The 144,179-nt window shown below is 41.0% G+C and overlaps 2 protein-coding genes across 2 annotated transcripts; one reads left to right on the top strand and one right to left on the bottom strand.

Annotated features, from left to right (window-relative positions):
- The first annotated feature begins 32,524 nt into the window (after nt 1-32,524).
- LOC104571739 (microtubule-associated serine/threonine-protein kinase 4) lies at nt 32,525-126,128 on the top strand. The gene is made up of 26 exons (XM_088527303.1): nt 32,525-32,616; nt 60,721-60,809; nt 70,370-70,439; nt 73,624-73,702; nt 76,610-76,767; nt 78,985-79,060; nt 80,416-80,625; nt 82,863-82,964; nt 87,072-87,204; nt 90,814-90,881; nt 93,099-93,184; nt 100,857-101,065; nt 101,751-101,889; nt 102,868-103,000; nt 103,727-103,892; nt 106,824-106,925; nt 109,680-109,802; nt 110,026-110,138; nt 111,865-111,992; nt 112,093-112,325; nt 114,063-114,263; nt 116,150-116,379; nt 118,099-118,221; nt 120,019-120,155; nt 120,720-120,901; nt 121,679-126,128. The coding sequence occupies exons 1-26, from the start codon at nt 32,525-32,527 to the stop codon at nt 125,548-125,550; spliced, it is 7,254 nt and encodes a 2,417-aa protein (XP_088383429.1). The 3' UTR covers nt 125,551-126,128.
- A 6,749-nt stretch (nt 126,129-132,877) lies between these two features.
- CD180 (CD180 molecule) lies at nt 132,878-137,865 on the bottom strand. Its single transcript, XM_010218863.2, has 3 exons — nt 137,779-137,865; nt 135,283-135,449; nt 132,878-134,603 (listed from the first exon to the last, which is right to left on the bottom strand). The coding sequence occupies exons 1-3, from the start codon at nt 137,863-137,865 to the stop codon at nt 132,878-132,880; spliced, it is 1,980 nt and encodes a 659-aa protein (XP_010217165.2).
- Between the last annotated feature and the right edge of the window lie 6,314 nt (nt 137,866-144,179).

Raw genomic sequence — 144,179 nt, 5'->3', positions numbered from 1 at the left:
TATTAGGTTCAACCTAGACATTTGTTAAGCTTACATGGCATACACCAAAAAGCCAGTGACTGGGAAACCACCTCTTCCATTCTGCTGCCTGAGAAGGTAGTGGGAAGGAAGACTGAGGGAACTTGGATTTCAAATAGGAAAGCTTAGGAAAATCTGATGTACTGAAACAGCATCTTGTTCAATGTGTCCCACATCTGTGGCATTAATTTTGGCTTGTCTTGTTTAGTTAAGGAAAAATCAAACTTTGTCAAAAAGATTGTTAATCATAAAGAGATTACAATGTTCTTACGAGCTGCATAATCATGCAATAACACAGGTCTTTGCTGTGTTAATTGATATTATATATGTTTTGGCACTGATCCCACAAAGATTTGAATAATCTTTTAATGTACAGAGAATCTTCTGAGGCAGTATAGTTTCTGGTTTACACACATTTAGCCTCTTCAGGCTTGGCGTCATGGTAGGTGTCAGGAGAGATTTCATGATTGTCTGTGTTCTGTTTAAAGGTTTTATTATATTTATTTATTTCTGGTAGAGGTTAAAAGGGAAGTATAACTTATGAGCAAATGCTTGGTTTTATTTTTTAGGAAAAGTAGCACTCCAGTTCCTGCACAATATATTTGTTTGCCTTGTACTGATTAAAAAAACCCTGCATTTTAAATAATTGCTCTCAGGTGGAGGAGGCAATTGCTGAATAGCAGGGGTCTGCTGCCTCGCAACTTCTGGCACATTACAGATTTTCCCCTGGAAATTGGTCACTATTATGCAAAGTAAGGGCTGACTTTCTGGAGAGGTTACTTTCTAGAGATACCAGGATCACAAAATCCCAATGAGACACTCATCTTTTGTAGATGAGAAGTGAATTCTTTCTTATTTTCTTTTCTAAGAAATTCCAATTTGAACATTATTCCTGTCACTGTTCTGAACTGGTGCTGTTGCTTATCATAAGGAGTATTAATACGTTCTTTTTTTTTTTCTTTTAATCTGCCCCACATTTGCCATTCAGCTGGGCTTTCACATCATTTGGGAAACTCCCATTACTGCAGAATGCTTCATGTCTTGAGAGGAGCGTAACCGTATCTGACCTGCTGCCTTGCACTGGCTTCCTGCAGAGCTCCCAGCGAAGGTCTCGATGCAGGCTCTGTTGAGCCTGGAGCGGCTCCTGGAGCGGCAGTGCAGTTCCAAGGAGAATCCCCAGGCAAGCACTTGTGCTGTGCGCTTGGCTTGCAGAATGGCTCTGTTACCTTCAAGATGGAGAGTTGTTTTGCATGAAGCCAAACTGGAAGGCTCTTTGGGCTGTCATTCTGATGTTCTCCACCTTCTGCAGCGGTAGAAGGGTCCGGCTGGCGCGTGTGTACAGAGTACATGTGTGCCAGGAGGATGCTCTCAGACCTCTGAGTTCATGCAGTGTTTTCAGGGCTGTTTGTCTCTCTCTGTTTGCCTTTTGTTTGTTTTTTGGTTTGTGGCAGTGACTATTTTGGCCTCTGCCACCACCCGTGTCTTTGCTTAAAATTTCTGGTTAGAGCTGATGGCTGCCTATGAGCCTGAAGATTGCAGAAATGCTCAGAAGGTGCTCCAGCCAAAGGCCTGTGCAGTTGGATACTTGTTATGTAGGACTGGAAAGGAAAGGCAGGGGCAGAAGGGAGCTCTTCTCTTCCGTTCTTTGCAGGCAGATTGATGCCAGTTTCTGTTCTTTGCGGGTGCTAATCAGCTACCTCTGCTTCTTTAATCTGTAATAAGCCTCAGTTTGTTGAGGCGTGGCAGCAGGCACCACAGGCATCAGCCTGCTTTCCTACTGTTGTGTGCTCTTTTCCACAGCTATCTCCTCGTCATGGGAGTACGCAGATCACTGCTGTGCTTTCATCCTTTCTCCAGAATGCTGTGGTGCTTCTGCTTGTCAGTCACGTTTTACCCTAGCAAGGCATCAGGCTTACCCCGGTAAGGTTTGCCGAGCCTTGTTGTGACAGCTCTCATAGGCATGTGAAAAGGTCAAGAGAAATGGGAGAATACCCAAAGGAGCCCTGCTCGCCTGAGAGGGATGGCAGATAGAATGCCACGGGGAGCAAGGCTTGGGGCTAAAAGGCTGGCACAGGTTTGGGGAGTAGGTTGCTTTGTATTCACTGTGTGGTGGTTAGGTGGTGCAAAAGGCAGTGTAATTACCTATGCTCGCATTTGCTCCTGTCACTGTTGTTTCAGTTGTGAATGCTTAGAGCAGCCGTGCCCTGGGGCAATGAAGGCGGCACAGCACCCAGGCCGGGGATGCTGCCCCGGGTGCTGCAGACGCGTGCAGGTGGCTGAACGTGCAGCTGCCGAGGAAATGCTTCATCCGCATGAACCATGTCCATGCTGAAACCACAACCATTTTTAGCCTTCTTCCTGTCTTCGTTTGAGACACTTTTTTTTTTTCTAAACAGAAATGAAGTAATTACAGACAAGTTTGTTCAGACAAATCAACTAACAGACTCTTTTTGTGTTTTTCTGTGATCGTTTCATTCCTGTGGTAGCTTAGTGATGTTAGTAAGACATGAGCTTTTAACTGTTGATGCATCTGCTAACTTGTTCTAGAGAAGTTAAGTACCTTTTAGAAAAAAATACCAGCCACAAGTACAGCATTTCTTCATTGGAGCTGAACTGCAGAGAACTAATCTGTTTAACATTGTGCCTTTTGGCAGGTTTATTGAACGGCCTATGAGAGTGTCAAGGAAATCTTCAAGTCTGTCTATATGAGCTGGTACTGCTTAAATGTCCAGTGGGATGTTGACCTTTGCAAAGAGATAGTCCCTGGCATTCTTTATGGCTGACTTTACGATGTCTATATGCTCTTGGGTCAACAAAACACATATAAAGACATTTGTGATCATAGCAATGAAAGCAGGAAACCCTATATATTGCAGTTTGAAGTTAGTGCTCTTAATGACTTAGATTTGTAAGTATATGTGGTGTGAGTAAAACAGGTCACAAAAATGTGCACTGCATTTTTTTGGGTATTTTATTATATATGAGTATTTAATTCAGAGGATTGAAATACTTGTGCAAGACAGTTTTGTCTTTGTGGATACTGTTCATCGCTCTCTTCCAATGACCCTTTCCCCCACATCTGCTTCCAGTGAATATTTAGAAGGTTTTGGATTCTTGAATAATCAAATATTTTAACACTGAACTTGAAAGTAGTTTCTGTGTGTATTTGATACAGTATGGTAGTGCTAAACATGGTGGTGGCTTGGGAAAGATAAGTGTTTTGCTCAACAGATGCTACATTTTTCGTATGCCACTGAATAGGCCTTCTGTTGTAACAGAAAATTCAGTTAGGGTTGCCCTCTGTTAAAGATTCTGTCGTAGTAGCACTGAGAGCCTGCAGAAAGCTGCTCTTCCAGCACACAGTGCTACTCTGCACCTGCTTCTCTCCCAGCATGGTCTGGAGGTGCTGTTCGTGCTGTGCTCGTGGCTTCCAGCTCCCTGCTGCCTGCTTTTATGGTTTATCTTCATGGGATTAAGTGTCTGAACTATTTGATGAGATCTTACTCCCTGTATGTGTGTGGGTTTTTTTTTATATACATATATATAAAATAAGCGTGTATATATAAACTGCTTTTATAGGAGAAAATGCTGTCTTGTAATGGGCAACATTATTAATTTGTATGTTTTTTCCTAAGTGACAGAATTTCCTATAGAAATAATATTTATAGGGCTTTTTGTAAACATAAGATGGACAAAAAGCAAAACAACCAACCTCCAAATTTATGTTGTTGTAGCAAGGACTGACTGCTGCGGTGCTTCTGCCACTTACCTTTCTCTACCTGGTTGCGTTGCGACTGAGAGCCAAGACCTGCATGTTCTATATTTGGCAGGCATGGCAACTTTATGAAACATGTCAGCTTTATGAAATTGTGGACATACATGTGCATGGTGCATGGCAGGGCCTTAGTACAGCATGAGTTGTCTATCAAGCAGGCAAAATAGTGCATGGTGATATTCTAGGCGTATACTGGTTGTCAATGAACAGAGTGCAGGCTGTTGGGCAGAGAACTGTGTGCTTCAGTCTGGAATTCTAAAATGACTTCAGTTTTTGAGGAAGATACTTGGGTAACTGGTGGCCTTGCAAAACCCTTCAGTAGAGGAGATCTTACCATCAATGTGTATGTGGTTTGTTTTTTTGTTTGTTTGTTTTTGTTAGGAAAGACTAAATACGGGAAAGCTGAATGGCATCAATTAGTACCAAAATATAGCTTCAGCACAGACCAGATGATAAAAAATGCTCCCAAACCTGCTACAAACGCTTTCTTTTAAAAATTTTTGACTTAAACGGCAACTACTTAAACCTATGTGATACCGAACTCTTCAAAAATTGCACTTTGCCATGCTACTACTTTTGCATTGAAAGGCAGTGCAAATTGAGACCATAATAATTACAGTCTGATTTCTCAGGGGTTTTTTTACAATTTCAATATTAGTTTGATGTCTGTTGACAAGAGGCTTTATTAGTCAAGAGTTATGTTTATTGCTTTCTGAATTGAAGTCAGGCAAAATCTCTTGTATGTTTTATTCTCCTAGTAATACATGTGAAATGTGGGAGGTTGCCTCTGTCTGAAGTAGCTACTTCTGGAGGTTTTCAGAAGAAAAGATTTCGACAAAATGAGTGCTGCTGATTTGACTGGACTTTTTATGTTGTGCAGAATCATATTTTTATACTGTACACAATATTATTTTGGGACTTTTGAAAGCAAGTACTAAATGGTGCCAATATAGGGAGAGGAGACACTTGGTGAGAATGTAAAAACTGCAAAGGTACCACATTTCATGGCACCTCTTGCTGGGTTTAGTAATGATAAAAATCTATGTGATTTGGACAAAGAGGAGAGAGCCACTCTTGCGTTTCAGCAAGGCATCTTAACTACTCCTATCTGCCTCCTGAGCAATTTGTTCCAGGCCTCCCTTGCTTTAATTTACAATCCTCAGCTCCTGTTTTTGGCAGCTATTCAGCTGGGGAAAAGGTAAGAACTCCCTGCTGCAGCTCCCTGCAGAGGGAGGGCGAGAGCGAGCTTGCAGTGAGAGCTTGGCTGCTGCGTCTTACTGATTCTTCCTGTCTGCAAGGTCTACACCTTCAAATGCCTCCATGTCATTTTCTTAAGTGGTACTGCTCAATATGACAACCAGTTACTGGCTTAACTTCCTAGAGGTCTTTCTGTTGGTCTTTATTTTTAGCAGTTAATTGATACTGCTAATAGACATGTACTTTTGATCTCTTCCTTTGCTTGGGTATCATGCAGTACCATAGGTCTATTGAATCTGCAGCTCGTATCTCATATGTTGTATCAGAACCTCCAACTCAGAAAGGTTTTTAAAAATATGTTTGGATTTAACGGAGGGCTCCTTTCGAGCTATAATTTAAGACAAGGACCTTGAAGAACAGTAAGAAATATGAACTCCAGATAGACTCTGGCAAAAGACCACCTGGGCATTTACCTTGCTGTGTGCTCCAGTGACACATTAAGAAGACTCATTATTGCCAGGTGTTTACTGGTGTCGGATTTATGGACATGCCTGTGCGCTTTAGTAGATCTGTGCTGCTGGAACTTGGCAGAATTCACAGCTGGGAAGGGACACACAGCCCGGCTTTCTGGGGGCTGCAGGCTCCGAAATGGTCTTCCCTTGCCCTTTGAGCTTTGAATACTCTGAGTGTGGGGAACTTCTGCTTTAAGCTGTTGTACCTGGCAACCAGAGATGTGAAGAGGAGCCTGGTTCTGCTAAGCTGTGAGGCCCTTGCAGTGGCAGATACTTTACCCGTGCCGAGCCTGTGCAAACCGAGCCCCTGAGTGCAGAGAACGGTGAACAGCCTCTTCAATCCTCCTCAGCCTCTTCCCTGCCCTTCCGCAGAGCCCTAGACAGATGAAAGCCACCCAGCACCTCCTGTAGTCTGACCAAGTTGAGAAATTCCTTGCCTTTGCAAGTTGGGCAATTAGTTTGAGCCTGGGCATATGAGCAAGGCATATCAAGAATCTAAGAACAAGGATCCGTGATACTGTCTGGTGTTGCTGTCTTAGTTGTGGCCAATCTCAAATGCTTCTCAAGAAAGTAGGTGGCAAGTGACAAAACAAGCAAGAACAACCCTGACCAGTTATACATCAAGAGCAAAAATATTTCTTGACCCTTGCCAGCAGCTAGATGAAGGACAAGATGTGCTTTATAGGCACCATTTTGCTCCAAAGCCTCAAGTAGAATCAGGCTGCTGACTTCACTCAGAGGGAGGTAACAGACTGATAGGTTCATGTTTCAAAATTAATCCCTCAACTCCAGACACACTGCATGGGAAAGAAAGCACAAAAATAGGTTGGACTTGGGTTTTTCCGGTTCTACAGTGCTATGTTTTTCATGCTTTTATTGACACCAGGAAGCAGTATTGTATTCTGTTGCTCCTTCATCCTTCCTGCTAAAGTTTATTCCTAAATCAGAAAGCTAGCAATGGCTTGCAAAGCTAGCAATGACCATTAGGATTTCAGATATATTTGCACCTTTTAGAGGATTCTACAGTGTCACAGTCTTGAGTGTAAAATTTGCTGTTTTAGAATTGTATGTTTCTGTACATCTGAGGGAATTTCATAAAGCTAAGCTTTTCAGGCACCTGCTTGAGCAAGGAGAGGTGCCTGAAGCTGATCTGTTGAGCGAGCTGCTGTGGCACTGTTCACTGTGGTGAACTGTTATTTATCAGTATTTTGGGAGAGTTTAAATTTTGCCATTAATCCAAGAAGACAGAATCATATGTGGGAGATGGTGCTGTTTTAAATTAAAAAAAAAAGCATTGTTAATGTACCTGCATTACAGGTACCTACAACTTTCATCCTTGAAAGTTGTGCAGCATGACACTAGCTGAGAGAAAATTGTCCCCGAGTATCACTTTGCAGTTACAAACATGTAACTGCCATGCAGCAACCTGAATGCCCATTTGCTGAGCACATGCAGGTCGTTTGCAAAGATGAGTACTGCTGATGGTTATCGCTTGAAATGGGTACGTTTCCCTGGAGGTCCTTTATTGGGAGTGCCATTCAAGGTCAGAACAATATATCACGAGTGTAAAAGGCAACTGAAGAATATAATGTGCAAACCTGAATAACTGCTAATTTTATTACTCGTGTATTGTTACCCAAACTTTTGTGAAGTTACCCAGACATTTTTCTAGTTTCTAGAGTGAATGTTTCCAGTCTTCATCAAGTTGCTAGTAGATCTTCCCTTCTTGTGAAGGAAGTTGGTTTATGACAGGCAAAAAGGGGGAATTTCTTTCCAGTAGTTGTATTGCAGTAGAGCCCTCAGGAGAACATCCCAGCATTTTAGCCTGTGGATGTGCAGTTTTCAGCTTAAATCGCATTAATGATAAATTAAGCTCTTTAACACAATATTGCAGTATTTGTTCTAATCTAATCTTTTTATAGCAAGTAGTGTTGTACAGTGCTAAACTAATGGGATTGGTTTTATCAGTAAAATAACATTCATGATAGGTACTTTAGGGATGATACCAAAGTCCAAGAAATTGGTTAAACTGTTACATTTGAGGCAGTGACCTTATACTTGTCTTTGCAAGTACAATGACTGTTATATATCCTAGGACTAAACTGCAGTTGCTTTCAGTGAATGAATAAGACTCCTGCAGTGCAGCGAGCCTCCTCTTTAACTTAGGCTTGCTGCTTCAGCTATGTATTGATGGGACTGACTTATATATATTCAATCCAAAATTAAATACAAACTATTGCTTTGTCTAATTTGAAGTCAGCTTTCATGTGAAGGATTTCCTATAATTGGTACTATTTTTTTTGCCCCCAGATATTTGTTAACAATTCTCATTTTCTCCTGCAGAAGCTGCATAAATTTGATCTCCTCATAGGTATTCATTTGTTGATTTCCAGTAAATCTTAAGTTTTTGAACTACTTCCCAAATGAGGCAAAAATGCATAGAGGATGGTTTTTCAAAGTAAACCTATAGCCTAACCTCAGTTTCGGATGATCTCCTGTTAATGTGATGTAAAGTGCCTGCGTCAATTGCCTCTGCAAAGAGGTTGATTTATCATGGTCTCAAAATAGCCCTTGTATCAGTTGCTCATGTTTGAACTGCTATGTTTCATTTGCCAGTCCTGCTCCTTCTGCTACAGCCTGGTCTCCTCCTATGGGTAAAATGTACCCATTGCCAAAGAGTTTCACGCTATAAATCAGCATTTTGTGACATACTCATTTGCTGTCTGTCTTGGTATTGCTTCAGTGACCCTGCACCCTGCTCGTGGGCTTGTCTCCTCATGGCACCCTAATAATATTAAAATTGGCTTTATGGGAGCTACTCTGAAAGTGCGTGTGGAGCTTTTGAGGAAGCTGCATTCTGAGGAGGTGCTTGTGCTGCGCTGTTCGTAGCAATAGTGTCTGTGGTTCCATCCTTCTGGGCTGGACAAACGGACGCTCGCTCCCTCAGCTGGGCCGGGCTCACACCAAGCGCCTTGCGCGGCTGGGTCCCGTGGGGCACGGGCAGGCGCTTACCTGCACAAACCCGCAATCCTCGCTCATCCAGAGCATCCTGCACAGCTACTGGAAAGGCAGGATGGCCAAAACAGACTTTAATTAGAAAACACCGGAGCCTGTTTGTGAGAGATGTCGAACTGCCCATCCTTAGCAGTTAGGGGAGGGGCACAAATCTGGGACTAGTCTCGCATCCTGCTCTCCTTATCTCTGCTCTTAAATGACTGTCTCCAAACTCAGTCCTGGGGAAAGATGCAGGTGTGAGCAGCTTCACCTCATGGCTTCAGGGCTGAAGACATTTGGGCAGCTGGTCCTTTTGTGCTTTTTTCCATGTTTGAGAGTATCTTATTAAAATGTTGTCTTTTGAGTAAAATTTGAAGACCATTTTTTTAAAGATGAAGTTGGGCACTACCCAGTCCCTGTGCTCATGATGATCTGTGCGTATACCTGTGCCAGTCTTGCATCTTGAATTTATTCCCATAGATCCAGGCCTTGCTTCCTGTCAGCTGTTAGGAAAAGGTAGCACCCTCTTAGCAGGGTTATTTGTGGGACGTGTGATCTAGCTGTGCTTGCTGGGGCTTGACTTTGGTACACTAAAAGCCAGATGTGTCTGGTACGTTTCAGAAATTGAAATGTGAAGTTCTGGGTATTCGTCAGTATTGTTTCTGGCATCCTATGCATGAGTACTCAGGGTAACACATTAGTTGAATTAAAAATATTTTGTAACAGGAAAAAAATGCAACAGAAAAAAAGAATTTAATGATTGCTTCTTCCTGTGTGTGTGAAATTCTGAGCCCTTCTGTGCTGCCTCCCTTTGTGTGACAATTCACGTGTTTCTGATGTTAGTCTTGAAAAGTAAGCAGCAAGTGCTTATTTAATGTCTAGTATTTGTTTGCTTGAAGTGCTACAAATACCCTTTAGGGCACTCTCCCTAACACATTAGTTTGAAACATAATTCTTACAGGAAAAAAAAAAAGAGTGTCACCTTGAGCTAATGTTTCATTTACAAAAAAAAAAGTAAACAGGCTTTTCCTAGCTATAAGGTTAATTATCAAAGAAGAATGTTTCTGCCTAGAGCTGTTAGGAGGAGAGAAGAAATCCAGTGGCGTAGCCCCTCCGCTCTTGGGAAGGCAGGTGGGAGCCTTGTGTGTATGAAGCAGGAGATCCAAACAGCAGCAGCAGCAGCTTCATCGGGTCCTGAATGTTGAGGAGGCTGCGGCGTGTGCCGTGCCTGGAACAGGGCTGGGAATCCTATAGGGGGAAAGAAATAACGACATGGATCTCACTGTAAGGTGCAAGTGGTCCAAGATGGAGTGGCATTGTGGCATTGGGAAAGTGTAGGGGTGAGAGAAAACATTCTGACTAATGCTAGTTGTCATGAAACAATTTGCAGCTTTTTTTTAATAAAAAGAAGCTGTAAAACTAAATAAAAAGAAGGGAATAGAATTAAATTAATAGGCATCCCATGCTACATCACTGGTATAAAAATTCCTTACAAACTGTTATATGCTGCTTTATTTTGCAGTGAAATTACTTTGAAAAAGGTAGACCTGAAATGCATGGATTTCGCTTTTGTATTCAATGCAGTCAGAACAGAGGAGAACATTGACTTTTCCCTTTGTATCAGCATCAACAACATATTCCTTCCTCGCATTTCTTGGTCATAATTTCCCCTGTTAAGGAAAGAGCATCTATATCATTCAGCGATTTGCCACTCTATTCCTGCAGACACTGCATGTCCGATGATTTACTGAGGAGAGGGATAATGTGGCTTAAACAAAATGGCTAAATTCCATTCAACAGGATCAGAGGGGGTGGCGAGTGTTTGGCAGTTGCCGAGAGAAGCTGTCTGAAGCGTCCGGGCTTTCTTCTGTTTTTTTTTTCTGCGCTGTCAGTCGGCGCGGCGCAGGGGACTCCTGCCTTCTCCCGCGAGGTGCAAAGCCCGTGTGCGTCAGAGGCAGAAGCCCTTTCAGGGGACGCAGAGCGGAGGATCCGCAGGATAGGCGCAGCGCGCGGTGCCCTCAGCCTGCGCGGCAGCCGGCAGCTCGCGTTGGCGGTGAGACCTGGAAGGAGCCAAAGTTGCGGGGCTCCCCCGCCCCCGGGAGATCGATAGTCCCTTCCTTCACGGCGGCTCCTCCGGCTCGCTGTCGCCGCCAGGATGCTGCCAGCGAGTGTGTGCCATGGTGACAACGGGCTGTGCTAGTGCGCGACAGCCATGAAAGCCCAGCGGGAACGACTGCAGATTCCGGGGCTGACCTTGGAGTAAGTATTGCCCGTCTCCGATGTCGCAGCGGTTTCTGCATGGTGCTCGCCTGCACGCGCGCGTGAGCCGAGGACCCTGCTTTCGTGCTGACGGTGTCAGAGCGCTGCAGCTTTAGGTTGGAGGAACACGGTTACAATGCACTGCAGTTGGTTTCACCTCATGTGCAAGCCCAGAGCTGGGGTATTGCAGCATTGGGAGGAAGCATTTCTGTGTATTTTAAGTTACGGAATGTCAGTGCATGGGGCACCCCATCAGCTGCCAGGGAAAGAAGCTGTCAGTAGGCCGTGGTGTCTGTCTGCCTCTCCCCCTCTCTTCCTCTCTGCTTATCCCACTGCTGCCTTTGAGAAAGGCCTCTCTGCTGAATAATAGGGAGCCCTGGAAGAGATTAAAGCATTACAGGAATGCTGTTTGCAAAAATCCAGCAGGAGCGATCCGTATTTTACATATATAACTACATCAATGAACTGCATTTTACATTCTGGAGGGTTCCTGATAGTCTCTGCAGTAAGTATGTTTACCTAGTTTAGCAGATGTTTACTTGGTGTTTTCTTAAAGCTGATTAACTCATTTGCGTACTTTCAGCAATTTAGAGAGCAACTACATGGAAATATATAATTTTAACATCTAGTGATAGTAAGTACAATCTTTTATTCATAAATGCCATCATATATTTAGCCAAGATTTGTTAGTTAAAGCCAAAAATTACTTCTGTTCATGCATTTCTGCCTTTTACATTGACATGTGAAGCGTATATGTATGCATGTAACAGATGCCCCGAGAACTCGCTCATTTTGTCTAGGTAAATAGATGTGGTGACGTCAAATCCTTTCGTATTCCCTGGGACTTCCCCATTCTTGCTGTAGAAAAAAAAACTGCACGCTGCAAATGCCTGCGGTAGAGTTATTTAGCTGTGGAGGGTATTATCTCTGACATGTGCCATGTTTTAGAGGGAAGGCTATAGGTAAGTGTGCACTGTAGCAAATAATTTATTCTAATAATCACATGAAGGTGACAGAGCACTTTATTCCAGGGAACAAGTGTAACTGTGCTATATTGGGTTCCCCACCACTGTGCTTGTCATAGAAATCCTGCATTTCAGTCTGGCTGCTTTTAGTTAGGGCAGCGTATGCTAGCTGTGAGCGCATTAAGCTGTAGGAATTCTTCTGAAAAAACAGCATTGCTAATTTTTCATGAGTTTTGGAGGACGGTCTTATCAGGGAGCTTATTAAAATGGTTTCCATGAATAATTGATAGTCATATCCTTCTAAGATGTGGAAATTTAAATATTTTTAAATCAGTCTTCATAGAATTATGCAATCATCAAATCAGAATAATATCAGTAACTGCAAAGGATGTGAAATGATTCATTTTTTAACATATATATGTTTTTTGTATTATGAGGCAATCTGGTTTTTTTTTGTGGTTACCATTTTTGCTGGTAACCTGACATACATATTCTTGCATTGCCATATTTCTACAATATTTAAATACTGATAAAATTAAGAATTATATTCAGTTTCAGTATTGCTAATTGTTTTTGCTAAAGCATTGTCGAGATACTAATCACTGACATATTTTAATTTTTACATAATTAAATTAGACTTTTTTGGTCATCATATTTTACTTTTTAAACTCCCACTTAGGTGCACTGAAAGGAAAACCATGTTTTGATTGCCACCACTTAATGATTCCCATGAAATTGTTCTTTCCTGAGGTGTCAAAGTTGGGTCCATTCAGAAATCATCTCTGAAATTTCTACTTTCAGTTATCTATAAAAGCAAATCTGGGTACATATAAAAAAAAACCCCACCTTGCTTCTTGAAGCGTTCTTCAAACATGGTTTCTCGTAAATTTTCTTTCAGTCAAATTTAAATGTTGGGACTAGAATTCCATTGTATCACTGGGAAATTATTACAGTCTGTCTATTTGATATTCACTACTTGCAGAAAGCTCTTTCAAATAATATTAAGAATCTAAAATGAAGCATTCCAAATTTAGTAAGTGGTAGAGTTAAGGCTGCCTGTCAGCCACATATGCACTGTGATAATTTGTTTTAACAGGTTTTCACATGTCATTTTTAGGTCTTAAAAAGTAGAGCTAAAAAGCGAGCTCCATTGACACTCCAGTGTCATGAGTTGGTGCGAATTTATGGATGTGTAGCACGAGCACATGCGCAGCTGACTGCCCTGAGAGCCTGCTCCGCGACGGACGCGTAGGCGTCACGGTAGCGGGAACGCGAGCAGTGCTCGCGTAGCTCCTGCTGCAGCAGCCAGCAGAGAGGGGAGATGTGCTCTGCCACCTCCTGCCGCTGGCCTTTGCTCGCAGCCAAGGGGAGATGGCGAGTTAATATTGGTTTTGGTCAGGGCCTGAGGGCAGTATAATCGCCTCCTTCAGTGTCAGCCATTCTCTCCCTGTCCTTTCACGGCTCCAGTTCCTTGCCCCCAGGCTTGACTCCACATGGCTGAGGCCTGGTGGCTTCTGGCCAGCTGGTGCCAGGTCCTGTTTCACTGCCCACCTGCAATTCTTTTCCTTTGGATAGTTTCCTCTCACCTTCCTGTTTCTTACCTTTTGGAGGCGGTTCTCTCCCTCCATCATGTGCATCCCTGTCTGCCTGCTGCGCCCTGCAGTGCAGGAGAGGTCCCAGCTCCAGGCAGCAGCACATAGGACTGCCTGCTCTGCTGCTGCTGGCCTCAAGTGAGCGTAGAGAGTACGCTGTAGATGGAGCTTAAAAATGCAAAAAGAAACCCTTTCTCACCAACCTACATTGATCATATGCAAGCAAAGACCTTTCCGGGGCACCTTGCAGCAGATGTATGCAGGGAAGCAGAGAGGACACCAGCAAAACAGCACTGATCTACCCAAGTTAATGCCCTACTTGCGCTGCTGGCCTGCGCAGACTGACTGCTGGGAGCCTGGGTTCAACAGAGCCGCGTCAGGACGGATGTAATGAGTCTTTGGCTCCTCATGCCGCTTCCTAGCTCACAAAGGCTGTCGTGCGAGCACAGCTGGTCTGTGACTGAAGAGAGGCCAGCTCCTCTCCCGCTGCGGTGCCGCCTTGGGCCGCCCATCTGTGCCCAGGCTGGGGCTGGCGCAGGCAGAGCTTGCAGCCGGCTCCCTGGCCCACGCACAGGGCAAAGAAAGGGAAACTGAAAGAAAGTAACCCAAAGTTACTGCGATGCAGTGCGGCATCTCTGGCCAGATTTTGTGTCCTTTTCACTGCGCAAAAATGAGAACCACTTAAGAAAGAAAGGTTGCAAGAACACATAACAATGTCAAAAAAATGTTTTCCCTAAACTATTTTAGAAGCAGCAGTGCTGTTTGTACTGAAACTTTGATCCCAAAAAGCCTGAATTGGGTATCCACCCTACAGGATTTTCATGGGAATGTTTTCAAGTGTAGCAAAGCTGCACGCAATTGAGAATGAAGACTTGGGTTGGAGCTGGTTGTACACAGTGGACACTCAGCGTCTCGACCATCGTGGCCTCCCTGGGGAGAGGGCATGACTGTGAGGGTCTGCCCTGGGGCAGGGGCTGGGGGTTACTCCTGAGCTCCTGCCCTTGCGCAGGCAGAGCTGTGCGTAGCTTTAGACTGAGAAATTCCTCCAGTGAGTTGCAGCAGCAGATGTGCTACTGTATTGAATGCCTTTTAAAAAAAAAAGGCGGGGGGGGAGGGGGAGAAAAAAGCTTTCTTGCAAGTGTTATGGGGAGAAGTGCATGGGGCTGCATGAAAATATTTTTGTAGTGTACCTGTGAAATCTCTCCCGACCTACCATTTTGCTGCGAGTTATTTTGATTTGAGCTGCACTTTAAGCAGCTTTTTAAGGCACCTTTATAGCTAAATGTTCTTTTTTTTCTGTTTTGTTTTTGAGAATAGTCGCTTGTATCTCCATTTGATTACATACATAAAGGACTTGATATTTGTGACTAAGCATTTTATATTGAATGAGAATTTTTAATAGCTAACTTGGTCACTTTTAATTTTTAGTATGTGCCAGAGTCTTAGGCTCTCAAATTAGAATTCTTTTTATTTTTTTATTTTTACCAAAAGTTTTCTTATTGTTAATGATTTTTTTTAGTGTTTCCTCTTTTTTAATGCAACTGATTTGTATATCAAATAACAAAAATCTGAAAAAATTCCTAAGACTAAAGGGGGGAAAAACAAAGGGAAGTGTTGCTCTGTGACTCGGGCCTCTGACTTGCATTCAAATATGTCAGTGTTGTTCCTGGGGAGATCAATAATAGCCAAACACATACAGCCAGCACCAGATTTCACTGAGGTTTTATCTAAGGGTATTTGGTATTTGCTTTTGTTTAAATTGGCTCTGTTTTCAGGGTTATGTTAGAAACTGTGTGGCTACTGTCTGTCGCTCCATTCGAAGGGCAGTACTGTTTCCGTTCTAACCACAATTCTTCTCATAACTCCTGCACTAAAACATGCAACTCTTGCTAAACCTTCTGTTTACTAGAGATGACATTATTTTAACTTTCAGTCTCACCCCAAGGAGCCTGAGCCCAACCCCAACAAGCCCTTGCAGTCCATGCAGCCCTCTGTTCGCTTTTCATTTTTGGAGGTAAGCGAGTAAACTTCCATTGTTAATATTTTCTTCTTCATCCAAAACCCAACAGTCAAAACCCATTTCAAGGGGAAAATGGAAGAAAATTAAAGCATGCCTGTGCAATTGGGAAAATGTTTTACGTGACAAGCTGTTGTTCTGAAGTTAAAATTACTTTATGGAAAATTAGAGTGTAATCCTAGATTTTGAGAGGACGAAGGAGACTTTAGGTGTTAATACATAGTTTATTTGGAGCTGCAGAGAAATCTACTAACTATATTGCATTTTTTATGCATTTCATTGTGCAACAGTTTGTTACCAGGTATAATAGGCTGAAATAGTTTTAAATTGTTTTTGTTTTACTTTCTGTGGACATACTGCTTGTATGTGTGCTGTCTTGCCCCCTTCTTTTGTTTAGAGTATTGTAATAGCTGTTGCTCTGGCTTTTTTTTTTCATACGAAGGAATATGCTATTGAAATTGTATAGTTTCTTTCTCGTGATTATATATTGAACTGTATTCTCTTGTGTCAAAAGTCTAAGGTGAGTTCAGAAGTGGGGTGATTCACTAAACACATTTTTATTTGTTGCTTACCTGAGAGGCAATAATATGTTCTTCAAGGGCAGAGGAACCAGAAGAGTTGAGCATCAGAGGTGGGTCCGTTAAAAGGAGCATAGTCATTTACATGGGCCTGTAGGGCTGTTTCTTCTCCTGAAGCAGGAAAATCTTATTTGTAATACAGTAACATTTTATATAATCCCTAAGTAGACAAGTACAATATCCTTCTTGTTCTTTCTCCTAACACATATCTCATATAAAAGGATCGTTTTTGTACGTGTCAAAAAGATGTAGTTATGAGATCAAAGATCATTATTTAATCAAAAAACCCCGCCCTTTCTATTACAGTAAAACTATTGTAAAAAATACTATTAGTCATTTAGGACAACATTTCTTGATTTCTTCCATTTAATAATAATTCAGAAAATCAAAGTGTCCTTTGCAAGTGTGAATTAGTGAGATTCTGCTCCAATGAAGAAAGCAAGTTTCAAAATGTGTTAATGAAGAGTTACCTATGTGTCATGGATTAAAAACTAACTTTAACAGTCAAAGTTTTCACTTAATTTGAGGATGAAGGACTTCTAGTGCAGAACCATCTTGCTAAATTATCTAATGAGGTGTATTTGTGCCTATCTTGATAGTTTGTCTTGCATCTAGTGTGGAGTGAAGCAGTTTGTTTGGATGTGGTGTTCTGCTCCAGTCTACTTTGAAGTTAAAAACAGACTGACACTTGAAGTCTTTCTGGCATGATTCACCTGTCACTGAAAAATGAAACAATAATTTTGGCCCTTGCTGTGTGTTTCTAAAGAAAGATTTTAATACTTTTTTTATGTTTACGAGTTTGCTATGGAAGAAATGGGATCCCAATTTTGTTAGTTTTTTAGTAGGGTTGAAATCCCTGACTGTGTTTTGTTCTCAGTGAAAACGTTGTGATATTCAATGAATTTTCTGCAAGATCAGTGTACTCCATGGAGTTTCAGTTTGGAACCTCTAAAGTTAGTCTAAAGCTCTGCCAGACTGTTTGAATGTTCCCTGGAATGGATATTTGGAAAGCTGAGTTCAGTTCACCCGGGGTCTTTGTTCTGTGCATTGCTGCAGGTGCAGAGAGCTTTGGGTGTCCAGAGCACCAAGTGTGTGTGTTACTGCTCAGGCGTGCCCTGGGTTAGCGGGGGAATATGTGCGTGTCGGATTCAGGGTATGCAAGTAAAGAGCGTTTCCTGTTCTGTTTGCTCATGGCACTTCTGTGCGTGGGAGGAATGACAGCAGTGTGGTGACTGCTGCTCCCCTTCAGAAGCGCCAGCAGGATGGGGCCTAACCCATGTGAATGGGTAGGGTTTCCGCTAGTATCTCCCCAATGTGCCGCCCATCTCCCTCGTGTCCTTCGGCTGCTGCGGCCGCTGCTTAGGCGGTTGCTTCTGTTGAGGTTCTGCCCATGGTAACTGCTACAGGCAGGGTTAGTCTAAAGGGAGCCTTCTGCCAGCTAGATGAGGGACAGCATCTCAAAACAGAGTAGCGTGTGGGGAGCAGAAGGTCTGTGGCCACAGAGCCCGCGGGTGCAGCATGTCCGTGCCCGTATGGTGGGGCACGGCTCAGAGAGACCTGTCCGTGTGTCACTGGGGGGGCTCCCTGGAGGCAACGAGGGGAGAGGTTTGACCAAGTTCAGGCAGTTGGGCGTGTGTTTCCATCAACTTCCTAGCTGCTGCTTGGGCCTTCTGAAAGGACCGCCATATGTGCCATGAAGGTCCAGGTGGAAACTTGGTGTTTGCCACTTTCTGGGTGCTCTAAATCTTTCTTGTGACCAATAAAAGGCACTTGCTGGCTGGCATTTTCAGTCTGTAATTTGTGGTGGTTTTCTACCTTTGAATGCTTACAAAACTTAAAGGGGTTCGGTGCTTGTAGGGTGAACTGGAAAACAAATTTTTCTACAGAGAGAGAATTCAAACTCCTTATCATCCTTCTCGGGCAGTTTTCAGCTGATACCTGCCTTAGATTGTCCAAAGAATTATGGCAGTGATGCTTCCTGCAAGTCCTGGCAGGGGAGCTTCTTTCGGGTAGGCACCTTGGTGACTTTCCTGGGAGCCGTTAACCTTGGAGTAATTAATTCCAAGGGTTCCACAAATATGGAGGAAAACAGAAGGAGACCAAGCTCTTTGTATTTTTATGATTTTATTTATATGTTTAAGACAATCTTTACTTCTTTGGGAAAATCTCTTTCAGCACATCTAAAGCTTTGAGTTCATGGAAGAGTAAAGGGGGATTACTAATGGCACTTTTTGATAATGCAGTCACCTCTTAGTCTGCTTGTGAGGGTGCCACTTAAGAGAGCTTTTCAAATAGGGTGATGTTATCTGTTGGCTTGATATAAGTTCCCAACAGTAGTCACTGGAAGTAGAGCTGGCATGTTTGATCTTAGCAGTGAATTGAAAGAAAAAATATGTCAGTGGCGCAGATAGCCTAGAGCTCTTTGCTGGTATTCAGTACTAGATTTTTCTATCTGGAGTATGCTGAAAGTATTGAAAAAATTTTCATCAGGTGTAATCTGAATATTTGATATGCATGAGCAACCATTAAAAGTTTTGGGAAGAGCTGCTATCAGATTTTGCAACTTTAGGAAAATTTAAAATCAAATAATAATTTTCACTGAAACAGTATTAAAGCTGTTTGGGTTCGTATATGAAACTTGAATGCAGAAAGCAAAATCTGTTTAGTCAGTGTCCTCCTGATGTTGCATGTTCTCTGCCTGGGCTTTCATGTATTTACATGTTCTCTGCCTGGGCTTTCATTTATTTTGGACATTCCTGCATCCTTAAATCTGGTAAAAGCAGAAAGCTTGAAATAGCTACTTTTTGACAACTGTATTGCTCTGTTTCAAGAACCGCTGAATGACATTGGTGGATCTTGTAGAAAAGTAGCCAGCGAAGAATCTGACAAAGTCTGTTCTCAAAGTGACCACAGAAGCCTGTTCAGCATCCCACTGCTCACCCTGTGCCTGAGCTCCTGCCCCTCCTCCTTTTGGGAGCTGTGGTACTAGGGTGGCTGTGGCTGAGGTGGATCGCTGCTGTGCCTGAAAGTGGGCCTTTCCTGGAGGGGGGCTGAGGAGGGAGCTAAGGATCTGTTTTCTGTGGTGTGGGAGATTGTGCTAATGTGTGCCTGGGCTGGCAAACCCCTGGACACCTCCTCTCATGAGGCTGCTGCCTGTGACAGGAGTGACTGGCCCAGAACTGGGCAGCCAGCAAGGCAGGAGCTGCTCTGTGTGATCAAATCGGGTGCAGATGCACAACCTCAACCAGAGAGGAAGTGTGAGCATCCACTCTGTGGTGGTGATGATGTGGTTTTTCCAACCATGTAGGTAAAAATTTTGTAGAAGAGTTAGCAGTTATATTTGGATCTTTCTTGTCTCCAGCTGGTTTCTTTACTTCTGTGTTATCTGCTCTAGAATTGCTGCTACTTTGATTTACGAGATTTTAAAAGATGCAGGAAGCATGTGCTTCAGGGCATGCAGCCTTTCCCCATGTCATAATGCCACAGCTGCCATGCCCAGGGATGTTCAGCTTGGACAGGAATAGGAAAGAATCTGCTGTGAATATTCTTTGTCAGAAATTATTTCCACCTTTGCTTCCTGAGATCAGTACCGGGTACCTGGACTCTGAGGTTGTGCTGCAGGATTCATTTGTTGATCTGTGGCTCTGGAGCAGCAAGGACATGAGGAGGTGACATGGGTGAGATAAGGCATCACTTGGCTACATTTTTGTCTCGCATTATTTTGTTTAAAATGAGGAAAAACTGCTGTCTCATCTCTCAGAATAAGCTGATTAGCATTCATAAGCACCTACCATAAAGCACAAGTTCTTCAAGGTGAAATGAAGTAATATTTAGCTTTCTCCTCAAAAATAGATTCTCATAGATTTTATATTCCAAAGTTGTCATTACGTCCTTGCTGTTTTTTTAACTCTTTAATTAACTATGCAAAACGTGTTTTCCTTGGATGCTTTCCATGCCTTTTTTTTTTTTTTTTTTAAACTTGAGACTTGTATAAAGGAGCACTGTTTCAGTTGGGACTTAGTGTGTGTGAGTATCCTTGGAAAAGGAGAAAGCAAGTCGTGTGTGTGCATAAAATTTCTGGGTGAAAAGCAGGGTTTTGAGGAGTGATTATGTAAAAGCAGCCCCTTTTTTCAGCAGGTCTGATCCTCTGTGTACTTGAAGTCACTATACCAACTACACCAACATCAGCTTTTGAAATATTTTCCAGGCTTTTGCCTTTCCTGAGCCCTGCAGAGCCACAGAAGAGAAGAGGATTTTGTGCCCTTTTTTTTTTTTTTTTTTTTTTTTGCTAGTGAATCATCATCAGCGTTTTATTGAGTGGCACTCAGTTACACCTGTTACTCGGTTACACCCATTAGCACCATCCCGAGCTTGCAGAGGTATAAAGGTGGGGAGAATGTGAAAACTGTAGGTGCTGCAGTGATATGACCTGTGGCCACAGGTCTCCTGGAGAATCTTGATTCCCTGTGGCTCAGAGTAATGCAGCATCTCGAGGGCTTGAGCAGAAGCTGAGTTGTTGTCATAATGGTTTGGTTGTGAGTATATTTTTTGAAAACTCCCAAGAGAAATCTAAATTTTCATATATGTCTTCGAAAAAGTGTGGAGTGTGGCAATTTGATTTCTGCTACTTGATGTCATTTGGGAGATAGATTTATTTTTTTTCCTTGAAAAGATCAAATAAAGCAAGAACAAAAAAGCAGATCAAGAACAAACAAACAAAAAAGATCAAATAAAGCAGCCCTTTCCTCCTTCTCTCCAGTGCCAACATTTTACAGCATTTTCTGGCTCAGAAGGGTAGATAACAGAGTTTTCAGGTTTTACCAGATTATAGGTTTTTGTGGTGGTCTAATTTTTCTCAGAATGTATAAGATGCATCTTAGGAGACCATGAAAAGTTTTTGTGACAGTTATTTCCTGTTGTAGTTAGAAAACTACATTTTTTTTTTCTATTGTGGGAGAGAGCTTATCTGAATCATTTTAAATGCTACTTTGTTGATCTCTTCTCCCTGAGTTCTCATAAAGATCCTCCTAAAGCAGTTATGTGCTGACTTTATTAAATCTTTTGGGTTATTTGTATGTACTGTTGAATGTGAAATTTTAAGGTTTAGACCTAGCTATCTGAAGGAAGTGAGAGGTTGTTAGGAATTGGATCCACTTGCAAATTGCAGTAATTGTGGAGTGGTTCTGTGGGACTGGAGGGTTTCTTTCTAATTCTAATTTTAATTCTAAAGTCTTCTGATGTTGCAGAGTCATGGAAATAATCTGAATAAAGATTTCTTAAGCCGCTTTAGTAATCCTTGAAGCAAAATAGAAAGTTAGCCTTCTATGAGTATCTTCCATGGAGATGCACCTTCATAATTTTAGTTGCTACTGTAATTTGATGTGCTGATTAGATTAGATTTCTATGATTTTTGTATCCAAACATATTAAGAGTGCTTGCTGGTTTACTCTGTGAACAGTTTTGCCTTACAGTTATTAAAAACAAATGAGCTGGTATATTCTACTTTTGAAAACAGAGTGTGGTGTTACTTTTGGGACAATTTTTTTGTTTACTTTTCGTCAAGTTCTGTTTTCTCTTAACTGTTATAAGCAATACCATAACATTGAACTGGTCCAAGCTGTCTTCTTTCAAAGATGAAAGTGAAGTGAAAGCAAAATGTGGAGAGAAGATATCTGGAGAAAATAAACTTTTGGGGTCTTTGTTTTAAAAAGCAACAAAAAAGTAGTACTTAGAAATCATAAATATATCGCATCCAAATTAGAAATTGGAGTAAGCAGGAGAGAGTGAATAGGACTTGTTTGGGTCCCTGTGACATGCAGGTGACTTGTGCACATGCAGTTGTCAGAACTGGCTCTATACCAAGGAGGTTGTGAGAGTTGGAGAAATGGAGTTTGTGTGGAGCTGCGTCGTCCCGGGTGCGAGTAACCCCCGCAGCTCCTGCCGCGCGCTTGGACGTGGGCCGTCTCTTGGGTCTCCTCTCTGTCACACCACGAGGTTCCAGTATGTGCCAGGGCGCTGCTACTAGACGTTGCCATTGTTGGGAGCCTCGACCTGTTGACCTTGAGGTTCTGCTTGTGCACGGAGCACGTGTGTATTAGCGCTGATTTCCAGTGTCCTGCGGCTCTGCTGTTTCAGCCTGCACACAGTGGCTCAGGCCCTGTGCTAGGGTTTCATATGTGGTTTCGTTTGAGTTAAATGGGATAGCATTTAAAGCATCCTGCTTTTAAGATCAGTTTATCCTCCAAATGAGGAGGCAATTTGTGTTCTGTTTTGTTGCCAATCAGTTCTTGCAGATATGGAGAAAGCACTGACTAAACTCGCTTGTTGTCAGTCACTGTTATTGTAAAAGTTTGGTCTGATAGGAATGTCAACAGCTTGTTTTTTCCCAGGGAAGATATTTCCTGAGTTAATTCAATTCCTGTTATCCCAAATTCAGAAATCCTATGACGTTTCTGCAGCAATTTCAGCTGGTCTGCAGGGAAACAACCGTGGAGGTGAATTCTTGAGCTGGGACTCCCTGCCAACACTGCAGCACTGCGCTGCATCTGCAGCACTTGGTTGCACCTTGATAAAAATAGATGCAGGACAGAAGCCAGCCCTGCCTGCAGCAACCTTTCCTGTGCGCGGCACCGCAGGCTGCCGAGGCAGCCGCTGAGGTGAGCAAGGCCACGAGGTGCACGGGAGGAGGTGTGCAGTGTGAGGCCGCAGCTTTCCCTGCGCTGCTTCTCTTCTGGAGGCTCCGGGATTTCTGCTGTGCAGGACACTGCTTGTTTTCATTCTGCGTAGGCTGAACCGCTTTGCAGCGAATGTTGGTGCTCGCGTAGAGAACGTGTCTTGCTTTGGTTCCAGCTTGTTCTGGAATACTATAAAAGTGATTCTCACAGCCACAATTTCTAATCAGACTTTAAAAAATGAAATCAAGTGGCAAACAGGAATGTAAGAAGTATAAGACATTTCCAGTAGAATACTTCAAATGAGAAAGCTCTGCTTCCCCCACCCAAGTTCTCAGTCTCCTTGTACGTCAGAAATTTTATAGAAATTTTATTGCTCCTTTGGCTTTGCTAGTTAGCACTTCAGAAGAAAACAGGCCATGGCTGGGCTAGAGCACAGTGCCTGGAAAGAAGTAAGGGGCTGAGAGGCCCGAGGCTTGCAGTGCTGCTCCCCTCAGCACATCCTTGCCCCGCTCCCAGGAACAATAGGGTAAGGAAGCTTGCAAGCTTGTCAATGCATGGGCAGCTTTCCCTGTTAGTGCTGTCAGTGTTAACACGATGCCACATTGGCCTGGGTGTATGTTGTGCTGGGCGGCTTTGAGCACTGTGGCTTTCTGAGCTCATACTAGAGCAGTCAAGCACTCCCTTCAGCAATGTGTTCAGAGATGGTGTCTGCTCGCTCTGGAGGCCGGGGAAGGAAATGAGCTAGGCCTGCAGAATGCTTTCCTGGCAGGATGAAAGCTGCTGTCATAGAGCAAAGCCATGGTTCCCCCTCACCCTGGTCACCAGGAGTACTGGTGAGTCCTTGGAGAAGTGGCTGCGATGGTGGTGGGGCTGGGAGAAGTGGTGACTTGCAGTTGCTGGCACTGCAGCATTTCTATTTAGCAAAGCTGGTGGAGGCTGGTGCCTCAGAGCTGCACAGCAGCACGTTTCAGTCCCAAGGACGTGCCTTGGAAGGAATGTTCCAAGAGTGCTTCTTAAGTGGGAAATGCCGTAATGCTGTATGTCCAGGAAGGCAAATTGGCCATTTTATACAGAAGTATGTAGGGACTACTAAGAAGCCTCAAACTTTCACTCAATAGAACACTAAAAAAACAAGTTCATGGGCTCCAAAGTATGCTAACATGGCTAGGAGAAGTTCTTGTCACATTTCTGAGTTTGCACTCTGATTGCTGTAGTCTTGCTGGCAAGTACATTGGAAAGCATCCAGTTGAATTTGAAAAAGCATTTAATGTTGTGGGACCACTCTGAATGAAAAAACCTGGAAATAACTCTAAGAATAGATGTAGCCCTTGAGAGGAAGGGGTGGTGATGACGTGAGCTGGTGATACACGTCAGCTCAAGCTAGTCTGCTCTAAAAACGAGCAATCTGGTATGTTGTTCCTGCCCTTTTCCATGAAGCACTTCCATTGCTTTCCTTGTCTGCTGCTGAATTGCTGAAGCCCTGTCTTCTAGTCTTTCTAGTGCATGTGTATAAGTGCACAAGGGGGAGAATGGGATATTTCTTCGGCTAGAGGAAATTAAAAAAACCTATCAGACTATCAGCTTGGATGGCAATATGAATGATGAACAGCTAATTTTCTCATTTCAGCTGTGACTGATAGAGGTTTCCTGGATGCTGGCAGTATTCTAAGCTGTATGGATCATGCTGGTCCTGCACACCTTGCCTTATGTTGCTTGGGCAGGGTGCTGCTGACTGCGATTTGTATGTGACAGGAGGCTGTTGGATGCTCTCAATCCTAAAAAGCTAGACAGAAATCTGGGCGCTCCTCTCTGGCAATGAGCAAGGTGGAAGTCTGAGATTTGTCACGTCCTTCTCCCAGATTCTTGTCGTTTTCTGATGTGCATGGGGTAGAGGTTTAAGACTCCTTAGCTTGTCTTAGTCCTGCTTGACCTGTGCTTAAACAGCCTTTGCTTGTAGCAAGGAGGGTAGTGTAGAAAGCACTTGGTACCTCCGAATTTCTACACTGGTTGGGCTGAATATCTCCCTGCTATTTTATGCTCCTTTATGCCATTTTTAGTATATGAGCATTTTGTGCAAATATTTGTGGAATTGGCTCTACTGTACTCCCGAGAAGTAAGAACATATTATTATCTTTGCTTTACAGATGGAGAACTGAAGCACAGAGATTAAATAACTAGATAATACCCAGTCTTAAAGCCTGAGGCACCTTAGCAATAAGGTCACTTTTAGTATTTTGTCCTTCGTTCCAAGGGTATTCTTTCACATTTTGATATGCTTAAACAACTGAAAGCTTGTTAACCTCTTTTGTACTTCTAGATGCTTGGTTTCCATTTTATTTCTCAAAAAAGAATTACCTTCTTTCCACATAGTGAATCCCACCATTTCCAGTAGCCTGCGTTTCAACAACTGATTCATCTGCATAGAGTATTTGGAGTATTCACCTACAGATCTTTGCGACAGAGGGTTCCTTTGTAGTTCAGAAAGTGATACGTAGTCTTCAGAAAGACTACAAGGTGTCAAGGTTCACCTCCCATTCCTTCAGCTGAAGGTCTCTGGAAGATCCAGGTTCTCCTTATTTCAGTATAATTAGGTTTATTCAGGAATTCAGCCTAAAACTGCAGAGTGGTGCTAGAACAGGATTTTTTTTTTTCCCCTTTTGAGCAGGAGATCATTAAGGATGATGTGTAAAGAGATTTAAAGATGCCATCAGCTTTCTGAGCTGCATGCTCATTGCCTCAAATACCCCGGGTAATGTTAACAGGCAGACCACATAGTATTCTTTAAGCATAATGCCTCTCTTTTTCCCTCGCCCTGTGTCCGCATTCCCGCTGGCAGCTCATGCTGCACGGGGTGCTCTGTCACGGGGCGCTGCTGGCAGCAGATCCAGCGCTCACATCAGCAGGAGCACGGAGCTGCAGGAGCGCAGGGACACACAGGAAATGCCGCTGCACTGGTACGGATGCCGCCAAGCTCTGGATTCCTGGCGCCTTATCTTTGCTCACTGTGGTATAAATGGGGCTTTGAAAATAATCTGTGTATATAAAATACCTGAAATAATCTTAGTACTTGCTAATGTTGGAAACGTGTATTTTAATGTCTTTGCTCTGAGATTTACTTAACAGATCGGTAGCCACCAGGCTGTGCCGTCTTGACAATTAATTTAGGACATTCAATATTCAAATGTATCAGCTGGTGGAGTTCTCTGTCTCACTGCAGACAGCATTTATGCTGAAGAGCTGCTTCAAATTTCAATATAATTAAAATCAATCTATTTAGATATTGACAGGCGTGAGCGCTTCTTATGTGTGGGGAGGGTTTCTGTGCTGACCTCCAGCACGCTGCCTCCCTGTGAAAGGTATTTTAAAAATAGAAAAAGTTGCAGATCATGGGGACAACCTTTTCAAACATATCAGGGCTGAATGAGCTCAAATGCCAATTACGCTTGGTTTCTTTCTGCAGTTTATTTGACTTTTGCACAGAGAAATCCCCTAAGTCTGTTGTTATGAATGGTGGAATATGGCTGGGGGAGGGGTGGCCAGGGCAGAGCCAAATACAAGAAAATGTCTCTATTATAAGCAGGAGTATGTTGTTTGGGATTCTTCAACCAAAATTTTGGGGTTGCGTGAGAAACTGCTGTGCTTGCTTCAGCTGTTCTTCCCTCTGCGGTGCTGGGGTTTGTGTTTTCTTTTTAATAGCTTGTTAACGTATGAGGAAAAAACAAGGCTAAAACCTTTGCATTGCTGAACAGTTACTTTATATATGTGTTCAAAATAAAGTGGCTTTCAAATAGTATGTTTTCTCTAGTGAAGACAGAAAAGATCCAATATGAATATATGCATGTTAAAAAGATGAAGAATATATGATCTATAGAATGTTGATATGGTCTGCTAGAATTATTTTAAATCTTGAAGAAACAATTTTTAAATACAGGACTCTTTTTAAGAATGTGATTTTTATTCTATAGTTACATATTTTTCTCACAAAATACATCTTATCTAAATGCAATGATTATGTAGGCTATTAATTAAATCATAAGTGCATAGTTAAGTGCATATTATTTTAGGAGAATAATTCCATTCATGTACTTTTTAAGAAACTATTTAGGAAGCTTCACCTTTAGCTTAAGGCTATCATGACATTACTGCATAGGTTGTGGCCCTTGATTATTATTTAAAAAAAAAAAAAAAAGATGAGAGGGAAGATGTGTCTGCATGTGTGAAAACAAGAGAAGGTCTCCCTATGTAAAAGGGCCTGGGCCAGTGCAATGAATTAAGCCTCTGAACTACGTGAATGCCCTGCGAAGGGCGCAGAAATGTGAGGAGCGTCATTACAGCTCTTTGCATATCTCTTGGACGACAGATGTCTAAAGATCTATCTTTAGATATGTTGTTTTGCTGATAGATGTTTATCTAGATTTATAGAACTGATACTTATTAAAATGGCAAATTATTGGTTAATGGTGGTGGCGGGGGGAAGGCGCAACCCACTTAAGATGCAGCTAATTCCTGGCCAAAAAAAAAAAATAGACAGTTGAGAAAAAGCAAAGCAAAAATGAGTAATACTATATATAGTATTATATGTATAATATACACAATAATATATAGTATTATATGTATTTTATATACATGTGTCTTTTTCCTCCAGCATGGGTTATAGGAAGTGAAGGTAAGCACCAGGGTACCTGGAAAAACAGTGAAATTTTTCAGACATTTTCTGTTTTACTAGAATTGCCTATCACAAAATAGCCCTTCTGAACTGTTAGAGTGCTTTCTCAATCTGTTCAGATAGATGTAAATTTAGTGTAAATTGTATTTTCATAAATTTTCATTAATTTGGCTGTTTGCTATATTAGCTCTGCTTGATAAGGTAATCTCTGGGACCAGAGCAAATGTGTGGTGACCTAGTTATTAACACAGTTTTTTTCCACTAGGGATACAAAATGCTGGATTAATGCCTGTTTCACACTTATATGGCTGTGGAGGGTGGTTGCACTATATATATATACACATATATGTGTGTGTGTGTGTATATATATGTCTAAATTGCAATTAATACAGTGCTTTTATTTTATTTTATTTTATTTTATTTTTTATTTATTTATTTATTTATTTTTAGAACTTCCTAGGAGTGGGACCAGAGCCAGTGGCCATTTATTTCAAATGAGCTGTAATAGATCACAGCAGTGGGAGATTAATTTGAATATTGCACATTGCCTTGTAACTGGCTAGAATAATAATGTTTGCAGGCATTTATGAATGTTTTGAAGTTGGAGGTCTGGCAGATATACCTTGTACACCCCTGAAACACTTGCTTCTATTTGGTGATTTCTGCAGCTTGCTTTCAGGCTGTATGTCACAAGCTGTGCGAATTCAGTGGAATATCACAAACAGAAACATCAACCACTAGGTGGAGCAAAATTTCAATTAGTGTTATTAAGGATGATAGAAGGGTATCTAATTTTAATTATTTTTATATCTTAAATATGTAGAGTTCGAAAAGGAGTTACAAGATGATATAAAAATTAGTAGACAAGGCTCTGAACCCTATTTTGTATAGGAAGTTAGACTACAAGATGCTATTCATCTATGTACTAATTATTTTTTGTCAGTCCAGTCCAAGGTTCCTAGCAACGGGAAATCCACTGGGTTCCAGTGGGCAAGGCCAAAATGATTTTCAGCTCAGTGTAGTTATTAGTTTTATCATGTTGCTCCCTGGAGAGCATTTCCCGCTCATGGTGGAGCCATGTTCCTTCGGCTGTGATGTCCCACATGTGCTCTTGTTCAGCTGCTTCTCTCCAGCAGTACCTGCAGCCTCCCAGCCCTTGGCTGCTGGCTACGTACGGTTTGTTCGTGTTTGACACCGTGTCAGGCAGTGTTTGGGTGGAGGATGGATGTTGTTTAACCAAAGCAGCTTTATCCAATGCCAAACTCTCCTGTTCCTGTTGTTATTTACCCCACCCTACCACTTTTTAGGGTAGTAAAAAAAAAAAAAAGGGGGGGGGGGAGGGGGTGCTGTATTTTCTCCTAGATCACCGATAGCAGTACTGAGTTGTATTAAATCAAGCACGTAGCCTAGTATGATCCACTGGAAATATTGCATCTGTGGTTACTTCTTGAAATCTTTCTTATTAGTGAATTTTAACATGTCCTGTAAGTTGCGTAAGTTTTTCCATTGTGCTGATTATCTTACTTAAACATGATGTGGTCATAGGTTAAATGTTTTACAAATGTCTTCCTGTATTGTAAACCTAGAGATTTAGTAACCAGACTTGAAATCTCGTTTAAAAAATGATGTTTGTTTAGGCAGACTGTCTTATGTGTAAAACTGTTCAGTGATACTAAATATGTTGCTGTACCTGAATTTATTGCTGGTGGCGATGCTCATTCTGTTGAAGTGTGGCTGTGACGTGATGGCTTTGTTTTAGTGTTGTAGAAATTCTGGGTATTCCAAAACTTTTTGAATAGTGAGAGATGGATGAGTTAAGTGGCCAGGTCCTTTATTGCAATTTGGAAAATAATTTTCTGACTTAAAAAACAAAACAAAAAACCAAACACCTAATGCTTTCCACCTTCCTGCCCCCTACCTGCAGCCTCAGTTGACACCTAACCTCCTCTGAAGTTATTGCTAGACTAAGATGTATTTGTCACTTGAAGGTGTGATTATGTAATCTCACTTTCTTATGGGTAAAGAAATGCTAACGCAACAGCTATTGTCACCCTTTTTTCCCTCCATTATTTACATATTTACTTCTTTTATCAGTCCCCACTGCCCTGTGTGATTGCTGGGATTTTGCAGCATCCTTTAGGTAGGAGCTCTCTATCTGTAGCATTGCTAGTAAACTTCCTCCAGTGTGTGTCTTCTGTGAATCTGAGCAGTCTTTAATGCTTTGGGTGACGTGTCCAGAACAATCTTGCTCTGTTTTGAACATTTTAATGTGTATTGGGTTAATTATTAGAGTGAAGGAAGCCGTTGGAGTATTATATGCAAAATTTTAATTTGTATTGATACTGTGTTTTGACTTTAAAGACATGTTAACGTCCAAAGTATTTTCTGGTGATAGCTAAAATACTTTTACATAGCAATATGATACATTAAAATATTTTGAGGGAAGAATCTGTATTCCTGTTAATCATTGAAAATAAATGTTGACATTTTAAAATCATTTTGCTTGTATATTGAAAGGGAATGTTTCATCGAGAAAGGATGACTTTTTTAAGTTTGCTTTTGGAAATTTCATTTTCTTCAAAGTAAGGGTGGATTAGTCATACTTTTTTCTGCTTTGAGTGATGTTTTTATCTTTAAGTAAATGTAAAAGGGAAAACTTAATGATCTTTATCCTTGCTTTTTTAGCTAGGTCTGTAGAGTTGCTTTAAGGACATCTGCTCAGTTATACATAGCCTTCTATGTATAACGTCTGCTATCAGAATTTGTCTGAAGGCAAGTAGCAATTCACCTTTCTGGGTAGGTCTTTGCCCACAGAATGATAGTCCTGCTTCATTTTTGAAAATGTTTAGTGTAGGTTTGGGGATTGGATGCCTCAGGTCATATTTAATAAAACTGGTAGTGACTTTTGCAAAGAAATCCTCAGATGCATTACCACCTAGCCCTGCAGGAGGGAGGACTGTTAGTATTTGGCCTTATGAAATGGATTTTGAGCTGTATTTTACAGTCAACACCTTATGTGGTACATTTAGCAGAGCGTGATGAGCTGTGGAAACTGAACTGCTGTTGTTACTAATAGGGAAGATGAACAGTCCCCCAGGTGCTTCTGGGAGGGCTGAGGACAGGAAGGAGTTTGCTAGGCAATGGGAACACCGAAGCTTTTATTTCATGACTTCGTTGTTACTCTTTACCCAGTGCTGTCACAGCATCAAACATTTACAGTTGCCTTGTCATCTTTGCATGCAGTTTCTTCCACAAGTGCAAACTGCAGGCAGAAGGTTTTGTACAGAGCAGGGAAAGTGAGCAGTGCGGTGTGTGAAGGAGAAGTGTCTCCATGCCTCTGTGGAGCCCTGGGAATTCCCTCCTGAAGCCTTCCTGGGGCCTCAAGAATGACGTATTCCCGAGCATGCCTGCCTTCATAGGCACTTGTAAAACTGCTCACTGTGTTCCTGGCTACCTTAGGGTACCTACTGCTCAGTTAAAACAAATCCGTGTAGGAAGAGCAGGCCTACAGACTGGGTGAGGAGGGCGCTCCTGCCCAGCCCTTGTACAGGGGACACGAGTGTAGGTACTTGCCCCAGTTACTGGCTTCTGCAGCTAGTTTGATTGCTCATATGCTACAGTGTGAACAAGAAAGTCTGACCTAGGAACGAGATAGTCGCTGTTTTCCCTCCTTCCTGTGCCTGATATTTGCCGAAATTAAGGTACCTGTGGAGAAGTATTAGATGATTCTTTGCTGTGTGGTTAGTGTCAGGCTGAACTTGGCTATGGTGGCACGTCAGTAAGTTGTGTCTGCTGTACCCATGCCTCTGGGGACTTACCAGTGATCATCTAGCTGATGCATGGTCAGTGATAGTGCTCAAGTGATTATCTAAACCCATTTTAAGCATTTTTTTTTCTTACCCTATCTTCCAGCTCTACTTATCTTCCATTTTGTTGTGTTGAAAGTGTGTGGTGGTGGTGATTTGTTCTGTTTTGTTCTATTGTATTCCTCTGCATTCTCATGACATTTGTATGTGTGACTAACAAAACCAGAACCCAAAAGGGTGTTTCTGTGTAACCTAAAAATGATCATGTTTGTTAGAGCACATTGTGGTGCCTTCTTTGCAATAAGCACTTCTGGAGGCTTTTCAAAACGTCATGCTGTGACTCAAAATTAGCCACTGCGTTACATGCCTAGCTGCTCTCCTCAGAGCTGCGTCATGCATCATGAGCCCCTCCAGCTCATACCGGCTCTGCTCTTTCACCAGTGACAGACACACCAGTCTGTGTTTACCTCCGTGTTTTCCTTTGTTTCCTGCAGTTTTAATAGCCTATTCTAGGTGACTCTCTCATGATTTAACCACAGCGTTACCTAATTTCTCTTGGAGCAAGCAGTGTGGCTGGCTGCTCTGAAAGTTAGTGTTTTTGTAAGCCACAGCTCCTGAAGTGTTTAGGATTGTGGTAATCTTGCCTTTATTAGGTAAGTGAACACTCAGCACAAAACTTGCTGTTTTCTTTCCATAACTGTAAATGTGACTGAAGTCCCTTGCATGACCCTTATCCAGGATCTCCACTGGCCTTTTTATGTATGTTAAAACCACTCTAACCACCTTTGAGCCGCAGCAAATGCCTCTCTGTACATGACTGCCATTCCCCTGGAACGCGTGTGTTTGGCGTTCCTGAAGGGCGCTGTGCTGTAGCGGTACATGTTAGAAACTGTCTGTTTGTGCACTGTGGAGATGTGGGAAAAGTGCTTGTCAGGCGGAGCTCTGGAGGGAGAAAGGAGTAAGCTTGAAGGTGGTGCTGGAACTGAGGGTGAAGCCAGGACAGGAGCCAGAACACGTGGTGCTCAAACAAGGTGGAAGGATGGCGAGAAAGCAGTAAAGCCAAATAGTGAAGCAGAGAGGTGGCTGTAGCTGAGGGAACGGTGAGAAGGGAGGAGGAAAGTTGTGAGGAAGATGCGGCAGCAGCGACTCCAAGTACCTGGCGGCTGGGCCACCATTTTGAGCGGAAGCGCCCCCGCAGCCCCGGGTTTGACGGGGCCTCCCGGCGCGGCGCTCCCGCGGCCCCGGCGCTCGCGGGGCGGCAGCAGCGGCCGCCCCCGCGGCGCCGCCAATGGCGGGCGGGGCGGGGCGGGCGGGGGCGGCGCCGTCGGGGTTGGGGTTGGGGTTGGCGTCGCCGCGCGCCGCTGCCGCCGCCGCTCCGGCGCTCCCGCCGCTCCCGCCGCGTCCCGCTCCCCGTAGCGCCCTCCCGCCTCGCGTGCCATGGCGTGCGCCGCGTAGGGGCCGCGCCAGGGGCATGGACATGTCGGACCCCAACTTGTGGACGGTGCTCTCCAACTTCACGCTGCCGCACCTGAGGAGCGGCAGCCGCCTGCGCCGCACGCAGAGGTAAGGCCGGAGCGGAGCCGCCGCGCCGCCCTGCGCTGCGCGCCCTGGGCTAGCCCCTTGTTTTCCCTTTCGCTCTCCTCAAGACTCTTGCTCGGCAATCCCCACCTCTTATCAGGAGCAGATAGACTTTATATGGGCAAGCCGGGATAGCCGGTTTCACCCCATGCTCTTAAAGAGACAAGGCTGTGCAACTTTGCTTTGCTGGGTAGTTGGCATTTATTAATACAGGAATGGCCTTTTCAGTTTTGTAGCATTTCTCTTCTTGACGGAAGGGGGCTGAAAATAGCAGATGCTAAGTAAAAGCTAGGGATTTTGCTATTAGTGGACAAAAGACAGACAAACGTTGACATTTTGGCCATTGTCTTGTGCCGTGGTGTCCTTGCAACTAGGTATATGGCTCTGCCACAAGTAACAAAAGTTTGTGGGTGTTTGTAGCACTCTTCCCCACTCCTCCGTTTGCCTCGGAGATGTGAACCAAGTGCATTGGTGAAACAGGATGAGCTGCTGTCTGCAAAACTACGTTGAACACTCGTCTGTGTGCAGCCACTGGAGAAGGCACTGCGGTGCCGCGTGAGTCCCGCTGCCCTGGCCCCTCTGTCGACACAGGTGGTGCAGGCCAGCGTGGTGAAACTGCCTGGCAACCTGAAACTGTGCACGAAGTTCAGGTGGTCCTAGTTGTGCAGGAAGGGCTTTAGCTACCCAAAATGTGCCGGTTTGGTCTAGGTGTCCTGGACTGCTAGTTAGAGGCCCAGTCTGTGACAGGCCCTGCTGTTGCAGAGAAGACTGGCAGGGTGGCCAGGCACAGGCTGCAGCACTGCTTGTCCTTTCCAGACAGTGCTGAAGCTAGTGGTAAGCACAAGTGTTTTGCATTGCTTTCCAGGCACTTTAAAAGGTATGAGTCAGTTTGAAGGAAGTCCAGTTCCTGTGATCTGGGTGTGCTGGTCGTGTTTAATTGAATGATTTGGGTCCACTGACTCCTGAGAAGGCTTTTGGTTTTGTTTGGGCTTGCTTTTTTTCTTTGTTTTTGTTTTCTTGGTAGTGACACTACCTATGAGCTACTGCCCAGCTAATGATGAGCCTTGATTCTTCATGAAACTTAGAGAGACATTTATTGGCCTTCTGTTTTGCAGGCACAGTTGGCTCTCGATCTCCTTGCTAATGTAAGAGCATTAACTTAAAGCTTTCGTTATGCGTTAACATGTCTTAACTTTATTTATCTTAGTAGTTTCAATACATTTAGCTGTACTTCCAGAATTCTTGGGGTCTATCAGACCACATGCTTTCCATGAACCACTTTCTGACTTTGAGAAAGATGAAAATTTACTTCTGTGTTCAGCAGAAACTCCCTTTCTTTGTACAGGCATACTTGGCATAGGTATTTTTGCCAAGTATACCTCTCTTTGCTGAGGTACTATGAAGTACATTTTAGAACTTTAGATAGTCTGTTTTCCTTTAGGTTGTACCATTCAACCAAGCTGTTGAGTTATAAAATGGACATAAAAATCCCTTAGTTTGTGGTCTTCTCTGCTGACTAATGTCTTTCATTAGGATTGTTTTACTCCTGTTTTCTAACAGCAAATTTGCTAGCTGAATTTCAGTTGTGGTAGCTCTTGCTGGTAGTTATACCCGAACAAGAATTATTCCAGCCCGCATTTCAAGTCGTGGAGTGGGTTTTCAGGACTGGCAGGTAGAAAAATTTCCTCCAATTATAAATTGGAGACATTTGCTATTCAAATCACTGTACCTATAAATTACATATATTGCATTGTGCCCTTTTAGGGAGAAGATACCACCCCGTGTTAAGTTCTTTTTCTGTTGCTGTAAATGTTCAGGCCCTTCAAACTGATTTCAGGCTCTTGCCTCAGTAAAGGAAGAGGGAGGGAATGTGAACACTGTGTGTCTACATATATTTATTTAGGTAGATGTGTAGTTCTGTGCAGATAGGCATGCTTTTTCCTAACGGAAGGATCAGTGGATGTTCTCTCTATAAGCTACATAATTCTAATAAGTGTCTTGCCACATCTGCCTATCTTTTACAAAACTAGCAAGCCAATGATTTGTTTTTTCCCTCACCTCCTTCTGGTAGTTACACGGAAGCAGAATTATTAAAGTCGTCTTCCTTTGAGTCAGACTTATTTTTTTTTTAAGCATGCATAAATGCCTGCCTAATTGCTTCTCAGTCAAAGCAGGCTCTTGGTTGATTTGTGTTGAATTTTCTTTTTTTTTTTTTTTTTTTGTGTGTGTGTGTGTGTGTATAGTCATTGAAGTGGCATTGAAGACACTTTCCTGTTATGGGAATTGAAGTATTCACTTATCATCAAGTAATCACTTTATACATTCTGACAATACATAATCATTTCAGAAACATTGAAAACAAAGGAAAAAAATAGAACTTTCACTGAAAACTTTCAGAAACAGAGTTATCAAAAATTGTTGCAGTCTTACTGGAATTGGAACAGCATGTTCCCTTGAAAATACGGAGTAGGCCTTTTGAACTTTCATGAGTTGGCAGTTTGAATAGACTTTGTGATTTTTAAGTAAATTTCAATTTTTTATATTGGTCTTTACAAAGCTGTTTTCCATGTCAAAGGGGCATTACTATCATAGTCCTGTTGGTTACATCAGAAGATTGAGCATGTTTATTAACATAAAAGCAGCCACAGAAATGAAATGTAATCGTGTTGATATCAGCCAAATCTGCCAGTGTTCCGGCTTCATTTATTTGATTTTTATTACATAGCAGTAAATGTCATTTAAAATTTACTAGACAATTGCTTTTTACTGTATTTGTGCCATTGTTTAATGTATGTTTTGTAGTATTGTGATTAGAAAAGCCTTATCTCTGTTCCTTCTACCCTCTACCTTCACCTTAACCCCTATGTGCAGAAAGAAGGACATGCAAATATTTATTATCCTAACAGATGTTGGTCCAGTTCAGAGAGAAAACAATTGCCTTAAAATTGAGGGAAATAAGAAATACAGCTATCTGTGCTTACATAGCATGTTGTCAATGTTAAAAGTTAGTATGAAAGATGAATGATCCCACTGCTTTCTATGTCAGCTGGTGAAGTGTTAATTTATCTTGGTAAGTGTGTTTTCCTTTAATTGCAGTAAGGGTTGTGTTAAGGGGGTAGTCTTACAGCCTCACTGGGATTTTTATTTTCTTGTTAGTTTACTTGACCAATATTTTTGTTAAAGCAATTAAAATATTTTTTGTTTTACTGATAAGCCTTGGCAATGTTGAGTTCCCCTGATGGGCCAGTGTTGTTGCTTTTGTTCAGATGCGCAGGTAAGGATTTGCTTGGTCACTTTTTTTCTTTTTTCTTTTTTTTAACTTTATTTTATCCCAAGAGTTTTACAATTTTCAAAGAATTAAGTCAAGATCTTAGGATTTGACCTAAGAATCTTACTGGAATCTTTGGCCTTGGGGAAGCCAAAAATAAAAGCGCATTTGTAAAGGATACCGGAATGCGCTGCAAGAAGTGTTTTCTGTTTGTTTTACTGCTGTGGTTAGTGATATTGCTGATACACAGCTGGAGACAGTCCTTGTCCTGCCTTAGATCAGTCAGGAGGGCAGTGGTCCTGACTCCTCCAGCTCTGGTTTCAGGGACACATTGCATGATGTGGGCACGTTGCAGTGATTGTCTTGCCATTTGCATCCATTTGAATATGAATTTCAAACTTCTGGCAGTAGGAGCTGTGCACCTCGCCTCCCAGTTGCACGTGCTGTTTGTTGGACTTGCCTTTGGCAAGTCTTTATGGAAGCTGGAAGTGGTATCGGATAAGTGGATTCCAGGTTAGGTTCCCAGGGAATTTATTACACATTTTAGTATATGTAACTTAAAAAGCAGAAAACCTCCATGGACCTGATTTGGTTGATTATTAAGTATGGCACTATTTGATATTTTCAGCCAGTGTGTGAAGTTACTGCTAACTGAATAAGATTTAACTTTTTTTTTTCTTTAACATATTAAATGTGCCACACGGCATTAATAGTGAAGTAAAGGTGTTTAACAGATTTCACGCACACCCACTTTCCCTTTTTTATGTACTTGCATTGCCTACAGGCTTTGGGCACAGATCAGGATGTCCCAATGTTAGATGTTTTTAAAAATATATATGCCAGGAGGTAAGCTCATTGAAAGGTAGAAAGTGAAGGCACCAGGATAGATATATCTATGCCCTATCCTTTTTTCCAAAGTAAGAAAAACAGTAGATATTGTTACCCTTCCTACAGCAGCCTTCAACAGGGTGCTGCAATAAGTGGCAGCTCTTGTATTATTTTCTTGGGGGCCTTTTAGAGGATTTGGCCTCTGAACCATCCAAAATTGCTGGGCTGCAGTATGAGTATGTGAAATTCTACCAGGAATAACATGCCAATATTGTATAACATGTACTGTGTGTTGAATTCCATCTGAGATGAGGCTCTGAGGAAGTATATTCATAGTTACTTTATTTTTTAATGTGATTTAAGATTTCACCAGTAGAGATGTATAAAGAGATCACTCAGACTTAACATTCCTGTAATTTTCCTGTTTCTATCTGAAACTATATTGGCACTAATGATTTGATCTGTTTTTGTAACAGTTTGCATTCTCTGTCATATGAATATTTGGACTTAATATGTCCGTATTTGGATCTGCCTAGTAGAATCTTCAACCAGAATAAAGTTGAAAAATAAAACTGCTTCCAGTGCATCCTTAAGTCTTGTGATAGGTCACTTCTGTGCTTTTATTTAAAATGCAACAATAGTGATCCACTGTTATTTGAATAGTGACAAGCTAGAACTCGCCTGGGCCCAGTTCCCAGTAAATATAAACACATCTCGGAAGTACTGGAAACCATAACAATTCCCAGGTTGATCTATCCAGCAGAGAGGTTCAGAACTGCAAGCTACGCACTACTGGTATTCCTGCCACTGACAGATAAGTGCAAAACGCTGGAGCTGTGCCAAAATAAATACATCAGCTTTCCCCTGCTACCCCCTCCTTTGCGATAGCAATAGTGTTCCCTAAATAATAGCTTAGAAATAAGGAAAACCATCATGGCCTATTGTTCCCAGAAGATTATTATTTTAAGTAGAATCTGTTATTCTCACGAACCACTGACATGCTCAGTTTGGTGATTAGGAAGTTTAAAAAATGCTGCAATTTCCTTATCCCATCCATGTTTTTTCTGCATATGCAGTAATTATGTAGATGCTCTAGCATGTAAGAACCTGATTTTGATTTCTGTCATTTGGATTTAACATACGATTTTAAACCTTTTATATATATATATATATATTCTACTGCATCATCTTTTTTCCTCATAAAATGTTGAGGGTGCTCTAAGTAAGGCACTGCTTACTGGTAGAGAAATGAGTATTTATACATGACTGGGTGTCTGTTCTAACTAGGCTAATTTAAAACAGATAATCTTTAGATAATCTTCAACTTCCACACAGATCATGGAGAAATCAAGTATACACATTGTCTTAAAATATTACTTTAGCTTTTGTAAGAATTTACATAAGCAATTTACATGAATGATAGGCAGTTTCAGGTAGAGTCTATGTAGATTCAAGGGTATTTGTTTCACCAGTGAAGAAATACTGCTTCTGAAGCTGCTTGATTTGTTACTACAACTAATTAACTGTAAATTTTTGTACATTAAAGTAATTTATTTTATTAAAAACATACATGTCCTGACTATTCTTGGTGCTTGATTATAGTATTTTACTAAAGAGCTTTAAGAACAGTTTTTTTCTAGAGCATAAGGCTGTAAGTTGATTGTAAAACAAAATTTTATGGTCTACGTGTGAATAAGAGAATACATCAGTCCAAACACTGTTTTATTTGTTTGTTTGTTTATTTTCTTTCAGGTGACCTGCATGAATGTGAAGTTCTCTTTTGCAGGGTTGGAGGGGAATTGTGTTTGCTGTTACTAATAACTGTGGATATATATTGTCTTTTAGAGCATATATGCAATTTTTATATATACATACACACACACATCTCTACAGAGTGTAAATAAAAGCACAGACATATGGGTGAACAGCCTTTTGTGTATATAGATATTAAAGCAGCAGCTATAAAATATGCTGGTTGAAGTTAAAGGTGAGAGTAATGTTAAGACGTCAGTTCAAGAATCAAAAAAATGTATTCTTCTTGCCTGTGCTTGTTATTCAAAGGCCCCGCTAGGCAAAACAGGCAGGAAACTGATCTGTCTAGGAAGAAGTTTTTGTTTTTCATGCTGTGAATTCCTGCGCTGGCTTGGAAAGCTCCCCAAGTACAGCATTTTCTGAGCCTGCTTCTGGAAAATGTGGCTTGTTTCCTCGAATCAAAGAAGATTCCAGATTTTCTTCTACCATTGGCAGAAGTAAATTTACTTCCCTGAATTTCACTGTCTTGTTTGGTCTCACATTTTTGACTTATTCAAGCTAGAATAATAGTTAGGTTATGAAATACTGTGTAATCTACTTGTTTTTCCTTCTTCGGTAGGTTAAGAAATCACTCTCTTTTGGATCATTTTGTTTATTGAAGTTGCTGTGTATTAATTTTCCTTGAGAACTCACCTTGAGAGGACTAATGGGAAGGAGAAGTTTTTACAGTAGCAACTTGTATTAAAACTGTCAGAAATTAGTTTCTCAGAAAAGCCTTTGCCCTGTTTTAGAAGTATATTTAAATGTGGCACTTTTAAGCATCAGTATTAAATCTTAAAGCTGTTATGGGGAAGATGAATACGGTGGTTTGAACTAGCTGAACTTCCTTTGATCAAGCTGAGTATAACAAATCAGCTTCTATTTAAATTATTCTTGTCCTTAAAGCTTCCAAGTTTCTCTTTAGGAAACTGAAATTGCCACTGCTCGGTTGAGCTGCAGGGGTTCTACAAAGGCCTTTCCGCACAAAATGTGGGGAGCTTCCGAAGCAGAAAACAAAGTAGGGAGATGCAAGAGGAGTATGTTTCATAGGCAGGGACTCTAGCTCACTAACCTGCCCCCTGAGGATGATGGAGAGGCATTTTCAGGCCAGAGCTGGTGGTGTTTGGGCCACGTGTCCTGGAGGTGACACCGGAGATGCTGAGAGAAGGATTGGGAACACCTCTGGGTAGCTAAACTGCAGGCAAGGCAAGGAGCTGCTTGGAGAGGGAATAGGGCAGCAAAGAACCAGGCAGTGCAGGGCATGTAGTGCCACAATTCAGTAGGAAGACACAAAGTGATCGAAAATTGAACTTCCATAGTTTTCTGTTCACAGAATTATCTATAACGGGTAGTTCAATTTAACAATAAATAGCATAGTAATAATGAGCCTAGAAATCTTAGAGAAATTCTGGCTTCAGATCTGTGTATTTCCTGTTTATTTCAGTTAGTGGTGACTAGCAAAGGAAAATAAAGTGTATTAGAAAATATTTATGGACTTAAATCCTAACTTAAAACATAAGCATAATATAATCCTTGATGGAACTAGGAATTGGATGTTTATGATGAAAATAATAGAGAGTTTTTAATTTTTTACCAACAGATGCCTTGGTGTTCACTAAAATTTCTAGTCAGGACAGTTTCATAATGCAAATCAACACAGAGCTTTTATTCCTTTTTGTGGAAGCTGAAATGAGAGTGCATGTTATAACTCATTCATCTTTCAGTGCTGTTCATTGAGAAGTCATGGTTAATTAGTATTCTTCATGATAATATTGTTAACCTTCTCAGGACTAGCTAATAAAATGTTCATTGTGTGTATTCATTTTACAGATGTGCTTTTTCAGTGAGTCTAGGCCTGTCTAGCTTGTTCTCATGCATGGGTAAGTCAAGGGAATTTCCATAAGTGCTGTAGTAGTAGAAGCAAAGGCAGTCAAACAAGTCCAATGTTTGCCTTGTGTACGAACACCCCACGCAAAAGGATGACGATGAGTTCACTGTACAATCAAGTCTTACCAGAACACCTTGCTTTTGCTTCCCCCAAAGGAGGCACAAATAAAATGCACAACACGTTTTGTAAATAAGCATGTTTGGGATTTTTTGTTTGTTTGTTTGGGCCTTCTTACCCACAGCTTGGTGATTTGCCTTTGTCCCTGCTCCTTCTGCCATATTTTGATGCCTGAACAGGTCTGTCCAGCGGCATCTGCTCTCCATCTGTGACCTGTGCTCACTGTGAGAACATGAGTTCTGCTGCGGAGGAGGCTTCTGCCTGATTTTTTTTTTTTCTTTTCCCCCCTTTCTTTTGAATTGTCTTGCAGTCTATTCTCTTGCCAGACATCAAAACATTACCATCTTTTGTAAGTCTTTTAAGATTGATTTCTCTCAATGGAAGAAAATTTCAAAATGAAGCTGCATCTCCCTCACTCCTCCTTTTTATCCCCCCAAGTTTGGAAATGAAATTTCCTTTTTTCCTCCCACCCTCTTGTGTCCTCTTCCAGTCTTAAAACAACAAATTTTGTGTTTTTGTGTGGAAAAGGAAATAGAAAACATACTAGAGTACATGAATATACTAGGTAATTTTATTAAATATGCAAATTGTTTGTGTAGGTCAGACCTAAGCAGTCAGCATTATCTGTAAATTAATACCTTCTAACGATCATGTGTTTCCTTCTTCTGATTCATAAATTATAAGGTTAGAAGGAACCAGTAAGATCACCGACTCTGACATTGTACAGGAAACATGACACAGAATAATAGTGTTAGATGGGACCTTTTTTCCCTCCTAGTCAAGGTGATGTGTTTCTTTAATCATTTACATGTTTGAGAAAGGTTTACAGATTTGCCATGTTTGTTACTGATGTATTGTGCTGCTAGTAGTTAATTGCTTGTGCTTTATATCCACTGTTGTCCTTAGTGATAGCCTTGGAGAACACTGGGCCAATCTTTAGTTAAACATAAAATACTGTGAGTCCTTTGGATCTGTGACTGTCTAAATATAGTTCAAAAGACAGAATTTGGATATTAATACAAGAGAAGGAAACAATCTGTACAGGTGATTTTTATGTGGGGAATGTTATGGGCTTGTAGGGGGGTTGTGTGAAGGAACAAGTCCTGCTCAGGTAGTTTTTGGAAGACTGTGAGTATGGTGGGAGGTAAAACTTACAGTCTTCTTACTATGGTCTGTAAGAAATAATCCCTGGAACTGCCCCCAAGTTTTGTCTTGTAGGGAAGTAGTTGGATCACTCCAAAACATTGCATAGGAATGAAGAAATGTGTGTGCAGGATGGGTGATGAGGGGAACAGGATCTGGGAGCTAAGACATTAGATGTTGTAGGCACACCTACTGCTGGAAGTCCAGCACCTGCCTGAGAATGAGATACTGCTGTAAGTGGGCTCAGTATGGGATGAATGTGTATGTATAGAATATTACCGTATTGGTCAACATTCAGATGATAGTGTCCTACTTAAAGCATTATTCCTTCTTACATGATGCTACTGTAAAAGTAAGTAATCAGGTAGAATTACTCCTTACTCGATACTCATTATTTTATGAGAACAGCCCACGCTAATCTGCTAATGTCCGCATTTATTAGCGGATGGATTCGTACTAGTTCTATATCAAAGGCAGTGACTGCTCTTCCCTTACCAAAATCTTACAGAGCAAAGGAAGCATGATGATAATGAATTTGGGGCCAGTCTCAATTTTTAACTCATTTCTTTTTCCTGAATCCTCTGACGGTATATATTTGCATGACGTATAACACTTTTCAAACAAAAGCAAGATCAGGGAAATGTTGGGTTTATCCTTTTTGGTACATTGCTTCTGGGAGTATTTCTGCTGTGATGCAAATGAAAGCCTTAAATTAGGTAATGGCTGGGTGAGCAGTGAGTTGTGACTACTCTTCCTGATGACCAAGAATTGTAGCACACCCTTTTTCTGTCACCTTACCTCATCCACACCCTCTTCCAACTTGCTGGAAACGTTTGTCTCATCCGCATGCTGTGCCTTGGTTTTTAGGCTGCCTAACCTTTTTGCAACTGAGGCTGTCATTTATTGTGCTTGTGCGATGGCTGCAACAATGAGGACGGATTTCTTATGTAAGCAGTGCTGCTGTAGTCATGCTCCTTCTCATGCTCTTGCATATTGGACCCATGATCTTGTTTTTGAGAGAGGAAAGTGTGGTGTTTCCTCCCTTAGAAACAGATCTTCCCACAAAATATTTCTTCTTTAGAAGTCTTGGAAGTCTAATCCACTCCAGTCTTGCCTAGTTTCTGCAAATTGATCCCATTGCAGCCTAAGGAAGGCAGCCTGGCATATGAAATAATTGCAGTTTTCAACAGCAACAACAACCAAAGCTATAACTTTGCCATTTATTTCAGTAGTACTCTGATGTGTTTATTTTAAAGGCCTGTTCAAGCAAAAAGCTCTGTTAAATATGTGTATAGTGCCTTAGCTGTAGTGGGCTTTTTTGGGCGGGGAGAGAGGACTATGCGGCTCTATGAAGACTGTGTGGGAGGGACAGATTAGTTCATTAATTTTCTGGTTTTATGTGTCTTTCCAGAAGAAAGAAAAAGATGTGTAGGAAGTGAAACCTGTACACTTTTTCTCATACTGTATTTCAATATGGGACACAAAATGCCCATCAATGCTAATACACTCGACAAGTTAGCAGCTACCAAGGTTTCTGGTGTTTGTGTTGTGTGCTTAGTTTCAGTTATTTGATTTGTTCGAAATAAGGCAGAGAACACTGTGTTGTAGGCTGAGTGACAATTTGCCTCAATTTATTTGATTTTTTTCTTTTGCTTTGCTTCTTCTAGCATACTGGGATACATACAACACGCATATTGACAATATTGAGCTAGACTGACTACTTTTTCCTGTTGACAATACTTTTGAAGTAAATGTTGTGGGTATGAGTTAGCCGTTTGATCAAGCAAGCGTTACTGCTGCTCTGCGTTGCAACTGTGCCCCTGTGCCACCAAAGCCAGCGGGCTTCTGTGCCCCGCATTGTGCGCGGTAGTGATAACCTTCCAGAGGTCACCCACAGCTCCTACCTACTCTTTCTGTTTGGTGGTTTGGTAAGGATTTCTGCTGCTACATTGATTCTAGCAACATCCTCAGTGTGCTTTGTTGTTAGAGGTGGTAAGTCTTGAATGGCAAAACTGTGTCCAGGCGCAGTAGCTATCCACTTAGGTTAGGGCGATGGCACTGGTAGACAAAATCAGGGTAGCCAAGAGCTTGCTTAAAACTTTCCTTAGCTTGTTGAGGTCTTGAAAATCAATCTAGGACTGACAAAAGTGCATCCAGTTTGTCTGGCTTACTAAATTTTTGATAGATCTTTTTCATATATATATTTTAAGGGCATGCTTAGCTGCCCTTATACTTAGCAAAAGCAGCCATCTGTGGTGGCCTCATGTGGTTGGCAGCACCGGGGCCCTGTGTCGAGCGCTGACTCACCGGGAGCGTCCCGCTTCCTGCAGCAGCTCCTCTGTGCGTGGCGGAGCTGGGAGCGCGGCTGGATCAGCGCGAGGCAGGAGGCCCGCGGGCGCGCTGGCGGCTGCAGCCAGGCCAGTCAAGGATGTGACGTGGAGCTTCCTATTGCATTACAGCTTATTCCTGTCTCCGCCACCAGTGCATGATGTGCTCCCACTTTTCTGCAGTGATTAAGGGTGGGTGGGAGATGTTAGTGATTGGGAAGAGCAGAATTTATCCTTGGGAGAGAGTGACTAATTTACCATTATTAAAGATATGGCTGGTATAACATATCCAGTGTGCAGAGTTTAAAAACAGAATATTATTTTCTGAAATTACCACCAAGGCAGTTTTTTGAGCTCCGGAGAGGATGATGTTTCGGTGGCTGTTTCCTGTGTTGCAATGTCAAACCTAGGGGAGTGAATAACTTGCTGCTCGGTCTGCAGAAACCCTGGGGATCTTTGCAGATTTTTGCAAGCTGATACTGCACACTTGATTCTCTGTGTTAAATAGGTATGAGGCTGGTCTTACTGTGCTTCTGAGTTTGTTTACTGGCAAAATGAGGAAATGCAGGAAGAGTAAAGTAAAACAAAAAGTAAATGGTTTCTGTGCGTAAGGAATATGCAGAAATACAGAATTTACATGAATCAGTTAACAGTCCCCACAGTTCACAGACTTTGAGAGCAGGAGATTAGCAAAATATGTTATTTCACCGAACTGCAGGAGAAAACATGAACGGTTGGCTGCCAACAGTGTGATGAGTGTCTTGGGGTTTTTCTAATTAGTCACGTTTAAAAATTTTGCTGTGATTACTTTCCCGTATCAGATAAACTGCTGCTAGTCATGATGAGACGAAAGGATTATACAATCCTAAAAACAAGTCACATCTTCATGATCAGTTTAAGCTAGGTTGAGAAAACATGCAGGCACTTTCTTTTAGTCACACACCGGTATGTTCATCAGACTAATTGTCTGGTCTGTATGCTACCGTCACCAGCACAGGCTTTCCTGGGATTCAGAAAGGTTGAACAATCATTTCGGTTTGGTGTTTAGTTGTGGATTTGAAGGGAGTTGATTAAACAACATATGATTATGTTAACAGATTTATTTGAATACTTTATCATTTAATTTGCATCTTAAAGGTAAATTCTTCATATTTTTTGTAGTTATTTGAAGAAGGGATAATCCTAATGAGTTTTTTTTTAATAAAACTTAGTGAAGTTGTTTCTACTGTTGTCCTTTCAAGTGTGTGCCTGGTTTTGTTTTTTGAGCCAAATATAATCCACAACCTGTGTAGGGGTGCCACTTGGTCAGATTTCTGTTGCATCAAAAGGGTGGTTTGTACAAATTGTGCTAAAGCGAGGTTTAGTGCAATGGAGTAGTCTAGACTGTTAAAACTACCTAGTTATTTTTAAAAGCTCATTTCAGCTTTCAGGATTCTTCATCCGTACTGTTTGAGATGACTGGATAATCTACAAGACATCTTTCTGCAGCTGAATGACTGGTGTGAATCTCAAAATAATGCTGATGAAGTGATCCTGGCAGTAGAATTTTCAGAAATGTATGAAAAGTCTTAGCTTTAGCTTGTTCGTGTGAGACATAATTGCTAGCGTGGTAAAATATTTTAATAGAGAATTAGAGGAACTTAATGTGATATCAGCTACTTAGACATGGCTGATAAAAGGGGAGATTTTTTTCTGCATGAATTGTATTGCACTGTTCTAAGGACAAATCTTTCTTAGCTCCAAATCATGTGTTAGTCATAGGTGCAAATTCTAATTCAAAATGGTTGTGTTCACTGGAAATAAAAAAAATCTGAGATTTTTCTGACTTTTGAAGTACATTTTTCCTCATGCTTGAAATAAGGGTTGAATTGTCTTAGACTACTGTGCAGGAAAGGGTTTAAAGCAAGGGCCTGCATGAAATGGGTCTTTGTCAGAGAGTGCAGCTCTCACTGATTCCTGGCACAAATTTCTTCTCCATTTCAGAGCATTTCTTCCATTATCATCACAGCGACTGATGGAACCAGCTTTGAAGTTAACACTGTTAAATTAAAAGATGAACATAACCTGTTTAAGAACTCAAAGATTAGATGGTTGGAGTTGTTCAGCTATATAATATTGGACTTTACTGGACTGAGTATGTAAGGATAGCCTGTGTACTGAATGCCAGTGTTCAACTTGGTTGCATGTGTTGAAAGTGGCATTTGTGTGTGTTTGGGGATTCATTTTGGCTCAGATTTTAGCATATGCTTTTTTAATGTGGAAATATTTGTGGATAGGATTTAATTTTTGACCTTTAGTTTTAGGTGTTTAGGGTTCAGATTAAATCTTTTAAAAATTTTTTAATTGTCAAAATAGGGCTCGGAACAGAAACAGGATCCTTTCCCCCTCTGTTCTCTTTCCCCCCACCAAAAGAAACAAAATCTAAGGAGAGAGGAGGAGGAAAAAGAAAAAAAAAAAAGACCTCAGCCCTTAACTAACACTCAGGATTGTCAAGTTGTGGCCTGAGTCCAGTGGTTGGAGCTTTAAGAATAACCACAAATACTGTGTTATGTGGCTGTAATAGCTGATGGGCCCTTTGGTCTCCTCACAGGTTGCCTGCAGTCTTGCTTGCCTTGGAGCAGGTATCGTTTAAACAGTTTGGTTTGAATATAGGCATATGCCATCCTATGTTAGGCCTTTTGAAAGGCAGTGTTTTGGTAGCACCCTAGGTTTGTTTTGCTATTGCCAGCAGTGCTGCCAGATATGGGGCCTAAAGCTGCTGCTGCTGTGTCTGGGGACACGCTGTGTGTGCAGCTTTTAGAGCCGTGCACAGTAACGTGTTCAAATTTAAAACATTGCCTTGTAAGTACCACAGCTTGCTGCTTAGTCTTGGCATTGGCTGTTGCTTTACTAGTGCTTTTACGTTGTACTTAGCACAGTGGATGAATTAAACAGATTTTCATTGTGAAATTATTCACCTTCAGGTATTAGCTCATCGCTATTTGCCCACTGTAAATCATCCTTGCACTCTTTTTTCCTCTCTTCTTTGTTACATGCCAAGTGAGTCACTGGCATCTGCTTTCATGAATGCTTGTGCTCTGTGACCTATTTCTTCTATTTGTGGGCAGTTAGTGTATTACTTTGGTAGTAAAAATATACCTTTCTTGGGATGGGCAGTTGATAGAGGGGAAGAATAAATGCAAAATTTTCTTTCAGAATTTGCTTGCACATGTTATACTGGGTTCAAAGGAATTTAGGTTGTTTATATTCTTCTGAGATACTGTACCATTTGTATAGGTCTCAATTCTAATATATGAGATAAAACATATACAGAGATACATAAGAGTATATAAAGATAAAATAGCTAAATTTTAAATTGCCACCTTTTACCATATTTTTTGCTCCTGGATTTTCATGAAAACAAAGTTACTGATTCCTGAAGGGAATGAGAGAGCTGTAAATGAGAAATCAAGTTTACTTGATTCTGAAAATTACAAGTTTCTGCAAGACATTACTCGCGGGAAGAAATATTAATAAAGGAAAAGTTTTGTGGACCAGACTTGTTCTTAGAGGAACATTCCATTCCATTAGAATGGACTTGGACTTGGGTGGAAAGAAATATCTGTTCAAAAGCATATAAAAACACCTATTTATTTTCCTGTTATTTTCCTACTGTTTAGTTTCCTTTGGTAAATTTTCCTGGGGTATTATCAGCAGTGTAGACCAACTAAACATGCACTGGTGTGTAGCTGTGCAGGCCCTGGCTGTGGCAAGGATGGAGAGGTCTGTGCACACCTCTGTGGAGAGGGAAAGTTGTTTCCCTCTGCCCAGGTCCTCTGCCAGTTTCTCTCAGAAGCTAGAAAAACCTCTTGGAGACTGCAGCCTGTGGGGGCCTGCTTCAGGGATGGTAGTACGTCCCTGGGACTTCAGGGACAGGGATGTCTTGTTAGTAGATGATCAACATCAAGGACAGCAATGCAGATGTTCTACCAGCACACAAAGCAAAAGCACTGTCCCGTCTATGTGACCAAGAAGCTGATTGGATAGTCTCAGTGTAAGTCTTTAGATTATTGGTTTATTAGTAACTCTGTTATTGCATGCTTGTAGACAAATAAGGTATTTTATCTGGTATAATACAGTATATAAATTTTGTCTCATGCTCAGTAAAAGGTCTTCAGTGCATTACACTGGAGTCTGTTCCTTCACAAGTTGCAACAGCAGCCCAACGCTACTCTGCTTTAATTCCTAGAAAAGCAGTTTAGCAGCTTCAGTGGCACTGGAATTGTTTTAGCTGTGGTACTTCTGTTCCCGAGGTTTGGGTGCTCGATCACTCAAGTGACGCAGCACGTCGGGGAAGGGGGTGTTCAGTGGCCTGATGTGAGCACTTTCTCAGTGCTTATTTGGGTGGCCCATGTAATGGGGGTCCGACGTCACTCTGAGCGACGCAGTCACTTGAACCTTACGCCACTGATGCTTTTTAATTCTATGCCGTGCTATTTTTAACAATAGAAATGTGCATGTATATTAAGTGCCAGGCCTGTGGCAGCAAACTGAACTGTTTAAATCATCGGATCTTTCTTGGCTTGTGCGGTGCTTGGTGATTGTTACTTAAAAAAGAGAGGCTCCGTCTCAGAAGCATTGTGCTGTCATCCCCGCTGCTCCCTGTGCCTGGAGGGGTTTGAACTCCCTGCTGGAGGAGATTGACGTTTGCAGTTGCTTCCCAGTGAGCGTGGAGCAGGCCCATGTGACATACACACACGTTCTGCCGCGCGTGGGGAGCCAGGGCGGCACAGTGCTTTAGAGAGGAGCAACTTTGGGGTTGGGTCTCGCCATTGATCTGGATGACATGGCTCTGTCAGTGCACAATTGCAGCTAGAAAACAGAGTTTATATTCTTGTGAATTTTTCCTGTTTCCGTGTAGGAGAATCTGAGCAAGTTAAAAAGGATGTTTTTCCTGGTAGAATGAAGACTATCCTCATATAACTGTAGCAACACAGATAGGTAGCTAACCTCTCATGTAGATACTGCAAGTCAAATAAAAATTTCTAGTCAAAAGAAATGATTTGTGTACTTTCTGTACAGTGTCAGTTCTAAGCTAGCGCCCTAAAGGGTATTTATTTTTTTTCCTATCAAATTCTTGTGGAGCATTGTTGAACAAAATAAAAATCCTAATTAACAGTTATGTCAGTTACACAAGCTCAGTCTTTATTCCCCCTGGAAAAAGGGAAGACTGTATGGTTTCAGGTATTATTTATTTGTTGTTTTGCTATTTAAAGCTTTACCGATGTCTGGAAAACTTCAAGGACAAAATGACTCCAGTTTGCCAGATGGGTAATGCTGCCTTTCTAGCTGCATGCGTGGGTCAAGTGATGCTTTAAGATTATTAGCATGTGTTGTTTGGTCCCTTGCATTTCAGCATGGGTTTCAGCAGCCAGACAGTTCTGCTGCACAGAACGGCTCTTCAGGGAGGCCACCATGCTTGGCATTAATCAATGTCCTCTTTGGCAGTCTCAACTGATGCCAGCAGCTGAATGGGCACGGTGAAAGAATGTTTTTCTGCTTCTAGATGCTTAATTTTGTTTTAATTATAAAACTTTTGCTCAGCCTGTGGTGTGAGGAAGGACAGCACTGATCTCCATAAGAGAGTCCTTTGTTTGTGACCTTGGTCTGTGAAGTGTCCTCAGTCTGGCTGAGATCTCACAGGAGCATCTGTGGTTTGCAGGTTGAGTGCTTCATACTTACACATTCAGAGTCCTAAACAGCAAAGGGCTTAGGTTTGGAATGTCTGCATTTTGTCCTAAATTGTGATTAAAGCCCTTTTTTCTTTATTCTCGTATTCTTGCATACTACTAGTTTGTTTAAGCACTAATGAAAACTTAGGTCTAAACAAAAGGCAGTGCTGAGTGTTAACTGCAAAAATGTTTGTCATTATCCTATGGTCAGTGTGGGATTTCAGTCTTATGTAATATTGACTCTAACTTTTGAGAAGCTCAGTTATAAAAATAAGACTTTTTTTGCTGTATTTTGTATCAGCTCTTCTGGAGAAAGGCTACAGACTTTCAATATACATGCAATTCAGTATTACTCTCCTCTTAATGTGCATATGTTTCTTATTGCTTTGTTTAAAATTGCAAATTTTTGGTGACTCAGATGCACAGGGGAAAAGCAGAGAAATCTAAACCACCGTAGTTAATGTGGAAGTGCCATAAAAGGGATGAAAGTCATTTTCCTTATGCTGCAAATGCTGGGTAAGTGGCTGTACTTGGCCGCCGCAGTGCTTTCCGGCCCGCGCCGTCGCGTCCTCTCCCGTGGCTCTCGGGAGGCTCCGCGGCTGCGCCCAGCCCAGGCCCTTCCGCTCTGCGCCGGAGCTGAGTGGACCTGCAGGAGCCTCGCGTGCTTTTTGTCTTGACTGCAGCGAAAGGAAGCCTGGTTTTGCTGTTGTTCAGACTCACCAAGCTTCCAGAAACTACTGCTGAGTTAAGACAGAAGTGTTTCCTGCATAGCTGTGCTGTCGTAATTCCTGCTGATTCTAAATGTCCTGTTGTTGCCGCAGTTGGATGATGGGTGAATGTGGATGGGGGAGCTGGAAAATGCACCTTCACAGCAAACTATTTAGAGCATCTACCTGTGCTTCAAAACTCTGTAAAACATTAGCTCCTTAGAGATGTAAGGCCTGTCACAACTTAAGAAGTGAATTAACAGTGGTGTTTTGGTGAGTTCTGTGCACATAGGCTATCATCTCCCTGTTGACACCTCCCCTGGTGTAATTTGTTTCTAATGAGGATGTGAAGCCTTTAGAAAAGGAAAGGAGTTTCTTTGCAGGACCTGGAAGGTTTCTCTGGGTGTGTATTGGCAAACGCTCCCATTCCACAGCGCTCTTTCAGGCACTGGAGGCCGAGCCCTTCCTGCAGTGCTTGTGCCCCGCACCCCGCTGCGCAGTGGAGCTACGTGCTCTGTGCAGGCGAGTCCCTGCCAAGCAGCTCTTGCACAAACAGTTCTTGGTCGCTGCCACCTCTTGATGGAGTTCTAGAGGGTCCAGAGGCAGTTCTACAGACATATGCATCTACTTCTTGTGAGGAACTGGAAATCCTGTATTTTTAGTGTGCTTTTTGCCTCTTTAGAGCCATCGACCTCTCCTTTCTAACATGTTGCTTGTAGTGGCTGCCAGTCAGGCTAGTGTCTTATCTTTCTAAAATATTTGTGCTAAGGATTCTCTAACCATCTCTTGGGTCTAAGGCAAGATCCTCCCTTGAGTAACACAGTTACTGCAGTTCAGTAATTCATATAGATTTAAGACAAAAAAGTAATGTCAGAGTCTTTATGAGAGAAGATGAAGGGAAGTGTTTTTTGTGGTTGCTGCTTCCGTGTGAGTTTATTTCAGTAACATGTCTAATATTTTTTTTCTCCTTCTGAATGTATTTTACTTCTGTTTAATCTAGGCTGTATTATGCTGTGGAAAAAGTTGCACTGAAATACTGAATAATGAAGTGAAGCGGTTGCAATGCATTATTCACAAACGTAATTCAATGTTCCTTTAATTTCCTGCTCTTGAATTCCCTTGTTATGGCCCTTCTCCAGCTAAAAGGTTAAAAATTGCATATGCACACACATGCTTGCATCTCTTGGTTTTTGACTGTGGCTATTTACAGAAGAGCTGTGATCTGCATCCATTTTGGTGTGAATTAGCTAAAGATAAATGTATCAGTTTCAGAGAAGTCTCAACTCAGAAAAGGCAGAAGTCTGGCACAAGTAAGCATCAGCAATGAACTGGTAATAATTAGATATAATTTGCACATTTGCCATTTTAAAATAGGAAAACAAAGACAGAGATGGCTGTAGAAGAACATTAAGTGACTTTTTCTTAATATACTAGAACTGTTTGTGCTTTTTAGCAGGGGAGTTGTTTTTCTGTCGGTGTTTAAGTGTATTACTTTTCAGTCAGAGAACAAAATGCTTGATACAACTGAAAAGTGTCTTTAGTATCTTTAATATCCTGTTCAGATCAGTATAAGCAAGGAAGTTTGGTTTTGTTCTTAGTAAATTTACCCTGGGGATTTTTCTGCAGGCATGTGTGTTGGTACGGCATTATGTCACCTGTTGCTTCTTTTTCCCCTTCATACTGAAGGGTTGCGGATAATGTGTGCTTATCTTGTGTATTTCTCCGAGGATGTTTATGGCAGTCAATGTACAGTAGTGCTGTGCATTCACATATTGGGGCCTCTGAGAGGATGAATTTCTGAGGGCTCCTGGAGGAAGGATTTGGGGCTGCTTGAGTCAAGTCCAGGGAGAAGCAGCATGGAGCTGTGAGCTGGGAAGAGCAGGGAGGACAAATGCAGTCTTCAAAGGAGCAGCAGCTGAGTTGGAGTCTGAGGACTGAGGAAAGGTGAAGGAAAAGCTGGAGAAAAGTAGCAGTTCTATCGAAGATCACTGGTACTTTGAGTGTAGTTGTAGGAGGAATGAGGTAAGTATAAATTATTTTAGGAATCAAAACAGTAGAGAATTATTTAGGTTGCATATGAAGCCATGCAAGATGTCTGTACTTCAGGCTTCCAATTTCCTGCTCTTAGATTTTAGGTTTTGGTTAGTTTAGTTGCGCTTCTTTCTTCAAGGCTTAAAGTATAAAGGAATCTTCAAAGAAAATTGTTCTGTATGTTGTGAAATAATGTAGGGAAAAGGATTTCTAGGATTTGTTTCTTAGTAGCTTTTCTCATAGGGAGAATATCTGGACTACAATGTAGAGCAGACAGTGCTTCATGTGATAGAGGGCATTGCATAGGCTTTTGTTTCACTAAGCTTTTTTTTTTTTTTTTTTTTTTTTTTTTTTTTTTTGAGAAAGTAGTCTTGGTAACATAAATTATTTTGACAAACAAATTGAAGAAGCTAGGGGGTGAGTTGGGGAGGGGAGGAAGTACCAAAGCTGTAGCACAAAGGAAAGCAGACTAAATCATTTCTTCTCCTTGCTCTTTCCACCTCCTTCATCCTAATGGAATGGAAGTTTTGAGGTGTTTCAAAGTCAGCTACTCTGATATGAAGGCACCTAAATTTTTAGGCTGCCCATACGTATAAATCGTTGATAATTTCAGGTTAAGATGTAGACTTTGATATCAAGTATTAGTATCATTCTTGCTCTTTCAGCCAGGAGAAATGCTCTTTGTCACCTCTGTGTGCCGTTTGGGGAATGTTCTCAATGCTATGAGGAGGTCTGTGAGTCTCATCATCCTGACCCATCAGCCCCTTGAAATACAATATGCTCCAGTTGTGCCTGGAGCTACTGCTCTTGGAAACAGCTGCCAGTAATGAAAAAGAGAAAACCAAGAGATGGCAGGTCTAAGTGCAAAGCAGGATGGGAAAGGGGACAGGATTTCACTGTGCTAAGTATCTGGATGAACAGGTTTCCTCTGTAGTTTGGAGATATTGCTGTTTTTTATCTTTCTTCTGGAATATGCTGGGCTCAGAATTTCAGCTAGGTGCTCAGGGGATGGTACCAGTTCCCTTACAGCACGGAAGCGGCTTGGACACTGACTGTGGTGTTAGTCCTTGAGTGTAGGTAGATGTTGTTTAAAGGAAATATGGCTGGAACAGGGCCCTGTCCTTTCCTGAGGATGGACCTGGGTAAGAAGCTGCGTGTTAGCTGGGCTGCTGCAGTGGCCAAGGCAGTGTAGTGGCTCTGGCCTGAAGGAGGTCCCCCTTGGAGGTCTGGAAAGAGCAGCAGCAGCGAGTAAACAAGTGTGGTGCCAGCCAGGCTTGCTGCTTTGCTTTCCCCATGCTACTCACAGCAAGCAGGCAGCCAGGGCTGGAAGCAGCACACGCTCAGCCTATATTGAAAATGGCTGTGCCAGCCTCCTAAGAGGTGTCCAGCCGTATTCCTGTATCCCAAGAGAGGCAGAGGGTTGTAGTCTGGAACCAAAATTTCCAATGAGTCTGCAATACCCAAGGGCAGCGGGAGGCCTGGGTTCTCTCCAGCCCTAGCCAGGCTTCCACTGAATGGGGTATTTCCTGCTCCATGCAAACAATTCCTACAGAGCTATCAACTATGCAAATCAAAGCATGGCTTCGTGTTCCTAAGGTCTGCAAGCTGTCTACTCTTTGATCCTCACGGGTGTGATGAATGACAGTTTCTTTTTAAGGTGGTACTTTAAAGTAGTAATTAACCCACTAATGTGGTTCTCCTCTGTGTTTTGTGTCTTTTTTGTGTCTCCTAAATTATGTAGAATAACAAGAATAATCATACTTAGCAATGAGTTAGGCTAGCACTGTGTATTTTTTCATATTCTGGTACCAGAAAGTATCTCCTACTCTTTATCTTTCTGTTTTGAAAAAATGCTAGTGCTTTGTGGGAATCAAGTTAGCAGACTATCTCAGCATGATAGTGCTGTACACTTAACTTATTTGTGTTCTGGAAAGGAATATAAACTAAGATTAAAAAGAAATTCAAGAAGCAATGAGATTTAAGTGATCCCATCAGTGTGTTCTCAATAGGTTGCATGATAGAAAGTTGCAAAAATTGAATTTGTAGCTAATGAACTAGCCTTGTGCTGATGATTGGTTTATGACCTGAGTGTTCTTTGCCAGCTCTTTGTTGTTTGCCTACTTGCATGCAATACAGACTTGCATTAGGTTATTTTATGAATACTGTACAACTGTGGAGTTGATGGTTAGCTTAATAGTCTGGTTTATGTTACATAATTAAATATTTATCTCTGTAACAGTTAAGTTCTGAGTCAGTTTTTTAGATGTAGGAAGGACCGAACAGAATAAAATACACCATTCTAGTTATTCAGGGTAAACTCAGAACTCTTGTAATATCCTAATGTTTTTTTGCTGCATAAGAAGAAAAATCTGACCAAAATTGCATGCGATAAAAAATGAGACCAGTCACTAAAGCTGAATATGCTGAACACAAAATTAACATTCATGGTTGCAAAGGTGTAATGAAAGGTCTGGCTTTTAATGAATCTACTTCCCACTAGGCACGTGGAAATTGAGAGGCCTTCTAAAGTATTAGAGGTCTGTCTTTCCTAGGTCTGAGTGACAGAGATTTCTTGCAGATGTTTTTGCCATGTAGATTCCCCCCCACCCTTTTGTATTGCTGAGCAAAGGCAGAGCTCTGGTGACCTGCTGGCAGCTTTAAACAGCCCTTAGGGCTCAGAGGAGGGGGCTGCACACAAATGTGTGGTTACCTGGAAAGGACCTTTCACTGACTGTCCATGTTCCCCAGGCAATTTCCAAAACGAAAACACTTGCAATTGTGCTCTGAAGTTCAGGCAAGCACTGCCAAGCAAGCATGGTCAGCAGCCGCAGGCTTCTCTGCCTGTAGCTGTAGTCATTGTGTTTTGACAGCGTTCTTTAGATGAAAGTCGATCTCATTTACCTTGATCAAACCTTAAAATATAAAAAGGTAAAATCTGAATATTTGTATTATAGAAGTTCAAATATCTGTAGAGTTCCAAGACTACTTTTCTTCATCTTTTTAAAGACTGATACTGAACATTTTTTGCAGTAAGCAGCATCTATAATAAACACTGTTTTCCTGTGTGTGTATAATTTTATGCGTGTACACGCAGTTTCAGAAAGCTTTTTCACATGCAGGCTACATGGTACTTGCTCAGTTGGCATGTGCAACATTGAAAACCTTTAAAGTACAAAATGAAAGTTCTGAGTGTCTGTTACTATGTTTAATCTCCTTTTTTTTGTGGGGGGGGAGGCATTCTTCAAAATGATTATAATACCCTGCAAAAAAGACTCTACCTGAGTCTCTGGATTAGGAAATATTGTATAAAAGTGTAGCTCTCTGCTTCTTTGCAGTGGCTCTTAGCCTGGGGCTAGAATAGTGGAACAACAAATAGCGCTGAATGGAGTTTGTAGATTTTGCTCACAGAACCTTAAGTCAGTGCTATTCAAAGAGGAATAGTCTTGTTTGCTTTCTTTCAGAAAGTGATCGACAAATTAAAGTGCCATTAACTACCATTAAATTATATTCTATGCAAGATAATGTCCTAGCACTTCTTGCAAGTGTTCTGGAGAGCTTAGAAATATTAACTAGGCTGCTTTTTAGTGCCAAAGTCTTTAAAAAGGTAGGAAGTGGAAGGAGGACGGAAAACAAAAACTAAAACTAAAAAGCAGTAAATTCCTAATTTTATGTATTAAAGTTGATTGTTTTGCCAGATAGTACTTAAAAAGCATTTTTTTCAAAGTATTTGAAGTAAGTGCAGTGTGCACTGTTGGCAGTGCAGTGTTGCTGTCCATGAATATAATAAATAACTGTGAGGAGTCATAGGTTAGCCAGCTTCATAACAAGTTAAATATAACTGAAATATAACTTAACCTCTCCTATAAAAACAGAGTGGCCACATCTCAAGGCTTGCTAGGGATAGCATGTTCCTCTGAAGGTAGCTTTTAGCTGTGCAATTTGAACACTAAGGAAACTGTACCCATCATCTCTTCTATCCATAGAGCCTTTACTGTACTGCTGCCCCTGTGATACTGACCTGTTCTGTGCCTACATGGCCAGGCTTGGCACTCTGCATGTGGCAGCGATTGGTGTCCCTACACTTAGATTAGCAAATAGAAGACTTTGTTTGCAATCCTTCTTAACTAGGAGGGGTCCCCTTTTAATCTTTACTTTCTGCTCAGTCAATACCTCATGCTGATAACAGAATTAAGAAGCCTTTTCACAAAATAGTGCTGTGCTCAGTGTACTCCATGAAAGGTGGTGAACTATCGTACTAGCTTACAGCCCCGATCCATCTTCATTACAAGGGTAAATATTAATAGTTAAGGATGCTGAAATGAAATCATTATAAATGATTAAAACAGATGCCAGGTTTCCTATGAAATGGCAAGTTGTAACCTCTGTCAATATATCCTTCTTTCCCCATTTTTTTTTTTCTTTTTAAGCAATTAACCTTTCCTGCCAGTAATTAGCTCATGTATTAGCTCTCCTTTTGAGGAAGAGACTTGCAGGCTAGTGCCTCCGTCTCGCTATTCTACTGCAGTTTCTCGATGTCACTCATGCAGCCTGTCCTGAGCGCGCAACTGATGCACCAGGCTGCCCCTTTCAGCGTTCCCGAGAGCCCTTTTTTAGTGGCTGTGTTGGTGTTTTTTGTCTCGTGCTTTGATCTAACAGTTGCTATCATCTCTGCCCGAAGGGCTTTTGCCTGTTATCAGAGAATTGTGGCTATTTAAGCAGCCATGTAATTAAGGTGCATGTGACTGAGTTGCTGCTTTGGACATTGGCATTCCCTATGGGCTGCAGTGGTGGTGACGGCCAGAGCAGGAGGAGAGGCAGAGCTGGGCCTTGCAGGGCTTGAAACCCCAGTGGAAAATTCTGATTTGGATTCTCAGATCAGGCCTAGCGGTTGTAATCTTGTTAACATACTTGTGTGGTGTAATGCAAACATCATAAAAATATGATGTAAGGTAAAATCAATACTTCCAGGTAGGTGGAGACTCAAGACGAACACTTTGTAAGTTACAAGCCAAAGTCCAAAGTTTCCTGGGAAAGAAAAGAGGACAAAGGGCAAAAAAAACCTAAGTTTATATTCTGTTGAAGTTGTTACATTTAGTTAGTTTTGTTGAATATGACTGAAAAATGTTTTGTGTTATTTGGGCTTCTCCCACTCCATCCCTCTTGGAAAATATATTTTTTCTTTTTCCTTGTTGCACTGCTCCGAGCCCTGTGTTGTGTTTCGGCATGGCTTGTGTGCAACCCAATCGGCCTGTGAAACCCGAGGCTTTAGCCTAAGGCATTAGAGGGGGTGGTTCTCCGATGCTCACCGAGGTTCATGTTTCCCGGTGTCACAGTCCCCACGGATGCTCTTGCGCTGCTCTGCCTTCCCTGCACACAGAGACTTGCTTTCAGGGCTGTCTCTTATCTCATGGTTTATCATGTCAAACAGGAGAACAATAGTTGTTCTATGAAGCCAGTAGGAGGGAAGAGCGACTTGATGTCCACAGAGATGTGGGAAAAGTGATTTTTCCGCAGAAAGGCTGTAGCTTTTGAGACTCTTTTGTGTTCAGAACACGGGTGTTGGGAGACTCCATACTTAGTTAGCTGTTCGCTACCTCCTTTGTGAGACCCTGCTTCCCATTTGTGGTGTTCTGGCAACTTGGATCGTCTTTCAAGGTGCCCTGAAGATTTTTTTCACCCCTTAAGAGTCTCTCCTGTAGCAGTATTAATCTGGGGACAGGTGTGCGTTTCATAGAGACTGCAGGATAGGTAACATGATGTCAGAATTTTCATGAAATAGAATTAAAGTTACAGCTGTAGGATGAATTTACACTTTCATGCAGTAATCTGTATCTTACCAATAAGATTGTTAGAGGATATTTTATAGGTTTTTTTTTTTTTTAATCTCTTACTGTAGGGTATTTCACTGGAGAATAATAAAATACAAACACTTTATACAGCTGCAACCATAACTGAGAAAATAACAAAGATTATTTTGAAACGGTAGCTGGGAAAACTTGTAGTTTTCCCTCTGTATTTTATAAGATACTGATATGGAAAATGATACCGTCATAGCCCTAAGAAATAATTCTTAAAAATAGAGAAATCAAGACAAATCGAATTTGAAACCTTTGATAATGGTCTGTGAAAGACATTGCACCAACTTCATGTGAAGATCGTGAAGTTTGAATTTGAGTACAAAAATGAATACAAAACAATCATTTATATAGGAAGTTCTGTCATGAGTAGAAAATTCTTGGCTTCTGAATTAAAGAACAATTGGTATGGAGAGACGTGTCTAGAATTGTGTTTACAATGGAATCAGTGCAGTGGCTGCTGGATCTAGAATTTGCTGAAAGTAAAGAAATATGTTTGGTTAGAGAAGGAGAATGGTTGGTCTGCTATCTTTGGAATTTCTTTTGCTGGAAACAGATCACAGATTAGATTCTTGGTAAGCTCTCCGTGTGACAGGAAATGAGGAGATCCTTCAGATCCCTGGTTTTGCCCATGCCAAGGTGCTTGGTGCTGCATGCTGGAGTCATACAGTACCTGGCTGCAGTGCAGGGGCTGTAGTGGAGTCGTCAAGTGCTCATGGATAGAAGCCATCTGCCACGTACTTTATCAAATGATGAGCGCATTGAAAATGCTTCTACTAACCTCAGCTTAACCTAGGCAAATTGCTAAAAACATTTTATATATATATATATATATATATATATGCATATATGTGTGTGTGTGGATATATATGTGTGTGTTTCACATTTACAAAAATGAGTTTTATTTGGCTTTTCCTTCCCTTGTGCTTTGAAAATGAATCTCTTGTATCTTGCTTTCTCTTTTGCATAGATTTTTAGTCATGATGAATGTATATGCATGAGTTTTTTAATTGATTATAATAAAAAGCAATACAGAAAATCATTATATAATTCATTCAAATGACCCTACATTAACTCCTTAAACACTTGGGAAGGGTACAGTTGCTGCTTGGTAAAAGATTTTTCAAAATCTTTTTTTTTTTTTTTTTTGTAATTAGCTTTTTTTGGACTTTTTTTAATATAATTGCAAATATCCTTCATATTGCTTTAATATCCCAAAGGTAGTTTTGCTGTTCTCTGCCCTGTTTCCTTGTTTTCAGTAGTACTTCAGTGTACTTTACAATCTGTTCTGTTTAATCTGTTTTTGCTGTTTACTCCATCTATCCTTTGGCATTTTATTTAGCTCATACAGCGTCAAGACGAAGTCTTGCTTCCTGGTTTTATATAGAGACCTTATCTTAAAGTAACATATACTCTCTTCAGAGACCATTCAAATTGTGATCTGAATCAGAATTTATTGGAGCATGCTGTATCAATGAAAAAAAAAATTGATGTGAATTTTTCTTTTTTAGTGGTTTTGAGTTTTCCTGAAGCTTTGCTGATGATTTCTGATTGCAATTCCATAACAACTTACATGTGCACAGAAGGTTGTGTGCTAAAAATTTAGAGTATCTTTGACTTCAAGATCTTATTTAACTTATGGATGAATGTTTGCAATGTTGTGGGGTTTGTGTTTGAGAAAATAGGTTATAATAGTAAGAGAAAAGTATCTCTGCCAACTATTGCTTAAAGGGTCAGGTATATTTAAAGAAAATACCTCTTTCCCAAATTTAGTAGTTGTATTAATTCAATGTTTATGACGCCTAATGGTATCTTGTGATACAGGAAATTAGTGGCTTTATAATGAAAAATGTATAAACAAAAAAAATACATTCATCATCTTGGGCATCATCTGTTCCATTGACAAAGGCACAGATGTGAAATTTATCTCAATAATTAATTTATAATTATTGCATCATTCTCACATTGATAAATGATTGCTTTTAATGGCATGTGATTTGGAGCCCCAGTTAATGTAACATAAATAGGTTTAATTGAGTGCTGATTGTAAATTGAAAGTTTTTCAGATTGTTTGTATATTTTCTTATATATTATAAAAAGGAAGTGTATGGCGGAGAAATGAGCTGTTGACAAGAACACTGTGTACTCTGCAGCAGCTTGCTCGTCTTCGCACAGAGCAGTGAATGTGCAAACCTGAAAATCCTCTCTAGAGTGTTTGCTGTGGAAGCTTCTCTTTTTGCCGTTATCCAGGTTGCTTCTAGGCTTCTTGGACACATGCCACTCCTAAAACAATACCCCTGTTTTCTAAAAGGAGGCTGGGAAGTGAAGGAACAAAGCAGCCACAAGTAAAAATGTTCATGTGCAGTACATGCTCTATTTCTGATGCTAATATAGTGTTTTCTGTATTTTTTTTTCCCCCACAGCTGTAGAACAAGCAACAGGAAGAGTTTGATGGGCAATGGCCAGTCTCCAGCCCTCCCTCGACCTCATTCACCTCTCTCAGCTCATGCAGGTGATTCATTTTCATCTATCATACAGCCATATTATCTGCTTTTCTTTTTCTTTTTTTTTTTTTTTAGTCTATATGAGGAGAAGAAAACAGACAGATTTTCTCTACACTACTTTTGTTTCCATTGTTGGTTAGAGCAAGAATATGCATGTCACTGCTGTGTAAAGTTGAAATCTCTGGTCAGTTTAAATCCATAATCCCCAGGACATAGTGAAAAGCAGACTAGATAGAAATATCTAACAGATCACAGCAATATCCATCCCCTCCAACTTTGTCTGACAGATTCTGCCGCCCGTCTGTCCCTGCCCAATTTCAGTTTCTTCTGAGATCAGCAAAACTGTATCCAGAATAGTTTGTGGTAGCATAGAGCTAGGGAATAGGGCACTCTGTTCTGTTCCTAATGCCCTTGCTCCTAGGGTGTTTGACGTTAGGCAAGTTGCTGGGAACCTCTTCACTTTGATTTCTGCAACAATAAATTGTTGATGATTTTGTTTCATTTGCAGAGCATTTTGAGATTGAATGTCTGTCCCAAAATATGAGAGTTTATTGATATGGTTGTTTGTGTTCATTCTGAAAAGGAATGTTTTTAGTATATCAAAACACATTTCATCAAAGATTTCCTCTTATGTTTTCTGGGCATTGACTGTAATTACATGCCAGAATTAAAGCCCTGCATCATCAATACATGGGTAGGCAATGGCAGCGAATACATTGCTGCTGTTGGATACTGCCTTGAGGTAGATGTTAGAAGAGAAGAATCAGAATTTCAGGTGCATTTTTCAAGCGGTTATAAGGTGTCTGCAGATTTCTTGTGGAAACAGTGTTTTAAGAGAAGGATCGTGGTTCTCCTGGAGAAGCAGGTTATCACAAAGCCAGAAACTCAGAGGAGATGGTGAAGATTAGCAAAGAGTTCAAGGCAGCTTTTTAAATTCTTTTTAAGAAAAAAAAAGCCCCTGTGTTGGTGTGCCCCTCTAGAACAGAGCATCTCTCTGCCATAGCAGGAGTCGTGCTGTGCTGCTGTGGTGAGAGCAGCAGCAGCTCTCGGCAGTGGCACCACGTTGTGCAAACTCATGGCGTGGGTCGGCTTTCCACAGCAGGCCTCAGAAGTCTTGAGTGAGCAACACGTATGACCTGTGGGCATAGAAGTTGTGAGCTTGAGAGAGGCCGAAGAATTCCTGTTTGGCAGGGAGGTGGGTGCCTTCAGCAAGTTTCATCATCTTTTGGAGTCAGTTCCTCAAGCCAGGAAAAGGGAGTAGTAATGCTGAGATCATAATGCTGTTGACAGGCTGCTTTGAAGATGCAAAAAGGATGATATAAGGATTAAGACAGGTCAAGTGTAGCTGCTTTTTTCCTTAAACTGAGCAGTACGTGCTGTGTGTGCATCTCTGTTTTTAGTTTTCCTAAATATTCCCACAGTCATGGGCTCCTCACTTAGCTGGCTAGTGTGCCTATACTAGACTCAGAGGCACAGTGTGAAGTTAGAGCAGGCTTGCAGTCACCCTTGAAAAGGGTGGTTCTCTTTCTGGTGATTTGTTAGATACTGCCTTGAGTTGATTTGCCAGCCAAGATAAATTCCTAAGATTTGGCCAGTGGAAATGTGATCCTAATTAAAACAAAGATGTAGATATCTTGTTTAAAAGCCCAGAGAAGCTCCATTAGTGCAAACTTTCATCTCCTGCATCTACAATAAGAGTTGTGGTGCATGTTTAATGCACATAAATCCCTGGTAACCTACATCTTATGAGAGGGTGTGGGTTTTTAACCGTGATGCCGGAGCCACCAGATCTACCTACACTTGTGCTCAGCTCTGCTTCCTGCTCTCCCCTGCAGCTAAGCACAGCAGAGAGACCTGGCAAGGGACAGCGCCTTCTATAGCCGGCTGGATTTATTTCTCCTGGTGTTCCTTGGCCGGGAGGGATAACTTCAATAACTCTCCTGATCTTCCTTCTCTCCACTGAGAGAACCTGGTATACCTGCTGTCTAACTGAAGTATTTTAAGGACTTTTTGGACTACTTCTGCAAATTAGTTGAGCATAAGAAAATTCTTTTGGAGAAGTTGCCTAAATCAGAGCACTATTTCTTTGCACCCTGCAGTCTGTAAAAGCTTTTTTACTGTTAAGAGGCAGACATCTTTAATATCTTCACATCTTTCTTATTAGTGATTGAGGTTAGAGGAGGAAACAGAGAAGGGGGAAAAAAATAAAAAAGATGTAGTTTCAAGCCCTGTAGGAAGATTGGCAAGCCAAGTATTGAGGAAAAGATCAGTGCTGGCATTCCCTGGACAAAAGATTACTCATTGAGCTCTCCTCGGTTGAAGTGTCATAACTGCATACATATTTGGGAAATCTATTCTAGTGATACTATGCAAAGTACAGGGATATTGGAGAGATCCTACTGTGGAGAATATTTTCTAAACTGCAGTTTAAGCCACCTGCTTTCTCCCTCCAAGATGTCACGTCTGTAAAAGCAGAGGAAATGCTACGCACATCCTCTGTGTCAAACAAGGTGTATAAGGGCATGTTATGAATCTAACAAGGTGGAGCTGTGTTAGTCAGAGCATGCTGCATCAGCATTCATGCCAGGCTCTGTGGCTTCACTCAAAAATGTTTTTATCTTTGATATCTGGAGTAATGATCTAGAGGTTAGATTGCACCTCTGAAATAATTTGCCATCACTTCAGACCTGCTGAAGAATCCACCAGTGTGCTCCTAGGTAATCACAGTGCATTGTGCAAAATGGAGATGGGATGGGAGCAGTATGGCTCAGCTGTAGAGGAGGAACTTGCCTGATCAGGATCAGGATTCTTCGAGGTGCTGAACACCCACACTCTTCCTTGTAGTCCTTTATTCTCACAGTTGGAATGGGTACTAAAGGTGCAGTGGGGCCTGTGGTATAAATAGGGGAGAGAATGTCTGAGGAGGACCAGTGGCCCAAACTTAGGATGGCCCCAATTGCCCAATACAAAAAGAGGCAGGTAGATATCTCAGTGAACTTTGTTACTCATGAGTCGCTGCTTTGCTTTGGCAGCTACCAAGAAGTGCTTGTTGGTGCTAGAGAGTTCCTTTGTGCTGAGTTCTCGGTTTGGTTCCAGTTTGTGAGTGTCCATCTGGGATCCCCTCTCCCGCTTTTCTGTTGTTTGCTCAGAACACAGTGCAAGATTGCTCCCACAAGAGAATTTATTTTATCTTTTACTGAGCTCAATTAGACAAACTTTTTTTTTTTTTTTTTTTTTTTTTTTTTTAAGATCAATGGGAGGAAGTTCATTTTCATTTATGGCCCTACTGTTTCACTGTTTCAGCCATTCTCGTGTGGTAGGATGGGGAGAGAGCAAGTGGGAGATAAGCACATCAGTGGAGCAAATGCTTTGGGCAGGCTTCAATACTGCATGAGTAGTAGCAACAAAAGGAGAGACAGATTCATTTGCCCTTGCTATCTGTGAAGGTTCATCATGGGCTATAATAAAAAGTTATGAGATCACTAAGTAGGCTGAAGTTCGAGAGACGATGATGAAGTTTAAGGGACCTGAGTCTGAGGGGTTAAAAAAAAAAAAAGAAAAGCAGAAGATAATATATGCAGCAAATATATCTGTCATATGCATTAAGTGCTAAGACAGTAAATTTAGTAATGCCCTTTTCATCTGTGCAGGACTTGAACTAGCTGCAGAGATAATACATTTTGATGGAAGACCAGTTTTTAGTTTGCAGCCAGTGTCTCCTGTTACGCCTTATGCATGTCTGTAAAAGGCATTAAAAATTTAAAGAATAATCTTGCCTTTTAAAATCTTTCTCTTCTATAGGAAGATAGAGAACAAATGTATACCAGTGTCATTTCTTTGGTTTCAAACCCTTATTGTTATTAACAACTGTCTGGAGTTAATTTGAACATTCTTAACCTTCAGTATGTGGGCTGGCAGCTGTTAAACCTCCAGTAGAGTGGGAACATTTGGATGTGTGAGGTGCAGGGCTGCAGCATCAGCTTGGGCAGCATCTGGTGCCATGGCCAGAGCTGGGCCCATGCAGCCGAATGCTGCTGCTGCACCAGCAGGTCTTGTGCCACCTCCCAACCTGCAGAATGAGTGATCATCCCCTTGGTGAGTCAGGGCACTTGAGTGTCCCCACCTCTGCAGGCGCTGCAGCTTGTTCCTGGGGGTGGGTAGGTATCTTGATGATTCATAGTCACCCGTGGTGCTGCTCAGTTGTGGCTGACTATTGGGAAAATGCTGTAGATCTTACTGGTCTGTATCCTAATAAAGTGTTTCTTGTGTACCATATCTTGTCACTAAGAACAGACACAAGGATAAGAATTTATAATGTGCACATGGAACATGTTGTTTTCACTTTATTATGTTTAGCACTTCCTTATCTGTTTTTAAATTCCAGTTGCATATGTCTGAAGCATGTAATTTAGAAGTTGTGGCCTTGGGCCAAGTACTCAGATAGCAGAAACTGTAACTGACATCAGCAAAGCTATGACAATTTAAACTGAGTATTTTTTTCAAAATTACTGAAAAGTAAATTTCAGGCTAACTAAATATATCCGTTAAAGAGGGGATAGAAGTTCGTGCTAAAAAAATGTGCAAAGTCAGTAGGGTTCTTGGTTCTTGCTTTTGTGTCCAGACCTGTTCAATCTTTTCAAAAGTGATCTGCATCAGCTAAAGTAACTTTATGTCAAAATTGGAAGGTATCCAATATGGAGAAGCATTGGAAAATTGGGTTGAGGTGACTGATTCTGTCACCTCAGATTATAGTATATTACATAGCAAAATGCAAAATTTTTTACTGGTTGCTGGTAACAACTGTCAGCTCTGGACTTGTCCATTAGAAGAAATTCAGGGAAGGATCTGACTGAATATTTGCATCAAATGATGTTTGCAAGGACTAATACTGTGTAGCCATCAAAATCAAATCCCCTCTTCCCATGAGGGAAGCTATTTTCAGTGGAGTCTGGGAAGATTTCATGCCACTGAATAATGTCTCAGTTTTCATATGCGATGCTGCTATTTTGGCTATACACGTCCACATGTGTATAGCCACATGTGTGGGCTCACATGAGGAGAAAAGCTAATAGAGCAGAATGTGAGAGCTTTTCCTAGAAAACTAAAAGATTGAGGCTTGTTTGGCCTAACAAAAGGGAGACTGAAAAGCTTGTGTTATCATCTAAATCAACTGGAGATTTTCTGCAAGGCATGAAAGTGCATGCTGGCCATATATACTTTAAAAAAAAAAAAAAAAAAGGCTCTAACTAGCTGAATGTGAGGCTTCCTGAAGGATCTTCCAGTAAGGATGGCATTGGCAAGCAACCTCTTGGAGTCAGTAAATCTGTGATTACATGAAGTTACCTAAAGCAAAATTCCATGGCCAAAGAGGTCCTACCTCCATTCTGTAATCCTCTTTGTAAACATGTCACTGACTTTTACTTTGAGGGCAGGCTTTTCTGTTAGGGTTTAAAAAATTGTTCCATAGTAAAATTGATCTCTCTAGCATGCCCATACTAGAAGAACAGTAAAAGATTGCACTTTTCTTATGGTGAAATACAGGAGTGTGCTAAAAGCCAAAGTTAAGATAGGGCTCTGAATCTGTTTTTGAAATAAAATTGATATTTAAGGAAAAGACAATACTATAGTATTTCAACTTATCTGGTTGTTGCATGTAGAATAATAGAAACTATTTTACTGGAATTGGACTCTTTATTCAGTCTAATCCTTGGACAAAGTGAAGTTAGTCTATTTTGGAGGACCTAGTGTTGCTTGAGGAATAAGGTATAGAGCAAAGGGCAAGTAGCAAGTTACATCCAGTTTCAGTAACTTTTAATAATATGATCAAAATAAAATATTGCTAGGGTTTCATTTCTTTAAGTAGTGATCAGAAGATACCACTATTTCTGGTATGCCTGTTCGCTATATTTTTAAGTGTGTAGTTTGCATGATGTCCTCTTTTTGTTGTGTGCTAATACATGGAACTTTGGTCACTGTGCCATGTCTTTTAAGGGGACATTTCAGATTTCTCCGAACATAGGCTGGACAGTTAATTCCAATTCGGAGAAATGAGAATAACACAGACATAGAGACAGAATTCTGCCGAAGGTCTCCTACCCCTTCATGTCTAGGTAATATTAATGTTTCCTAGAAGCGAGCACTACTGAGCATGCCAGGTTTCAGTGACCTCCATGAGGAGAGTAAGAGATTTCCTTAAAATAAGCCAACTGCCAACAGTAACAAAGTTATTTAGGAAAAAGTCTGGATGCAGAAATCCTGGCCAACAGATTTAAAGAGCCTGCGAATGTTCCTTGCTCTAACTGGGAAAAGTTATTTTCCAGTGCAAAACATAATTAATCCAGCTTCAGAAATAGCTCGAGCTCTCCCCTCTGAGCAGATCTCCATGGAAGGCACCTGCAGATGTATCTGAAATGATCCCACTGCCCAGCTGTGCCTTCTGCAGACTTGCCTGGTTTGTTGCAGCATGAAAGTGAAACCTGAAACTGCACCTGCTTTTTCCTTTATTGTTCACTTCACAGTGTAGGTTTGCCACCAGATACGCTGACACAGAAGAATGTGTCCTGTGGATATGTTGTACTGCTATGGTGTTCATATACTGTGGTGCATATAAAGAGAGCATCCAATAATGACACCAAGTCTTTTAAATGGAGCTGACTTTGATCCATTAAGAGTTTGGGATAGCAATTATCATTAATTTCTTATTCCCTCGGTGCTATCAGAATGTCTTTGCATCAGAAACTCTTTTATTTTGTAAGCAGACAGCTATTAAAATGCATTAATTGTATATATTGAAAGTAACATCTGCCTTTTAAAAGACTTAATGCATTTTCCCTCCGTGGCAAAGACACAGGGCTTCTCGAAACTAATTGCAAAACAGGGGCATAGTTTAATTAGCCCGGGTATGGTTTTCTCAGCAATAGCCGCTTGTGAAACGAGGCCCCTTGTGTTGTTACTCGGCCAAGGGTGGTTCTGTCCACTGCACTCCACATCCCAGGGGAGCATGGAGCTATTTACAGGCCTCGTGGCTGGCCACCAGTTGGGTCAGAAGCATCAGCAGTGATCCCAGCGACCTGGAGATACCCAAGGACTAAGACAATGGGCAGTGGCTCCCAAAGAACAGCAGGGTTTGAGTAATAAGCAAGTGATGCATATATGGGCAGAGAATTAACTGGCAGTGGTTTTTCCTTTGGAACTCTCTTGGGTATTGACCTGCAGATGGGAGGATGAATGCTGTGATGGATGAAGGTCACGTACAGGACTCTGCTTCTAACCTATCTGGCTCTTCTGGATACCACACCTTAAGCCTCTAATAGCAGTAGTTACTTCCTCAATCGTTTAGAGTTTGGATTTTTCATTCTGTTCCCACGCTTGTATGACTTGTTGCTTGGACATACGTGCAGGATTAAAAAATTATTATTATACATTATTATACAGCTTTTTCAAGTTTGTTACTCTAAAAGCTTATTTTCTGTTAAAAACAGCAATTTTCACTTTTATTGAAAGTGAAAATTCACTTCAATTTTCACTTCTATTAAAAACAGTGATTTTTACTTTAATAGGATCTGATACTTCTCCTGAATAACAGTTTGCTTTGTGTTTTGGCTGTAATGAAGTGATCTTTATTCACAGTGAAGTAGCTTGCACTATTGAATCTTGTTGAATCCACTGTAATAGTTATTAAAAATATTCTTTTGCTATGTTTTTGTTTCCATGTAAAGGTTAAGAATATATTCTGGTAACTAACCAATGGACAGTTGTGTATGCTTTATGTTACACATAAAGCTTCTAAAGAGATACCAGTTCAAAGAGCTTATGGGCAATCCCACCTGCTCATTTGTCAAATTAATTCCTATCAGAAAGTGTTTATATCCATAGCTTTTTTTTTTTTTTTCTTTAAAACCCATTCCCTGCTCTTCTGTCAGACTTTAAAGTAGCTGTTTGGCCTTTTTTTCCTCTTTTATCTAATTCCATGACATTCCCAATTACAGCTCATTCGTTCTAGTGCAGTAGCTGGAGTTTGTAACTGTATTTTAGCTGGACAGTGTTAACCATTTTTTAGCTTGTCTTTGTACAAAACCTTACTTAATAAAAGAAATCCAGTTAACTGATAAATTAAATGAACCATTGCTGTTGGTAATGTGGTATTTGCTTGCAGTTCATGCAGGACAAGAATAAATTGCGTTGGTCCCCAAATAAAGACTGAAATCTGTGCCATGTGTGCCGCTTTGGATCCCCTCAGGGAACAAAAGTCCTGGCTGCCTTGAAATTCTCTAGACCTTGGGAAGTGTCTGTGGGGTGATGAAGTGGGTTCTTGGGGGGAGTATTTTACATCTGTTCCTGCTGCCCTCTTCTCCTTTCCCCTCCCACCCCAACCTTCTCCACACACATACACAAAAATGTTTCTTCTGGGTTTGCTATCTAAATAGCTTCATGATTTGCAAAGTAAATAAGCATCTGTTAAGTACATCACTGTGATATACACAATGTTGAATTAAAAATGTGAGTAGAAATCAAAGCTACATTAGGTCTTCAAGGAATTGCACCAGGCTTTTTTTTTTTTTTTTTTTTTCAGAAGTAGGTGGTAATTTTCTTCTCAAAGCTAGATGTTGATTCTGAATGTATACACAGAAGCTTTTCTATCCACTTAATTGCAATCTCATTTATGTCCATTCCTTCTCCCTGCCCCCTCCCAACCACTTAAAATGAATACATTCTTTTTTTTCTTTAATTTGTTGTTAATACAGTCTGTTATTTAAGTACCTGCAATAGCCTATGCTGTTTTAAAACAAATATTGCTGCCTGCTGGATTTTATACAAGCATCCCCTGCATTTTTTTCATTAGATACTGTATCTCCTCTGATTGCAGCTGCGGAGCAGTGGGGTTGACAGCAGACCCTGTCCCCAGCTGCCACCTCCTGCTCCTGTGCTCTGCCGGGGAGCAGTGGCAGCCCCTGAGGTTCTACCTGCTCCGTGGGCAGGGAACTGCTCACCCCTTTGGGAGTGGGGTCACCTTTCTGTGCCTGGAGCAGAAACTTTCGTTCTGTGCGTTCTCTCTGCTTATTTCCTCAGGAGTTCAGAGTTACTGCAAATAATGAAAATCTCACAACAAAATGTTAAAATGTTGGACAAAATGTTATAGACACTTTATGTAAGGACTGGATTGTGCTAATCATGTTCTGGATTTTATAACTGTCAAATATTAATGTGATTAAACAACTAGATAGAAATAGACAACTAGAATAGAAAACGATCTTTCCAGCATTGAAAATATTTCTTTCAAGCTAAAATACTGTTTTTGTAAATTTTAATTACTTTGAAAACAGAATTATGAAATAAATTGTAGAATCTAGTTGCTAAAGATTGAATATAAATGAGAAATGGTTTAAAATAAGATACGACTTCTGAGTTTTAGTTTCTTGGAGACTTTAGAAGAATGATTCAAAAACAGGTTTCTAAGCTGTCTGAAAATGCTAGGATGAGCAGGTCTGAGTAGTATTTTCTTTTTGTCAGTATTTATTTGTATATTTATAAACTACATATATTTGTGTCATCCTCTTCCTTAAAACAGGAAACAGTCCTCAAGATAGTCCTAGAAACTTCTCTCCCAGTGCCTCAGCCCACTTTTCTTTTGCACGAAGGTAAGACTTCTATTTGTAGTAAGTAACCTTTATTTTGCATAGAGGAAGTGTTGTTGAACCCGGTTATTAAATGATGGCTGCTAATAAGTAGCTGCATCTGTCAGGTCAATCACTGAGAATGAGTAACTCTAGCTCTGTTATGTAAACTCTCTTAAACCTCAGTTGCAACAAAATTGTACTAGATGATGGGTATGATGCAATCATACCTTTCAAATTAAAAGTAAAAAGTTAATGGACTCTTAATTGCAGTGGATTGGATTCAAACAATATAAACTTAGTCATTATCTCCTTATCCTGTGAATTCCTGAGGATTCTTCTGGTATCGCTGGAGCCCCCAGCGCCGCCAGGCCTGGGTGCGAGGTGGGGAGCGCAGCCGAGGCCGCTGTGGAGCAGGGGGCTTCCTGCCACGGGCTGGAGCCCCGGGCAGCCGCCCCGCGTCCGTCTGACCTTGACCCGCGGCGCTGCCTCTGCTGCAGGGGCGCTCGTCCCTCCTGCAGGAGGGCCGTGAGGATTAATTAACGTCAGTAGTGGTTTTTATTTTATTTTTTTTTTTAAAAAAAAAAAGGTGGAAAGTGAATTTGAAATGATAGATGAAGTAAATTATTATTATTAAACGAACCGTAGCCCAAGCTGATAGCGTGTCATGGGAGGCTGCTTAGTTGTGCCAGTGTGGTTCCGTATCACCTAGCACCTTGTCAGCCTACCTAGAATAATGTGTTCATTACCTCCAAGACTGGGAGAGAGGGTACGTTTTGTATGTTGACTCAATCTGTAGGCAAAATTGGAATGCTGCTACTGTTTTTGCCTATTGAACATTGCTAGGTATGCAGCTGTTGCTTTCTCAGGCAGCCCACACTGGTATAGCTTTATTTCCTCTATTCTAGGGGTTTGTTAGGTTGTACACACACTCTGTCACAAGTAGATGCAAGGAAATTACTTTGTTGCTTAAAAGCTGCAAAGGGAAGGAAGCTTTGCTCGTGTATTCTGTTCAATCTCCTCTGAATCAAACTCATCTGCAAGAAGTTATATCAATCTTTCTGAAAGTATATGATGTCACTTTTGAAGATGTATAGCTTATAAAAAAAAAAAAAGAGTAATTCTTATGACTCTGTGTTGATAGTATCTATCCAAAAGAAAAGATTATCTTTTTAGATTATGTTTCTTTGAATATATTTTTGATGAAGATTCATAAAGCCCTGGAATAACTTATAATGGAAAAATCAGATGTGAAAGATTGTGGACGTTATTTAGAAATACAGCAGATGGGAAGTAGTTCTCCTGTCTCATCAGTAATGAACAGAAGGTTGAAATCATCACACCTCTGTGAGCCTTAAAATTCAGAAGGAAAAAAATGGGTTTGTCTATCAGGGTTTCATTTTGACTTTGACCCTTTTGAGAGTTTTCTAAGGGCATTGCAGTGTTGCTATGTTCAAATGAAAAGTTTGAAATAATTTTAAATACGGAAAAGTGGCGGTGTAAGCAAGTAAGTGTAAATAAGCAAGCAGTGGTGGGAGGGAGTTGCAGTGCTGGTTCAGGTGTTGTTTTCTGTTCTCCGCTTCCCACATACATTTGGAGATAACCCATCCCCATTTCCCATGGCCCTTCTCATTGGGAGTTGCTGTGTGGATGCAGGAACCCTGTTCAGTCTAAATCATGTAGTAAGGAAGTCTTACAGCTGCAGAATATACAGGTCTCAGCCATGTTTAAATACCTTCCAGGTTGTTTTTTCCATCAACTTGAACAAAATTAGCTTATGCAGCTGAGCCAAAAAGAGAAAGAAAAATCGTTTTGAAATTTTTCATGCATCAGGAGTATGGTTATTCATACCTGGGGAAGAAGAGCAAGGAAAGAGAAGTAATGAATAGAATAAAAAAATGTGTATACACACACACACACACACACACACACAGAGATATATGAGAGAGAGGTTCTTTGAGAGTTTAGTCAGCAGGCCCTCTTCCACATGCTCTTTTTATTTAGCATGGCCTTTCTAGTGTGCAACGACATTGTATATTGTATTATGTCATTGACAAAATTAAGATATAATTCTTGCTCTTTTTTCTCAGGCTTTATTTCTTCAAAGTCCCAGAGGGTTGAGTTGTAACATGGATAAATGGAAGTAGGAAGGCCTTAGAACAGACAGATCTAGACTTTTTTTTTTTTTTTTGTTATCTTGAAGGGTAGAGAAGTTGAATCAAAAAGTTTGGGCTCCTGATTTGGCACTGCTTTAATTCTCTTCAACTGAATTGTATTTCTTGAGCAAGATCAGATTTGAGATTAGATGTTTGTACTAGCTGTGAAACAGTTTCAATTCTCCTATCTTTTCCCACACTATTATATTGCTAAAAAAAAATTCAATCGTTATTTACCTGTGTATTATTTTGCCTTTTCTCTTTAACATATTTGATACAATTGTACTCCAGTCATGGGCACCGAAATGACAGGTAAACTTTACCTCCTCAAAAAAACAAATACCAATCCCATAGTTGCTTTTTGATTTGTCTCTTTGAATTTTTAAATCCTGTGTTGTCTGTGTTTAGATCACCTGAAGTTATGAAAAGCAGGAATTGTGTTTGGCTAGGATTTTTTTTAACCTAAGAAAGCATGATTTTTAGCAGAAAAATAGTTTGTTTTTTCTTGATCTATGTGTATCTTTTAACAAGTTAAAGTTCCAACTTCATCATCCCAGTTATGTGATGTTAGCTTGCTGGTTTGCTGGTGTCCTGTGCTGGGGTCGCACTGTAGAGACTTACCCTGATGTTCTTAGCAGACTGTTAGTGGCTGTTCTGTGGATTAGAGCCTTGTGGATTGTGTTTGATCCCAAGTTTTGAGTTTGCTTCTCATTAATTTCCATCTAATGGACCAGAGAGTTAAGAAGACTCCCTGTGACCATTTTTAATATGTATTTGTGAGAGATAAGTGCTCTTAGTCTGTTCATTTGCTTTCTAGTTGTTTCATTTCATAGATTTTTAGCCAGAAAAAAAAATGCGCCCTGAAAATGCCAAAGCCAAGGTCATGCTTGCCTAACGTTTGTTTATTGTGATCCCCTGTGAAAGTTTACTCTCTATTAAAAACCCTGCTTGTATCATGCTTCTGGAATGCAGTTTTACACAATAACCCGTTCACAGATGTTACTGTGCAAGGATACTGCAGTATGTGTTTGCTAACTTCCCTTTCACAACAGGACTGATGGTCGCCGCTGGTCTCTGGCTTCTCTCCCTTCTTCTGGCTATGGTACAAATACACCCAGCTCAGCTGTTTCTGTAAGTATCTACTTTGCTGCTGTGCACATAGATTTGTACTACAAACTGTATCTTCTTGAATGTAGCTTGATTCATGCAGAAGATAATGCAAGATTGATTACCAGTGATGGAATCAACAGTGCTTGGAATCAACTTGTAAAACATAACTTTTACAATTCTAGAAGTAGAGAAAAACTTAAGAGAACATATGCTTTGCCTAGAGATCTTTCTGGAAGGGAAGCTGTAATAAACTGCCCCCTTTTGGTGTGTTGATCATTATGAGGGGAGTCATATTGCCTTATTATTTTTACCTATCTGTCTACTACTATCCAGTCTAAATGAGGCTCCCTTGATAATGAAAGGAAAGAGAGCACCCCACAACATAATTCATCTGACCTGCCTTAGACTCTTACCTTAAGATGGGATGAATCAGTCATTTGCTGCCTGTCTACTTTGACAATTGTTTGATGTTAGCACGTAATGTTGGCTGAGTTGGTTGAGATATAAGGATTTTGGAAGGGTATAATTAGAAAAGGTGAATCCTTTTGGAAGTTACACAATAGGATTTTTTTTTTCTGCCATCCAGTTAGATCAATCTTTTTGTGTTAAAACTGATCTCGTTTTAGGCTACCCTGCTGCCCATCCCCACCCGTACAGGCACATTTCAAAATGTGTGATGGCAGTAGGTGCGATTCTGCTTTGCTGCTTAGTAGCTAGGAGCCAGACAAGTGTGGATCTGTGCTCCTGCACATCACACACATCTCTGCTGATGAGGAGCTATGGGGTCACATTGCAGTCTGAGGCTGAGCAGTCCCTTGTGACAGTCACGTCTGAGAGGCTGGAGGTGCAGCTGGGCATTAAACTGTTCCAGAAATGGCAAATAGGGGACATTGTGACACTGTATTGCTGCAGCAGGGGACTTTGTCATCGTAGATCCAACTATGACTCTTCAAAAATTTTTAGCTTTATTATTTAGCTTTATTTTGTACCTATAGGCTTCCATTTTTAATAAAAGTACTGCTTTATGCACATAATATTTTGGACACATTTTACTTTAAATGCTGCTTTTACAATTTAAGTAAGCCTTTTCTTTCCTTGGGTGTGTTCTCTGTTTCTTGTGAAGATGATGAGCTTCACATCCTGTCCACTGATAAAACTGGACTTACGATCAACTCTCAGTTTTTGTGTGCAGAGGTTTCTTTTAGCCAATTCTTTGTCTTGCTGACTTCAAGCTGGGGGATTTTGTGTATCTTAACAACTTGTGCAGCAATGCTGATTTTTGACCTCTACTTTCCTTCTTGGCTAGAACTTGCTTTTGCCAAGCAAATTACCTGAATTCACATTAATTCCCTAGCTAGTTTCTGCAGTGCCTGTGTAGACATCTCTCATTGGAACTAGATCAAATATATGGTGCTCTTCCCTTGAAATATATTGACATAAAAGAGGTTATGTTAGATAATAAGTAATTGCTATAGCAACCTCATCCTTGTTATAAGAAGCAGACTTTGCCAGAATGGAAATGAAAAGCTATGTGTTGGAAACATAGCAAAACACAATTTTAATTTCCAAGCTATGGGCGTAGAGCTTTCCTTCGCTATCTGCCCTTTTAAAGGGGTAATTGTACTTACATTTATTTCTTGGTGGAATTTATTTCTTCACGGAATAGTTTTACCAACTATTCCATGTACGCTGGACCATGGAATAGTACTATGTTGTTTCCAAACTTGACTGGAATTTAAGCCACCTAGGTTAACTAGACTGCTTGTTGAACCCTCATGTTTGGGGCTGCATTAGGTGATACTGGCTTTATGTTTCTCCTGTTGTCTGAGCAAGCTGCCTTTTTGTGATGCACTGAGATTGTATTTTATGTACATACTAAATCTTAAATAATATTTGAAGGAGCTACTGTTCATGAATGTTGTGAGAGCTAAACAAGGGGTCTGAATTCAAACCTTCAAGAAAATGTGGTCTGTGCCTGTGATAGCCTTAAGGCAATGTGGCAACCTTGGTGAAAGTTGTCTTCCACGCCATGGCACCACTCATAGTATAGTGATAAAAAGATAATTATGATCAAGCCATCTTGGAAACTGATTATGATACCAGAAACAGCATCTTGGTCTCTTTTCACTAGTTAAGTGCTAATTAGCAAGCTTGTTGGTAAATATGTTGCGCTGTGTATGTGCCCTTCATGAGGACATCAAACTCAAGCTCTGTAGAGTTTCAAGACTCACCATGTGGCATCTTGTGTGGCTTGGCTACCAGTGCTGTGTAACAGACAGGAAAATGATAGCATTATCATTATAAGATAGCTTTTAATGGTGTGTTGTTGTTTACTTGCAACTTTGCAAGGCTAGTTATTGTGGTAAAACTTCCAATCTTGTAAGTTTTTGTATCTTGCCTTTTTGAACTCAGTGGTAGATGTTTTATATGCAGTTTAGAGCCTAGCTTGATGCATGTATTAAATTCTTTTACTTCACTTTAGGTATTTAATTTAAAAAAGTGTGTGAATATTTTGTGCAAGAATTTAGATTATATTTTTAATAAAGCATTTATAATGTCTCAGAAGCAAATTTAGGCAATCAAATACTTGAGTATTTAGAATGGCAATATATTTTGTGGCTGTAACTGTACTCTGCTGCCATCATGCTTACTTTGTCCTGCTGAAAAAATTAATTTGCAGTAGGACCTTTTTGAAATGTTCCTTAGATGTTGGTGTGTTTTACTGACACCAGATGTGGTCTTTGGAGGTTTGAAATTTAATATCTTTCTTATGAGGCTAGCTTAGTTCTATTATGAGTCAAGACTAATTATTTGCTTCTTTAAATTGGTAGTCAAGTGTGAGAAAAAGTTATCTGATAAAAATGAAATGGCTTTGTTCATGAGCAATGAACAAATTCTTGAAACTTCTGTTCTTCTCTGCTCTTTTAGTCATCCTGTTCCTCTCAAGAGAAGCTACACCAGTTACCATACCAGCCAACGCCTGATGAACTACATTTTTTATCTAAACATTTCTGTACCACTGAAAGCATTGCCAGTGATAGCAGATGCAGGACCACTCCATTGCGTCCTCGGTCCAGAAGCCTCAGGTGAGTTGCCTCTCTGGAAATAGTGGTTGAACCTAAATTTATATGCTTCTGCTGCACCGTGGTTTTGTACATTGGGGTTCTTCACTGATTATTGCTATTTTTAAAATCACTGTTGTATAGTGCAAGTAATAAGGAAGCTGAGGCTGAACAATAATCTTCTTAAATAGCTGCTTAATAATACTTAAATTGATGTTTCAATCATTGTTTATTTCAGTGGTTAATATTATGTGGAGGGATTTAATAACTTCCATCCATGTGAGCTGTCGTCTTGTTGAGCTAATCATTACTGATCTGGCTGTAGCTCTGTTCTGCTTCCAGAGTTCAAAGTATTTACAAAATAGAGCCTTTCTTTGGAGAAGCAATTTTAAACTTATTTATAATTTAGGACTCTTTAGAAAGAAATGGGGTAGAGAGTGAAGCAGTGGGAGGAACACATTCGTTTACTGTCTTTAGGTGGTACGTGAAAAACACAGAAAAATTGTACAGATGAGTTTTGAAGAAATGGAAAGGAAGAAAAGGAAACATTAGAGTTGTAATTGTTTTATTTATCTATTCAGAATTTTATAATAGCTCTACAGGGACATAAAGATGCAGGATTACCATTTTATTGTAATATATTTGAACTGTTTCTTGAGTTTTATTTAAAACTCTGTGTTAAACTTAAGATAAAGTCGTGAAACACAATGTTATGTATATGAAACAATAGTTAGAGGGGAAAATTCTTCTTCATTAGATTATGCATGTAAAAAGTTCTTCCAAGTTCAGTAAAGGGAAGTGTAAAGTCGGAATAACAGCACCAATACAAGCCAGGGTTCAACCAGATGTAGACAGACTCCACAGAGGAAAATCTGGGGTCCTGGTGGAGAGCAAATTGACAAAGAGCCACCAGCGTGGCCTTGTGCCAAAGAAGGCCAGTGGTATCCTGGGCTGCATTAGGTAAAGTATTGCCAGTATGTCGAGGGAGATGATCCTCCCCATCTACTCAGTCCTGAAGAGGCTGTACCTGGAGTACTGTGTCCAGTGCTGGGCTCCCCAATACAAGGAGCACGTTCTAGAGGAGCTTCTGGAGCACATTCGTGGAGGCCCACTAAGATGGTTAAGGATCTTGAGCTGCTCTTGTGTGAGGGAAGGCTGAGAGAGTTCGGTCTGCGCAGCCTGGAGAAGGGAAGACTGAGAGGATCCCATCAACGTGTATAAGTATCTGAAGGGAGGGTGTCGAGAGGATGGGACCGCCAAGATGGTCTTCAGTAATGCCCAGCAAGAGAGTGAAAAGCAGTGAGCATGAACTGAAACATGGTCAGTTCTGTCTGATTTTGACGAATAACCTTGTTACTGTGAGGGTGGCTGAGCCCTGAACAGTTTGTCTGGAGAGGTTGTGGAGTCTCCTTCCCTGGAGGTATCCAGAGCCTACCTGGACATAATCTTGTGTTCTAGGTGACTCTGCTTGAGCAGGGGCGTGGACTAGATGGTCTCCAGAGGTCCCTTCTGATCTCAGCTGTTCTGTGATTCTTACTCTGTGCTTTTTAGACCAGACTGAATGACAGTGTCACCAGCCTGGGAAGATGAGATGGAACTTTTTAAAAGAGGTGATAACTGACTATATTAGCCAAGACCATGAGTACCTTTTATGAACTGTTTTCCTGCAAGTCTCCTGCCTTTTTTAGGCACAGTGCTGCTGGTACTGATGGAACCTTGTATGTTTGTGTTCTGTTCGTAGGAAGTTGCTGCCAGTCAGATTGGAAGTAGATTGTGTTATTATTAGTGATTTTTTTAAAGAGCAAGAACAAGACTTTTGGATTCTTTTCAACACTTCTAACTCACAGTTTGCATTTTGGTTTTAGATTTTATACTGTTTCGATTATATGTAGCCTTCAAATGAATGGTTATATACATAATTAATTGCTCTGACAAATTATATGTATCTCAATGTCCCTTTAGTGAAAAAGTAATGTCACAAATATGCAAAACTGCCTGTATCCTAAGTGAAGTTATAAAGTAAGAGAATGTTGACAATTAAGAGGTCCAGTGCATGCAATAATCTTCAATGACTGGTCAAAAATAGTAGAAAGGGACTGCCTGTACGTGCAATTGACTGAAGAATGTAACTTTCCAGTGCAGTCTATGCCACCTTTTGATGCAAATAAACTGTACAGAAATAAAAAAGTCTCTACTTAATGGTGAGGCAAGTTAAAAAGGGATAATTTGCTTTGCTTGCAGCCCTGGACGTTCTCCTGCCTGCTGTGACAATGAAATAATAATGATGAACCATGTCTACAAAGAAAGGTTCCCAAAGGTAATGAATTATATTTAAGATACCCTGTATCTAAACTAGTAGGCAATATATGCTTTAAGTAACTGATGTTTTTGTTAACGGGAACTAATGATCCAAGCCCAGTAATGGCTTTCATAAAACATTGCCAAGGTCTTATTGTCACAATGAAGAAAAACCCTGCTGAGAACTGGACATTCTGTTGACAAAGCAGCTGAACTGGTTTTGAAATGAATCCACACTGGTAATATATTCTGATGTTTGGAAAGCTGTGATGCATTTGATTTCAATAGATGGTGTATGGTTGCAGTAAGTATACATTAGATTAGAGTAGAGCACATTTCTCTTGCTCGGTATTGTTCAGCATTAACTGAGAAACGTTCAAATTCCCTTCTTCAGTGGTCTTTCTTCTATTTCCTTAATATTCTCTATTTACTTATTTTAATAGTGAAGATCAGTACAGGGTTATGAAGGTTTCACTACAAGATACCAAGTAAGAAAAGGTTGCTGTCAAGTCTAGAGGTCTGATGCACGGATGAATTTTAAGGTGTAGGCGTGTTGCCAGGAGCACTTCTCTCTTGCTCCTTGGAGTTTGATGTTTCCTAATAAATAATAAAAAATAAAGCTGATACAATTCAAAAAGTACCTACAAAATAGGAGACTTGAAATATGAAGAGATGTTTGTGTGGGTTTGCAGGGTGGCTGAGCAATAATCTGAAGTGTGAAATGACCAACTTGTTTCAATGGGTGAGATACGAACTAAGAGGTGTTAGGTTACTATTTAATAAGAAAAACATTGAAATGTCTTCATTAAGTATCTGCAATTCTATGAGAAATAGACATTTGATTCGAAAAGCAGGCACTCTTAGTAACCTGTGTGCATGTGTTGCAGGATCTGAATCTACTATTTATTGGTTAATATTCTTTCATACCCTTCTCAGGGAAGTAGTTTCGTGGTTAAAACCTATTTTAAAGGAAGGAAGATGCTCTGGTTTGTAATACCTACAGTTTTAGCAAAACAGAGGAGATCTCTCTAAGTTCTCCTTTTTATTATTTTGACTTGAAATTAGGGGTCTCCTGTCACGGGTATTATGCTAGCTCTGCTTTATGATCATCACAATATCGTAGTGCAGTGTATCTCAAGTGGCAGACATCAGGGAAGATATGTTTAGCTGTTGTTTGCTGCACCGGTAATGTGGGAAAATACCATCTACTTCCTTTTTTTTTTTTTTTTTATTTTTGCTTTTGCCATTTCATGTAGTGTGCCAAAATATCTTCTTAGGTCATTCAAAAATACGATAAAATGAGAAGTATGCTTGGATGTTACAACTCCAGGAAAGGCTGATTCTTTTTTATATCATGTATGTACTTGTATGTAGGCCACAGCTCAGATGGAAGAACGGCTTCAGGACATCATAACAAACCATTCTCCAGAAAACGTCCTTCCCCTGGCAGATGGGGTGCTCAGTTTTACTCACCATCAGATCATAGAACTCGCTCGCGACTGCTTGGATAAATCCCACCAGGGCCTCATCACGTCACGATACTTCTTTGAATTACAGCAGAAATTAGACAAATTACTCCAGGAGGTATGAGACATTGGATTAGTCTTATCTTTGATTGAAAAAAAATGTTTACATCTATTTGCCTAAAAGTTGTTGCCTTGAAATAATCATGACTGTTGCACTCAAATAGTTGTCCAAGTGGTATTTATAGCCATTTTAGTCTGTATGATGACTACTGCAAGCACTATAATGCCTCCTAGTGAACTACTCTAGGATAAATGGGTTATAAAGATTTCAGGAACAGTAGCATTGTGTTATGCATTGCAAATTATAAATTGCTTAGGGAAGTATGTGCCTAAACCTTAAATGAGAAGACTCGCAGTTCTATTTGCTATGGATAAATTAGGAAACACATACTCTTTCCGGGTCTGCTGTGTTGAGGTACCACATAGCAACCCTTAGCTTTCCATTAGCTGAAGGCTATTTAATTCTTTAAAATATTCTTACTATTTCTTTCATAATTAATTAGCTTATTACCAAAGAAAATCTTATAAGTATCTAAAAAAATTCCTTAAATTAGTCAGCTGAATGGATAAGGAAAACTTGGAACTTAACTAAGGGAATGTACTGTGGCATAAATCACTGTAACTTAAAATACATAGTAAATCTTTTAAAACAAGGATTATGTTAGATGCTCTACTCTTGTTTGTGTGAGATATGCACACAGTGATTGACAGTGCAGCATGACCCATAGTTTGTGACAGAGCAGCAGATTTGATATTGACTTGAAATTTGCCAAGTGAGTTGTTAAACTCTCCTGCCTATCTTAATTTAAGTCTTTTCTTCTGCTTTCTTTGAAATGCAGGGACAATTTCTAAAGGTTTTGTTTGATTCTTTCTGTCTTCTCCTTTTTTGTTAACTTCTCTTTAGCAAATAGCTACAAATTGTGAATTTTGAACTTTTTCCCTTCATAAGCTGTTCCACAATTGACACATCAATGAAGTATTTCTGGATTATTGAAACTCTTGTTTTTCAACTGAGAAAAATTCATGGCACTTCTACCTAATCAAAAAGAAATTGGAACTAGTGACCCTTTTGTGAAATACTCATTTTTATGATGCCAAAGTGCAGACAGTTGGCCAAGATACACACAGGAGATACCTGACTACGAATTATGTTGCACTAGTGTCAGTGTCATAATGTAAAGAAACATGTTTTGAAAGTTAAGATTCACTGGGTAGTGTTAGCAAAAAAGTATTATATGTGTTTAAAATGGCTGTGCAGTAAGCAGAGCTTAGAGTGTAAGTTGACTCAGTTAAAAAAAAAAAAAAAAAAAAGAAAAAAAAAAAAGCCTAGTGAGTTTTTTCCAAGCTGTATTTGAAACAATGCATTAATCAAAGCACATCATTCCTGTCATATTATGTTATGCAGTCTTTGTATGATATACAAGTTTCGTGCTTTGTAACAATTAAATTTCTTAAATTATTCAAAGTAGATTTTGAGTATCAGTCAGTAGCTTAACATGACTATAAGAGAACTTGTTCTTTGAATAACTCGGTTATGGGAACTGGGCTGTCTCGGATTCTCATGATTGATTTGTTATCAGTTCCTGGCTGTGATATTCAGCAGAAAGCTGCATCTCCCGCTGCTACTTGACATGCTGTGACTGCTTTACATAACCGGGGAGAGACTCCCCTGAGGCCTGAGCAGTTTTGTTCAGCTGACATCTTTTTTTTTTTTAATTCCAAGGTTAGGGGAATCTGAAAGCTTTATTGCTTCACACCTCTTTAGCATGTTTTCTGTCTTCTTTTCATATACGCACCAAAGTGTCTACAAAACCATTCGAAGTTGCTTTAAATTTTGCTCATGATTAAAATGGAAAGGTATTTTGTATACAAGAGAGTTCTCTTTGGATATAGCGTGTGGAATAAATATACTTGTGTCTGATTAAGGTTCTCTTAATACCTATTGCAGAGCCCTAGACTTGTTCTATGTGTGTGCAGGAGGGCATATTCAAATTACAGTGCTTCTTGTTCCAGATTGTTAATACTAAGTTAAGACTTGGAAATTCCATTGGAATTTTCCATATGAAATTGCAGTAACCTTTGTTATTTAACTGTTAGAATTATACACGGGGAATGACTTCAGTTTGAGCAAAGCAGCAACATTATCATTTCAAATTCTTGTTATTTCAGTAGGCATTTTGAAAATGAATTACTGTTTGAAGTGCATGCTTCAAAACCTGCAAAAGGTGTCCCAAATTTCCCACAATCCTACTTTTCTGAGTAGTGAATAACTATCCCTTTCTTTTCATCTTTTAGGCTCAAGAGCGATCAGAGAGTGGAGAGCTGGCATTTATCAAGCAACTAGTTCGAAAGATCCTAATAGTTATTGCTCGTCCTGCTCGCTTGTTGGAGTGTCTGGTAAGGTGATCCTTACTTTGCTCTACTAAGGTTTCTTACTTGCTTTCATTGGTTAGCATTGAAGGCCATTTATACCGTTTTGTTTGTTTGTTCTGTTTTTGTTTTTTAAGTGTCCAAACACCACAGGACAGAGTTTCACTGTTGGAATTTTTTGGTTTTTACTCAGAAACCAGAGACTGTCAGGGTCCTTCTGCGGCTGTGTTTAGTTCTTTCTATTGCAAATGTAATAGCTTATACACCAAAGTCCAGTTGTTTTTTTTCTGTTGGTTGTGTTGTGGACTGCATTCAGAATTGTATTTACTTGGTGTTTTTTCCTTTGTCATTATTGCTTGTACCAGTTTGAGTTCTGTTTCACTCAGCAGCTGCTGTCTGGGCTACAAGCAACTCGCAGTGAGCTCTGTAACACCTGACTGTCAGCAAAGCTGGGCAGGAGAGTTAGACTACATGGTTGTACAGCTGCTCTGCATTACACTGGGGGCTATATGATAAAGGAGGGTTAACTTAGGTGTGAGCATAGCGCTGAGGTCTCCAGGCTGGGCGAGTCGTGTGAGATCACACGGGAGTGTTGGTGCCTGGCCTCCCTGTGCTGTGCTATCTGCCTGGCTGACGTGTGGGAAGCTGCTCACGCACCGAGCCAGTGTGCTGGAGTAGCTCAGCGGAACTAATAAGTCCACACAGAACTCAGTGTGCTTGGGAGAGTGTTTAGACACCCAAATACCATGTAAGTACCAGTGTGAGTCCAAGGGGCCTGGCGCAAGGCCTGAGCTGCCTCAGTCGAGGCAGCGCGCTTGGCGGTGCCAGGCTGGCGGTGTCGACGCTGCACATAGCTGTTTGAGGCTGGCCTGGCTCTGCTCGTGTGAGCTGCTAACCTGCTGCTGGGCTCGGCCGATGCCTGGAAGCAGCCTAAGTGCGTTGGCATGGCGCTGCCTCAGAGCTGGTCAGTCTTTCCAGCCCAGTCTGGCTTTGTGCTGTGGCTCCTCAACTGTGGCACAGTTAATCCATGACCTAGATAGCTCAGCCGTGGGTGAGAACTGACTCTGGTTTGTTTTGGAAACATCATGTCTCAGTATTCCCAGTTGCAATTTGTTCATGACTTAAAGTTCAGAAGAAAGCTAAAATAAGGTGTGTGCTCTTAATCAGCAGGCAAGTGATTGGGAGAGGAAAAAAAAAAAAAAAGTTTCAGGTCCTTGAGGAGATGAGGCAAAGAGACTTTAGCATGTACTGCTTTTGCTGTTGAATCCGAGCCACAAGCATTGTGCCTTTGCCCTGTTCCCTCAAACTTATTGTTCTCACAGGTCACAGAATTTTTCTTTAGCCTTTTCCCCAATTTCGCTTAAGATCTGTCTCATCTTCCTTCTTGTCCATGCCTTTCCCTATCGTCACATATGTGGAAATACCCTTAAAGTGTTACCTGCCCTGTGGCTCAGAAACCTATGCTCTCTGTGACACATTGTCTGTGTCTCCAGTGCTCACTAGTTCTGAGTCCTGTCCCCGATTTCTTCATTGTCTTTTAGCCATTTAATTCAGGTTCTCTCCTAGGGACCTTCCTCTCCATAGTTCATTCCCTCAAAATGCTAAGTTTTATAGCTGGCTAGTCCCAATGTCCGTGCCCTTAATTCCCTGTTTCTGCTGGGATTTGATCCTACCCTGCTTCCTTCACCTTAGCATGCTTAGAGGCCGGGACCTGGGCTCCCTCCCTATGTCTGGTGCCTACTGCATCCAGCTGTTCAGCTTCACAGAGAGCAGCTGCAGAGAAAGTCAGCACAGCTCTCTCCCTCAGAGTATTATTATTTTGGATGAGATCTTTAGGAGATTTTAGCTGGAATTTAACAAGTCTCTTCCGAGTATGTTTCTTTAGGAGGGTAACTTGAAACAATTTAGGCAGACTGTCAAAATCCCCGTGTTTCTAATAAAAGGAAGTGCTAAATGTTACCCCATAAATGTCACTGTAGTAGTTTTAATCTTGGGAAAAAAGCAACTTTGTTGGTTTTTCATAGTATCCCTCTGGAAACTTTTTAATCATATTGACAGATACTTTTGAAAGTTTGTCTGAAATAAATACTAGGTAAGGAAAACTTCAGCCTCTGTAAGCAAGTTTGTTACACTGTAAGAAATAAATTCAGTGGTTTTATCACAAGAACTTTAAAATACCTTAAGGTAGCATTGTCAGTTTACTTAGTGCTTAGCTCACACGTGCTTGGTATGCGAGCACCTATTTGTGTTCGTTTGTTAAGCACATGAGTAAAACTTTCGCTTGTTTGGTTTGTGCCCAATACTGACAAATCTAGAAAGACTTTTTTTCCATTTGAAACCCTGAGTGTACATTAGAGCGAAATGCAGAAGTAAAAATAGAGAGGAGGAGATAAATGTTCTGCTTCTAAATGTGTGTGTGTATTTTCATGTGATGAGAGCATCTGTTTTGTAATTAGTCTGACTTAACTAGCAAGTGGAGGAGAAGCTTTGTAAATATTTCAGCCACTGACGCGGGTAAGGAGAAGGAAAATCTTGATGAGGGTAGAAGGGAACTCTTGGCAAACATCATTGCAGAGTTCTTCGGTGCTGAGGTGTACGCGTAAGTGGTTCGGGTGGGGGATGCAACAACATGTCAGATAAGGCAAGTAAAGCCATGGACGTTTAATGTTTAGTGCTCTGTTCATGTTTCCAGGCAGCTTAGCAACTTCTGGAGACTTTAAGCTAATAAAGAGAGTTCGGGCATTTTATGCATTTATGAAAATCTGTTGGAATAGGGCTGGAGATGAAGATTGTTTCATAGAAAATGAAATAACAAACAAAACCAGATTGTTTCACAAGACTGAAAATTCCAAGACGCTTCAGTTTGGTTAATTGTCTCCTCCTGGTAGTTTGGATGCTTCCAGACTGAAACATGATCCCTCGTTTCCCAGGCCGCCTTTAGCGGTGGGCTGTTGCGTTTCCCAAGGGCTGGAGGGGTTTCGGGCCGGGAGCCCCGTGCAGCCCGGCCCAGGCCCCGGGCAGTCCTGGCACGCAGCCCGCGCAGGGTCCCCCGGGCGCCTGCAGGAGGTTGGGCAGAGCTGGCTTGGCGGCAGGCAGCCTGGAACAGCAAAAAGCCCCAGTGCTTCATGACCTAAACCGCCTGCCCTGGAGAAATCGCTTCTGACTCTTGCTCTATAAGCATGGGCCTGTCCTGGTTTATGGTAGGCAAGAACATCTTGAAGAGTGTAAGGGCTATGTGCGAGTTTTTATTTTATATGTTTAATTATGAATTAATACAAGAAGATAGGATACTAGTGAGAGTTTATTTAAAAAATAAATGAAAAATGCTCTTTTGCTATTTTATTTCAACTGTTTCCATTTTTATCATATATTAAGGTAGTAAAATAAACTGCAAGGTATTTGAGAGAGGCAAGATTTTAGCTTTTTTGTTTGTTTGTTTTTCCGCTCTTTGGGAGAGACTGTTTAAGGCTTACCTTTTAGGCAAAGTATAATTGATTATAACAATATATTTGGTCCTTGAAGGAGAATATTTTGTTTCGTAATTGAAAACTGCTGGATCAATGAAATTCAAATACTGTTTTCAACAACTTTTTGTTTCTGCTTGGTTCTAAAACTAACAGTTTATTTAATTGTATTTTTTATAAAGCAAAGTACATATATATTGATTTAAAAAATCTCAAAACCTTTTTTAAAAGTAAAAGCAGAGAGCAATATATTTACACAGTTTATATCTATAGTAGATTTTTATATGCAAATGGCAGCAGTAAGAAGCATTTTGTAGGTGGCATTTTATCTTTGAATGTTGCATTGCTGGTTATAGATCATTTCATTCTAAATATTATGGCAAATTTTGAGGACGGAGAACTTCCCACTCCTTTAAAATAGTGCTCTGTAATAACAATTTGAAATTTCATTGCTTACAGCGTGTTACATTGTATAGCAATTGTAAAAAGAATACTAAGTTACTAGTAAGAGAATAATGTGTTTTTTTTGGGGGGGGGGGAATTTGTGTATACATATTAAAAAGTATACCTTAAATCTTTGCCATAGAAGTAGCAAAAAAAGTTTTATATTGGGTTTTAGGGTTTCAGCTTCCGCAGGGAGATTGATGGGGATTGATTGTTTTCCTTCTAGGAATTTGATCCTGAGGAGTTTTACTATCTTCTGGAAGCAGCTGAAGGCCATGCTAAAGAGGGACAAGGTATTAAAACAGACATTCCTCGGTATATTATTAGCCAGCTGGGCTTAAATAAAGATCCACTGGAAGGTAAGTGCTCCTCCTCCAGATATCAACTCCCAGATGCCCTCAGTGAGTTTGGTCCTTCTGATGCTCTCTTTGTATCTCAAAATGTCAAAGAAAAGTCAGTGGTAGAACAAGTAATTCCATAACCTTGGCAGTTTGTTCACAAGCTCAAAGGTATTAGCGAGGCTGCCTTAGATGTTCTGGTGTGAATATCCTTCATAAATGCATTGTTGCAGTGTTGCAGAAACCGGGCAAAGTAACTTCAGAGTTTCAGGAATGGCTGAAATTTGATGCATTAATTTGATAGTTACTGTTATCCAAACATAGGTATAAAAGAAAAGGAGATGAAGCCCCTATCAGCCTTTCAGTGCTCCCTTCAGTGTTAGAAGGCATTTCTGGTCAACTTGAGCAGCCTGTGTAGTCAGTACTGCCAGGAAATTAGGTTTAATTCGGTAACACTGGCTATTCTTACAGACAATGCTTGTGTTATATTAAAGATCTAAAACAAAAATGCAGTTCTATTATTAGTCCTCTTCCTATCCTGCAACAGAATGCCCTCACCCAAAATTATATTTTTTTAATGTGAAAAATATATTAGAGCAGTAGTAGCACTTTCTACTTGGATTCAGAACACAGGAAGAAGGCAGGAAAAATATAGAAAACAATTTATATATGTATTTTCTCAATGTTACTGGGAAAGATAAAGAATTATATTAATTCCCTGCCAGTTGAAGTGGTGTCTGCTGGATTTGAAGAGCTGTTCAACTGGTCTAGAAGCACAGTCCATAAGTTTTTCCCTGATCAAGTATGCAAGATATAATTTGGAGTGTGGGTTGAGGCGTTAGTGTTATTGACCCTGATTCTATGGTTCGAATGTTATCTTACCGACTAAAATCGTTATGACCACTTGGGTAAAAGGGCTCCTCAGCATGAGTAAAGAATCTGTCTTCTCTGAGTCTTTTTAAATAGTTTATTGTGAGTGAGGTCTGGGTAGAAATATTACATATAAATAATAAATGATACTGTTCACTGAAACAGTGTTTACTTTATATATCTATTTTATCTAGAGCACATCTTATAAATTCTTTTCATAAATTAAATATTGATAAATATTACTTTAAAACATTCCAGGATAATTGAAATCTTTCTCCTGTGAAAAAAACAGGCTATGTGCTTTTTTGAGGAGTGTGATGGCTCAATTGAGGTTTAGGACAATTACATTTTGTGTATCATTTTAAAGGCTAATGTATATGTAGATTTGTATTCAAATAGTTCAGGCCATACGATTCATATTAATATTTTCCTTCCTCCCTACAAAAAAATGGCATTCACAAACAGTATAAATAATTATGATTTTTTCTCCAGTGATCCGTTCTGCTTTTAGATTGACAACTCTGTACAAAAGGACACTTCATTACGCAGAAATAAGAATGACGTTGTTAGTTTATGCCCTCAAATTAATCATCAAGAAAGTGAAATATTTGAAAACACCAAAATCACTTGCATTTTTAAAAAACCTATATTTAAATACATGGAAATCATTTTTGTGAGAGATCTCTGAATTCCTTATATGGAAAATAATTGAATAGCAGTAAGAACCAGACTCTTTTTCACAAAAAAAAAAAAAAAACCCTCAAAAACTATGGATGTCCTGAAGCACTGAAATGGGTTTCCAAACAAGCTGCTAAATTATGCCTGCAGTTGCTGTAAATGTATGTGCAAGGTCTCTCACTTCCTCTGCGGAAAAAAACCCACCTCCTGCTTTAGATCCTTCTCTGCTTTCCTCCTTTGTTTGCTGACTTGGCTGCAGTGTCCTTTCTGAGTGAAGTGGTGCGTGGTTTACTTGCAGATAATGCCCAGATAAATGTGTATTGCACTGAAAGCAATACGACAACAGATTCATCACTTAGCAGAGACTGGTGGCCGAGTTTCTCAAAAGTTCCCTGGGGAGGTGTTTTTCCCCGTGGTTTTTAAATGACCATCTTTACCTTTTTGAGTCACGAGTCTTCAGAAATGGTTTAAATCAGTGAAAGAAAAGGGGCAGATGTTTAATGTTATTTAAACGAGTTTTAAAAATCTCTCTAGGCATTGCAAAATGGTTCTTCAGCTCTGTGTTTGAAAAGCTGACTCTTAGTTCCATTCCATCACTACCTACTGTTTGCACATAATACATATTTTTCAGATAGCGGTTATTTTGCAGAGGTTCTCTTTTAAAAATGGCTCATTTTAATTTATGAAAACAATTTCAGTGGAGAAGGCTGTCAAAGTTTATTATTCTGACTTGCCTGATTCTCACCCACAATAAAGGTTTTATCAAAACTTCTATTTTAAAAGTTCTGTGTTCACAGAACTGTGATTTGACAGTAAAATTTGCTGCAACTCAGAACTTGGCCTGCATAGTTTTTGCTTGGGTTCTCTTTTGTTTATTCTCATTTGAAACATTTTTTGCTGTTTAATGACGTTATATTCAGATTTCTCTTTTAGTATTTTTAGCGTCTATAACTCTAAACTATGTTTGTTTGTTTTTTTTCAAAGAAACACTTTGAGTGCTTCAGATTCTTACACATTGCAAACTTTGTATTTTGCATAACATTTACATACATGGATTATTTTATACTATTTTGACTATTCCAACACAAAATTACCTGTGTGGTTATGTGTGGTTAATTTACTCTTAATGAGTATAGTAAGTACTGTGCAGATTGCTGCCTAGAATTTCACTTGTCATAGTCACTTATAATATAGAAAAATCTCGTTCAGATATTTTATTTGTATAGGAAGTTATTTTTGTCTTGATAAATTCAGTTAGCAGTACCAACAATAAAAATGCACCTTAGAAATTTCAGGCAGTTCTGTCTCTGATCCCCAGGACATAATTTATGAATTGATGGCTATCTTTGTCTCTGTAGAGTATGTAATTAACAATGTACATAATTAAAGTGATACTAAGCTTCCAAGAGTGTTTTAGCTAGCAGCTGTCTCATTTAGCTTTTATTATGCCAAGGAATCCTTATGTTATTGGACCCACTGAGAACAGAATGGACTTAGCAACTGCAGCAGAGACCAAGAGTGGATAGGGTAACAAAACAACTTGTGTACCCCCAAAATCCTAACATTTTCTGTAATAGTGGACTGTTTTGGGGCAGCATAAGTAATAAGCTTAAAAAAAATACAGCTGATTCCATTTCTGCGCAAACCACAGAGTTTGTACTTAATTTTTAAAGCATTTTAACTGTAACTATGAAGCTTTAGCAAAGCTTTACGGACTGTGAAGTCTTAGCAAATTAGTGCTGTCTATTCCCGAATGTTCACATCACCCAGATCAACTAAAATTCCTGTATTTCAGCAGTCCTACCAATATTGCTCTTCATTACTGTGTAGCTGTTTGAATTCTTTGATGGAAGATTTCATAGATGAAATAGATGGGGAATAGCAGGTTTTTGTTTACCAGGTAGGATATATCCTGTTAATATTGCAAGATACTTTAAAAGTTATGTAGCAAGTGCTACAGATAGGACAGCATGTTTATTAACTAGTCTAGAAAGGGACGCTCATCAGGTTTTGGTTTTCTGCTTAATTCAGTTTTGTAATTAACACATAATACAATGAAGTTTCTAATCTTTTCCTTTTTAGAAATAGCTCAGCTAGCTAACTATGACAGTGGAACAGCAGAAACTGCAGAAACGGATGAATCGATGAGTGTAAGTTTTCCTGTTACAGTTTTGCTTTTGCTGAAGCCGAGTAGAGAAAAATAAACACATGTTTTTCCTTTGCCCCTACTTGGATTTTCTGCCTATAGATGTTAGGGAGAACAGAGCAGTGCTCAAACTAGCACCATGGTACACAGCAGCTAGAACAACAAAGAGAAATTTCTGCCCATTTTTTTAGGTACAGCAGTATCTGTAGTGTCCGTCAAGTTATTGTGTGTTCATGATGCTGAGCTTGTTTCTGTTTTGCTGCTGCTTCCTTTATTTCTGTTTAATCTATTTCCTTTCCTTTTGGGAAGGACTTCCAAGTCCTTTCCTAAAAATGAAGCATTTCAAACTGATTTTTCAGAGGCAGCTAGTTATCAAGCTGTTAAGAGAGCTGTACAGATCCAGGGCAGAGAGAAGGAAAAAGTGAGCTAGTTAATGAGTAGTCGTGATTGAGAAAGCCAGTTTGGAATGGGCAAGATTGTACGCTGTTCATCTGAATCTGTGTCTGGCAATATTTTAGCATAATAGTGAGTCTCTAATGTTATGTCAGCTGCTTGTTTGGGGGAAACCAAGGGAAAACAGATTGGTGGAATTGAGTTAATCATTTTGCAGCATTCGAATTTTATGGTTTGAATTTTTATTTAAAAAAAAAGAAAAACCCTGCTTTTATACTGTGGATGTTAATCAACAGAGTAAATCCTACAATAGCATCTTAGCATAGATTTTCATTGCAATTTGATAGAAAGAAGGAACGCCATGTATAGTAAGTACCTCAGTGATACTTAACGGGCATTTGCAGTTTATACTATCACAAGATACCTGATTGGCCAGTTCTGATGTGCTACAGAGAAGACATCATTCTGTGCTGGATGTCTTACGACCTTGAGATAATTTCTGATTTTTAGGGCAAAGTGCTACCTTTAAAGGCTTCCAGAGCCTTTCCTGGCTCTGGTTCCTTTAGACTGTTGCTCTGGTTCATTTTCACAATGGTGAAAGGACCATTGTACACCTGTCCGTTGCATTGTGGAAGAATACTGACAAGTTGAAAAAAAAGGTTGGTAAGCAGTAAGAAAAGTATTTAAGGGAAGTGTTGGCTTACAAGGGGAATCTAAAAGTGCAAACTAGAGAGAAGCTACATGCAAACCAGCTCAGCAATGGCTAAGAAGTTGTGTTGTGCAAATACAAATATCAAAGTTAAAGGAAGGATAATGCAGTGCAAGTAATGGGGGAACATAACTTGGAGTTGGTGAAGTGAAAGCAAGAAAGAAAAATACAGAATGAGTATTTAGAAATGTTTTTTGAAAGTGTTTTTGTGTGATAAACATAGGTTTAATGTATTTATGGAATAAATATACATGGGAAAAGGCAGGAAAGTGATGCACAGGATCATTTGAAATAATACATGTGAAATTAGGAAGAATTGTGTACTGCTGTTCAAAGGGTCTTAAACAGTTTAAATTATCTTTTTCTGTTCTATTAACATACTAATCTTTCACTGAATTGTTTCTTCAAGAAGTATTTCATTGAAAATGTTCCAACGAGATCTAAATTGAGTTCAGCTGCTTAGATAGAGATCACAGAACTTTTCAGAAATTTGGAAAACATCCTAAAAAAGATTTTATAGGTTTGGCATGTGGAATTATTTAGGAAACCTTCCTCCCCTCTTCCTGCATTTCTAATTTACTCTTTCACCTTCAAGACCAGATAATGTTTTGAAAAATACATCTAGGAAAAAGGTGGTGTGGTAGTTATGATAACTCTAAGCTCAATAGTGGTTCTCATTACTGCTTTTTTTTTCCCATATTTTTCATTTTGTGCATCTCTCTTTGCATCCTAAATTATTTTAGAGCATGCTAACTAGAAGTACGTACAGGTTTGTGTAAACAAGTGCTCATCTACACATGGTTACCACCAGAATCAGATTGACTAAGACAGGAAGGCAACAGCCAGCGAGTGCTCAGCGGGGTTCGCAGGAGTGGGTCCCTCACACAGGGAACCGCTGATACTTCTTTGTCATTCTGGCTTCAGGCCGCTCTGCTGTAACCCCGGTGCGAAGGGCGGACAGCTGCAATACCACAGCTACCTTTCTGCTTTAGGCTCCCTTTGCTACCAGTGCAGCTGGCTGGATCACTGGGGTGTGCAGCCCAGGGATGTTTTTGTTTGTTCCCTCATTTTGGAAAAATACACTGTATTAAATTTGCTCCTTCTCCTCTTACTTTTCAGAGCTCTAACACCTCACTGAAGCTGCAGAGAAAACCTCGGGAAAGCGATTTTGAAACAATTAAGCTGATTAGTAATGGAGCTTATGGGTGAGTAATCTGTGAGTGTAACAGTTCTGTTGCATTTCATTTTGGAAACGTCCCATTATTTCTTATTGCAGGGATATTTAGGTGAGGGAGCTCATCTTCTCTGCTACTCTGTTCTTGGTCTTGTTTGCCTATTTTGCTGCTAATATTTAAAGTTCGCAAGAGAATTTTTGGAAAGCCTGCTAGGCAATAGTGAATTGCTGTGCACTGCAGTGAATTAAAGTACTAAATGTCACATCACAAAAATTCTTCAGAAGTAGTCATCATATAATGCTAAAGAAAATCTGAACAAATCAAAATACTGGTTTATAGTCACCATTTTAATACTGGAAAAGATCTGTGTTTTTGCACATGTGAAACAGAATGTGACTTAATCTCTAGGGATACAAACTATTAAAAAACAGTGCTTATTTCTGCTAAAAATATGGCTTTTTATGCTAAAAATGGCAGCTATGCTTCTCTCTGGCAGCAGCTCAATAAGACCAAATACTAAGTGTTCCTGATTGAATAGGGAGAAGCAATAACCTGATAGAGCTGGGCACTCTTCAAAGAGTCACTGGATGTAGAAGATAAAACACTTGGGCTCTTTCCAGTGGAATTTTTGCTCTGAAATTTAAAGACCTGAGTATTGTGGACTCAATAATGCCTTTCTCTGGTTTATTTAGTTAAAGGTAACCCTGAGCCCTGATGGGACAAGAAACATTTAGCACTCTTAGTACTGTTGGTCATGACAGTGTGTATAGAGGCTTGTATCTAGTGCTTCAGCAAGTCGGAAGGAGAAAGTACAGTTTAATATTACATAAATATCCAAATACAACTCTAACCTCTCTGGGTTTGTTCCCCCGGGGATTTCTCCTTAGGCAAACTCATTTCTGTATGCTATTTATTCTCCAAAGCTCCAGCAGTTTGTTGTGATTGCTGATCCTCTCACTGTCTACATGCCTTCTCCTTCCCCTGGCAGCTGCTACATCCCTTCCTTCTCTCCTTTCATCTGCTACCCAGTCCCTCTTGTCTGTACTGGAGGAGGAGAAGAGCTGTGAGTGGTTGGCATGTGTAGGCGAAACGGAGGTCTGAGTTGCTGGACCTGCCTGACTTGCAAGTAGTTTTAAGATGGGTGGGAGTGGGGGAAAGGAGGGAATGGAGGCAGAAGGGCGTGCTGAGACCAGAGATGTGAAGCTTTCTGCTTGAAGGCATAGGCTGCATAGGTCTGTGGCTCTTGCTGCTTAGATTTTGCAGTCAGGAGGAGCTTAGGTAGGTCATCAAGAAACATAGGCTGGAGACAACTGTGCATTTGAAACAACAGGACAAGTAAGGATTTGAGAAGCTGGAAAAGAAAAGAAGAAAAATCAAGGCTTACTATGGCATATGTGATACAGATATGCAAGATTAGTCTTCCTGTGAAATATTTATTTATGGAGTGGAAAACCAGTATCTGTTATGTGACAAACCTTAATGAACGTGACTTATAAATTTGGCAACCTAAGTGTGGTAAAAGTTGGATGACACCCTGATAAATTTTTGAGGAAAGATTTAATTTAGGTCGAACAATTCAGAATGTATCCAGATTCTATTTGTATCGTGATTGTCCTTCCACCAAAACTAAAAATGGGTAGACTGTGTGCTTCTGACTGTGTTTTATACTGTGCTGTGGTTTATACTGTAATAATATTAAAAATGGAAAATATCATCAGTTTCAGTGGGATACTCTTCCATACACCATGTGGACTTCATTGTGATTTTTTTTTCCTTTTTTTAACAAGAAGAATGATAAATGATTGAATGAAACAAAAAAAAACTCAAGAACAAGAAAGGAAGGTGTAACCCACTGGTGACTAGTGTAGAGCATAAGGAAGGCATTTGATGAACTGTGTGAATATAGACTTCTTTTAAAATACTGAAGAGTTTGAAATCTTTTTAGCAGCAAGTCACTTACAGTGCTAATAGCTAACGAGACTTGGACTCTTAAATCCTCTAGGGTACCGTTTTCTCTGAAGTATCTATATGCTTGAAAATTTCCATTCTAGTATATCAGATAAGAGGGACAGTTAGCTGGCATTTTTTGGTAAGTGTAAAGCATTTTTTGCATTAATGCCATACACCTGGTAGTTGATTACTGAAAGCCTGTGATCAGATTTAAAGAGCAACATCACCTAATATCACAGTTACCTAAAGTCCTTCTAACCTGTCAATAAAATGGAGAATAATAGTGCAATATTTCTCTGCTAATACAAAGCAGTAAACTAACCCACAGGTGTTTATTGCAGTTTATTACAAGTAAAAGCAGTTGAAATAAAAGTTATTGTTATTATGTACAATTTTTTTTCTCTTCTGCATTTTTCCAAGCCATTAACTTTCTAAAATAACCTGAATATGTGTGAATTCTGCCTGTGCTTCATTGATTTATTCTCAGAAATACATTAGTGAGCATATTTTGTGCTGGTAAAGCTTTAGTATGATATTGCAGTATTTTATTTATTTCAAGGTTAAAATGGAGGGTTTCATTCTGCATCAATTTAAAAGGAAAAAAAAGGCATACACTCTAGTGTCTTTGATTTTACTGTGGTGCTTCTGCCTTCGTTAGTGAAGTGGAAAGCTTTTACTGCTTGACAGAGTAATTGTTGGTCTTGGCATGCTGGAGCAGAGATTTGTCAGATACGTTAAAGTTGATGAGTTTAAATATAAACCATTAGTTTTGTGCAAGTTGGAGTAAATATCTGAGCAGTCCTCTGCTTTTAATTGGTTAGTAAGCCCATTTGTACTGCTATTAAATGACTGTATAGTAGATGAGGTGTATCGGACTTATGGGAATGGTTGGAAATATACAAGGAGTTAAACAAGCTGTGAACCAGTAAACATGTAGGACACTGGCCAAGTCATTAAAGGTTTCACAAGCTGTCTGTCTGACTTTTTTTCTTTTTTCTTCTTTTTTTTTTTTTTCTCCAGGCAGCTAAAACTTTCTGTGATTCCCAAATTTTATACTTTACTGTTGTCATAGCATCTTTTTTTGGTCCCTCCAAATTATTTCAGCTCTCAGGAGTGAATAGGTATTCCAACCCCTCCAGTTGGTATCATCCTGCCTTCATGAACTAGCTGATAAAGTAGAACAGATTTCTCTTTACTAATATATAAGCACATGTGCTTAAAGCAAAAATACAGTGCTACTTTGAAGCTGCATGGAATGCTTTTATTTTGTTGCAAAGATTATAGTGTCAAGATGAATGTGACGTACTGACTAATGGCATTGCCTGATAAATTTGTTAATTCTCAGGGTGGGTGTTGGCTTAAGCAGCAGCTGCCCCAACTCTTGATATTTGTTCCTGTCTCCTCTTCACCAGCTTGGCAAGTATGCTCTGCTGTGCAGTTGTATTCAGAATAGGACTAGGGAAGCTTCCCATCTACAGTGACACCCCTATCAGACAGATCAGTACATTAGTCACCAGATCAGGAGTGGAAGTGTGGGAGAGTGGGGAGAAGCTTGCAGCGCGTAAATGAGTAGGTTCACTTAAGTAGCAGAACCTCTGAAAGGGCCACAATTAAATGTGTTTCTTTTCTTCCCATCCCTTGCTGACTTGTACACACAAGGAAAGAGGCTTTGCTCACTAGAAGCCTCTAGCTCTACAGTGCAGCTCGGAGCAGAGAGTAGTGGGTTTTATGCTGTGGGGTTATTAAATTCATCATTCGTTGCAGACTTACCCAAAATGGTGAGTTTTGAATTCGTGAGCTACTCCAAGTGAGCGTATTGTAGGCAGTATGCCTTATCTTCCTGTGCACCTAATCTGTATGTGAGGGTCCAACTGTAGGAGCTACTGCTGTGGCAGAGAAGAAGGTTACACTGCTGAGTGTTCTGAATTGTCACCTTTCCTGGGTGTTCAGCAGACTGAAGAACCTGGTTTCCTGAGCATTTCTGCAAATATAGACCAGCTCTTGTTGAGCTTGCTCAGGAGATCTGAGCAGTACTTTCCCTATTTTGCACCTGTTGTCTAGTTGCCATCAAGATAGCAGATGTTGCTCCCCTTAGATATGGAGAGGTGTTTTTATGGACCAGGATCTGTGTTCAGCATTGAAACATCATATTGTCTTATCGTTACTCACAGGTGTTCCCCAGGCTGGAGACAAATCAGAGTAATTCCAGGATAATGCAGAATTTAGCAGTCAGGATATCGCTTATGAAAATGAAGCATAGCTCTTGGTTAGCTATAGTTTTAAACAGCAAATGTAGCAAACACAGTACTTGTGTGTCCACAAGGATTTCGAGGTGCTTTAGGAGTGGAGGATCAGGGCAAAGCAAGTGGTAAAACTGTGTTAGCTTAAAGTAGTGAATGTAGACAAGATTATGTAGTAGGATTAGAAACTGAGGTTACTGAAGAAAATCTAAACTAGGTCTGATGCTTGTAAATAATTTTAGGTAAAAATAGATGTCTACTTTTTAAGATTTAAGTTGGGGCAATTCAGAAACCCAGTCGTCATTTCTCTTGTCACTTCAGAAACATATATCCATGTTTTACATTTGTGCTTAGCAGAAGATATTTTAAAGAGTTTGTTTTGCTTTGTTTTCAAACTGGAGAAAATGATTTATGTTAGAAGTGAAAGGAAGCCGTATTTGGAAAATCCCCAAGTTTGTGAATGGATTTCACTTCTCATACAAGTTTGTGATGAGATCAATAAAGCAGAGGATATGAGCCTACGTTTTGAGGCCTGAACAGGGAAATTGCAGGGATGGTTTTAGAAATCCCTTAGCCATGTTATGTAAATAGCGAGGGGGAGCTGAGAATCATTTGTTTGAAAACACAGGAGGCCACAACAGAGCTGCTGTGTGGCTTCACAGGCAAAGGTGCCAGATTACTGTGTTGAATGGGTTTGACTGGGTAATTGAGTGTCCTAGGAAGAACATTGTTTTTGTATTAAAGGATTCCTGGAATTACAGTTGTCTTTATAATACACTGAGAGTTGTGAACTGAGCAATTAGTGACCTAGTCTCCAAGGTGGAGAAGCTGAGTGAGGTTTTCCCGTGATGCAACACACCTTGCAAAGCAAGGGGCTTGGACAGCGTTTTTTCCTCAATGCTGCCTTAGTTACATTAGGGACTTCTTTTATATTGCCAGTCATGTCTCTGACGTTTTGAGAAGATGGAAGGAATTAGCAAAGAAGTAGAAAATGAGGCAACATCTCTTTCCAAAGTAGCTGGACAGAACCACTGAAAACTAATGAACACCCTTCACTGAGCTTTCTTTTTGTGTGAGGACTGTACCCAGTATAACCAGGCACTTGTGCTCAGCAAATACAGGACGCAGATGTTATCATGTGGTTAGAGTACTGGTAAGTTGAGGGAATGGCTTAAGTGCTGTGAATTTGGAGAGTGTTGGTAAAAGAATGAACACATCAGCAGGAGTCACGTGCTGCTGTCTTGGGCAGTTTTCTCTGCAAAGCATAAATCCTGTTTGCTCTGTGGTACCTGGAGGAGGATGTAAATAAGTAACGATATAAACTTAACTCTGAGGGTAAAAATAAAATAAAGCAAAATAGTTTTGTCCAGTATAAGCTGTGTATGTACACATAAATGTGAGAGAGATGATGACATCTTCTTGTGATTCTGATGCATCTTGAACTAAACAATTCTGTTTTTTTTTCTGAAGTTTTGTGGATTGCTGAATTCTGGTGGAAATATGTACAATTATCTTTCTGTGATTAAGAAATTGAGAAATGCATTTTAGAGATCTGGAGAAACATGTCCAGCATGTGTATGTAGGGAATGGTTGAATAGTTCAGCCTTACTAGTTCTTCGTCATTGAATATGGTAGCAATGACAAAGGAATTACGAAGCAGTGATACGCACTTGCTAACAGCTGTCTTTCAAAAGTTCATCTTGACATAATGTCTGAATGAAAGCTCAGAGAAAGCTGAGCATTCAGAGCCCCAGGCTGCCAGTGAGCTGCTTGCCCAGAAATCTGTTAAGTTCAGTGAGTTCATAAAAACATTTTTTGGTGGATCAAGGCTTTAGGCACCCAAAGGGCTCCCTCCTCTATGTTCCAAGAGCAAACCAAGAGCTATGACTGGGGAGAAGACAAAATTTCAAGAAATTAAGAAACTGAATGTGACTGGCAAGGGAGAAAGCAATGAAAGAAAGAGTAAATATGGAATACGTGGGAAAGCAAAGGAAAAGTGTTGTAAGGAAGGGATGGAGAAGAGAGGTGCATGGGAGGGAAGGGGTGAGAAGAGGTGCAGGTAGAAGGCTTGGTGCCTGCAGGGAGGAGAGCTGAAGTGCTGAGGTCATTAACTAGGTTTTTTTCTTGAGCTTGGGAGGGATGAGGGAGCCAGGCTGTGTAAGAGGAGCTGAGGGTGGGGCTTGTCTTGGTTTTGCCCAAGGTGTTTTTCCTCATGTGCACTCAGATAAGGAAGGTGATTAATGAAAGCCTATGGAATCAGTAAGAGAACCTTTCTTGTCAAGGAAACTACTTCACATAGGCAAGCAGAAGGTTTTGTGTTGTGTGTGTTTTTTTTTTTTTCTCTCTTTATTTCCTTTTTCCTTTTCTCTCTTTTTTTCTCTTTTTTTTTTTTTCTTTTTTTCTTTAGCAGCTGTGTGGAGCTCTTCATAGAAATACTTAAGAGTCTCCTTTTTCATTTAAGTAACTGTATGCTGATAACTGGACCTCATGGGAACAACAGATTGAATTTTAAAACTACATAATTGAGTTGCATTTTTTTTCCTCCAATTTTCTTTTTTTTCTCTTTCCACAAACACTCACTACTGTGGTAATTGTCTGTTGGGGATGCTGCAAGCATTAAATGCTGAAAAGTAGATTTCAAGCAAGACAGACATTTTCAGGGTTTGCCTCAAGGGGCTGAAAAATGCAGCAGTCATGTCCTGTGTCAGTGTTTCGTGGCAGGGCAATTTCTTCTCCTGAGCATGGCAAGTAAAGGCTGAGTGAGGCTTTCTTCCACCCTTCGCCCCGCCATTGCCTTGACCTGATCTAGCCAAGCTTGTAGAAAACTTTATACTTGATTCCCCAGAAAAATTCTGTATATCGAGGTGCAGTGTAACACATTGCTGTGTACTAACTGCAGCAATCTTTATTTTAAATTACCCAATGGTATCCTGCCCCAATACAGTTTGATGCTGGTGGCCTGAACAAGTACAGAGGATGATGCATTTTGTGCCTGGCAATAAAGGAGCCACCCAGCAAGCAACTTGTGAGGCTCCAGATGAAACCTGCAGGAGAAACCTGTGACAAATGTTAAAATCCCCTGGGCAGTGTCTGAATCATAATTATATGACACCATACTTGCCGAATGAGCATTTGTCAGCATGATTTATAGCATTATGTCATAGACCTTTCTTGTTGTACATAACCCGTTGCTGGCGGAGACGCCCAAAGTCTATATGGGCCGAGAGCAGTGTTTGTTCAGAGCTTTTTATTTCTTCTTTTTTTGTTGGTTTTGTTTGGGAATTGTTTGTTTTTAACTTGTGTGCTAAGGTGTTGACTGAGACTTATCCTGGTGATGAAACAAAATGAGGCCTTTAGGCATTCTCAGATGCAAAAGACTTAATCAACTAAAGTCTTTTTTGTATAACAGCTATACAGCATCTTAAGATATGAATGTCTGTTTTTACAAATTATTTTAAAATAAATTTTTAATAGTTACCACACCATTTTTTCTTCCATTTGATCTTCTTCAGTGCCGTTTATTTTGTGAGACATAAGGAAACCAGACAAAGATTTGCCATGAAGAAAATTAACAAGCAGAATCTCATCCTCCGAAACCAGATCCAACAGGCTTTCGTTGAGCGGGATATCTTGACATTTGCAGAAAATCCATTTGTTGTCAGCATGTATTGCTCCTTTGAAACAAGACGCCATTTATGTATGGTCATGGAATATGTAGAAGGTAAAGTATGTGTTTTTGTTTATGGTGGAAGAACAGGGTTTTCTGACACCATGAAAAGAATAATGCAGATGGTATTTGCATCTAGAAGGGCCTCCTGTGTGTCATCTGTGCTCTGGTGATACTTGTTTAGGATCTAAATGCAAACCAAAGCTAGGATGGCTTTCTACCCCGTTGTTATCTACTGGTGGGAGCTTGTAAAAACACCTGTGCTACAACCATAACGAGAAGCAAATGCTCCTTCAGTAAGGTTGTCATAGACTATAATCATAAGTGTCCCAGCATTTGAAATTCATATGAAAATGCTGTTTGCCTTTCTCGACTTTGAATTTTCATCAGTGAATCTTTGGGTGTTTACAATAAGTGATTTTTTCAAAAAGAAAAGATGGAACAATTTGAAAAGGTGCTACTGTTGAAGGAGAAAACGGAGAAACGGAGAAAGTGTAAGATGAAATACCAAGGCTGTGGTTGTTTGGGTTCTGTGGTTATTTTTCGGTGGCACTGCAGGCTTAATTGGTTTTTTGCTGAACCTTGTACCAGTCACTCCCACCCTTTGTAGAAAACTGGATTGTAGAAATGACCTGGCTGAAAAATAAGCGTTAATGACACGCATGCCTGCCTCTGCAGGCACGTACAGGTTGTGCTGATCACCTGCATTTATAGCACAGTCTGGCATGTTTGTTCACAGGTGGAGACTGTGCGACTTTGATGAAGAATATGGGTCCCTTACCTGTGGACATGGCAAGGATGTACTTTGCAGAGACTGTTCTGGCTTTGGAATACCTTCATAATTATGGAATTGTACACAGGGATTTGAAACCAGACAAGTACGTATAAGGAACACAACTGTAACAAAACTTGAAAATGGTTAAATGAGGAATATCATTTTGTTATGTAAAATGCAGAGTTTCTCACTATGAATGTTACATAAATTCACAATTTCTGCACAATTTGGGGAATTTTCATTACTTGCAGTTACAGAGAATGTTTTTCCAAAAGTGTTTTTTTAAAGCCCTTTAAGATGGAAAAGGTATTAGAATAGGTAGAAGAAAAAAATAGTTGAAGGGAAATACATTTTATCCATTAAGAAGAAAAATCTTTTAAAGTATTCTTAGAACGCTGTTTGATACAAAATGCCATCAACTTAGATATCTGCAATAAAGAACCGGTCAATCTATGGGAAATGGTTCTTGTTGCATGTTTTTTGCAAAGTTTAGAAATAGAGTCTCTGTGCTGTGTATGTAAATAAGGATCTGTAGTCATTGGTGTAACTGTTGTATCTCCATTAATCTTCTACCTGTCCCATATTAAAAAAACAATTGGAATCATGTCTGCTGACCAAAAATGCCTTCAAAAGATAATAGTTCATGCCACTGTAATATTACTTGGCAGTTAACTTACTGTATAGGGTTTTCTGTTTGTTTTGTCTATCTGTTTTCAAAAAGTTAGCTGGCATGTGCCTGCCTCATTTCAAAAACTAAATCAGTCCAGGGTCTTTCAGAAGGATGTTTGTTTCCTTTTGTTCAAGACATTTTTTATTGTAAACCTACATATATTTAACTATTACCACTCGTGGTCTTTTAAGCTGATATTCAATTGAGTATAAAAATAGTTTGCTTGTATCTGGCAAAAGCAGATACAAATGTATGACAGTATCAGATTTTTAACCTTTGTTCTCTACCTGCTACAATTATTTGTTAAATTGTATTTCTGTGGTGCTGATGAAACATTTTCCTCTTAATAGTAACAGTAAGTGCATAATGTTGAATTATATTGTACTAATGTGAGATCATTCTGATTTTCAGCTTGTTGGTGACATCCATGGGCCATATAAAGCTTACAGACTTTGGCCTGTCTAAGGTGGGGCTAATGAGTTTGACTACCAATCTGTATGAGGGTCATATTGAGAAGGATGCCAGAGAATTCCTGGACAAACAAGTAAGATACAGCCTTTTTCCCTTCTACACTGAGTGTTTGAATTAGTCATGTGTTGCCAGCAGGATGTATGTATAAGCTGTTTTTTATTTCTGCATTGGTGTTCCTGTTGTATATGGCAGTTACTTTTACTGCTGTGCTGTGGATTGTTCTAGGATTATTTTTCCTTTCTGCATTAGCATCTATTAGTAAGATGAATGACCTAATTGTGTTCCAGTGAGTCTGTGAGAGAGACAAATGGAAAACTGTTTTTGTAAGGAATGCAGAAGTCTCAGCAGAGTACTTGTGCAGCACATGATGCATTGTACAACCACGGGTGCTAAAGTCCTTGCAATGGCCCATTTGCCTTGAAGCATGCCTCATTACTGTTGCTCACAAGCTGTTCCCTGTAGAAGTTACTTAAGATAAAACCATCACAACTTTTGTGCAAACATAAATATATGTTTAAGTTAAATAAAATATTTCCTGAGATGAGCTCCTACATATTAAAGCAAATGAAAAAAGAAACTATCCTTTGCATGACAGACATGTAAATGATTGATGTCAAAAAATGCAAACAATTTAAACAATTAGATTTTTGCAAGCTCAAAAACCTAAAACCTACTGAATTCAATTTCTCTGTATTTCACATTTATATTATTTTACATTACAAGAATTATACGTGTGAATAACATGACTTAGTGATATCATTACACTGATTTTACCATCATGTTTGTTTCTTCTTTTTAGGTCTGTGGTACCCCTGAATACATAGCTCCTGAAGTCATACTGAGGCAGGGTTATGGAAAGCCAGTGGACTGGTGGTCTATGGGAATCATCCTCTATGAATTTCTTGTTGGATGTGTGCCATTCTTTGGAGATACTCCAGAGGAGCTGTTTGGACAAGTGATCAGTGGTAAGGATCATTAAAAAAACTCATTTGTCAACTTGCTCTGAAATATTTCAATTTGTTAATAGTAAAACCATTTAAAATTTCACTGATATGCTGGTTTTTCAAGCTTCTTTAGGTCAAGAAGTCACCCTTTTGTAATACTGTAATGTGCAATTTTCTGTCAAACCAATTAGAACAAAATTTGGACTAAAAACTGAATTTACATTGCTGTTGAGTATAGAAATGGAGTGATGTAGAAGACAGTGGTTAAGTTACACTGTCTGGAGAAAAAAAAAAAAAAGAAATAAGGCAGTACTAGCAGGTAAATACTGCCACTATGACACAGTGATTTCAGTCTTTAGTAAAGAAATTATACCAGGGAAGAAAAGATTGAAATTAATTTGCGTTGTTGGGAAAATGGCTCATGGCACAAACTAGAAATTAACAGAGACGTAATAAAGCCCTAAAACAAATGTCTCCCGAATAATAAATAGTGAGAAGGAGAAGGAAACAAATTCAGTTCACAGATTGTTAATGATTTCATTGGCGGTCATTGCAGTGTAATGTTATTTCTGTAACATCTGTTCTTCTTTCATTTAAAATTCAATAACCTTTTAGATCTTAACCTGCAAGCTGACCCCAACTATTGTTATGCAGCTTGTGGCAAAACTAAAGGATAATTAAACAGACTTGCTTACTCTCCTACCTGCTGTTTCCATAAATTTTCCAGATGCATAGATGTAGAAGGGCTCTGCTGATGCCAAAAGTTTAACGGAATGGCACCTCTGTTAATGTATATTTCCCAGTGTTTTACAGTTTGGGTAAAAGGTCCACTAGCTAATACCACAATAACCACAAACTACCACCAACATCCCCCTTTCCTCCAAATCCCAAACTAACTGACCTCCCTCTCCTTCTCCGAAGAGTCAGGAAATCTTTTTTTGGGCTTAGGGAGACGTTCTGTTACCATCTCACACTTCCGCATCTCTGACATTACAAGCCAGGCGTGTTTGTGAACTTCAGTGAAGTGAACTTGTCGCTGCTGTCCATTATGTGGCCTCTTATACAATATATTAACTGTTTCTGGATGTGTGACTGCGCTCTTTGCTGCTGTGAGATACCAAGACCTTCGTGGCAAGGAGAATCAACTGTTTAATTAACACAAGCAGCAAATGCTGCTTCGTTGCTGATGCCTTGCGGCTTCAATACATGTTCATGCTTTATATTCCAAATCAGATTTAAACTGCAGGAGAAGCTGTAGGCAGGCAAACAGGGAAATAACTGATGTTTTATTGCATTTACAGACGTGCATGCAGTTGAATTTATATCATTCGGTTGATTTTTGACTGGGAGGAGGAAGGAAAATAGTCCAAAATCAATGACAAAATTTGCACTTTAGATTTTGTATTTCATGTCACGCTAATTTTACTTTTTATAAACCACATGGTGATGTATTAGTTTAGTTCATACTTATGTAAATAACTTCATCTACTTGAATGTACTATTACCGTGCAGAAATTAATTGTAGGAGTGTTTATAAACCTGATTTGTTTCCACCTATGCCCCCAACACTGTTGGTCAGCTTGGTTTCACTTTTGACTTACCAGGTTTTTCTTTCCTTTTAAATATTTCTATTTACTACGTTCTTTCTGTCAATCTCTACAAGAGAACTCTTATCACATAAAAGTTTCCGGTGCTAAAATGTCATGTCCCTTTATACTCAGTTGCAGAAAACTTGCCACAGAATGCAATTTCTGTGGCTAAAGTCTACATTCTACATGAAAATGTGCCTGTGATTCTTGCTCCCTCATTTTAGCTCCTTTCTTCTGTGTTATGGGTTGCCATTCCTTCTCCCCAGATTGCATTAATGTGACTGTGGGAGGCCTAAGAATAAACTAAATGCCTAAAATGATCCAGGCTAAAAATAACCCTCCAGAAACAGGTTACAGGTCACACCTGTTTATTTCAGTATCTTTCTTCAAACTCTGTAATGCAAAGGTGGAATTCATGTTTAAACTTTGATCATGGTTTCTCCAGTGATGATCGTTTTAAAGGAAGAATATAGATAATATCCTTTAAGTCTTCTGTATCTCCTGCAGTTGATCCTAACACTCTAGCTCTCTGGTGCCAAAATCCCAAACTACTCATGTAGAGTTTTGTCTGAACCTGCAATGTATTACATTTGTGGAGGCAGCTTCTGCTAAATAATCATACAAAAAATATTGTGTACATTGCTATGCACGTTCATATCGAAACTGGCACAGTTTTCCATCATTTAATATAAACAAAGGCTTGGTAGAATTTCTATTCAGCCTTACCTGTGGGGTGTAATAATTTGGCTGCAGGATTTAGGCGTAACTTGGTATGCACTTCAAAAGACCTTACTAATATAGGAAATGTAGGAGTCAGAGTGAGTTTTTTCCTCTAAAGCATGGGAGATTTGGAAAAAAGCTATGTTGGCATGGATCTTTCCAGACCACAGTCTCACACCTCTGCTCTTAGTCATGGGAGGAATGACTTCAATGAAGCTACTAACATTAGAGAAGGATTATAAATGAGCAGCGACTGCTTTGTCAGGTCAGCTGTGTCTGTTTTATCACCAGTTTCCAGGAACAGAGCTCAGTTTTAAACCGTGTTGCTCTTCCAGGGCATCAAGGACGTTGTACAAGTACCTCTTATTTTGAAGGGTTTTCCATGAGCCAAGCGTTGCTATATTCTACTGTGAAAAACTGGTTCGGAATTAAAGGATCCCTGCAAGGAAAATAGGGAAATAAAAATACATGTATAGAGAAGGCATAGAGTGTATTGAAAGATAAAAATAGTATGCAACAGAAAACTACTGAGAGGATGTCTTTACTCCAGCTACTGATAACTTAGTATGGCAGCTTTCATACAGCTCTTGTTGGTTGTTGGGACCAGACTTCAACAATAATAAATGACTTCCTTTTTTATTAGATGAAATCAACTGGCCTGAAAAGGATGAAGCGCCACCTCCAGATGCCCAGGATCTGATTACCCTGCTGCTCAGGCAAAATCCCTTGGAAAGACTGGGTACAGGTTAGGTGGCGTTATTTTATTTTATCAGTATATTAGAAATAGCTTCTGTATTCAGCATGCCGAGCCTTTTGTTCTTGTGTTTGTTTTGCCAGGGAAGCATCTGTCAGTGTGTTCACTTGGCAGCATGTGCTTATAGTAGAGGTTATTTTGCAGATTCAAGTCTGTAAAAGGAGCTCAATAATATGATGATTGTAATCTTGTAGCATTCATGTGTTGTTCTTATTTACTCTTTTCTTACCCTGATGAGTAGAACAGAAACCTCTCAAAGATCTGGTTAGCCATTTGAAGGAGTTCCTTCATGAACACATTATTAAATAACTAAAGGAGATTGAAACACAACCAACTCTTCCTTTGCCAGAAGCACCTTGACCTGGCAAATTAATTCCTTCCTGCCCTACAGTGGGTGATGGCTACTTGAACTAATTATTCAGCAATGAACCAAATCAAAAGCATGGGTGTTAAGGAGATAAATAGGTATCGCTCAGAGTACAAGCTGCTTATTCTGCTGTGTTCATTCAGTGCCAAGCCTGTTCCATTCCAAGTAGAGCCTGGTAGATGCATGAGGTGTAGTGAGCCTGCATTGGCTAGTGAAAGCACCGTGTGGCTATGGAGGACTGAAGAGTTTGCTAGCTGATGGAGCAAGATGGGAACTGGAGAGAGGGGCAGAAACAAACTGTTGCTGTTCATTTTTAAGGTACTAATGTATGGGAGCCTTAGTTATTGCATCCAAGTTGACATGGCACAAAGCATAATTAGCTTTGCCACAGTCACCTGGGGAGACATGAGAATAATCTAGACCCATAGGACTATTGCTAAGGTCTCAAAAGACAGGTCTTCACTTGGAAAGTATTGAAGTGGCAGCAAGGACAGAGCTATGTTTTCCTTTCTTCCTGAGCACTCAGGATCTGTGTGAATATCCCATAAGCATTGCTGTAAGTGATGACCTGGTGTAGGTGACTAAAGCTTGTTTTTCTCTGGCCCCACACTGAGCTAGGTGGGGGTGAGGGGATATTACGTGAGTAACAGTTTCTCACTTCCCTCCTGCTTCCATCAGCTGCAAACGGCACTGCCAAAGGCAAATTCAAGAACCAGAACTAGTTCTGTCTCTTTATTTTAAATATACTGATTTCATGTATTGCCATTTCACTGCTCATGCCTTTTTTTCGTAATGTTAGTGCAAGACTGTTACCCTGTGAAATATTGGATCACTAGTATGCTGTGAGTCCAGCCTCTCTCTGTTTTGCTACAGCTGATTAAGGAAGTGAATTGGCTGGAATTGGGCTGGCCTAAGTGCTGTAATGGTCCGTGCTGCTGCATGGAGTGCCTGTTCGGTTTGCTGCTGGGCTGATTCCTTTGGACTGTTGATGGTCTCTCAAGAGCTGGTAGTCTGGAGATGGGGATCCTGCAGCCATTTCCCTGAATCACAGGGGGATGGTTAAAAACCAAAACGGAGCTTTGTAAGTGGCAGAAACAACTCAGAGAACCAAGACCGCAGAGAACTGATCCCATAGGAGCAGTAAAAAATAGCACGGTTTATGCCTGGCTGCACCCTGCCTTTCAGGTGAAAGCCCCATCTATTTATTGCTCTTAGCTTCCACATTGCACTCCAGGAAAATAGGCAGGGATGGATCTGATCCATAGTGGCTTGGAGAAATGGAAAGAGATAGATGCTCTGCTACTTTTCAGGAATGAAGATGGTGGAGACAGGGTGTGTGTGTGTTTGTTTTTTGAAGTAGCAGGAAATTTTTGGTAGCAACAATTCATGATATAGGATGGCTGACACTGGGATCTTTGCGGTTGAAATGCCGGATATCTAGGCCGGAGTTAAGTAATTCTGTTATACTATTCCACTAGTATTCAGAAAGGGCAGAATCCATTATTATAGCTCACTGTTTGGCTAGTTATGTACCATTAGATGTGGGTTTTGTTCTCATTTAGAAAGATTGGGCTTCAATGATTTTTTTTCCCTGATAAAGTGGGAAAAACAACGAAGTAAAGAATGCAACCTGGGGCTGTTAACAGCCTGACTTACCGGCTGGTCCTGGAGACCTGACTCTTTCACCATGGCTCTCCCCATCTCCAGGAAGCAGGTTTATGCACTGTAGCAATTTACAGGCAGTTCATCTTGCTGGTCTGTTCATTTTTCTGAGCTACTTTTATATTTATAAGCAGATACCCTACCTGCACTTCAAGATGAATTTCCATGCTTCACTGTGTTTTTACAGTTTTGTCTAATTTGGATTTAATATAGTTGCTTAAAGCAAGTTATAACAAGTAAGCAATCGTGAGACTATTCCATCCAAGTTGCCTATTACTTCAGTATAAGTAAGTACACTAAAAGGAGCTCTCAGGCAGGGGTGGTGCTGTCATCAATGACTATTAAGGAGAGAATCAGTCTTCATTACTTCCCATCTTCTACTTACTTTTCTGTTGTGCATATTTACATGTTGGCTATTACTCCTGCAATGTCTTTCTTCAGACTAATGTGTAGCAGATGCCTAGTAATTAGCTTACTCAGAAAAAGTGTTGAGAAGGAAGGAAAAACAGGCACTGCTGTTGAAGAGATGGCAAAAGGAAAAGAGGAATGGGGAGGTGCTAAGACAAGTTTGGGCCACTCCAATGGAAATGGGCAGTAGTCATTGAGGCCTTTCCGATGCTATTTGCAAGTTTTTGGACCATGAATTTAACTTCTTTAATGCCGACAGCCGTGGTTAATGAGTATAAACACACTGCGTTTTTCTCTGGCTCCCCCAGGTGGTGCCTATGAAGTAAAGCAGCATCAGTTCTTTCGCAGCCTGGACTGGAATAGTCTGCTGAGGCAGAAAGCAGAATTTATTCCCCAGCTGGAGTCTGAGGATGACACAAGTTATTTTGACAGTAGGTGTTAGATTGTATTAAAAAATGTGGTGAATGCCGTATTAAATAATCACTGTCTTTTCACTTTTACATTTACTTCCTTTGCTTTGAAAATACCATTTATGAATCAGTGGCAACTGTGGAACTTTTAAAGAAATAATCTTAACATTTTAATAATGCTTTTAATTAATATTAATACTTACTGTTTGGTAAATTTAAATAATTTAAATTTGTTTTTTTATAGCTCGTTCTGAGAAATATCACCACATGGAAACTGAGGAAGAAGATGATACAAATGATGAAGATTTTAATTTGGAAATTAGACAGTTTTCCTCATGTTCACACAGGTTTTCAAAAGTAAGTAAAATTTGTTGCAGTGTTTATTTTCAGTGTGCATATAATAAAAATTTGCTGTTTTTATGAGGTTTGGAAATGTCAAATGTGGAAGACATTGCTTCTCCATGAAACGAAGTATACTGGAATTTAGTGAGAATTAATACCATTAATTATTTAGTGAGAATTAATACCATTAATTCAGAACATGGGAGGATTCTGTAGGAAAGGGTGTCCTTCCTTTCCTCCCCAGATACTCCAGAAGGTAACAGAAGATTATATCCTCTCTGTAAATGGATTAGTATTTTCTGAGATGAGGGACATAATGATTTTAAGAGAAACTTTACAGAAACTGTGTTAGATAATAAGCCATGTTACTTATCTGGTTTGCTTCATAGTTTCATTGTTATTCGAGGTATGTAATGGTATTTAATGGGTACTGAAAGACATAGCATAGGTTATGTTACTGTTTCTAGCAGAAGAGAGCTTAGATTATGAGTAAAAATCAAAACAATTTTTTGTCAAGAAGAAATGTGGATTTGAGGGAGTGGTTTGCATTGTGTGGACTGAGGATAAATTTGAGTGTTGAAAATGAAGGATATTCTAGCAGTTGAGATGAAAGCTAATTATTGCTGGGCAGGGTTCGCCAGCAAGAGCAGAATGGACATGTAATACATGTGGTCCAAATAATGTAGAAGAAAACTGTCAGGAAATAAGAAGTGGAAAGTCTAATGAGTCTTTTAGTCTCGCAGAGCAGCCAGTAGCAATTTTTCAAAAACTTTCTGTTAATAAGCTTTGTCTCTAACTTGTTCTAGGAACTGAAAAGGTGTATTGAAAGCTATGGTTGTCTGTCCTGACTAATTCTGTAATTGATGAATTTTATACTGACACTGCAGTACTTCACAGTCTGTACTGATTCTGCATATACCTATCTGAGATAGCATGGAGGAGCAGAAACAGGACCTGCAACTCTGATTGCCCTCATTCAGGGTAACTGCCTGTTTGGACTAGGTGGCATGTACCTAGTTCAAATAGTGATTAATAATGTAAAGTCTTGTTTTCCTCCTCAGAGTTATCTTCTATTCCTTCGAAAGCAACATACCTGCAGCAATGGCTTGGTATATTAAAGTCATTATGTCATTGCATCTCAAGCTCTTACTCAGGCTGTATAATATGCAGCTGGCAGTTACTGTATGTATTCTGTCAGCTACCTAAACAACAGACTTCCAGTGCTTGAAATTTATCTTCTGTGTGTCTTTTGGCAAAGTAATTCTATTCTTATCTTCATAGTCAATTCAGGTTCATTTTTTTTCTTCCGTTCTATACCTGACTGCTAAACATTAATTAGGTATTTTAGGGATTTTTTTTTTCTTACTGACTTTGTGGTGAAGGAGTAATACAAGATGTACATTGATTCTGCAACTTGGAAACCCCAAAGGTATGGATTTTGTTTGTAGACTCATGGTTCACATAGGGAAATGGCAACATCACTCATGAATTCATAACAAAAAAACAGATGTTGGTTACTCTATAGGTAAAGAGCCAAGAGAGCAAAACTAGAAAGTGTTTTTAGAACACAAATTTTTGGAATTTTAGAAAGGCTGACGGCACTGAGTTTATGATCTTAAATACTGTACAAGCATTTATAGCATGCGGAATACCAGGTATAATCCCCTTTCATGAGTGTCTGTTAATATCAGATATGTCAGTGATGGGTTGGTTTTTTTGTTTGTTTCTTTTTGTGTAATAGGTTTTTAGTAGCGTAGATCGAGTCGCTCAAACCCAAGGTGAAGAAAAAGAAGATGCAGGAGACAAAATAAAAAGTGTAACCTTGCCTTCTGTTGAATCTTTAAGCTGGAGTTCAGAATATTCTGAAATGTAAGTAGAAAGAAGGGTTGGAGGTGTTGTATTGGTTGTCTGTTAGCTGGCTTCGGCGTCTCAAAAACTGCATGAGGGTGTGTTTGTTTTTTTATTACAGCCAACAAATATCCACATCCATCTCCTCTGATACTGAGAGTGGTCGACAGCGACACAGTTCTGGTTTGCTCCCAAAATTGGCCATATCGGCCGAAGGAGAACAAGATGATCCCATTTGCTTAGCAGGACCCCAGGTGGAACAGGAAAAAGCTGCATTTGTGAATGAGGAAATAGTGCCAGATGAACCTGAAGTAACCACTCCAGCAAGCACTATCAGCAGCTCCACGCTCTCAGGTAATTTATAGTGGCTCTTCTAACTGATGATGTGAGAAGCAATTGTGATTCCTCTGGATTTTACACTAGCCTTCTAGGATTTAGAAGAAATAAATCTATTTCAGTACTTCTTTAGAAAGAACTGTCCCAGAAAGGCTTTGGTTTGGGCACTGGCGTAAACTAAAGAAGTCTTGTAATAGTATCTGCAGGGAAGATGTCAGCATCTTTGGAAACGCTAACAGGTAGTGTCACTTCTCTGACTAGAGAGTTTGCCATGCAAATAAATGACATGGTGAGTCTGTGCAGGATCCTTCTGTGGAGAAATGAAGACTTAGATCCCCTGAGCTTTTAAAGCAGCATTTTTAACAACTTTCCTCATCTGGTTGAGCATCCTAGAGTCTTTCCAACTGATCTGTCCTGCTGTTTTCGGGCACTCGGTGCTGCTCCATTGTGTGTTTTTTAATTGAGACATTTCAGTGACTTAGGCTTTTAGGACTGGCAGGATTATCTTTGAGTCATTGAAGTCTAGGAAGGATTCTTGCAAACAGTTCCCTATTTAAATAATAATTTTATTTTCTGCACACCTACATTTTCTGTGTGTATTTCAGTAGGAACCAGGACCTCTGTGCCATGCTGTTCTTGTTCTTTCAGAGGAGGCTTTGGCGTTACTGTGGGAAAACTTGATAGCTAACACAAATTTAGTGTATATCAGGCTCACATTTGACTGGATACAGGTTCAGATAATATCCTTTCTACATGCACTTGTCTCTATCTTACTTCTTTTTAGCATCTCATCGAGTGGTCTCTTTTTAGCTTTTGTGTTTTATTTCCTTTCTATTGCCATACATCTAATTTCACTTCCAGTCTGCCTTTCCCCTTTTCCTCTCCGTCCTCCTTTTTTCTGGGAGAACTTCTGCAAGCCCATCCCGTTGTGTTAACTGGAACCATCTGTACTGTCTACTGTTGTCAAAGTCCTTATGTTGCCATATAGTTCTGCTGTTATGATGATGGCAGTAACATAACAGCACTAGACATAGCTCAAAGACAAATTAAAAAGTGCTTGGTGCTTGCTTCATATAATACAACCTCCCTGTGACATACTGAATCTTTGAAGAAATCTTTTGCAGGTTGTTTCCGTGGTACAAGCCACTTCTTTTACTGTTTATAGTGGTGGTGTCCTCCTTCCATTCACTGTTGAGGAAAACTGTTACTTAAAACCACATTACTATTAGTTTACTGTAATACTGAGTTTTGTGGTGCCAGGTATCTTGCTCTGGTTAGGTGTGGTAGAAAACCACACAAAGAACAAAAGCAAAAAAATGATAATTAAATATAGAGTTAATATTTTAATGATTTAGGAAAATTTATTAAGCTGATAGCATCTTAAATAACATTAGAGCCTCTCATTATCCTTAGTAGGAGTTTGCATGCAGAATGAATGATTATGAATGATTAAGTTGTGTAAAGTGAATGTTGCGTATTGAGTTGCCAAGCTTGCATCAGCTTTTGTCTTCACTTTGCTTTAGTGATTACAAGCTAAATCTATTGTTGTCCCTGCTGCCCCGGTTCAATCTGTTACCCTTCATGGGGTCTATAAGCCCATGGAGGACCTGCTTTTTTTGTTTGTTTCTTTTGTTTTTTCTTCAATGTTTTACAGACTTGCTGACAGAAAGGAAAATTTCTATCTCATAATTATATCATTTCCCCTCCCTGATCCCCAGTTTTTCTCAATGTGTTTATCCCTTCTTCTTTGTACAGTTGGCAGTTTTTCAGAGCACTTAGATCAAATAAATGGAAGAAGTGAGAGTGTGGACATTGCAGACAACTCCTCAAAGCCACCTGGTGAAGTTGCTTCTCATATGGCTCGTCAGCGATTAGAAAGCACAGAGAAAAAGAAGATCTCTGGAAAAGTCACCAAGTCCCTTTCTGCAAGTGCTTTATCGCTCATGATCCCAGGAGGTACAGATAAATTTTGGTTTCAAGTGTTATGATTTGTACCTACTGCATGTTTTATGATGTAAATTCAAGGTTGTGGAGAGTCCAAAGTGGATTCCATGTCACATTTTCTTGTGTTCCTGCATGCTACTGGATGGTCACATTTCATCTGTCAGCTGCGGTGGTCAGACCACAGTTGAGGGAGCCTCTCTCCCAGGCAGCCTTTAGTTCAGCCATGTGCCTGCGCAGCTCATGCACGTTTTCAGTCCCAGCTCATCCTCTGAGCCAGGGCTGGCACTGCAGTTCTAAGGAGCTGGCTCTTTTGCTGCTCCCTGGAAAGTCAATAATCTGTCCTAGCTACATGTCCTGCCTGGTTAATGCTTTCACATCCCCTCGGAGGACAGGTGCTCAGTAGTGTCCCAAAGATGGAAGAAGCAGCCTGCAGGCTCCCGTTGGACTACAGGAAATGCTCAAAATATGAAGCCAGAAATACTGCTGTAAATAAATAGAGGATGATAGTAATGTTGAATGTTTCCAGGTGAACCACTAGCCACTTTGTAATGTTTCAGAATGAAAGTCCAGCAGTAACTTCAGCAGGTTGTGTTTACCTTTTCGGTAAGACACACACTCATAACTTTTCTTGGCTGAGTGCTCGGGTGAGTGGAAAACTGCTCAGTGTTAAAGGGCTGCTGTGGCTATCACATGAGCTGACTTGCCAAACTTCACCCGTGTCCAGAGTGTAGAACGCATGTGCCGTAGCACTATGCCTGCTCTCCTTGATACCTTGGTCAGGAAATGCTGTGCTCTTCTGCATGTTCTCAAGCCCTTGGGGAGGTAAAAGGCCAATCCTATGACTATTACTGGAAGAATTTCTGATGCACTTGATAATGGCTTCTTTTCTTCTTTACCAATTCAAAGAGTGGTGTTGGCTTCCTCTCTCATAACTGTAATACTACCAATTGGCTGTGAGTGTTTATTTTTTTAGTGAGGTAAGTCAAGAGGAAAATGTTGAGTCCTGATTGAAGAGGAATGTTTTGCCTCATCTTGAATTCTTGGAGGGCAATCAATTGGCAATGAAAAAAATGCCTACCATGTCAAAGCGTATCTACCCTCACATGATGTCACTTGGCATAGAAACCATAGTTGGAATCTCTGTGGACTGTGTTCGTTCCAACAACTGTCATCCTGTTAGTCACCAAAATATTTTTTTATGCTGCTGCAGTTGCATTTATATTAGCATGACTGGGAGCACATAGTGCTCTCAAAACAAGGAAATCAAATAATTGATATTGTTGTTGCAAAAAATTCTCAAGGGCTTATGTGAAATGGCAGAATGTAGAAATTGAGGCTTGATACAACTTGAGAGTTACGTCCTATGTACTAACCAGATATTACAGTTTAATTACGATGATATTTACTATATATAAAACTGTATGCAGAAAATGAAGTAGCTAATGCTTACTTTAGTGCTGATAGATATGGGTGGGCAGAGGGGTATAGCGTATTCACAGTACTGCCAATCTCTGCGGTTCTTTTCAATTTTCAAGTACTAGCAAAAGGACCAAGGTTTGTTCTTGCAGAGTTACTGATGAGTGTGTGTCCTAGTTGAAAGGCAAAAGCATCCTGGAACTAATGAGCTAAAACTAGCAATAAGAAAACAAAAAGAGGTTATGCTGTGGGGGAAGAAATTTAGTTCCAAGATCTGGTTGTCAGTCAAGTTTGTGTTACACCAAGATACACTAAGCTTGTGACCCATTGAGGGAGGAGAAGGTTCTGGATATAAATGCAGTGAATTAATTTGGCACAAAGGTGTCATAAAACTTTAAGCAGGTTCACTGTTCTGTGACTGTGTTTCTGTGTGCTCAGAATGTACTCTGAAGGTTTTCTCTGCTTGTTTTTTTTTCTTCTAGAAGTGTTTGGTGTTTCTCCTTTGGGAAGCCCTATGTCTCCTCATTCCCTATCATCAGATCCTTCATCCTCCCGAGATTCCTCTCCTAGCCGTGATTCTTCAATCGCTGCTGCAAGTCATCATCAGCCAATAGTAATTCACAGCTCAGGCAAGAAGTATGGCTTCACAATCCGAGCGATCAGGGTTTATGTGGGCGACAGCGACGTCTACACCGTGCATCATATTGTTTGGGTAAGATAATTTTTGGTTGGCTGTTTATAACCACAGAAGGCTGTAATGATATATTCATTCTTGATCTTTTGTACACAGGATATCTGTCTGTTGACAGTTACTGTGTAAATAGCAATGTTATGCTAACTAGCTTTCTTGAACTTAAATGGCCTGTGCAGAAGGCCAGTGTTGGCTGTAAGGATAACACGAGCCCTATAATGGGACGTACCTACGGATGTTGGTTCTCCGTGTAGTTCAGTTTCACTTTTAGCAAGTCTGGTATTTGTGAGCAACCATTTCTATGTGTGCAGAGTTTAGCTTAAAAAAACAGAGGTGAGTGCAGCCCTTTTTAGGCTGAGAGTCAGTGACTGCAAAGCTAAGAGACTGTACACAGAACTTCTTGAAATATAGCTAGGGCTTACTGAATTACTTCAGCTAAGGGATTCATAAAAGTCAAGAGACTTGTGTATTTCACTAGTTGCAAGTAGGCTTATTTCCAGTGCTCATCTTTTGTGTAGGAATGTGCATGTCATTTGGAATTGTGGATACCTTTGGGGGTTCTGTGCTGTAGGAAGAAGGCTGAATATAATGAATAAATCATGTATTTTTCCTCCCTGGTCACTAGTTATGTGAACCACATGGGAGATAAGCTAAAGGACAAGACAGCACTTGCCTGTCTTTGATGATCAATTTCTTGTGAATATATATGTATATGTGTGTATGTATAACTGTATTGTTCTAAATTACTTCATCTAGCTGAAAATCATTTTGAAAATTTTCTTTAAAGCATTTCCGAGGCTTTGAAGATTCAGATGACATTTTATTTTAACCAACTCTGGCACGTTTTGAAATAAAAATGCTGCTGATGAGGTAGCATGTCAGTCATGTTGTTTACCTCTCAGATCCATTAAATCATCGGGAACATTGAAGCTGAAGGCTGATATATATGAGACTGATAATGGAATAAATCCCAAAATCTGATTTCTTGCTGTTAGTGCCATATCATTATCAGTGAAAGGAAGGGAAGAAAAGTAAAAAATTTTATGTTGCAGTAGAAGTGAAACCTTGGATTTTTCAAAACACTGCATTTTTTAGTGTAGGTGCTGTTAGCAGCAGTAGCAGGCATGTGACTTGAAATTCTTAGCATTTCTCAAAATGCATTATTTAAAATACCTTAAAAATCATTCGTAATTAGATCTGTTTTGTTTTTTCATCATCTTTGTGCTATATTATTTCCTCTAATGGAAAGGCTGGTGGGTTGAATCCAAATATAGATAAATAGCCCTGAGCTTTCTGGTGGTGTTGCAGATTTTTCTGTCGTAATCAGTACGGCACGTGATGTGTATTGCCTCAACTACACAAGTATTCCTTAGTGTCAGATGCTAAAAATCTTTATTCAAATCTGCAATTTTGCATGGGAGACTGACGAACCTCTTCCTTATCACGTATGAAAAATGCCCTGCTATCCAGAGCTAGCTTAACCTCAGCAGAAGCAAGCACAGTGTTTCCAGTGAGCTTTGGAGCAGTTTCTGCCCCTACCATAGAAGGATAAATAAGCAAGTGAGTAAATAAGTAAATGAGAGCAAAATGGCCAGGTGTTTTTTTTTGTTTCCAGGTATAAGACTGCTTCAGTGTCTTTAGAAGCTATCAGTTTGCACAAAAATAAACAAAAAAACTCTTGAAATTACAAGGGTTAATGAGTACATTTAGTGTATATTCTTTTTTTGCTCTGATTTCCAGAATGTGGAAGAAGGAAGTGCAGCATATCAAGCAGGATTAAAAGCTGGGGATCTGATTACTCATGTCAACGGCGAGCCAGTGCATGGGCTTGTTCATACAGAAGTCATTGAGCTGTTATTAAAGGTAATTTTTGGACAGCTTGGATACAAAAAGGATTGAGGGACTATGTTTGTGAGGGACTATCTTCCAGATATTAGTTATCAGGGTTTGTGGTTGTTCAGTTACAAACTCTAATATTGCACAGATCTGGAGAATAGCTGATCTCTGTGATTTTTTTGTTACTTCAAGAAGCTGACACTTCCATGGTTACAGCTGTAGGTACATTCATAGGTACCAACACAAGGCTGCCTTTGGTTTCCCATCTTGGGAGTTAAAAACAAAACCTCAGAAAAGCACTTTATTGAATCCCACACCTTTAGGAGGTAATTTAAACTTTTGATAATGATGCTATTTGCTGTTTCTCTCTCTCTCTTATTTCCTTTTAAGGTGAAATAAGGCAAAATGGAAACGATTTTTTTATTATTATTTATTTCCCCCTCTGTATGGGATTTTGTCTTCTGTAATCTTTAAGGCTCAGAAGTTTATTGGATCATATATTGCCAGATATGTTCCACAAAGCATCTTCTGTTAAGCAAAAGTCTGATCCTGCAGTTGGACCTCTGTGACAGATCTCTCATTTTTTTATTCTCTGGTGAAGTTGATTCCAAGGCCTATTTTACTAGAATTTTTTTTCTTCTAATAGGACAAAAAAACTGTACCTTATCATATTGCAGTTTCTCTTTAATCTTTGTAGCACAGAATAAAGTAGGTCAGAATTATTTTAGACAGCTATACTTTTGTTTCCTACATTATTAACAATTTCATGGTGCTACATGCAGAGCTTTGCCTATCCAAGTCAGCAGTCAGTTATAAAAGAGGATTGGAAGGCAATGAAGTATCAGAGAATATAAAGAAATGAGAATAGACTCAAACACAGAATACACTTTTGTTTGACTCTGATTTTCTCCTCCAGAACCAATAGAAATTTCCAATTTTTGGAGGAAGCCCATCTTAGATGTGGTTAGGTAATTTTAGGCAGTTGGGTGTGCTGCTGTGTTTTTTTGGATAGTGCTCACATGCTGTAGTACTAAAACAAGAGAAAGCTGTTTTTTTTCTAGCTATTAGTCAAATTAGTATTATGGAAGTTATGGAAAACTACAGAGAAAGAAGCATGCCAACCCTGCACATTTTACAATAATCGACTCAGTTCAGCATATCATTGTTTATTCAAATGTGTTTACATCATAAAATTTCAATTATTGAAATTTCTTTACAAACTGAAGTTCACTGTAATATTACCAAGTGCTGGGCAGGATGTACATGTTTTAACGCATAGATGCATATTTAGAGTTTGTTTAGTTTATTTAACAGATGTCATCTGTTCATGCAGATAGTCCTAGAAGGTTTGACTTAAACATTTCTCTTTTAAACCAGATCAAAGCATTTGTTGCTTATTTTGGGGGACTGATCCTAAAGCTTGTCTTCTCTGCCATTGCATGGGTCTAATGGTATCCTCAGACAAGACTGGCTAGTGAGCAGAAACAGCTCTTCTTTGTGGGAAGAGGAGATGGTGTTTCTATAGAAACTTGCAGCCTTGATCAGTCCAATTACGAGAATTTCAATTTGTCCTGAAACTACTACTTAGAATAAAGGAGACTTAGAAACTGTAAGGATTGTAAGGCATTTGACAGAAGTTTCAGAATTTTCCAATCATCACTTTTAATCTATCATAAATTACCCTGACAACTTCTGCAGAGAGTTCCTTCTACAGTCAGCTCTTTCCCTGAGGCGGGGATTCTGTTTTGTGGCATTTGTTTTTGTAATATAACCTCAATTTATAGCGAAGTGGGCCTGTATTTACTCATGCCTTTGTTTTGGCAGAGTGGTAACAAGGTGTCAATTACTACAACCCCCTTTGAGAACACTTCTATCAAGACAGGCCCTGCCAGGAGAAACAGCTACAGGAGCCGAATGGTGAGGCGCAGCAAGAAAGCCAAGAAGAAAGATTGCTTAGAGAGGTGAGTGATGCTTTTGTTCTGGTGAATATGTATCCTTATACATGACATATGTAATAATTCAATTAAAAATAATCTTTCTTACCTTCTACAGTTTTTGCTATCTTCTCTGAGGTACTGTGTTTATAACCTATCCTTTTAATCCTGTTTTAACTTAATTAGTTCTCTTAATCCCCTTTAAAAATTTTACATGGTGTGCACACACAGCTATAGGGAGGAAAGTGAGTGTAACGAAGATTGATTCTTAACTTGGTTTTCCTGTTTGAGTACATAAGTTCTTTGATGGTAAGCATGTGTATTTTGGAAGTTCCTCTAGAATACTGGGAATTTTTTTTATTGCAAAGGGGCTTATTTTCAACACCTATTCTTCCTGCTAGTAAATAGGGCCATTTTCTAAAGATTGTTTCTACAGTGTAGTTGGCTTTCATGCAAACATAGATATAATATTTCCTTTTCTGAGAGCAGTGGGAGGGTGAAGCAGTGTCAACCTCAAGAGCTGTGACTGTGATAACCATATGTTTTGTACAAGCTATGTCTGGATAATGCTGGATTTTCTTCTCACTCTAGGAGGAGATCTCTCTTTAAAAAGCTGGCCAAGCAACCCTCTCCACTTCTCCACACCAGCAGAAGTTTCTCCTGCCTGAACCGGTCGCTCTCATCAGGAGAGAGCTTGCCAGGGTCTCCAACACACAGTTTGTCTCCGAGGTCACCCACCCCAAGCTATCGCTCCACTCCTGATTTCCTGTCTGGTGAGTGGGAAGAAATGGGGGTAAAGGAAGATATCTGGAGTTGAAGCATATGCTTGTGAGTTCCCAAATCTGTTTTGCTCTGCCAAGAATAGTCAATTCTGACAAAGGTAGTCGCTGAGCATCTGTTTTCTTTCTGGAAAGGGAAAAACATTTCTGATGCAAAATCAAAGACATTTGCATGATACAGAAGCACTCTTTCTAGGAGACTGCCTGGTAGATTTGGTCCAGTGCTTAAACCAAGTAGAATGATTAAAAAATACATAATGAACAATCCAGGCTTAGACACCAGTGGAAGGTAAAATGTAACTGAGGAAGTAGTCGCTGTGTGGAGAAACTAGCGTGGGGTCTCAAATGCTCCTGTATTGTTGAAAAGTCGGGGTACTGACACCTTTCCGACTCCTAGAAGAGTTTCACCCGCCCCTTCTTAAGCCACTTGCTACAGTCATAATGTGAATATTGTAAGATCTATTGGAGGTAAATCATCTGAAAACCTTGATCGTTGCTTTGAAGTTTTAGAAAGCTTTAGCTATTCTATAGAAATAGAAGGGAGTGATTGTTTAAAGAGGTGAAAGGATAGAGAAGGAAGGGGAGAAGTAGCAGCATGATCAGTGATGAGTTTTTGCAGACCAGTCACTCAAAATTTTCCAGGTTTTGGAATATTGTGACAGACAGCACATATGTCTTGAGTTAGTGCCAGTGCTGCCTCTCACTGTGTTACTAGACAAGATTCGAAGAATCTTACTAATTTTATGCTTGTTTGGTTTGTTCTTTTTGTAGGTACTAATTCTTCCCAGAGTAGCTCACCGAGTTCAAGTGCTCCCAATTCTCCAGCTGGCTCAGGACACATAAGACCCAGCACTCTTCATGGCTTGGGCCCAAAGCTTGGTGGGCCAAGATACAGATCAGGAAGACGCAAGTCAGCTGGCAGCATTCCCCTCTCCCCGCTGGCGCGAACGCCTTCGCCTACACCCCAGCCCACATCACCGCAGCGATCTCCGTCACCGCTGCTAGGGCATTCAATGGGAAACACAAAAATAGCTCAGACTTTCCCTAGCAAAATGCACTCCCCTCCGACTATCGTAAGGCATATTGTTAGACCGAAGAGCGCAGAGCCACCAAGGTCTCCCCTGTTAAAGAGAGTCCAGTCAGAAGAGAAGCTTGCGCCCTCCTATGGCAGTGATAAGAAACACTTATGTTCACGGAAACACAGTCTGGAAGTGACTCAGGAAGAAGTGAACAGGGAGATGTCCCAAAGAGAAGTAAACCTTCAGAGCTTGGAGGAGAACGTATGTGATGTACCATCACTCACACGGGTCAGACCTGCAGAACAGGGCTGCTTGAAACGCCCCATCTCCCGAAAATTAGGCAGGCAGGAATCCGTTGATGAGTTGGACAGAGAGAAGTTGAAGGTCAAGATCGTTATGAAAAAGCAAGATTTTGCTGAGAAATCAAACACAATACACGAACCTACCAGTGAGCCAGAAAATCCCAATCTCAATACCTTGAAATTGGAAGAAAGGGACAAAAAAGGGTTTCAGAAGGTTTTAGAAAGATCAAACCAGTTTGAAGCAAAAATTGTTACTCTGGAGACTCAGTCAGCTGGTGGCATACTCAAAGACACCCTTCAAAAGAATGCAAACTTAAGATCAAATGAGTGTGTTCCTTTAGATGCACAGATGTTGTGTCATGGGTCTCCGCTTAATGAACCCAGTCACATTTCTTACGACTTCAAAAGAATTTCCCCTCCATGTACATTGCAAGATGTGCTACCTCAGTCCTCTGACAGAACACTAAATGGAAAGGGAGAAAACAGAGATAAAAATGCATCGGCAAAAGAATTTGTAAAATTTGAAAGATTAGATGGTAAGCTTGCAAATATTGATTATCTTAGAAAGAAGATGTCCTTTGAAGAAAAAGACGACAGTGTTTGTCCAGTGCTAAAACCCAAACTGACTTCAAGTGTTCATGAATGCTTTCAGCTTAACACAGTCAGACCTGTAAACATACAGCAGGATTGCACTGCAGTTGCTGATGGTAGAGCATTTATCAGCAGTGCACATGCTGCTCAGATTAGCTCCGTTTCTTTTGTTCCTCTCAAAGCTTTGAATGTCCGAGTGGAAGCTAGTGTTGAAAAATCAACCCTTATTTCTACCGAGTCTCCTGTCAGAAAAAGTCCATCAGAATATAAACTGGATGGAAGATCTGTTTCCTGTTTGAAGCCAATAGAAGGAACATTGGACATTGCCTTACTTTCTGGGCCACAGGCTTCAAAGTCTGAACTGCCTTTGTGTATACTGCCAGAATGCCAGAGTACTAACAGTGATGTGTCATCTTCTAAACCTCCCGTTCCCCAGGGGAGCGGTGGGCATGCAGAACTGGACAGTCAGAAAGAGCAGTTGTTAAGCTACTCAAAGTCTAGCAAAGCCAACATGCTAGAGCCCCAGTTTCTGCAAGCAAGCAGAAGTCCTCAAAATCCATCAGCCACTCTTGTCACAACTGAGGCAGTGACAGAAAAAAAGATCTTTAGTGGAGCTGCTAGAGGCAACATCTCTGTTACTGAAGGTGTTCAAAGGAAAGACACTTCCCCTTCAAAACAAAAGGACAATTCTGTGGAGTCATGTGCTATTCAGAATCAGAGTCTTAAAACCACCCAAACATGTTCCAAAATTTCTACTGTCCAAAGCACTCCTGAAAAAGCTGTAGAAAAAGAGAAGCAAACACAGAAAGAGTTGCCTGCCGGACAGCTAGCAGCCCAGAGAAATTATGAACCTCTCCCTGCAAAGGTGGAGGTGGTCAGGGAGTCATCTCTGAAGGTGTCCGTCTCAAATGTCCTGACAACTAGTTATGCCAAAACCAAGGAAAAGCATTTTGTTGACTTTGCCATTCCACCTCAGATGCAAGGAAAAGTGCAGGCAGCTGGTCCCAAGACACAACCTAGGGATAGCAGAGATGCACTGAAGCAGCCAGGCAAAGATGATGTCACCATAGCAAGTAGCTCTGTAGAGAAAGACACAAAGCAGAAGATTTTCAGCGAGTCCAAGAAAGTTATTGCAGAGTCAAAGAGTGAAACCAGTCCATCCAAATTGCTTCTGCAACCTCCAACAGAAGGTGATCCTAAAAATGGGAAGCTTGCACAGTGTCCTCCTATACAGAAGGACACTACCAAAGATTCAGGAAAGAAAGATCAGAAGCCACTCACCGAAATTCAGCTTCAGGCTACTGAGAGAGAGCTGGCCAACCAGGCTCCTCAGCAGCAACTTAATGCCTCAAGCTCCCCTGCTGTGAAAGAGTCTGTAAGCAGAAACTGTGCTGCAGATGTTCCGGTAGAACATGTGAAGCCTGCTGCTGCCTGTGTGCTGGAAAGCAGCAGTAATAAATTCAGGCCTGTCTCTGATAATAGTTCCTCTAAACCTAAGTACTCGGATAAACAGACTTTTTCCCAAAAAACATGCACTCCAACTGTAAAAGAAAAAGATACCATTATTCACGTTTCTGCCAGCTCCTGGAAAGATGGGAAATGTGCCAGTAAAAATGTACAAGATACTTCCTTTGTTTCAGGCTCTCTGAGAAAAACGAGCGATGAACATGTTCAGATTGAAAGGCCTCTGGGTTTGGAACATGGGTCAGTATCCACCCTTCCAACGAATAGTATCACTCCTGAAAACAAACCCAAATCGTCTGCTGCTGGCCAGGTACCAGCAGGCCCAGAAAGTTCTAAGCTAATGCAAAGGCAAGAACCAGCAGGCTTTGGGGAATCTGCTGATCGAAAGCATCTTCACCTCAGTGAAAAACAAACTGTCTCTCCAAAGTTTTCCACTGTGAAAGACACTCTCCTGCTGAGCAAAGAGATGGAGAGAATCCCTAGTAACCAGATGATCTTGGCAGACAAAAAACCTGAAGGAAAAATATGCACTGACGCACTTTATGTTCAACATGACAGTGGAAAAGTAGAGCCTACCCTTTGCCTCACAAGCTGTGATGCCAGAGGAAAAGGAGCAGAAAAAGTAACCACAAGTAGCAAAAGCCCTCAAGATTCAAAAGGGAAAGGACATGCTAATCAAAAACAGCCAGAGGATGCAAACAAGCACATGGCCACCAAGCATTCTTTGGCTGCTGCGGGGCAGAGCTCCTGTCGCGTGGCTGCAGTGCCAGGAAAGCCACCGACTCCTTCAGCCAATTTCCCTGAGTGCAGACAAGAAGCATCCACCTCATTCTCAGCCAAGAGCAATGCAGCTTCAGTGAAGGCTAAAGCAGCCTCACCTGAGCCTCCTGCAGGCATCTGCAAGGAACTGAATAAGAAAAGCACCTCTTCTGTAGGAAGTGGTAAGATGGGAATGACTAAAAGTATTTCCCTGATGACCTTGCACAGTGCTGCTGTTGCAGTTGAAACCCACCAGGCTGCTTCAAACCTCGGAGGGAAACCTGGAAATCAAGACAGGTCTTTTTCTGTTAGCACTGTGGATGTAAAGGGAAGAGATGCCATACAGGCTCAGCCTTCTGCTTCAAGAAAACAGAATGCAGGTAAAGATCTACCCAGGTCAGCAACTGCACCTGACCGCCCCAACGCACTTTCCAGCGACAAAGACTCGGCCCGGCAGCGGCGAGGAAAGGACGCTCTGCGGAGCAGTCCCCACAAAAAGTCCTCTTGACTCTAGTACCTGGCAGGTGGGACCGCAGGACTGGCTGAAAACATGTCAGTGTGTTTTGACTACCTTCAAACCAGCACGGTGTGGTATCCTTGTGCAGCAAAGATTTCATGTCACTGAAGCAAGAGGACAGAGGTTCTTGTTTTTTTTTCAAAATGCCTTCCCAAATGTAACCGGTAAAACTGTTACCATATAGTATTTGTATAAAAATACCTTTACAACTGAGAACTGTTGAAAATTTCCTCTGTAAATACGTAGTGATGTGTTTGGGGTTTGAATGTAGCATATATACCTTGCTGCTGATTGCATTGTTTACTCTCCCCTTTTTTAAAATAGTTGCTTTGCCACTTGTTTGCCATAGTCAAATATGGAAATTACTGAAATACAGACCTGGCATGGACATGCACAAACATTGGTCTGACTGGAAAACAGAAATATGCCACATTTTTACTTACTAAAAATCCTAGCTAGAGTTTAAAAAAAAAAAAAAAAACTAGGAAAGAATAAATATGGTGACTTATCGTGAGTTTTTACATGTATTTTTAATAATCAGATTTTGATCGTACTGTATCTGGCTAACTGCTTCACCAGATCTAACATGAGATCCAACTGCATCTCCCTACTGCACAAAACCCGTCTCTTAAAATAGGTATAATGAAAGCTAGGGGAGGAGCACTCCCATCATCACCACATCCCAGGAAGAGTAGTGTTTTCTGGTGAAATGGTTGTTCTCGTCTTGTCCATTGGGAGTGTATTCTGTGACCTTCACCTCAGACAAGGCTGAGACTCTAGAGCACAGGCTGTTTGCTTAGTTTCTGCTGCAACCCTCTCTTGGTTTCCTTGAGCTTTTAAAATTCAGGTCCTTAACAGTGTGAGGCACAAGTATAAGCACATGACTTGCAGTACTTTATCCATCCCTGTTTTTATCAATTCAGAGTGTGTGTTATTATGACATACAGGCTTGCATAACTAACTTCATGCAGCTGTAGCTTTTTTCTTTTTTTCCTATTTTATGAATTGTGGTAAAAAGGGGAAAAAAGGCAATTTCAGTATCATATATTCAGAAAAGTTCAGGATATCTGAAGCATTTTAATACATAGCTGGGGCCTTACGTTGTAGACTTAACTTGCTGTTTTTAGCAAGTAATTCTGGGTTTCACATTCATTTCTAAATGCATTGAGTAGCTCCGTACATTTCATAACGTGATCTTTTTATTTGTATGCAAAAAAGTAAATACTGTAATTAAGAGAAGCATTTTTTGTAACAAAGGAACCTGTTGGAGCTATTTGGTGCTAGAATGTGACTGTCTTTTTACTTTTGCTAAACCTTATTTAAATTTTGTATACTGTGGAACATGTAGACTTTGATTGTTTTAGTGTGGAGGTATTCAGTATGTTTTGAAGGATGAAAGGTAAAATTTGAAACATGTACAGGAGCACTACAAAATATCTTGGTGGGTGAGTGTTTTTAAATGAGCAGGATTAGTAAGATGGTATTTTTGCTTATTTCTGTTGTTTGTATCCATGCTAGGGCTAAGCCTGTACCTGTTTCATTGGGGCTTATGGATTGTCTTTCTGTCTCAAAAGCTGTAAAATTGTTCATAAAAGCACAGCGTAATCTTGACTTGGAGGTTTGCTTGACAGCTGATAGTGTACAGATTTCCTTCTGGGCAAGCCTTTATTACAGTGATTAGCTGAGTTGGATTACAACTAGCCTGTCACGGAAAGATAAAATCCCAAACAAGTCCTGAGCTTTCATGTGGCACTAGAACATTCATACTACCTTTCATGTGTTCACAGAGGAGCTAGTGAGTGACAGAAAATACTTCTGAGCAGTTTTGAAGAGAAATGGTCTCAACATTTACAGTTCATCTGTGCTTTGGCAGTTATTACAAACAAATGCTAATGCACTTCAGTATCATAACATTTCTGTCTGGGAGGTATTTCCTAGTTTACAGTCTTCTGGATTTTTTAAACTATCCTCTTGTTTCCTTTAAAGCACATCTAGCTATTTGTTTACAGCGTATGTTTATGTATATTTTTGTATAGTTCCTTATCACTTCTGACAAATAAGTTGGTTTTTTTTTTTTTTTTTTTTTTTTGCATTATGGAAGTGTAACAGTGCTTAAGCCTGTGTTTATGTATTACCTGTTTGTTGGTGTATACCTTATCAGTGAGCTGTTAGAGATCCTCCTACCTGTGTGCTTCTTGGTCAGTCTTTCTGTGATTGTAGATCTGATGTGTTCCTTTGTAGACTTCCTGCTGTAGATTTCTCAGCTTACAAAAAGAGAGAAAAAGAAAAAAAAAAAAGTTAGGGTCTGTGCAATAAAGTGTTTGCAGTCTTATTTTCTCTAAGAAACTCCTTATGGATGGCATAACTGTTGTATATTGAACACAATTATTTATACTTATGCAGTTGAATAATATTGAAATAAAACTTTAGCATGAAGGCGTGTTGTCAGCATTCTCTTTGGAACTGTTTTTTGCTGCTAGAACTTTGGACGTGCCTCTACTGTGTTGTGGTGGGGCCGGAGGGCACTTACTCTTTTGCTCAGTTAGCCGAGAAAGGCACATGGGGTCCAAGGATGTTGTATGAGAAATGTAGTCCAGTCAAAAGAAGGAGCTGTGCTATATTTGCAGAAGGTCTGAACAAATAGAAGGAGTATCTACTAGCAACTGCAGTAGGCCATAATGTGACACATAGCATCTCTTCCAAAATGTGTGTCATCATTCATCGCAGTAGTCTGGCTTGGTTTTGAGTGCTTTCTCAAAATACCATTTTTCTTTGATTTTTATTGAATTCATGACCTGAAGAAATGCATGGAGCATTTGTATTATGTGCATCCTCTTCAGTTTTTAAATCTCCACCTGCTAATATCAAATCTCCCTTTAATCTTTCTCACTGCATAAGGTCAGAGATGAGTGAACCAGACGGGAGAGAGCAAGCAGAGGACCTTGGCATCTGCTGGCTACTTGATGGATCCTCTTGGCAGGAGAAGCACAGATTCACATCTTCCACACCTTCAGTGCAGCAGTGCATAGAATATAATATAGAGAGTTTTTTTAGTGTTCTGTTGCTTCTAGCTAGTAGAGGAGCTGTGCACAGGTGCTTAGCACGTGCCAGGAAATGTCTGCCTTGGGGGTTATTATTTTTGTTTGTGTTTTGCTATTGCATTGTTTTCTGTGTTATGCTGCAGCTGTCTGTGTACCAGGGAAGCGTTGCAGAGTGATTGCTGCTGCTGTGCTCTCTTTCCCTAAAGCCAAAGGGTGAGGAGGGTCTGGAGGCCACGCCGATCTCTCGGAGTCACCTGGAACCCATCAGAAAGCAGGTGCCTGGCAAGATGGGTGCGTTGGTAGGGAGTGATGCCAGTCAGAGGAGTTCTGGGGGTGGGAAGGAGCTACGAGTGCTGAGGAACAATGCTGGGTTTGAGCAGCCCTTTCACCTGCTGTGCCCTGACTGGGCAGCAGCATCGCCACCATGTAAGATGTGAAATGCCATGTGCCCGGCATCGTGATCCATAGTGTCCAGGGCTGGAGGAGAGGGGCAGTGTAAGGGGTTTCTGTTGAGGAGAAACAAGTCAGGAGGTTACCCGTTCCTCGTGTGCTGTGGCTTCTCAACCTCACTTCTATCACCGTGGGAAAAGTGGCTCTGCACTCACCTGGGGTGGGTGTCCTTTCAGGGTGTGAAAGGGATATAGTGTGATCGACCTGCCTCCACCAAGGCGATGTGGATGTGTGTCCCACAGTTCATGGCTGGGGTTAGTATGATTTTTTTTTTTTTTTTTTTAATTCCTCTCTTCAGTGACTGCCTGTACAGCAGTGTTTGAGCGCTGGCAAACTCAAGTGAAGACTTAGGCAGAGAAGGGGTTTGAATGAATGGAGAGTAGGATGTGACACTAGAGGTTAGAGATCAGGTTGCTAAGAGTTGGGAGAATCAGGATGGGTGGAGAAGGTTGCAGAGATAGCAAAGCAGGACACAGACTACCAAGGGACAAGAGAGAAGTGGGTAAAGATGAAGGTAAGATCTGGCACACAGAAAAAGCAGGTGTGGTCTAGATGGGGGAGCACGAGGATGTTTGAGAAAGCCTCCAGAGGAGGCCATAGCCTGCACATGTTGGGGATTTTCAGTTGTGCTTTTAAGAGACTGGCAAGTATAGTACAAGTAAGTGACTGGAAAAGGATGTCACCTCATTCTTTTCCAGGCATGGACTCAGATGGTGAATATGAGAAAGAGCTTAAAGACACATCATCCACATTAGGATCTTCTTTTAAGTCTGTGGATTTAAGAATTGGCCTGCCACCAATCACCCTGTATAAAACCTTTTTTCAAAAGCTGAATTGTATCTTATTGATAATATGTTTCAGCACAGTTGGGGAAAGAAGAACTGGGCTCTGAATTTTTTGTAAGATTGAAAAAAAGGTAAATGCTTACTAATCTTTGGAATGAAACTTATTAGCTAAAATCTGATGGAGTATCTTCTCTCTGCAAATACTCAGATTGAATTCTGTTTTGCAGAACATTATTTAGATTTGTACTGTACCAGAGTTTTGGTGGTGTCTAGCCCAGAAGCCAAGATTGTTGCAAGTTTAATTGTTTTGCTACCACTCACCCCAGGCAATTCACTTGGTGTCTTTGTGTGTTGGATCCTTGGCTCTATTTGAAAAATAGGAGATAAAAGTCCTGTCTTAAAATGATTGACTGCATGAGATCAGAGCATAATTGGGTAAATTCTATAAAGCAAAATAAATTTTAATGCCAAATCCCATTTATACCCTGGCTAAATAATCTCAGAATCTTTGACTTTACAGAACTTTAATACATGATCTGGACATTGTGGCATGTTAGTCATACAAAACATTCCTTGAGAATAAACAGCTCCTATATTCAGGGGTTGTGTATCTTGAAATACACGGCGTAGGCAGTCCAAGCACTGTTGCTGAAAAGTGTTGGTGTTTTACAGACAAATGAAAAAGCAAAGATCCTGCTCTGAGCAGGTCATGCGGAAAGTCATTCAAGAGAAAATTAAAATGTCAACAAATGACTCTATGATGATTATTATAAAAAATAACTTGTGCTGAGCAGGATGAGTAGGACAGGAAAGGGGGACATTTTTCAGAAAGTGAGGGTAAAACTGAATGTTGTGCTGGTACTGAAGTTGCTCATATTTGTAGGTATATAATCAGGTTATATATAAACGTGTGTGTATATAATTTGAAGCAAATTGCCTGCCAATTTGAAGCAATTTTTAGCGGCATTTTCAAGTTCTAAACTGTGTCATACTTCCTTTAAACTATACTATTTATCCATTGCTTTCTTTACAAATACTTTCCACAACTTTAGAAAAAAAGCCATTTGAGACACACATCTGTTTTGGGGCATGCATGTGCATGGGAGCTCATATTAGAGCTCATATTAAAGGCTAATGCTCACTGTTAAAGGCTAATGCTGGAAAGCAAAAACTTAAGGTTGTTGGAGTTCTTATAGCACTTAAACTGCCCTGTTAGGCAATTTTCTCTTTTGCAGATTGCATTATTAGCTAATGCAATTCCTGGAGTTAGCTTGTTTAACCAGTTGTGTTTGCAGAGGGAGGGAAAAAGGTGCCTTTCATTTCTAGGCTGTCTCCAGAGCCTCTCAAAGACGAGTAGAGGAACTCTTTGATAGTGTGCCTTGCTCGGTGACATTTGTCAGATCAGCCTTTGAGGAAACCCATGTCTGATGTAAGCTGCCCCAGCCTGCTTTGATGCTCTGCTTTTTCAGTTCAAACTGAAGCGCACGCTTGCAGGGTCAGGGAAAGCTTTTTGTGGATTGTTCTTCAGTGGCAGCAGAAACAGGGAATGCCTATGAGCAACACAAGCTTGTGAAAGCCAGCCGTGTCCTGCTGCCCAAAATATGGACGTGTTTATAGTCATCTGGAGAAGAAACATCAGAAAGCACCGTGTGTGCGGCGGCCGGCGTGGCCGCGGGAGGCGGCGCCGTACGGCGACGCAGGCCGCAGGCGCGATCGACGGCGTCGCAGAGCAGCTGGAGCCTGTGTGTTGGAGCCCGGCTCCAGGAATGTTCGATACCTGAGTATTAAACTTGGAGAAGTTAAAAAAGGCTGCTCAAATAGGAGTTTTTTATTTGACAAGAAATACCAGCTGTTCTTGTTGGTTGTTTCTGAAGAATGGGGCAGAAATTTTCCAGCAGAAATCTTTGAATTCAAAGATAGTATATTATGAAGGAAATTTTAGAGGAAATGCTTCTGGGGCAAGGGCTGTCACTGAATTTGAAGCCCCTGTAGAAAGTGCTGGAAGGGAGCTCTGTTTCCTTGCCTCACTGAGTAAGTGTGACCTTCAGGAAATGCACAAGAAGGTTGTGTCCTTCTGCGGAGACACCCTGGAAACAAGCACCTCTCTACCTTGAAGGTAGCTTGTTGTAGAGGCAATAGGGCCAGAAGTTGCATTATAATAACCCAGGTTAGATGAGAAGACACAGTAAGTTCTCATCATAGGCCTCATCAGACCCATGGCCAAATACACATGCTCTGTGCTGCCACTGGCTGTGTTCACTAATGGTGTCAGGAAGGGGAATTCAGAAGCTTCCCAAGAGTAAATAGCAGTAAATTCATTTTGCCTTCCCTCCCGCCCAGCTTTAGCATGTCCTGTTGGAACCAAGAGTGTGTCTTTACATTACTCCAGGAATTCAGGCAGCAGAGGTGACACAAAATAGCTGTGAGCACCATGCACGCCTCTGTGCTCACATTCCTGCTTCCTGCCATGCCTTCCCCTTGGCAATCTCTGCTTTTCTTTCCTGTTCCGCAGCTGGAGGAAACAGCCCCTCTGCCCTGTCCCTCATTGACCCAGCACTGAAAGGCAAACACGTGTTTGGTGAAGTCTCTTAGCTGTTGGTGTCAGCTGCTTTTCACAAGTGCAGGCATCTGTAGTGCCAAGTTCCCCCAGATTTTGACTAATTTTACAAGTTTTGGGGTTAAAGATGATATTTTTGATAGTCCTCGTTTATCATAGAGACAGATAGAGAGAGGTTTGAGGGGATGGCAAGATACTTTCCAAATTTCAAACAGATTTGCAGGAAATCAGAGAGAACCTGATAATACAGCCTGTTTGTGCAGGCATCTCCATAGCAGAAGTTACTCAAGTTCTAGGCTCAAGGCACAATTTTAGTTTTCAAGACCTGATGAAATAAGGATATTTTTGTTTTGCTAAAATTGTAATGGAAATTGAAAAAGCATTACAAAAGTTAAACAAAATACAGGCTAGGAACGAAAACTGTAGGTTGTTTTTCATCCTAATTGAATTGCTGTTTTCTTGACATTTTATGTCTGTTGTAGACTTTAGATTTGCTGGTATCTTTGCTTGAAAGAGCGAGCACTCCAGATGAAGAGGGCAACGCACAGCAAAATGCCCAGGACAGCTGCAATGATCCCCATAGTGCTGATCCCACAGTAGAGAGTAACAGTAGATAACTGAACACCAGCTAATGATTTGGGTTCAGAACATGTTGTTTCTTCAGGGTCTTCAATTTTATCCAGATTCTCCTTGTACCAGGTGATCAAATCAATATTGGAGCAAGTGCACTCCAAAGGATTGTAACTTAAATTGATTACACTGTGGCCAGGTAGGGACACTAGCTTGTCACGTTGTATAATCTGAATCCTATTGTGGGCAAAATTGAGATAGACGCTCTTAAGATGTGAAAATGCATCTGTGCTGAATGTGGTGAGCTTGTTGTGGCTCAGATCAACGTACCTCAGCTTCCTGAGGAAGTGAAATGCTTGGCCATCTATTGCTGTCAATTCACAGGATGCTAAAATCAGTACCTCTAAACCGGTTAACTGTTGAAGCAGTTTGCTCTTTGGCATGATCCCTGACTCAAAGATATTCTGACTGAGGTCCAAGACCCTTAGCTTTTCCAGGCCTTTAAAGAGATGGGAAATGCTACTGTTGATCTGGGAGGAGGAAAGATTCAGGACTTGCAAGAGATGAAGATTTCGGAAAGGCCCCTGTGAACTGCTGATGTGCAGCTGGGTGAAAGCTATGTCCAGCACCTCCAAGTTAGCACCTTCCCTAAAGAGCTCGTCACCAACGTGGAGTCTGGAGTTGTAGCTCAGGTTCAGGTACCGAAGGCTGCTCAACCCGCTTAGTGCTTCGCTGCAGCAGTTGGAGCTTTCAATGTGGCTGTGGCTTAAATCGAGATGCTGAAGCTTTGCTGCTTTCTGCAAGCAGCCAGAGCCCAGCTGCAGCGTGTGCGTGTTTCCGCGGAGGTAGAGGTGTGTGAGGGAGGGGAAGGCAGCTGCGCTGGCATTGCAGAGGTGCTCGAGGAAGTTCTTGTTGAGAACCAGCTCCGTGAGCACCATCATACCACTGATGTCAGGGGGCAAGGCGCTGATGTGCGTGTGAGTCAGGTCCAGCTTCCGCAGCTTGGTCATACAGCGAAATGTGGCAGCATTAAGGTTTTCAAAGTGCCGGAGATGCAGATAGACATCCTGTACAGTGATGTTGCAGAGGCCTTGTAAGTTGTCAGGGCTTAAGTAGGACTCCTTTTCCACATCATTAAATGTTCCCAGCCAAAGCGTGTGGACTGAGGAGTTCCGCATCCCTGCCAAGATCCCCGGGATGTTGATGCAGCCCCCAAAATCCACACTGTAGAAACTGGACTGGAAAGCCCCAGGTTCAATGTACAAAATGTCATTGCCTTTAAAGATGAGTGTTATGTTACTGGTCTTCTGCAGGACACTGACATCTTCTGCTGTGATTGTTCTTATGTTGTTCATTTGGAAATCAAGATAGTGGAGGTTCTGAGTTGGAAAGTTGGGAGGCAGCTGCAATGAAGAGATGTGGTTGCTGCCCAAGATAAGCGTGTCCAAGCTGTCTAGATTTGTCATGGGAATAAAGGACAGTTTGCTTATTCCTGTCTGTGTTAATACAAGCTGCTTCAGGGACTGGGGGCCGACAAATGCTGTGTCGGACAGAAACAGGAGCAGGTTTCCAGTGAGCACAATGGTGTGCAGCCGGTGGTTGTTGTAGAAGGCATCCTCGTACACCCAGCTGATCTGACACCTCGAGAAAACAACAGAGCCAGCATCAGTTATCTGTCACCTCAGCAGTTTCCATTACTACATGGTAACCCAAATGACATTTCGGGGATGTAAAAGCTCATAATCAACAGCCTTTGCCAGAATAAAACAATGATTTCCTCTGCAAAGGGCTCTCACCTAGGATTGGTAAACTCACTTTAAATGCAGAGTCCTCATGAGGAAGCTGTATTACAGCAGAGAAAACTGCCCTGAAATGATGAGTGCAAAATCCCTGTTAAGGAGACATTAGTGGAAGTCAGGGAGACATGACGGTTTTTTTTAGTGTCAAACTTAATTTTATTAAAATATCTTTTTCTAGAGAAAAGATGAGCACTTATAAGCACTGAACCTATCTTTGCTCAGGTTTTATGAACAACATTTTTAAGGAAAAGTGAATTAAAAAGTCATTCTAGTCATGTTGTTGGTCTTAGCAACTGCAATGTGTGGAAAAGGTATTTCACCCATTCTCCAGCAAATGACAGTTACTGGAGGAGCAGCCCACTTGTAACAATCTTGGTTCACGAAAATGCTAGCAATTGCCTGGAGATGGTACTGCCAGTTTCCCTGTGCTGTTGTGGGCTCTGGGAGCCTTCACCTCTGAGTGAGGGTGGACAGTGTTGACCAATGAGACCTCACAAGAAGGTGAGGATGATCTACTGTACCTTGTTAGATCCAAGGATAACAGACTGTTCAGCTTGGAGAAGGTTGAATTGTGAAGGGTAGGAAGCAAGTTGAAGCTGAAGTCGAGGATTTCTGTGGTGACAGGTAGCTGTTCAGGAATTTCTGTCAGACCTAAACCTTCACAGCTATAGCTTTTATTGACTGTAATCTGTGGAAAATACATAGTTAACCTCTAAAATACAGACTCTGAATATAAATATGTAAGTTGCACACTTTAAAAAGCAAAGAGAATTTTGAATTATTTAAAAATGTAGCAATCATAACTGTGAAATCTTAAGATAGGCTTGAAATGCAGAATCCCAAGACTATATGGAGTGCTTTTGAATAGCTCTTGTACTGATCTGAAGCGTCCCATCTGTACTATTGTGCTTCTCACAGTTAACACATATGAATAATCTTTATTGTTCTGGATGAATTATTAATCCATAAGAAAGACCTTTCACAAAGTACTTTTAATATTATTTTTCATGAATTCTGTAAGACAGCTTAATCTAAACTTCATGAGAATCTTGCAGAGTGGAGGAAGAAGAGCAGGCCTAGAAAAGTTCAGGTTAATAGGATTTGAGCTGCTGTGAGAGAATGGTAGGAACGTTTGGCTCTTGCTGGTGTTGATAATATCCGACACAGCAAGTCTTCGAATTTTCTATGTAGACTTTTCAGTTTAAGTGGAAGAAAAACCAACAACAACAAAAACTGTTATGTGGAAAAGTCTACTCTTTGAATACCAAAGGAATTAAACATATCTGATCTGCCTGTGTCTCCGGGCAGTGGCGCAAAGATAGCACTGCAGTTGATCAAGGCTTGGGCCTATGGATGTGGATCCACGCATGGAAACCCAGCCCTAGAATCGCCTGGTGCTGCTGTTTCAAGCAACAGAAATGCTCAATGTATTGAGCATTGCCAGGGGCTGCACAGCAGTGATCAGTAGTTAACACACGCAGTGCAGCACAAGGCAAGTGAGGCTGAGACCACCAGCAGCACCCTCCTGCCCCTGCTGAATCCACTAAAATTATTTGGTGCACGAGGCTCGACTGGGAGGGATGAGGTCTCTGGACAAGCTTGGCGGCAGCAGCAGCTTTGCAAACATCTGCCAGGAAGCTCAGACTTGACTCATGCACAAGCGGGCAGGAGCTCTGAGTACATGTTAAATGGTTGGCTAATCTGACCACAGTGTTTCTCTGTCTCACCATCTCTTAGCTAAGAGAAACATTATTTAAACTAAGTGCACCAACATCTTGGGGTATAATTTGCAGCTTTGGGGTTACCTTGGGCAGCATGCAGCTGAAAGGGCCACCATAGGAGACCACGAGCTCGTGGCTGGAGCGCTCTGCCGTGTGTGCAGCCGTGCGCTCCAGCCTGGCCGGGCAGCCCTATCCACTGCCTCCTGAGGGCTGCCCAGGGAAGGAGCTGCCTGTGCAATGCTGACAGGAGGCCTTTGTGTGAGGAGAGATGCTAAGGTACAAATGATTTGTGTTCTGGGGCTGCCCTGCGTTTTTGTTTGGGTGCGAGTGTGCAGCCCCCCGGGGCATGGTGCATTGTGCAGACCTGGCCACATGTGCATTGCCTGGCTGCTGAAGACCAAGCAGAGCTACTGCCCTCTGGCAGGATGGGAGACCAGGCAGGAATGCACTCATTGAACAGCCCCACTGAAGAAGGAAAAGCTCTAACAAGAAGAAGGTCAGGGGAGGCTCCTTGGCCACCCCCTTCCGTGGGGGGCATTGGGCTCTGGTGGGGCCACGTCCCCGGGCCACGGTGGCAGCAGGTGCAGAGCCAGCTCCTCTCCTCCCAGTGATGCACGGGCTGGGTGTCCATCCACAGGCACCTAGATCATGTCACTACAGAAACAGACGAAGGCAGGCTGGGATAAAGCCGGGGCCTTTAGTACTGATGAGCAAAAAAGACCCCATGGAACTGGCTGCTGTAACATGCAGTTTGAAGAAAAAAAAATGCTATGGGCTTCTTTCCTGCTGACCCTGGCAGGGAGGAAAAGCTGTTTTTCTTGTTCTCACTGTTTTCATCTGATACAGCAAGTCCTATACTGCAAATACCCATTTATGAGCAAGAGACACCATCACTGCATCCTCTACAAATTCCTGTATAGAGCATAGCATAAGAGACAAAATCCTCAAATCTGTTCTCTGTCTAGCTCTGATACTTGCTATAAATATCCCTCTGAGATTTTGTCATCTTTCAAGCTTTCTGGAGAGTAAAAGGGCAAATGAAAAAGAGATAGCGATGGTGCATGGACATGTGTGAGAATGAGCAAGGGAAAGTGAGCGCCTGCGTGAGTGACTGATTTAACCCAGCACATTTCAAGACATCCGCTTTATTTCTCTGATAAAGGCTTTCAGATCCCCCTGAGAAAACCTCTCAGCAATTTAAAACAATCAGATGTCAGCACACAAGTAGGCCTCCAAGACTGATCATCTCCATAAAAGATTCCTTTATCTCAGCAGAGAGCAGTGCCCATCACTCACCTCGGTGCACATCGTGTCCGCCGTGCTGTCTTCCCGGCCAGCGCAGACCAGTGCTGTGAGAACCAGCAGGTATAAAAAAACAGCCATTGTGTTAAGTGTATTCCTAATAGGGGTGATCTTCTGATACCTTCTCTTAATCAAAGTAGAAGAGGAAAGCAAGGTTGAGGCAAACTGGAGCAGTAACTGTTAGAAAGCAGGCTGTAAGAAAGGAGCGCTTGCCAAAACTCCCAGGCTTGGCACCAGCAGAAATGGCAGTTTCAGAGTGAGAGAGGAACTTCCTTGCTTTAAATATAGTCAAATGACTGTACACTGATGTTTTTCTCAGACAGAGTAGGTATAAAACAAGGAAGGCGAGAGAAATTCATCTTTATGTTCATGTAAGACAAAACTTCCCCACTAAAGGCAGTGGAGTTACTTGAGGGTGAAATAGGAGGCAGAGCGAAAAAGAGGGATGCAGCTTTCCACCAGCATGCAATTTAATGCAGTAAAACATCTCTTGAGTTGGACAGTTTGGTGATGAAGCTCACAAGAGTCTGTAAAACAGCTAAAGCAGAGGCACAAGTCCTGCGACTTATTTCTCTTCTGGGTTTTTGGTAAAAGAAACTTTCTTTTTGTAAAAGGAAGCACTATGCTGAAGAATGTTCTTCATTAGCAACTGCAAACACTCAAAAGTGTTATCTCCATTTGTAAATGAACTCTTTTCCCCTGCTATTTTGATTATTGATGCTGATCAGCCTTCTGAAGGGGAGCCATGTTGCTTACAAGCTGCAAGGCAGGCACTTTTGGGCTTTTTCTTATACCTTTCTGGGTTGTAAGTCTATGGTAAAGCCTCTCCGGGGATCTACAGGGCAGCTCCCTCCCCTTGTTAATGAAGTGGAGGGGGCAGGCTGGGCCACCTCGGCACCCAAGGGGTGCCTTGGTTTCCCCCGAGCCCTTGGTGTGGGTGAAATGTTGGCCCTGCACATTTCTGGTGTCCGGTGGTGGCTGTGGCTGCCAGGGTGCGGAGAGGAGAGGACACCTCTGCTGCAGCCCCCGGTACACTCATGTTCTTTACCTGTTCTTATAGACAGTTCCACATCTATTGAAATCCTGTTCTCCCCGAGGTCAATAGCAAAAAGGTCAAACCAATTAAATACTTGAGATGTTTAATTGCTTTTTTACTTGGGGCTTCCATGGAGCTGCTCGAAGGTCTTACAGGTGCAGCAGTGGGTCCCTGTGTGGGAAACTGAGTGATGTAGCCTTAGCGCAGCCCGAGAGATGGATGTGGGAGTCCGGATGCCTCCCCTGGCCCTTGCAACCTGCTGCTTGTTTCTGGCAGGGTGCAAAGAGTTGGAGGTAAAAAACCTTCCCTTAAGTTATCCGTATCAGAAACCTCAGTTTTAAGATAAATGTGCTGTTTTGCAAGTAATGACCTTTAAATCAGGAGGGGATATCGGCTTAAGATAATCCTACCTCTTTTTGCTTTGCAAATATATTAATATAAATGTTGTGGAATTTACCTAGTCTTAATAGGACAGGAATAACCCCAGGGCCTTTTTTTTTTTTTTTTTTTTTTTTTTTTTTTTTTTGATTTTGGGGGAATGGGAAGCTTTGTGATGCAAATAATGAATTCTAGAGGCTGCTTCAATTTTGAGTAATGAAGATTTCATTATAAAATTGGTACTGGATGACTGAAGTTCTACCTTTTGTTCATGCGTACAAGCAATTGCTGAGCTTGGAAAAGAAGCCTAATAATCAGAAATGCTTAAATTATTCAGTGCATGTACCCACCGGAGCCGTTTTGCTCTTTGTGCTCACAAATGAGCAAATCAAAGAAGGTAGAAGTGTTTTGCTGGGATAGTCTGTGTGAGGAAACGCCAGTTAGGATGGATGGCATTTCTGTGGGTACCTGGCATAGCTGCAATCTTCAGCCATGCCCGTGATGGCAGCAGGGTGATGAGATGCCCTGCAGGTCCCTGGGGCACCCTGGGCCCCTCGCAGGCTCATTCGCCTTCTGCGTTAAGACAGGAGGATTCCCTTTCCTGGTTTCTAGTTTTTATGCTGGTGACTCTGGTTTGTAAGTGCTGGGTGAACCCGTTGTGCAGCACAGAAAACCTGTTCGGAGGGTTTGTCAGACCACAGGAGTCGCCAGGAGAAGCCTCTTGGGAATATTTGTTAGTCGGTTGGCTCCAAGTCTTCCCGTGCAGGTTTAAGCACACGTGTGTGCCGGTGCTGGGCATCGGCTGCTTGCCAGCTCACAAGCTGGTTATCACTTCTGGAGGGCTGAGCAGCTTGCTAAGGGGTCTCACATGGGCCCAGGGAGCACACACTGTCCCTCCCTTCAGCCATGGGGGAAACAGAGGTCAAAAGACCAGTGCAGGGCCACGTGCTGGAGATAGGAGCTGTGTCGGGCTCGGGCCTCTAGAGGGCTCTTCCTTTCCAGGGAATGGGCTATTGCTGCTCTTAGCGAGGTCCCATAGGGACCCGTAGATGGGTTGGTCACACCAGACGGTTCCCTTGGCGCTAACTCTCCAGTGCTCCGCAAGTGACTTTGTCACGCAGGTCCCTTTGCCTTGAAGAAGGACAGTCCTCCGAGGAGGGCTGGGAATCCCCTTGAAGTTCTCCATTTTAAAATCACTTCTGCACTAGGTTTGAGGAACAGCTCCTGAACCTGGCCCAATGAGGGTGAATCACCCATAGCTGGTGCCTGCCTTCCCCACGCCAAGGAGGTCACGGTGGCTGGGCAGCTGCTCGGTGCCACGCGCTTCAGCGTCTCCAGCACGAAAGCCTGCGGGTGGTCGGCCGCCGGTGCCGGAGCGGGACGCGCTGCACTGTGCCCCTCGGAAACACCTGCAGTGAGGGGCTGCGGCGGGAGGGTGCACCAAGAGTGCCGCAAAAACCATCAGATCACTGGGGCTAGTGTGAGACATGGTAATCATGTGCAATCCCGCAGCTCCACGCCACAACGTTTGATTTTGTTTTTTAAATTTAGTTTTATTTTTTGAGGCCTGAATGGGGGGATGTGACCCTGTCTCTGAAGGCTTTGTGCACATGTGCAAGCAGGGAGCAGAGCATGGCTGGGGAGATCAGCATGGTGGAGACATCCAGACACAGGGGCCTGTGTGCATGGGGTGTCCGAGCTGCTCCTAGGAGGGTGCTGGGCCGTGGTCCTGGAGCGAGGGGTCTCCCAGATCACTTGTCCTCACTCAGCTTTTGCCTGTGGCAGCTTCCATGCGATCTCAGGTCCAAGTGGCTCTGCAGGCTTGTGGCGGTGCTGAGCCCCAGCCAGCTCTCTGCGGCGCCACAGATACTCTCTTTGTCAAGGGGGAAACCCATGTCATTTTTTACAGGGCAGAATGAATAACCTTCAGGCAAAGGTTGCAGTTTGCTGGGCACCTGGGAGATGCCGTCCTTCCCGGCGCCCAGCCGCATCCTGTGCTCTGCGTGCGTCGGCCAGGAAGCTGGTGTTGCCGCCATCTGGGAAACGCGGCCACATGAAGCCCTCCCAGCAAGCACAAACCGAAAATAGCCAGGACAAAGCTGCTACGTGGGAAGGAAATAGCTGATGGGAATTAGTGACTGATTCATTACTGATGTCTTGAAATATGGCTGTGCATCTGCAAAGCAATGCCTCAGTATGCTCTCCCTGCAAACACTGCTTTGGCGTGGCTATGGTTGTGTGTTACCCTCCCTGGCTATGCTGGGATTTTTCAAAAATCTCCTTTGGAAAATGCTTTGAGCAGCTTAGTGCTGGAGCCACCTTTTTCTGCATAAAGCAGCCATGGATCTTTTTTTTTTTTTATTGAGGTAAAAAATGGTCATTTTTTTTTCTGCTAAGCAGGTCAAACACTCCCTTATGCTTATCATATAAACTTTGCACTGTGTTTACATTACTATACTTTTATATGCTATACTCTTATATCAGTAATAAAAAGTCAAGATAAAAATGTAGATTTTGATGATAAATGACCAAACTCTCTTCTCCCCTCCTAACTGGGAGATGCTGGATTTTTGCATGACAAGTTTGAAATGAAGTTGCATCTGTAAATCAGTACCAAGCAACCAAGCAATAAAAAAGGGATCAAAAACCTCACGAGATTTCCTTTTCCTAAGCTGATCTGTTGGGTATGGCCTGAGGTGGCTCCTGGGGAAGGCAGCTTCCTACCTATGGCATGGAGAGTCTGGAAAGCCCCTTGAAGCTGAGTTTCTGTTCAGCTGCCTTCATCTAACTGCCCTTATGAGCCAGGCTGTGAGCGGGTTTTTCCAAGACCCTTAACACAGGCAGGCTGGGCTCAGACCCAGGCTTTTGAGAGCAGTGACAAGCATCAGGCTGCCACTCTGATCCGGGCAGGTGAGCGCTGCCACTGGGACCTAAAACCCTTGCAACGCAGGGGGAAAAACCCACCTTGGGTGGCTCTGCAACCGGCTGTGCTCACCCACAGGCCTTGGAAATAGTGAATAATATCTCTGTGGAAACTGTGAATAATACCTCTGCATGCTTTTTTTTTTGCCCACTCCACTTCTCTATTTCAAGGACTTTTTCTTTTCTTTTTTTTTTTTTTTTTGTCCCCAGGTCAGATAAACATATTAACATCTGCTTCTTTTCCAGTGAGAGCCTTTCCCTGATCAGCACCCGGCCAGGTGCCAAGCAGTGTAAGGTATCCCTCCTCAGCACAGCTGTGTTTGAGGTAACAGGGAACGTACGCGCTGCTCCAGGTCGGGGTATGCTCAGTCCCGAGTTCCCCTTGCTGCAGGCGTTCATCTGCCCTTGGCGCGACGCTTTCCCTTGCCGTTCTTCGGAAATGTGCCTCGTTTTTTCTCCACTTCTTACCTCCCCAGCGATCCTGCCTTATTGCCATGCGTGAGCTCCGGATAGACACACGCCGCTGCGGAAGGAGCGAGCAGAGTGCGCAGCTTGGGGCTTTGCTGCGTGTCCAGGCTGGGTGAGTTTGTCACACCCAGGCCTGGAGCAGCAGGGTCATGTTCAGCTCTCTCATAGACCTGTGGGCGAAGGCCCTGCCATGGGTACCTCACTGCAGGATTTGGTGTGTCTGCAGGAGTCTTACCCAGCAGTGGCCTTCAGGCAGGCTTCGGTGGTGGCTGCTGTGCCCCGGAGCTTGGTGCTGCAGCTCGGCTTGTGCTCACGTATCGCATCAGCAACCTTCATACTGACACTGTAAGCAGCCCCCAGCAGAGCATGGGGGCCCGGGAGCCCTCCCTGTGCTGCCAACCGCTGCCACAACTCAAGGGGAAGGATCTGCAGAGCGAGCAGCCCCCGTGGTGGCCGGGCTCCAGTGTCTGTCGCAAGCCCATTCGGAGCTCTGGCCTGGCAGCAGGCGCCGACAGTCAGCGTTTCCTCTGCCAGAGGGGCCCCTCGCCTGGCTGCACTCACTGGCACTTGTGGTGGTGAGGAGGTGTTTCCTTTATCTTGTTTAGCTCTTGTTCCTTATTTTGTTGTCGGCTGCTGGGAGCCGTTGGTCCCTTCCCCACGCCACTTGCTGCAGGGCTGGGTGCTGCGTTACCACTATGTGTCTGTGCACCTTGCAGAGGAGTGGGATTTCACGCAAGGAGGTTGACACATCTGTGCTCGATGGTCTATGCTATAGCAGCTCACTGATGTCTTTTGCGATTCATGGGATTTTTGTCTGTCCCCTTAAGCCTGACAGATTTCATGTTTTCCTTCTAAGTGGTAATAACAGGGCTGTAGTGTAGAAGAAAAAGGATGTGCCCTTGATGCTCAAATCCTCCTCTCAGCTCTCCTTTCTCCCACAACGTGGATTAAATTCCCTTGCAAAATAAATCGTGTAATCAAAGCCAAAGGATAAAAATTGGAGTCTGGTTTAATAGGAAGATAAATTTAACTGTGTAGTGGGAAAGAGGGAGTAACAAATTATTTTCAAATATAACCCATGGATTTAATGCAATGTATTGTTTCACATTTGTGCCTGAAAGCATTGCTTCTCCGAATTGGAAGCCCTTGCAAAGATGGGAGTGTGTTTAAGTGCTGGAATGCAGCTATTCTCTGTGATTTATGAGCACACACAAATGGGTACATACACTCCTGAAACAAACTGTAGAATAAGAAGGAGAAGCTAGATTATAGAGATAATAAAAAGTACAGAGTAAGATGGAAACATAGCTATAAATTAACCGATAAAGGCAGAGAGCTGAAGGAGGGGAAAAGCAGTTTCTTTTGGAGGCGGGCTGAAGCTCGCATTGGAGCTCTGTGTAACAGCACCCAGCCCAAAGTCTTTCCACAAGCTCTGAGCAGGTCCATACAGCAACTGTGCAAATATTGTATGTCAAAATCAGATAAAATGTACTGTTTCCATTGGCTTTGCACTAAGATTTTTTTTTTCATTTTATTCAAACCTGCAACTCAGAGTGAAACTGTGGGAGGCAAGGGACTAATGAATCTCCTA

The sequence above is a fragment of the Tinamus guttatus genome, unplaced genomic scaffold (assembly GCF_059628265.1).
Source record: "Tinamus guttatus ecotype Peru unplaced genomic scaffold, ASM5962826v1 Tinamus_guttatus_pri_ptg000277l, whole genome shotgun sequence".
NCBI lineage: Eukaryota > Metazoa > Chordata > Aves > Tinamiformes > Tinamidae > Tinamus > Tinamus guttatus.
Note: the sequence above shows the minus strand (reverse complement) of the source record. Positions and strands in the feature narration are given on the sequence as shown.

Excerpts from the sequence above, each read along its gene's own strand:
- LOC104571739 (XM_088527303.1), top strand. The coding sequence starts at position 32,525 with ATGGACATGTCGGACCCCAACTTGTGGACGGTGCTCTCCAACTTCACG. Across the intron at positions 101,066-101,750 it reads GGTCATGGAATATGTAGAAG|GTGGAGACTGTGCGACTTTG; the intron begins GTAAAGTATGTG and ends GTTTGTTCACAG. Across the intron at positions 103,001-103,726 it reads GAGAATTCCTGGACAAACAA|GTCTGTGGTACCCCTGAATA; the intron begins GTAAGATACAGC and ends TCTTCTTTTTAG.
- CD180 (XM_010218863.2), bottom strand. The coding sequence starts at position 137,865 with ATGGCTGTTTTTTTATACCTGCTGGTTCTCACAGCACTGGTCTGCGCT. Across the intron at positions 135,450-137,778 it reads CGGACACGATGTGCACCGAG|ATTACAGTCAATAAAAGCTA; the intron begins GTGAGTGATGGG and ends TATTTTCCACAG. Across the intron at positions 134,604-135,282 it reads TTATCCTTGGATCTAACAAG|GTGTCAGATCAGCTGGGTGT; the intron begins GTACAGTAGATC and ends TGTTTTCTCGAG.